Source organism: Plodia interpunctella, chromosome 7, assembly GCF_027563975.2.
Source record: "Plodia interpunctella isolate USDA-ARS_2022_Savannah chromosome 7, ilPloInte3.2, whole genome shotgun sequence".
Classification (NCBI taxonomy): domain Eukaryota; kingdom Metazoa; phylum Arthropoda; class Insecta; order Lepidoptera; family Pyralidae; genus Plodia; species Plodia interpunctella.
Window position 1 is genome coordinate 404,459 of NC_071300.1, and position 144,179 is coordinate 548,637.

The 144,179-nt window shown below is 33.7% G+C and overlaps 1 protein-coding gene across 1 annotated transcript; it reads left to right on the forward strand.

The window, feature by feature from the left end:
• The first annotated feature begins 45,058 nt into the window (after positions 1 to 45,058).
• Positions 45,059 to 98,770, forward strand: LOC128671479 (lachesin-like). Its single transcript, XM_053747943.1, has 10 exons — positions 45,059 to 45,270; positions 82,727 to 82,824; positions 87,511 to 87,715; positions 88,867 to 89,025; positions 91,952 to 92,080; positions 93,133 to 93,267; positions 93,448 to 93,597; positions 95,685 to 95,780; positions 96,297 to 96,401; positions 97,474 to 98,770. Exons 1-10 carry the CDS (start codon positions 45,183 to 45,185, stop codon positions 97,491 to 97,493), a joined length of 1,185 nt encoding a protein of 394 aa, XP_053603918.1. The 5' UTR covers positions 45,059 to 45,182; the 3' UTR covers positions 97,494 to 98,770.
• The last annotated feature ends 45,409 nt before the right edge of the window (positions 98,771 to 144,179 follow it).

Consider the following 144,179-nt stretch of genomic DNA (forward strand, 5'->3'; position numbering starts at 1 on the left):
TGATGGCTGAGGATGAAACTGGGTAAAACTACAGATAAGATAGAGAGAGTGAGTGTATTGATATTTAGAGTATTTTATATTTGCGACACGTTAATTTTTGTAAACCTTGATTTCTAGCCAGTAGTTTCAAGCTTGTGAGAAATAACTATAAATTTAAAGAAAAAGTGCCTGTGAAGGTCTAATTTCTGAATAAATGATTTGAATTTGAATTTAATTTTGAATTTGAATTTGAATTTGAATTTGAATTTGAATTTGAATTTGAATTTGAATTTGAATTTGAATTTGAATTTGAATTTGAATTTGAATTTGAATTGGAATTTGAATTTGAATTTGAATTTGAATTTGAATTTGAATTTGAATTTGAATTTGAATTTGAATTTGAATTTGAATTTGAATTTGAATTTGAATTTGAATTTGAATTTGAATTTGAATTTGAATTTGAATTTGAATTTGAATTTGAATTTGAATTTGAATTTGAATTTGAATTTGAATTTGAATTTGAATTTGAATTTGAATTTGAATTTGAATTTGAATTTGAATTTGAATTTGAATTTGAATTTGAATTTGAATTTGAATTTGAATTTGAATTTGAATTTGAATTTGAATTTGAATTTGAATTTGAATTTGAATTTGAATTTGAATTTGAATTTGAATTTGAATTTGAATTTGAATTTGAATTTGAATTTGAATTTGAATTTGAATTTGAATTTGAATTTGAATTTGAATTTGAATTTGAATTTGAATTTGAATTTGAATTTGAATTTGAATTTGAATTTGAATTTGAATTTGAATTTGAATTTGAATTTGAATTTGAATTTGAATTTGAATTTGAATTTGAATTTGAATTTGATTTTTGACACAAATTATTAAGTTTTATTTAAATACAGCCTCGGAAACATTAGTCTGTCCCAACACTAGTACACGCTTGCTACAACTGATGCAATGTTAATATAGAGACGACGCGATTCGCACTAACTTCGCCTGCTAATTGTTAAGCTTGGGGAATCCAAAGTAGCGGGTTATATAACCTCTCATACATACCTACCTCGCTCACATTTAATATAAATTTTCACACTGAAAAAGTTTTAAAAACAGTGGTCTACTAAAATCAATAAAATAAAAATTCGGCATTTTTTGTTTGAGATTAATGTTAATCCCAAAAATGTCAAAACAATTCAATTTGTCCAAAACCAATAATGTTCTCATTATTTCAACACTCATTATAATAATATGATACACGGTCTCTCTCATGATAATAATATTATTATCATTATGGGTAAATATTGGAAATCCTAGAAAATTGTTCAACAACAATAAATGTATGTACAAAATACAAGCCATTGTATAAAGTGCATAATAAACTCCTTCAGAACACGAAACACGAACAATAACTAACGGTGCATACTTAAAATTTATTTAATTGTGGTTAATTTCACAAAGTACGGCAAATATGCAAGAATATATATTACCAAGATGCGTTTTATTTTAAAGATGAAATTCTGAACATATCTGGTTTCCTTCTGCTTAATTAGCTGACATTGCAAGTTTGAATTCGGTTTGAACTCCATCAAAGCGGACAGATTAATTAATTTTATTACGCGACTGTCAATAAAATAATTTATATTTTCCGATTTCATATGTATGTGTGAGTTTTTTTATTCAACCACTAGATGTTGCCCGGGGCTTCGCTCCCGTGGGAATTTTCAGAAATATAACCTATAGCAATCTTGATTAATGTATTTTTCTAATTATGAAAGAATTTTAGAAATCGGTTGGTTTGGGAGATTAAATAGTTTGGGAGATTAAATAAATAATGTATGAACAAATCACACAGATTGAGCTAGCCCCAAAGTAAGTTCGAGACTTGTGTTATGTGATACTAACTTTAACAAATACATATATAGATAAACATCCAAGACCCGGGCCAATCAGAAAAAGATCATTTTCGATCATGACCCGACCGGGGATCGAACCCGGCACCTCTCGGTTCAGAGGCAAGCATTTAACCACTTCGCCATCGAGGTCGTCAAGATTACCCGCCTCAAACATAGAAACTCACAAACATTTACCTCTCTATAATAATAGTATAGATGGTTATTAGATGCTCTTCGGATAATTTGTGAGGTATTCATTCGAATCCTTATATTATGTAGGGTGACTTAGGCGGTGACAGGAAATAATAATTAACCGGTGACCCGTATCGGGTTGCTGCGGTATTTGCTTACCATCAGATAACCCGCGTGCTCGTTTGGCCACAATACTATAAAATCTATTTACGGCATATAAACAATTGTGATTAAAAAAGAAAAACTTGTATGTTCAGCAAAGCTAAGGCTGTTGGACCATTTAAGTGAGCATGGCATATTAGATTTCCCAGATTCTCGATTTGAAAAAAGTCCGCGCTTATGTTCATGACGTTCGAATTTGCCTTGTAACCTTGTAGCCTTGTAGCCTTTTAACAAGCGCACCTGGCGGCAAACTCAAAGAAAAGAAAAAAGAAAATTGTAGAACATTTTGTTAGTGGAGTCTGGTCCTTAAGCGAAGCAAGACAAATTAATAAGGCACGTTTTAACAATTCATTGTTCATTATGGAGATCGCAATTTGGTAAGAAGCACGTTTTGTAATTAGCTAAATAGGGCTTTGAAGAGAAGGGGAACCTAAAAAAATAACCAGTTAGTGTTTTATTCACGCCTTGAGCGTCCAATAAAATGAAAGGGCTCTAGCAAAAGCCAATTTGTTCATGCAAACTCGACGATTTACATTACAATTTCTACTATGAGATAAATTAAAAAAGAAAACAGATTTTTTAATGTGTAAAATTTGTTTCATTAAGAGTGGGCCGTACCAGTAGACTTTGACGTTAACTTTGACCTACACGCCGCAGTCGGTTAGATAAAATGGCTTACTTTACGTTACATTAAACGTTAATGTCTGTTGCAACTCGTCCTAAAAGGGGTTGTAATGAAAGCTGTAATTGTGGTTCAATTTTTGGTTGTCTATTTTACATTACACGAGCCATTACATTATATTTCTATTGAAGCCCTAGAAAATTACACTTCGTAATAAATTATTTTTCTAGCCGGTAACTTGTCATGATCATTTTTTTTATTTTTTTTTTGGAAATATATGTATAAAAAAGATTGATCAAATTATGATGGTGACGCTATTGTACGTCCAGTTAAGGCTTTGAATTCGCAATCTTTTGGTATTCTGTTTCTTGCTATTCCGTGATGGATAGACGGGCAAATATGTAGATACATACTTAGTATATAGTTTGCAGAGATAAAGGGACCCTTGTCACTATCGTCGAACGCTGTAAATCACTGCACCACGCCCTCTGGTGCATAGCTGAGTAAATAGCTATAGCTTCAGTCTTATTATCGTTTAAACGGAACATTTTAGTAGTCTTTTTTGAGATTTTTCAATTTTGACAAGAACTAGGCATAGATTAAGATCTACGACTGTAATCTACGATATCGCTTTGATATAAATAATATATTCTCATTTACTTTCTTACTCCACTTCTCATTGATTATTAAATTTCGTAATCCATTATGATATTGAACTCCCTCCGTACCTACTGACTGACTTTCTCTATCGTGTGATGTCCTTCTCTATGTCTCATTCTTGTGCATTTCCAGTATCATTCTCAGCTGGGACGCCCTAAAGCCTGGTTACACAACAAACATTTTTAAAGCAATCTATAGTCCTGTTATTCTGGCTCAAATTATGTAATCCGAGCCAATACGACGCTGAGAAAAGGTCGTCATGTGTTTACATAGCCATTCTCGGACGTATTATTTGTTATATCAAACTTCATATATCCGATTCCTCGCCGCGTCGATATAAGCCATAAAGGTTTGCCCCTATCGGTTTTCCGCAAAGGTGGTTTAGTTATATGGACGTTAATGTAAGCGGTCACAAAGGAGGGATTGGCGAATCTCGAGGGCGGAGGAATACATTAAAAGAGGATCGAGATAAAAGAAACTTACGTAGTTATGACAATGGCCTTTACAATGCGACGATGTGTCAACTTACCAATCGATATTAAACTTTATCGTTGTAGTGTAAAGTTGAAAGTTGAGTGACGAGCTTTTGTTTGATTTTGAATACAATATCAGTTGGCTGGAACTTTGTGGAATGAACGTTGAAGGGTTGTTTGAGGTGGTATTTCGATGTTTTGATGAGGGATACATGCGATTATTGATTATGTTTGTTGACAAAGGCTTTTATTTATGTTTCACTTGGTGACCTCCCGTGTTCACTCCTCTATAGACAGCGCTTCAAGGATTTGAAGCAATGTGTTTGTTAAGACAATAGTGATCGATAAGATCCGTTTTCTAATCATATCTCTGTTAAATCCTAAAGCTACGTTAAGCTGTCTTATTAGTATACCAAAATGTGTAACTGTATCTGATTACACTGACATTCTGAATAGTGACAGCCCATCGCTAGATTAATGTTCAGCTCTTTCCATTGATTTACTTTTACAGGTTGCGCGGGAAAAGTAACTCTTAAAAATTAATTGGTGAGTTCCTTATTTCTGCTCCATTTAATTTTGAAGTTATACTATGTATAATGTTTCCATTCGGGAAACAATTGGACGATACTGAGTGTAAAACAGAATGAGCCATAAGTTGCCTTTGAAAAGATAATAATAACAGAGCAGTTGGCAGGCGGCATACGATGGTAGGCTGTTTCGGTCGTGGTGCAAGGAATAAGCGATTGGAGACCACAAATTTTCTTCGATGTAACATAAATTACAATCGCCATTTATACATTTTTGTCACTTCTTCCGATCATGGTAAAAAAAAGAGCAAATAAAGTAAAAAAAATAATATGTCTTCCTTGTAACATTGAAGGGAAAACGTAATTCAAAAGTAACTTTTTCTTTAACATTTTATTTGCAAGTCAAATGTTTAATATTCTTCATTGTGTTTCTTATGGAAATTGTTGGATCTTTTAAAAAGTTCGTTGGCTATCTTTTAGTATCGATATTCTCAAGTTCCTCGATAAATACACTTGACATTGCGCTTTTTCTTCTTACACAACAAATAGCCCACTCGTCGAGGTAATAACTTCAGCTGGATCGCAATTAAAATAAAACACTCGAACGATCCGAGATTTTTAATATTATCTTCACAACGCTGGTTTACTGTTAAGTTTTGATGCAAGAATCTTATCGCAATATCGAAACGGTAAAAACATAGTACAACGTAATAATCGAGGTTCGATCGTGAAACTGCGAACCAGCGGATATTATTTGCGAGATTATATTTACACCACACGCCACACACAGAGCGGGCACCTCATAAAATATTATTTCATGCAAAAACGCTCCCTCATGCAGCCCATGATAATTGTTATGGGTGGTATGAAAAGTTGGTTTTTTTGCGGAGAATCGCTCGGCGCCGCGGGGCGCAGTGGATGTAGCCATTTGGCGGGCGTCCAGGGTTCGAATGTCAAGCGGGGTTAACATGGTGGATGGCTTGTACTGGATTAAACTATGGGAATTAAAAGAAAACATTTCATATGTTTTTTTTTTTAATTTGTGTTTAATTGTGGTTCTCCCTTGGTTTTTGTGTGTGTAAAATGAATCGTGTTGTGTATACTATCTCTTATTTCCATTTCTATGTAACTGCAGCCTTATTTTGATACCGACCGGCGGATAAGAATATTTTGAAAAACATCCTTACATATTATAAAATTAAATCCGCATCTGTCTGTTCGCGATAAACTCAAAAATTACGGCACGGATTTAAATGCGGTTTCACCAATAGATAGAGTGGTTCCTGAAGAAAAATTAGGGGTATAATTTATTATGTTTTTACACGAGTGAAGCTGGGAATTCTAAATATGAACGACGTCAAAAATACTACTCAACGACGACGATTGATTATGATGTTTAACTCTGGTCTTCGATACGTAACTCTTTTGTTTACATTTTACTGAAGTTTATTTTATTACGGCAGTTTCAGACGAGCCATATTTCAGCCATCAGCTTGGAAACAATAAACTTTCAAGAATTAATTTCCCTCGGGTGCAGTTTGTATTTTTTTTTTGCGTTAAGTTCAAGATTAAATTTCATCTTTATTTACGGTTGGCATTATAAGTATTTACTATTAATATTCGTACAGTTTTAATAAAACATACTTTTCCGTTTTCCAAGATCAGAAAGCACACACGGACAGATGGTGAGATGATATTGTTTTGGTCACGAGGAAGCGATGAATGAGATTGGCACAGGACCGTAGGAAGTGCCAGAAAAAAGGAAGGCCTATCTAGCAGTGGGCTGGTGTAGGATGAAAAATGTTATCACGTCTTTTTAATTGACTCTCACTAATTTGGACTTTCGAAAACCATACAACGTGTGAATGATTCTTGTATCTAAAATCGGGTAAGGTATTTTCTCTTTTGTTTGTCTATGACCCAGATCAAGAGAGTAGCTTTATTCAAATAACGATCTTGTCAGTACTTCTTAAGAATTTTCACAAATGTCACTTTAGGTCAATATGCTATTCTGCAAAGCGCTTTATTTCGAGCTAACAAAGACTTCACATAGAAGATTAATTCGCAAACAAATGTAGGTCTAAGCGAACTGAAGTGAGGATCCTCTACAATAGTGAGGAACTCATTGAAACACCTACGCCTCACCTACAGGCCTCACAAACTCACAATCTTGGTGCCACCCACCCATACGCGGGTGATATATAGAAGTCGTATTTCATGCTAATGGGTGGGTGCTTACCGAGATGCGTATTTACTATCGTAAACTCAGATTTAGACCTTAAAAGCGCATACCCGCTAACCAGCGCAAAACACCATAATTTTTTGTATAAATTTCTTTTATTCATTATTAGTAAAATCTAAAATATATTCACTCATACAAGGCTGAATATAGGTCTAGTCGAAATGATAAAGGTTAAAACTAGGTATAGCCGAGCTTAAGCAGGCTACACCTGGGTATAACCAACTACCGGCTGCAGGTCTAAACCTACCACCTAAGTGTAGCCGCACTTCGGAATTTAGTCGTAATATTTCCATTATATTTGTTGCCAAAATATACTATCGTATACACCAATTATACCTTGGCCTTCTTCGACACAGTTCATGTTTGTGTTTTGTAAATACGCTTCCTGGCTCCGGTTTCATTATCGTTCCTCGTTGCGCGTCATTTTGTCATTAGATTTATTGTCGTTTACATTTTAATAAATATCTATGATATTTACGTAGAATTATGTTTTTTTTACTCCCTAATGAAGTTTAAATTAAACTTCCACCTCCTGTTTCACCCTCATAGGGACACAAATGTCCAAATTCGATTAATGGATTGTAATTTTTCACTAACCGCATATTTTTGTCTGAAATTTCATAATCTCACTTCAAAAATGACAAAAACTCACACAAAATTGCTACCCCTGTTTCATCATCTTAGGGAGAGAATTTCCAATTTTTTTTTCTTAACGGATACTTGAATTATAGTATCTTTCTACATGCCAAATTTTAACCTGATCGGTTTATTAGTTTAGGCTGTGCGTGTTGATACATCGTTAGTTAACTTAACGTTATATATTATCAAGATCAATGTGTAAATCAATCATTATCAAATGCAATTTTATAAGTACGCAATTTCAAGATAAAAAACCACGTCAATTTATTTTTTAAAATATTGAAACGATCATATTCTATTTCCAACACGACTGATAACACATAAATTTTATTTCAACTTTTCGCATTCATTTAATATACATCAAGATTATAAATAATAATATTCCTATTGTTATATGAAATCACCACAAATGGTTTATTTGCGTTACCAATAGGACAAAGGCAATTTGGCCAAATTGCGGCCAAACATTTGTTGCGGCCACACAAACTGATTTCACTCGAGTGTTCACACTAAATGCTCTGCCCGCACGTAATTAGGAGCTGTTTGGTTTAATACCGCGGCTCCTAATGATCTGTTTATATATATATGTTTGTAATTGTTGTTCGTCACTATTAACACATAATGCGCTAACGTACTTATATCGTATGCTTTTGAACCTTATTCCTAGGGAACAGGGCTCCAAACTATAACTGGACTTTTACCGGAGCCGACCGTACTTAGCATAAATAGGCTGGTCTTGGTAGAAAAGACAAACGACCGTGAATATGGGTACGACAATTCTATCCTACTAAACCTACTAACATTATAAATGCGAAAGTTTAAAATCTACTGGACCAATTGTTATGAAATTTGATACACGTGTAGAATAATACATAGGGTACTTTTTATCCCGAAATTCCCAAGGAAGCGATGCCTCGGGGCGCAGCTTGTGTTATATAAGTGTGCTGAAGATCGCGCGAAGTGTAGAAGAAAATGGAAAAATTGTACACTGGGATCCAACGATTTCTTGAAATTGAGTTAGACAGCCCTTGACACTAGCGAAGTACTTTTTTGTTTTTTTTCTTGCGCTTTATGCTTATAAAGCCACAATCGAAGAAGCGAAATAAACACCTACCTACAATCTTCAAAAATTCAGTTTCAAACTTAGTGAATAAATAATATAGGTTTAGATAACCGAGCGAAATACAAGCGAAGTCTGTTCTTATCCTTGAAGGTCATTCGGCGTTCTAACTTGGCTACAAATGCGACAACAAGACAGTGCGAAGCGGCGCGATGTGACATCTTCAAAGTTTTGATGAGTCGCAACAACCTTCAAAGTGCAAAATTTGTGAAGATATTCCCGATCCACTTCCACAGGAGCTAAACCCCACAGCGCTGACGAATAAAACCACAACATATCCTCCCGTGAATGTCTTACCATGTGAATAAGGACATAGGATAATTGACAGTTATTAGGTGACAATAGCATTCCTAAAGAGGGTTGACGTCAGACAGGTGGCCTGTAAAATCACAGCTGTATATTTAAAATTTGAAAGATGGTTTATTACCTCACATCCTCGAATTCAACCAAGAGTATGATGGAAGAGATAGCAGCCGTAGCGCATCTAGGACGTTGGACCAAATATCAGACATACAAACTTGACATAAAATGTCTGGCGATGGGCGCGCGGATAAAACTGAAGTCCTCGAACAAATAAAATATGGCTGTTGTTCTTTTTTTTTTTGCTTTTTTTCCTATTTTATATTTTGCCTGAGAGTTCGCGAATTTTTGTGATAAATAAATCACTGAAAAGTTCAAGAAACTACGTGAATTAATATGAAATAAAATGTAAACATGATTTAAAAAAAGAACTAATTTCCCCGTAAATGTTGTATTCACATGATTCTACTTTCGAATTTGAATTAAATTCTAATTAAAAGGAACTGTGTGTAGCGCCAGTTACTTTGACTTTAATTTTAACCAACCCACCGGCGAAGTTTAGAAAAAATGGCGTGCTTTGGGTTGTTCGGCGCAGGTTAAAGTTAACGTTAACGTTAAAGTTGACTGGTGCAACCTACATCTACGAAGCAAAACTCCGGGACAACAGCTAGTGTTAGTATAAACAGTATAAAAATGAAATTGTGTCATCACAATAATCCGCTCAGTTTTACTGCCAGTACTTTTCCCTTTCTGATCGCGCGAATGCGCGCTATAAACTTTTTATAGAACAAATAAAATATTTATCGCGTCTCTAGCGTCCGAATAATATAAAATGTCTAAATGGATGGATTAGTTGTCCCTTTCTTACTCGCATGAGGCTTTAACTTTTTATTTATGTATACTATTATTATACATAGGTAAGCGTTTGTGAGTTTGTACGTTTGAGGCGGGTAATCTCCGAAACTACCGAACCGATGTCAAAAATTCTTTCACCATTAATTAGAAATATATATCCAAGATAGCTACAGGCTACATTCTATCTCAAAATTCCCACGGGAGCGAAGCTCCGGGCTATATCTAGTTTCTTATATACATAAAGCAAACTGGCATAAAAGCTCAATATGATTAGCGACGAAGTGATTAGCGCGCTCGATATCCCTGTGATAACGGTGGTTGAGTCACTCTTACTATGGTCGGTCATTGGATGAGTGACCAAAAATATATTATTTTGGGCTGTTTCTTGCTTCGGAAGGAACGTTAAGCCGTTTGCGTAAAGCTGCGTCAATCCGTAATACGCCCGCGTGGTGGGTCATGTCCCATACTCCTCATACATCCATATGACGACCAGTGCCCCAACAAAATGTAACTAGATTCAAGAAATAATTAGAATCAAAACTTTGTAGTAGACTAGAATTCGGGAATACCCGGTGCTCTAGCTAAGCTACAAATGCGACAAGGTACGCTACGCGTGTAGGTAGGTACGTTTCTTATATGATTTGTGTCGTCACTCGTCGTCAGGGTACAGGATTTAGTTTACTGCAAAAATTTATAGCTTAAAATTATTACACAACTACTACGTGTAATTGCTTTCTTCCCACACTTGAAATACCCTACATTTTTAATAAGCTTCGTGCAACTACCCGCAAATCCGACTCCTGAGACCGTTCCAGGTGTGAAATGCTTCATCATAAAGTTGCTCTGGATTTTTCGTTTCAACGTGTCTTTGATATTTTTCATTATAGACGCTTTATGTACTATATTTTTTAATTTACCTTCTATCTTTGTAAAGAATACTGTTGTCGACTATTATCTGACGAAGCATTTTAGTAGCTTCCGACGGCGTCCACGAGAGGGTATGCAATGGTCCTATTCTAGGGCGCGAAGCACACGCCTGTAAATTTAAAGAGACCATAATATTTTTAATGGAAATGTAAAACTAACATTTTTGAATGTTTTCGTAAAATTGAATGTGGAATTGAAGAGTACTGAATTTGCTTTAATTTATGCCATTTTGAGTTCTTTAGAGTATCTAAACTCAAGTTCACAACTTTATAAAAAATAAAGAAAAAGTCATTGCTTAAAAAATAGGTCAGCGCAAAATGGGAAAATAACTTGAGCAAACTTAACCCTTCAAAATATATTTCAGTTAACAAAGTGTTCGGTGCAAACCGAAATTTAAAACTTTAAGAGCGTTTTACAAGAAATGGGATGGAAGTCGCTATTAGCGAGCGTCTCGGGAGCGTTGCTAAGCTGACGGAAAACTATTCTTTTGCCGCGAAAAGTCCGACTTGGCACAACGATTGCTCCATTACAGCTATTATACGACCATTCGCAGGTGTCGAACACTTTTATACACTTAGTCGAGATTTAGCCTATAAAAATCCATTTATTCCATTCTAAAAACAATTATCGTATTTTTTTCTTATTGGGCACAATACAGGTATTAGATAAACAAATAATCCTGAGATAATATTTAAATGTTACGATAGAATAATAGTTTGCGTATTTATATATAAAACACTTAAAATTGACTGGACATCTGTGACGTAAAATTTCGGACGAAACGTTGGTGCTATAAAATTTCCAAGGAATGTGTTGAAATAGTAATATTATGCACCAAGAAGCTAAACATTTTAAACGAGACGTAACTATCGTATATCTATATAGTTACGTCGAGCGTGAAATGTTGCTTTCCTACCGATGTACACTCACTGCACTTTTCACTTCGTCTGCGAGAAAATTGACAACAATATTTTATACTATCATTGTAATATTTGTTGGTATAGGTGTACGCGCCTGTTTATCTTGGCTAATTAAATTACTGGCCACTTATAAGCCGATTAGATGAAGATATTACGTTTTTGCTAAAACATTTTTTACAAGACTTTATTTAACAATTTATTTAATAAAATAAAATCATCATCATAGACTAAGATTTAACTTTATGCTCTAGAGTTTAAGATTTAATTTTAGATTTCAATAATTTGTGAAACAATACGAGCATAAGAAGTGAGAGGATATATTACAGATAACTAGCTTTTCCCGCGGTTTCGCCCGCGTGATTTTCCACGAGAACAGTTTTTATCCGGGATGAAAGGTACCCTATGTCTTACTCCGTACTTCAAGCTATATCTATGCAAAAGTTCAAGAAGATTGGTTGAGTAGATAGAGCGTGAAGAGGTAACAAACAAACTTAGTTTCGCATGTATAATATTAGTTGGCATGGGATAATATTTCATGTGACCCACAATAACCTCATAACTGTATGCGAGCATCAAGCCTCCTCAATCCTCATAACGCTTGTCATTCCGTGTTCCGCAAGTTTGATACAAGTAGCCTTAATCACGTCCAAAGTGAGTGATCTCGAGTCCATAAGTGCTGGACCCTGCTAATCCTTTAGTCAAACAAAACCACGGAAACTATGTTGAATGAAAGATACAAACAGAATAGGGTAGTTGCCAAGGTCAGAGAATTGTAAAATATATGATAATCTAGATAAAATAGATATATTTAGGATCATTATGATAATTCATAGACTGTAACAATGCAGCCGGATCTCTAAATACGAAGATTTAAAGTTTGTTGGAAATTTACTTTTCAAAAAGTATAATTTTAAAAATAAATTTAACCATCATAAATAACAGGTGTTTCTAATGATATATGAGCCTTCGAATAGTCATCAAAACAAACAAAATGGCAACTATCCTATTAAATAACAACTTATAAACAGTGCATAAGGAGGTTTTTGAAGTGAGTTGAGAACATTGGCTTTTTCTAAAAAGTTGAAGTTTCTATCTGCAATTATCTCTCGTCTCCGTAAGTTGCCTTCGGGGCTATGACGCTGCGAAGCCCGGGCTAAGCGTCTAAAATAACCTTAAAATTTTGAAGATTTGGCCGTGACTTTAGAACCGGCTGCCTGCCTGATATCAAACTTTCTTGGGAATGCTATTGACAGCTGCCTAAACTATTAGTCCGTTAGTCGGAAATTATTGAGTGGTAACATAATTATATAATTTTAAAACTAATATAATTTTCGAATGCTTTTTCGACTCGCAAACAATTTGAAATTAGGTGTAAAAAATACTAATGTCAACATAAATTTGGTCGTGCTCAAAATACTTCATTATATCAATGATTAACTTTAATAATCCCATAAAGATAAAATGTCACAAAAAACCAAGCATTATATTATTATTTGTGAGGAATTTCTTTCGAAAATAATATCTTTGAGTTTTCAAAAGCTATAAAAATCCGATTTTCTGCTTCTTTCAGTATAGAATATAATTGTGGAGTTATAACAAAGAATCTCGCTCTTTGTGACGATCATAGATTTATATTTGTGTAGATATCACATCTTCATAAATTATTATACAAGCGAACGTGTCTTATTTGCACGATTAAAAAAATATTATGATCATAGGCGGCTTCATAGTTGCTAGATTTATAAAAAATGCTATTTTAACTCTTTTCGATACATTGTATAGCCCTCAATATCAGTATGTCTAAATTGATTTAAAAATAAGTGTGTACAAACATCCACACGTATTTACATATAGGTACGTACTAATAATATAAATACTATAATAATAGTATGCGAGACTGTCACTCGGTTACGGTTACGGTTGTAACGATAGGCCGAATTTGATGAAATTTGGAATATATAGTTATTACCCTTGGTGACACAAAGTTAACACCGCAGTCTTATAGCTAGTCCTTACATATAATCAATAGATGTTCCCACGTCACGTATATATGTATGTCCACATGAACGCGACAAATTAAAAAAAGGTTGTACTATTTTCAGCAATAGATATAATAAATCCCGAGGAAGGCGTGGGTATAATGAATTAATATTATACCGGAGCAAATCCGGGATGAGCCGCTAGTTTCCCACAAATTGGCATGAGGTATCTAGCTATAAATTAAATCTATGGTGTCGATATTACATCTGCCATGTCGTCTCAGAAAAGGCTCTGAGCTCCTCGGATCCTATCGGGGGATTACATCTTCAAGGCTCAACGTCTAGTCCCTTCGACGTGTCGGGTGACGAAAGAATAACTGAATGTATTGAGGTTAGAGTAGGCGAATACGCGGATTTTTTTTGTCTGTGAAAAGATTCAGTTCAATTTTCTTTCAAAGATGTTTCTTTAGAGTGTTTGAATTAAATCTGACACCAGTATCAGCAATGACACACTCGTTAAGCAAGAGATGAATTCAAAGATCCAAACATTTTATTTGGCAACAGCATTTTTTTTCTCTTCATGCATACTAGATCATGATAATTACCTATATGTTGATTTATATTTTTGGAATGTGATTTGCTTTATTTTATTTAAAATACTCAGCATTTTTTCTCAGCTGAGTGGTCGTTTCGATATGGCATTTTAGGCTTTGAAGTAAATTTGTTAAATATGAAAATAATATTTTATAATAATTATTTCACTGTGACTTAAACTGATTGTTTTCAATCTAAAAATTTATAAAATTTCGAGTAAATTGGCATGCCCGCCGCCGATGTTTAAATGAAATGACGTACTTTGCCTTGTTCTCTCTGTACAGGTTAAAGTTTACGTCAAAATTGACCGGTGCAACTCACCTTTAGTTTGCAGAATTTCGTCTCCAATAACCTTCTACCTAATGTTACTAATACCATAACATCGTGTTTATCATACCAATAAATTAATTACACATGTACTTACCTATTAACTAATAATATCGTAATCAAGGGAATGACTTGTAATTAATTAGTAATATCGTTATTAATTGCTACAACCACTTATGCACACAATATTAATTTAATATGGCTTTGAATACGTATGGAAGTGTTTGGGACAGGCCCGAGTCCAGCTGAATTCAAATTCAAATCATTTATTCAGAAATTAGACCTTCACAGGCACTTTTTCTCGTCAATTTTTATATTTATAGTTATTTCTCACAAGCTACAAACTACTGGCATTTCGGAACGACCACTGCTGAGAAGAAATGCCGAAAGAAACTCATTTGAACAGTGTTGGTCCCTATCATGCCAGATTGGCTTACCGTTATTGTTTCTTACAATGTTTTTTTTTTCTAATAATATATAAAAGTACATAATGTACATAGTCAAAAAGTATATCAAAACAGGTTATGATTGTGATCCGAGTGCTGATTATAATATATATATATATATATATATATATATATATATATATATATATATATATATATATATATATATATATATATATATATATATATATATATATATATATATATATATATATATATATATATATATATATATATATATATATATATATATATCGATGTGAAACACAATTAACTTACATGAAAATATATGAGAAACGAGATGACCAGTTCCCTCTGGCAGCACCCGTTCACGAGTTGACGCATGGGACAGCCATCGCGTAGCTCAACCATAATAGAGGGAACCTCACGACCCGGCCCACGACGCCACCACCAGATTGACCATTTGAGTGAGCATGACACACTCGATTCCCATGACCTCACAGCTGTGGACCTTGTTGAATAAATTTAATGATAAATATGTATTAAATATGTATACAACTAATATTATAAATGCGAAAGTTTGTGAGGATGTTTGTGGAAGGTATTAATATTTGTAACATGTCAACACTGATCCGGAAACGGAAATAAACAGTTATGACTCCAGCCGGCGTTTCGTTACGTAGCAGTATGTTTGTTTGTTTCACGTAAAAACTATTGGACGGATTGTTTTGAAATTTGGTAGACAGATCGAATATAACCTGCAATATTTCTTGTGGAAAAAATGTATAGCATAAAATTATGTGTTTGCTTGTTCACTCCCAAATAATATACAAAAAGAAAACAAACTCGTAAAACTACAGTAAAGCTGAATAAAAATTTAATTTTCTCATAAAACAGTTTGTTGGAATATAAGTTTTCGGAGTAAAAAAAAAATGGTTAACTTCCGGAGTGGAATCCGTGCAAGTTTTAATTAAGGGCAAATAAAGTTAAAATTCTTTGGTTGCAGTGTTTCTCTCTTATTATTTTCCTAGTGCGTCACTCCACGGTCTATTTGAGATTTATGAAGGATTCAGTTTTAAGTTCGTTCTAAAATGGAAACATGTTCATTGAAGCAAGAGATTCTTCTCATGTCTTAATCTTTACCAACCTTGTCTTTGCGTTTGTCTGTTAATACCCGAGCGAAGTCGGCCGCTAGTGAACAATAAATACGTTGCAGATTTTCTAAAATAGTAACAAGGTATCCTAGATAAATGACAAAACGCTGCACGAAGCGATGCAACACGATATGCGTGTATGAGTAATTAAGGCGACGATATTATATATACATATTTGTTATTGTTAGAAACATTTCTCCGTTGCGTTCCGTTGTCGACGGACATTGCAGAAAATGTATAGAGAATCGATGTACGTCAACGCACGTCAATGTCGGACCTATGCAAAACAACGGAGCCGCAAAGCGCTGCCTCATCGCAAAGCACGAATGAGTGATGGGGCATGGCTGTAACATCACGTTTTTCACTCTCGTAGCACACCGAGTAATGTTTTACACAATTACTTTCCAAAATGGAACTTACGAGTACTACCATACTACATTTATTTTTATAAAAAATAAAGTTTCATGCTTCTAAAAATTTCAACAAATTCCAACCACAGTTCCATATAAAAAAACATAGAACACAACATAATATTTTAACGACACTCGACACAGGCAGCGCGCTAAGGCAAGTCCTTTTTACATCACAATAGCACTTGCTTTTGTTCGTCGGGTCGTTAAAAACTCAAAACGCGCGGCGTCTGTTTACACTGTAACCGAATAGTCGAATTAATCTGACAACATTATGATTATTACTTGGCCCTTTTTTCGCCAGCTTTTGTCTCCGTAATCTCGAGTATTATAATCTGTATGGGCAAATTTTACAACGACTTTTCTTTTATTTTTTACAAGTTGCCAATATTATTATAGCATTCCATTGACTTCTTTAACTTCACATAAAGAAATTTATTGTTATCATATAAGCGCAGCGTGTGGATCCATTATAGAGTAGGATCACTCCATATCCTCCTGTGGATGTCGTACGAGGCGGCTAAGGACAGATAGCTGATAGCTTTTATGAGCTTATAGGCAGCAATAACATTCCCAAGTAGGGTTGTCGTCAGGCCCGGTTGTAAAATGACAGATTAGAGAATCTTCAGAATAATAAGGTTATCGTTTACTCTGATTCTGGGCTTGGCAACATCACAGCCCCGGACGAGAGAACACGAGAACTAAGATGAGGGAGTGATATTTCATGTAAGAGTTAATACTTGTATTTCTGCAAATCTTTTATAAGAGTATCTCGCGTCTGAGATTTTCCAGTATAATTCCCGACACGTCCGCAATGAATTACAACGAGACGGCTCAGTCGACTGCGATCTCCAGTCGACACACTTTGCAATATGGCTTGCAAACACGATGATACTTGCATGGTTTGACTCAAAAATAAAGTTAAAAAGGCATCACTAAATAGTATAAATCAAAGTCGTATAAAACAAATCTATATCTACATACTATAATCTATATAGTATAAAACAAATCTTTAAGACTATGCGATGGATACGGGTCACATAGTCCAACAGACAAGAACTCCAAACTCTCATAGTTTCACCACGTCCGTCTGTCCGTCCCTCAAAAACTATTAATACTCCAGTTATGTAATTTTGTATGGGTATACACGTTAATAACGCTGACAGAGTGGTCAGATAAAGTATCGGGAAAATCAAATTTGTATAGTATACCTTCGGTCGAAAGTCGAAATTTCACCTCGGCCTCGCTCAATTTGATGTATAATTTACTATGAATAAAATTATGTGCTCGTTGCAAACTGATCAATTCTCTTAGACATAAATCGAAAATCGTTTTAGAATCTCACTGTCAAAATTGTATAAATTTTCAGTATTTTCCATAAGAATAAACTAATCAAATTTTAATCATCTGAGTAGTCTATTAATACGATGTCGGCGCAGGCGTAAACATTTATAACTCCCCTTTCCTCTTCCCCTCACGTTGATCCTTATTACACGATTTTGGAATCTCAGAATGTTGTTTATAACTGCTAAAGATGCCATAATAAGCCACATAACGTTCCTATCCTTACTCTAGTACTGGTGACAGATTTTATTTCAGTCGCCTAAAGGCATCTGATACAATACCTACAACGTCTCAGTGAACTTAAACTATCAACCAGTGAGCAGCTTTACTCACGATGATTTCCTTCACCGGGGGCAAGTATGAAACTATTATTTTTTCACTCATAATTGCCAATCTTACCGATGAAACTCAAGTACGTTATATTTTTTGGTATTCAAAATTTGGCAAAAAAATTATATTAAGCACATTTTTTTTTAAATAAAATAGGCTATTTCGGTCATATTGCTCCAAAATGTGACGTTTAATTTTTCATATCTTCAAAAGTTGACATTTGGCACAGACAGATCAGATTTTTTCGTAGGGTAGATCCGGTCGTGGGCGAGCATAATTCCCAAAACTCTAAATCACAACCAAAATTAATTCCAAACCGTAAAAGTAGTTTGTTCATTGCACATTTTAAAGAAAAAGTAAGCGTTTTTTATTCCACCATTCCCATTTAAATTTCCACTGTAATCCGTTTAAGCTAAGTTAGTCTTCGGAAAATAATGAAATTAGACAAAATGGGTAGGCGGGAAACGCCCGCCATTTTTTCCCGCGTTATTTAAAACTATGCTTCAATTTAGCCGCGTTTGCTCGCTGGCACCTAATATCGATAAATTGTACTTACATTTAATTTTGTTCCGCCGCCCGCGGCCATTCTTATTACCTACCGTCTTGAATGCCGGGTTTTTACATTTTCTTTTGCACCCTATGAAAAAAAGGGTAGTTATCAAAAAAATATTAAGTCTCTTATTTAAGAACTGATTGATCAAAATAAATTTTTAAATTGACAACATTTCAACAGATGCGAAAATAATTTCAAAAATTAAAACCTAAATATGAAAGTAGTGAAGATGCGGATTAATTTTTGAAGTGAAAACTTCTTTAGCGGCGTTGTTGTGCACTTTTTGTGATGGGTAAAAAATTTTAAGTCTCGTCAAGACACGTGACCATGATCGAAAATTCGTAAGACGTCAAAAATGCACAACGTTAATATTCAAGTTTTCACTTCTGCCGGCACTCCCGCTCGGAGTGCAACCCGTTTTTTTTTCTTATCAACAATACTGTATTGAAAAAGTATTAATATACGGTAAAAAGTAGGCATAATGATGCCAAATGTAAATTCGACATATGTATAAATATAACATTACAAGTATAAATCATTGAAGTGTTAATTTTTTTATTTAAAAACACGAATACTGCCAAAAATTGGCTCGTTTTCTACTCGACAGTAATGAATTAATTTTAATGTGGCTTTTAATGGACAATGACTACAGTAAATTATAACTGAATGGGGTTTCTCAAATGTAGAACATGTAAACGACCTCTTTAATTCTCACTTAGACTATCATAATTTAATGTAGCTTGAGTTAAAATGACATTATTGTTATCCTTTCTTTTGTATTTGAAGTTGTGTACAAGGATCCTCCATTTTTCTTTTTTAATATTTGCAAGTACTTACGTTCTTACGAAAATATGCGTTTTCTCAGTTTCTTTATTTTCAAGTGTGTCATTACTGACTCTATTGTAAGATTTTATTTAAGTTGTCTAAAGGCCTCAGCCATACCTTTTATGATTAACTACAGATATTGAAATAACTTAATGATTGGTCTCTCCTCTTGTCTTTTAGTGAAAGACTAAACATTTACTAGTCAGTAATGTGTGTGTGTTGCCAAATCTTGCTAGCTAATTTAGTTTAAACATTAGTAATGTTCTTTTTATTCCTAACTTGATGATTGATTATATATTTCCACCTTGTTTTTACTGTTTTCTTAAACTGTGCTTAGTAATACATCGACACATCTATATCCAATACATACAATGAAAAAATAACACCCATTAATACCCCATAAAGTGCAGCAACATTTACAATGAGCGTATGCAAATGAGTGTATACTCCGTCTTATTTTATGTGGACGATACTTTTTACACTCAGCGCGCCAAGCGATGCAGTTATGTTGAAATTGGGTCTCGGGATTTTGGCGCAATCCACAGGAGGCAGAGAGGGCGGGAAAAAGCATAATTTACTCTACTTTCTCATTATTAAATCGTCGAATCATCACGGGAACACTAGCAACCCGATACGGATCACCGGCTGCGTTGCCAACTTTTTGAGAAAGCTACTGGCGATACTGGGTGGTTCACAGAGCGTATCGACCGCTGCGGCCGCACTGTCATTACGATCTTGTTATCTTTCTTGAGCAAGGAATCTTTTCCAAAATAAATTATTCATAAAATTAACATTACTACAGTACAGATTATTTATTTTAAAGTCATATAGTAAAACCAATTCTTGTCATTGTTAAAAATTTTTAAATTTTAATGACCGCAGTGGTTGAAACGCTCTGAGAAACAACTACTATTTCCTTGAAAGCTTCAATGTTGAAACTGTTCAGGAACACCGCTGAGAGAAGTTTATTATATATAGTTTAAGTAGCAAGTTAAGCGATCTGTTTTGCGATATCCACGCAATTTTTTATACATCGCGATCGCCTATGACTTGTCCCACAATAATGGCGCGGCACACGCTCTTACCACAACACGGTCGTCTTTTTCTCGTTCTCCGAGATACCCTGCCAAACGTCCCACCCCTTCGGCAGAATGCGAAATGGAGCGATAGACGCTCGGGCTACATACCTAGACGATTTAAATTTCTTGGAAATACAGCTAAGAAACGCTTAGTGGTAATTTTATGTTTATGAGCATGATACGTTTTTATTGATCGTATTCTTTACACATAAAAATATGAAACTGTATTTATAAATTAATGTTAAAAAAGTGTACCCAGTGTCTATTCTAGATCGGCATATGGAATGCGTTATTTATATTTTTGATATTTTGTGGGCTTACTTACTTCCCTTCACTGTGTTTCTTACACAATAATTAACGTTTTAATTCTAACTTGCAAATTGAAAATATTATTGATCATAGCTATAAACATCGTGTTCTTCATATTTCCTCACATTCCATCAATAACAGCAGCTAGAAACAATTCCTCGATTTCCTTGCCAATTCCATGACAAAGCGTATTGTATTCCGTAGTCCGTTGCTCCAAATGTTTTAAAACAAAAGCAAAATGTATTTTATTTACCAATTCTGTACAAAATGTGCCAGAAATTACGTTCACATTCAAAATGATACGTTTTTAACGAACAAAACCCGTTAATAGCACATGGAACTCGAATTTAATGCACCAATTGTGTTTGGTCTCGCAAATTCTCGCAGAAATGTACGCTCAATTCGTTTTTAGCTATCTACGATGCTTATTAAGTGCCATAGTTTAAGAAATTATTTTCAAGAAATGTTTGACCACGTATCATTTCGCAGATAATTTCGCACGTTATATTTTACACTGTGGCATGAGATAAGATTCTGAGTAAAGGTACATAATCGTATCATATCGTGTCTTCTTCTCGATTAAGCGAACAAATGAGGTGAGCGTTGAGTATTGTGCGGAAAAGAGAGAGGTGTACCTGAAAAATGAGAGGCATGAGCGTTTATCGGTTCCCTCGATTTGTTCCTGTTAAGACTTCCGTTTGGAGAGATCGGAAGCTTTACTTCGTATATCGATTGCATTAGCTGCAAATAGACGGTGATTTTAGGTGAACAAAGCTAGTTTCAATTTAAACTTAGTCATTCCAGGGTACCTAGTAAAGAGAATTTAGATCCGGACGGCAATCAATCAAAACCGGCCAGCGATCGTATTAAATCCATCGACATCAAATTGCACTAAAGTGAACGAACGAGTGAATGAACGAACCCACCTGCTTTTGATGTGGAGATAAAAGACAACGAATCATCGAATGAATTGACGAACGTTTATGAAGATATATTATTAATATAAATATACTATAATAATTAAATGTAATTATTAAAGTGCAATAAAATTTATGTGATCTTAGTGCTCCATTTTGGTTCCAGAGATTGAGAGTTACAGTTTTTGATCTCACGCACTATAAGACGAAAGTTTTACAGGTGATGTTAATCTCAATGACTCATGTACTTCAAGGCTGTTATTTAGTATGTACAAATTAAGTAGATTACGATGAGGATAATGACACTATTGTGTATTTAATTTATCAGTTTCACCTCTGTACTCAAGTCACACGACTTATATAACTGTGTGCATAAAAATCGAGTCAGGAGCGCAACTAGAAAATTATTATAGCACATGTCATTCTATTTCACTGGCATCTGTTCACGAGTTAACGCATGGGTCAGCTATCGTGACGATCGATCATACTGCAGTGAACTTCAGGATGTAGCCACTAGTTTTAATATTTAAAGTAAACATTCAACAAAAGGTTTAATTAAAAATAACACTAAATGTTAGCCCGCAATCAGATGTGATAGGATATTTCCAAGACAGCAGGTGTCGTCAGTTTTTTGTTGGGTATCACGACGACGCATTACCTTGGCGATTACACCGCCATTAGCTGTGGGCCACGAAATCGGAGATACGAAGCAACATTATTCCCGTCGACCACGTGTTTTGATATTCAAGAACAAAATGCTGCTAGCATTGTTGGGCCAGTTTTTTTTTTACCAATGATTCATTTATTTTGATTATACACCGACGCTTATAATTCTGTTGTAATGAGTGATATTATATTAAAGAAATTTAAAGAAATAAAAAAATAGAATGCTCAACAATGGCTAGAAATATATTCAGTTACAAATTAACTATCTGGAATGTTGTTGGTCAACAACATTCCAGATAGTTAATTTTTATAACGTACCGATTTAGATCATGAATTGAGAAATCTGAAAAATGCGATATTTTCACAACGGTGGGACACATTAAATAAATTTTAAATCTTGAATCACTATTTGGATCATGAATTGAGCACTCTGAAAATAATGATATTTTCACAGCTGTGGGACAACACATAAATAAATATATTTTAGTCCTATCCACCGTGTGACCGTTTCGTGGCCCACCCAGGCCTTCCCCAAGCCTCCAATTACTCGCTGTTCGCGTATATTTTACAAACTTGAAATGACTGCGATTTGTGCTGATGTCGCTTTTGTCAAAATGTCTGTTTCGAGGTGACATTATGATCAGATTATCGTGATTATTGTGGCTGATGCGAGTTGGTGAAATTATTCTGTGGTCCTTTTTGGGTTTTAGTTGGTTTAATCAATAAGTGGCTGGCTTAATAGGAAATTTTGATCCATTTCTACAGGAAACCTTTAACATGTGAAAAAACAACAGAATCGTTGATATGATAATTAAATAATAATAGTCGTGAGGTCCTGGCTCATTAATTAGGTATATCTCTTCCAAATTTTATTTACATCAGCTAAGCGGTTTAGCCATAAAAGCGTGAGAGATAGACTTTGGCACATATTGTATAGATTGTTATTCTATTATAGGATATGTATACATATATATAGTATAGGAATTTATTAAACTAATTGGGTACCAATGAAAGTTACGAAGATTCACAACTTTTGTAAGAAAACCAATAAGGCTTTGCGTAAAAATATTCCAATTATAGCAAAAATTCTAGCCTAAATAGCATAGAGCCATAATATGGCTCATATGATAGGTGTGACGTCAGCGCCGCCATTATTACGTCATAAGTCACGTCGGCCATTTTAATTCGGCCGGAAAGTGGGCGTGCATCATAGTAGTCTGAACCAAATTCTTGGGAGTTTCGGTTTTAAGGAGAATTTTAGTGATATGTTGCTGTGGTTGTAATAAATTGATATGAACACCAAAATATATCGGGAACTATCGGGAATTGATGCGATACAGTGCGGTCTATTTGATGATGAAATTCAATTTTGTACAAATTCTGGGATTGATTTTATTGCATTAATAAAGTCTTTTTCCTATTACTGGGCAGAGTCACTCCCATGTGCCAAGATAGGTATTTTGTTTTATTTTGTATCAAGTAAACTATAAAAAATACAAAGAACATACACAATAAATAACAACACATTGCGTTGTAACTTATTTGTATAATATTTAATTTATGTATAAAAATTTCGCACAATAAACTTATTACAAACAAAACAAAAATTCCAATAACATAAAATCTATCTCGTGACAAGACGGTAGACTGACGCTCCCCGGCTCAATCACATCGTTTCAATTGTAAAATAGAAAACAACGATAAAATATATCCAAGATTTGAATTTTGAGATAAAACAGAAACGTAATTCAATTTATTTCGTCAATATTGGTATACACAGATATACAGATATCTCAGAATAAACCTCTTGAAAATAATATATTGAATGTATTAAACGATACGCATGTGGTGGATTTATGTCTGTACATTTATTGACGAAGCGTGTTTCGATTTTTTTTAACTAATAATATTTTATTTTTATTTAATTGTTTTAAATAAATGATAAAATATATTATTTTCATGATATGCTACGATATCACCAGGTTATATTCCCTTCGTCGAGGATGATTAGGTACATGAAAAAAATTATATTTTAAAAAATATCAAAAAATGTCACATTTGGACAAATTATATTCTGCAGTATCAAAAACTAAATTTGATTACTAAAACTGAGTGAATATTTGCAGTTTTAAGTGGAGAACAGTTGAATGATATATATTGATTGAAAATCCTTCTTAAAATTATTATCTTTTTCAACCTCATAGAAATGAAAATGCTATACATATCTAAATTTTTTAGTAAAGTGATGGTAAGCAAACACCGTAGCCCATTAGTTTTCTATGTGATGAAATACTATTCTTTATTTATTAGAGCAAGTTGCACCAGTCAACTTTGACATTAGCTTTAACCTATAACGTCGCCGCCTATTATTGGCGACGGTGCGAATAAAATAACGTACATTTCATTATTCTGCGTAGGTTAAAGTTACCGTCAAAATTGACTGGTACAACCCTAAGCCTTATAATTCAGGTATATAGAATTACGTCATATATAAAAGCGTGTTTACGAATACAGGCGGCTATTCCACGAAACTAATTATATTATCCATTTGGTTCGCACGGTTCCATTAGCGCATCTCATAATAGCCAATAACCACGACACGGCGATATTAAATGGCAATGCGAGACTGAAAGCTACGATAGCTCTAATTGCTGGACGGCGATTTTGCGAATTTGAAGGCAGACACCGCTTTAATCGTCTGCTATAAAGTTGCGCGTGCGAAGTTATGATAGTAGTTTGCAGCTTTTTGAGAAGTAATACAAAATCTTATATACTCGTAACTAAAACAATGCCTAATATGGCAATCTCCATGTGGATGCCTAATTTCCGAATGATTTTTCGACTTTAATACGTACAATGTTTTGATGATTGATAAAAATATAATTAAAATATTATTGAATTAGGTAGGAATTTCTGTCAAAAATAAAAACAGGCCTTCATTCCAATGTCTATTTATCAAACAACGTTCAATAAACCGCTTGGATGTTAAGTTGTCAAGATACACATACGGGAAACTTATGTCGCTCTTTTTACTTTGCCGGATAATAAATAAAATAACAACAAAATATCTGAAAATTCCCACGACAATAGAGCTATTTAATAAATTGACGTACTCGGGATGGTCTGACGTACTCGGGATGGTCTGACGTACTCGGGATGGTCTTATTTATATAGTTACTTAACACCAAATATTATTGTTAATATTATTGATAAACAGTTATTGTTTAAAAATGTAACACTAAAAATCACATAGCGCTACAATATTTACTTCATTTCCGTTTATTTCAAATAATAACGTCGAACCAAAAACAGACAAAGAAAATAGTATAGTTTTTAATAAAAGCCACAGTTCAAATGACATCAGCTTTTGGAGCCAGTCTGTCCGTTGAATGCGATTCCGTTAAAGAGATAATAACAGAGACTGTAATTGCAAACCGGCCAACTGAAAGGCTCGAATCTGCATACAACTGCCGGGTTATTCGACCTTGTTTGGAATTTTTTATTTTTACTTGACATCCGCAAAGGCGCATAGTTGAAAACTTTTTTGTTTATTTTAGTGCAAAGTAAAATGAAAATCGGTCGCTATGTGGTGAAACCTTGCACCTTGTAAAGAAGAAGTAAGATCTTTCAAAAATCATGAGAGATCAAGACGATCAATTTATTTTTAACTAGCTTTTGCCCACGGCTTCGCACGCGTTCTTAAAAGGAATCAGTTATTCTTTTATCGCGTTCTAAGACTGGTAAAATTATTTATTACTGTATGATTCAAATTCATATTTTTTGTCATCTTTAGTTCAATTCCCCGTTTTCCGCTACGTGTCTCGTTCCGAAACTCGTTCTATTCCATATCTTGCAAATTGTCCCATGTTGTTTCCCGCTACGTGCCCCATCCCATCCCATTTCCCGCTACGTGTCCCACTCCCGCTTCCCGTAACGCGTTCCGAACATTTCATGGACCTTTCTTCAAAAATTCAAAACAAATTTCAATCAAAAATTTCATGTGTCTCACTTCAGAAATGTTTCATACAAACTTGCAACCCCTATTTCAACCATATAAGGATGTAATTTTGAAATTTTAATTAATGCATTATTATTTTTCACCAACCATTCAATCGATTTCTAAAATTCTTTCACCAGTAAAAACTTACATTACTTCTGAGTTTCATGGTTCTTTTAATCGATATTCACAGGAGAGCGAAGCTGAGGAACGCAACCAATCTGTGCATATTTGCTTAATTACGTAACACAAATATTAATTTTAGTCTTACCTTATTTGTACAGATGTAATAAACGGATATTTATGTCCTATCCTTGGCTTTTGAACTCTTATAACGAACACGAGGAGATTACATTCCATATTTAATTAATTAATCCTTCTGTAGCACAACAAACAAACAATGCATGTTTCTGTCATTTCAGTACTAGAATGTAGACAGAACGTGACAGAATTTAAAATTAAAATACAATAGAAGTGTGTGAAGCATATCGCCAATGATTAAACTCTTAAATATCTAGTAATAGAAAAATGATCATGCGGCTTGCTGCGATATAAACATAGTTCGTCAATGTTACACCATATACTATTAACTATGGGTATGGATTGGCTGGTTAAGACCTATTCATATTAACAATTGAAATACAACAGGAATGGTTTAAAGTGCCTTACGAAACACAGAGGAGCTCAAATTTTCACCCATCAAATGACCGACCATTGTGAGAGTGACTTAATCGCCACTATTGAACAAATATATGTATATTTGTTGTCAAACCTAACATATATATTTTTTATTAAAGCGGTCGATTGCACTTCTCAGTGCTTTATCATTCCGAATTCTGTGGTGGAACACGAGCCGCGTTCTCTAATTTGTTTCCATGTTAACAATCTTACGTCGACATTATTTTCGTTAGGATTTCCTTGAAATATTTCATTAACTCTCAAAGCATTTAATCGTCGAGTTTATTGGCATGAGAACTGTAAGGTCATTAACCTTATCTGATTCTACTGAAAAATTATTAGAGATAAATCTTCTACGAAACCCCTTCCAAATTTAGTTGGGTTCGGTCCTCCTCGTTCTCTCACTCTCCTCTCGTCCTGGTGCCGGACGAGAGGAGAGTGAGAGAGTGTCTGTTCTGGGTTGTCTATATCTAGACGTTAGTTAGAGATAAATCATATGTAGATCGCAGGTTCGAATCCTATTCCAACTACATGAGTTTTGAGTACCACTCTATATAAGTTTGCTCATGTAATATAGACCTTCACTTGCTTCCGGGGAAAGGATTCTTCATAGTCGTATTCCTCATGGCTGAGGGTCATGGTTATTACGTGGAATGAAACACACACAACAACTTTCTTGGCATTATTAATGGTGGAGTGGTTTGCCATTGCCTTCTCCATTTCACACACAAGTTAATAAGAATCAACCAGTGTGCAGGTTTCCTCACGATGTTTTCCTTCACCGGAAGCAAGTGGTGGACGATGAAAATTACTATACATGAGTCAGATTGGTATACAAACTCATGTGGCACGTGTAGGATTCGAACCTGGGACCATTCGATCCACAGGCTTCTTAACCATTTGTTCTAATAGTCTTAACCATTTGTGCTCCGTTGCCGTGACGCAGCATGTCGCGGCTTCGTTAGTAGGTTTGACACAGACGTTGTCACTTTGACATCTGTCAACGGACAACGTCAGTAACAATGGCAGGACAACGGAGCGAAACGAAGAACTGGGGCATTCGATTCACAGGCGGGCGTCTTAACCATTAAGTACACCGCTTCATGAGAAAGGGGAAAAGATACTTCATGAGAAAACCTGCACAATAAATAAATAAATATATTAAGACAAGTCACACAGATTGAGCTAGCCCCAAAGTAAGTTCGAGACTTGTGTTACGGAATACTAACTCAACGATACTATATTTTATAACAAATACACACACATATATATGTATATATATATCCAAGACCAGGCCCAATCAGAAAAATATCAATTTGCATCATGACCCGACCGAGGATCGAACCCGGGACCTCTTAGTTCAGTTGCAAGAACTTTACAACTGCGCCATCGAGGTCGTCACAATGATAAGACAATTTAGTCCAAATATACGATGACTTAATAAAAACTCAGTTACAACTAACCAATCACATTCAATTGTTTAAAAAGGAACAATAGCTACCTACCTCGCTATTATTTACACTTAGCGCGCATAATTACTCTAAAAGCATAATAGCCGCATTAGCGGAGAATATATTCCGTTTACAATGCTCCCAGTGTTATTACGGCTGTACTAGAAATTGTATTAATACTGCTTTAGACACGCGAAGGCGTGAATAAATTATCGCGATATACTTCTAAGAAATGAAATTGTAGTTTTACATAACACACAGTATTTGTATCTTTTTATTTGTAACATAAGTAAATGAAACAAATTGAATTTGAACATCGTTCTTAGGTATTAAAGTTTATTGTATCTAGTCTAGCAGGTTGCACCAGTTGGTTATGCACGATTTCACACGCTCTGTTTCTCTCACATTTCCAGAAATCTAACTGTTGCAGGTTCAATATTTCATCCACAAAACGGTATCTGTCTGGGTCTAAATCCGGAGTGGTGTGGTTTGGACAGAAGTTGCGAAGTACTGAATAAATTACCACGCACTTAACATATAAATCAGCAAGTTTGGGATCCACCTGGATGGAATAAACGGGCTTCTGAGTCGTTTGGGTTAAATCAAAAATAAAAATCAAATCATTCACAAATTAGACCTTCACAGGCATTTTCACGTCATATTCTAAATTAAATGATATTTACCAAAGCTACAAACTATAGTAGTTTGTAGCTTTGGTAAATATCATTTCATTTCGGAACGACCACTGCTGAGAAGAAATGCCGAAAGAAACTCATTCAAACAGTTTTGGTCCCTATTATGCCAGAAGGGCTTACCATTTTTTAAATATAAATTTATGTATAATTTTTTATCAGTAATATAACTATGTATTTATGTTATTGTGTGTAATATGATAAAAATTATTCTAATCTTAACTAGAAAGTAAGTTTTAGTTGTTTGTTTGTTACCTCAAACACGCTCTATCTACTCAACCAATCTTATTGAAATTATGCATAGGATACCTTTCATCCCGGAAAATTAACTGTTTACATAGAAAATTCCGCAAGCAGCGGGCAAATACTAGTTTGACAAAAATGTAAATCGTGAACAGCGTCAGTGATCGAGTTTCTAAGTTCTTAAGTTAGTTTAATCCTACTCATCGCGCCACATAAGTTTGTAACTCTTTATATGAGTTACATAATCAACTCATACGTTTTAAATATACTATCACATATTCTGTATATTGCTATGGACCTATTATAGATACTATGGATGTATATCCATAGTATTATGGATTGCTAAAATAATATAAAAAATAAATACTTCATTAAATAATATTCACTGATCTCTACAGATAACAATCTGTATCATAACGGACTGACTGTAGCTTTTCCGAGCCGATTTTTAAAATAACAGGCAACGAAGAAAAAAAAATATTCTGAGCAAATGCCTCCATCATTTTTTTTATTATTCCATTCGGTTTATCATTCCATTCAGTCAATCACTTCGTGTCGCTCGATCTAAATAAAGATTCTCCGTGTGTTTCTAATCATTTCGCTTTTTCACAAAATGCGCGATATACCTCCATTAAATTAAGATTTATCGAGACATCCCCGAAATTCCCGAACCTCGCGGGATATTGTAGATAAATAAAGCGAGCACCAAGCTTGGTACTTTCAGCCGTGTACAGACTCGCTTCTTATCGCGCGTGTGATCGTAATGATCATAATATATACCTTGGGTACATACGAGTAGGCATTTTTTTAATGCGACTCAAATCGGCCGTTTTACTTACGATATACTAAATAAGAAACTAAATAAAACCTTTTTAGAGCCATACTGAGCAATGGCTCAGTCGTGCCCCGTTATTTTGACGTCCGTCGGTAGACAATGCAGAACGACGTGTAGAATTTGTATGATGTTTCGACGTACGTCAACACACACGTCAGAGTTAAAAAACAACGGAGTACAACGGGAGTTACAACGCACTGCGTCGTATCAACGGTGCACGACTGAGCAACGGGGAAATGGCTCTAAAATAGTACTATTAGGTAATCTCTCTTTTAAGAATTCAACAGTCATTCACATGGCCGTAAGGACCCGAATTCAGTCCCGCATGTTCCCACAACTAAGGCGTAAGTATCGACGTCTCCCTCACGAACAGATAAGCCGATGAAGCTAGATAAGGCTCCGTACTGAATTAACAAGGGAACTTTGGCTGCGTATTTTGTACTTTGCCTCCATAAACTGTATATGTGAAAGAGAAAGTATTATGTAAGTCAGCTACCCTAATCCTTACTAATATTATAAATGTGAAAGTAAGTTTGTTAACTCTTCTCGCTCTCTCTACTGGACCAATATTCTTTAAATTTTTCATATGTAGTCTAAAGTATGGAGAAGGTCATAGGATACCTGTCTTACCAAATAATTATATGCGTGGGAAATATACGCGGGCAAAGGCGCGGGCAATAACTAGTTTTAAATATATTCGTTTTAATGAATATATTATTAATATATATTTTTTTAAAATCTATTAATACAGAAAAAGAAACCTGCCTGATGTGAATCCTTTTTTGGAAATCGTGAAATCAACGCGTTGCTCCCCGAGGATTAAAGTAAGTAATAATTTTGTATTGTTGCAGCACATATACACATTACTTATAATGTGATTATCTGTGCACTTAATTATTGTACTTGTATTGTTGTTTATTTTGATATGTATGTGTTCTGTTGCTGCGAATAAAGTTTTTATCAGTCTAATGCTATTGTTGACTAAGGGCAGTTTTATGTGCTTTAACCGCCTCGGACCACATCCAGGGGAGAATATCAATTGATCTCAATTAAGAGACACAGGCCTATAGGGCATAGAATATATTATAACTAGCTGCCCGGCGTAGCTTCGCTCGGGTAAAACGGTAATAAATTATACAATTAGTCCCTGTTTGAAATAAAATTAAATGATATTTATTAAAAAAACAAAACTTTGCTACATTGCTTATACAATTGGTCCCACACTAGGCAACATGCATGTTGGTCTATTGTTTTCTTTCCTTTCTGTTCTAAGCTGTTTATAACTTTTTAATTTACAAAACAAGAATCTGTAATTGGCATTAAGATTAACCCTGTAAGATAAATGTAATTTTGTTCAAGTGCTGTTGATTCTATGATAAATAAATAAATAAAAAACAAATAACCCTTCGTCACGAATTACACTATCTATAAAAAAACTCGCTATCAGAATTCGTTGCGTCGTTTTAAAGATATGTTTGCATAGAGACAGACAGCGGAAAGCGACTTGTTATAAACTATGTGGTGATTGCCATAATGATTAGTTTGTATTATGCTGCCATTAGAGAAAAAATGTACCAATAATTATTTACTTTAGATATCTTAGTTTCTAGATGTTGCCCGCGGCTTTGTTCCCGTGAGAATTTTGAAATAAAATGTAGCCTATAGCAATCTTGGATAATGTATCTTTCTAATGGTATAGGAATTTTTGAAATCGATTAGGTAGTTTCGAAGATTACTCGCCTCAAACACGCATATCTCTTTATAATAATTAGTATAGATAAGGATTTGACACAAATATTTATTAGAAAAGTTGGACGACAATAGGATATCATTATTGCTATAGTTGCAACGCTAAATGAGTCTGAACTCGACACGATTCTTCATTAAGGCAACTAAGTTCCCGATAAGTTGCGTCCACCGGGATCTTAATGTATACATACATATACATCGATGTTGGATACGACTTACAACTGTTATAGTTGCATCGTCGGCTTGCCGAGTTTGCTACATATTTTTTGTCCTTGTCACATCGGAATTTTTATTTTCGGCCAGTATTTTTTGGAATAAAAAATATTTATATTTTAAATTAAGATTTAAATTCATTGTCGACGTATTATATCGTTTTGATATAATACGTCGACAATGAATTTAAAACATATAAATAACTTGAGAAACTACAAGACGTGATTCTAAAGTTGAGGTTTGTTTGATTTATCTTGCCAAAACCCTGTACTTCTCAGGTGTTCATGACGATGACGCCCAAAATCTTGGAGTCAGCTTAAAAATAAATATATTTATAATCTTCGGTACATTCGGTAGTCAAATTCAAAATTATTTTTTCGTCTTACAATGATATAGACTTCATGACGTCCAGAAATACTTCTACTGCCGGCTTGCATAGCTCAAATGTCTGTAGTAACTTTACGATCACCCGGCTAACGTTAACCCTCTTTGAGAATGCATTTGATCACTCGCCTTGTACGATACCCACGGGAAGATATGGAGTGGGCTTTCACTCGTATACTATATAATTTAGTGTTATTAGGCTATCGCGCTTTGAATATATAACTACATATAATACCGTCTGGCTGCGACCACGGCGACTGCAAGATCTTTGAAACGTCGTAAACATTAAATAAAAAAGGTTCGTGCTATATATCGTGTAGTATTATGTAATATAGATATTGTTTTAACAGTAAAACAAGGATGGATCCATTATCTAGGCTGCAAACGTCGCAAGTAGCGGCGCCGCGCGCAGTTGCAACTTGCATTGTAATCCTTGTTGCGACTTAGCGAACAGTTCGCCCATTACTACTGTAACCATTCATCGTATGATTTTTCTAATTAATTTTTAGTATTTCACATGTTTCTTTACTAATTCCCTCTAACTGTGGGACTGATTTTGTAAAGGGACGCATAAGAACACATTACTCTTTTTATCACTAATACGAGTGCACAGTGATATATTTTCGAGTGCTGTCGAGTTTTTTGTTTGTGCCAGCACTGATTCCTCTCTCTTGTTAATGTTCCTCGTTATTGTTAGTGTTGCCTTTTAGCTGCCAAAGTTGTATATCCTTTAGTCGCCTCGTAAAACTTGCACGGTCATGAGCGCCGGACTTACCCACGCCGTATGATAATTTATGTCAAGATATTCAACTGACAATAATTTGATAAATATGTGCGTGTGGATTACTACCATGGAATTAGTAGGTACTCCGACGAAGTACTTACTAAATCTATGATTGCACGCAAACTTTGAACCACTTCTTAAGACTGATATTTATTGAAATCCAACAATTGTATTTTGTATTTTTAGGACAAATCACACAGATCGAGCTAGCCCCAAAAGTTCGAGACTTGAGTTATGGGATAATAACTCATCAATACCATATGTTATAACAAATACTTAAACAGATAAACATCCAAGACCCGGGACAATCAGAAAAAGATCATTTTCCATCATGACCCGACCGGAGCTCGAACCCGGGACCCCTCGGTTCAGGGGCAACCACTTTGACACTGCGCCACCGAGGTCGTCGAATTGTGAAACCATAATTAAATTTTTAAAAATCCTGAAAATATATTGTAACTTTTATATTATACAATTTGCAGACTGGAGGCGATTGTATTCCCAATTACGGAAAAAAGTGCTCATTTTATTTTCAATGCAAAGACTGCCATCGAGAAAAACAATGGAAAATGATCTTTTAAATTAATAAAGACAGTCGACGCAAGACTAAACGTAAATAAAACGTAATTCATAAGAATCAGAGATTGGAGTATAACAATGACTGACAGATTAAGTAGGTAAAAGAATAAAGAAAAAATAAAAATACGCTTTTTTTTTTTAATTTTTTCCTTCCTCCAATTTACGAGGTGTCAATTTTGACACATTTTTATTAGATATTTGAATTTGACGCTTTCAGGAATGGAAAATTGTGTTAAGTATTTTTAAGTTTTTATGCAAATCTTAATACTGATTGATGTAGTTGATTTTTTGTTACCGGTATGATGACTTGTGGTAACGGTTCTCTAGTTACCTACCAGTATACCTACTCTTGGCTAACTTTAGATTAGCATGGTTCCCTTGTAGTTACCTTGTCTATTTTATATATTTGACAATAACCAAACATCTGAGCGTATACATCTAGCTCGGTTGTAACGCCCCGAAACCAGCTCTCAAAATTACTCCATGTTGTTGTTCAGTTCAACCAATGAATGGCAAACATTTTCGTTCCAAATCTTACATACAACCTGCGATGCAGTCACATATGGAAGTACCTAATTTTGCTTCAAAATTTAGACGACTCTGTTAAAAAATCTCTTTTGATAATTTTGACATTATAATATTGATAGTCTTTTTGAAAAGATCTTAAAAAGTCGTGACCAAAAGGTTGGCATATATCTAGGCTAGAGATTAAGCATTGCCATTCACCGTGGCAATGCTGTCATCCTTTTGGGCACGCTACCCTCAAGGTAACGAATTGCATGGCATTTTTGTAAACATATATAAATAATTCTTTTTTTTTTTAGTGTTTTTTTATTAGTTTATTTTAGTATTTATTTTAGTTATATAAAGTAACTTAGGTTAAAATAATGTTATGTATGTAAAAAAGATATGTGATGTTCGAATAAAAAATATTTACAATGAATTTATTGTCCTGGTAATTATATAACTACTAGTATGTAGCGTGTCTTACACCTACACGCTGAAGGAACTGTATGACAGAAAACTGCATTATGCTATGAAAACTGCCATTTCACATTTTCAATTAGAAAATAAGATCTGTGCATATTCTAAATCAGCAAATAAAGACCCAATTTATTACACACTTTAATTACAAAAAAAATGTCAGTTGCATCATTTTTCCTTTCGACACCAGTGTGCTGAGGTCTTTTTGCTCCTCATATTGGTATAGGATTAGCCAAGTCGACACCCTAAGCAGAATGAATGATATCCTGAAAATTACGCTTACGTCGTCACCCTACAACAACAACGTGGTAAGCCAATAAGGATTACACTAAATTGTACTTAGCAGTTTAAGCACCGTAGTTTTAAACGGCGACTGGTGTCTGGTTACGTGAAGCCCAGTTTAAATTAATGCGGTTAAACCATTGCTTGTTTGTGGACAGATTACGATGTGATCGTCTTTGTCTTCACGAGATGGTCAAAATCAAAATCGAATCATTTATTCAGAAATTAGGCCTTCACAGGCATTTTTTCATGTCATATTCTAAATGAAATGATATTTACCAAAGCTACAAACTACTAGCATTTCGGAACGACCATTGCTGAGAAGAAATGCCGAAAGAAACTCATTCAAACTGGTGGTAATTTTTTTTCATAACGTACAAAACACTGACGAAGTCAAGAGTTTTTTGAGTGTTTATTGATCACAATAGACTCAAAGTTTCAGTTTCAAGCAGTTACCTATTATAATAATAGTATGTTAAAATTAACATGTTTACAAAAATCCACCAACTTTAGTTGTTGTCAAAGAGATCTCATTGCATTCAATGCTTGACAAAAACTCATGTACATACAGTAAACCGTTGAGTATTTTAGCCTCGTCAGAAACTATATGATAAGCATGACCTTAGTCATGCTAAGAATGGAATTTAAGAAATAATAATAAAAAAATTCTAATCAATTTCATATTTCCAAGCATTCGGGTTAATGTTGTTTGCAAACGCGTTAACCTCTCATCTGCACCCACTCAGATTTCCTCACATCACCTCAGTTCAACACGATACGTGAAAATCTTCTCATTTGTATGCCGCCGTGACAGCATCACATTAAGCAAATTATTTGGGAAGTGTCTCTACGCGTACGCCGTCGTAAATAAATGTCATTTGTGTGAACATCATGGCAGGGAGGTGTCACTTAGAAGGTTGGGTACTAATAGCGACTAAACCCCTTGTGGGGTGTTTATTTTGTGGAATAAAATCGATTTTTAGAGATTGGTTGCCCTCTATTTTTATTTTAATTCTAAACACCTAACTGTATTTTTTACGAACTCGATTGCAATTTAGATCTCTCTCACTTTCATCTACGTGGTTTCTCTCACGGCTATGATGTCTAGAAGCCTGGATACGTCATAGTCGTATTTCCTCATGACTGGCTGTCGTGGTTATTACGTGGAATGAAACACCCCCGACAACTTTCTTGGCACTATTAATGTAGTGGTTTGCCATTGCCTTCTCCATTTACGCAACTGTGATTTTTTACGATGTTTTTCTTCACCTACTATACATGAGACAGTGGTATACAAACTCATGGGATTCAAACCTGGGAGCTTGCGGTTCATAAGCGTCTTAACCATTAATCCCCCCACCTCTACCAAACGTATATGGGTGTTCTGGAGTTAATCAAACGTTTATTTGTTTCTGTACAGGTGTTTATTCTGTGACCTTACGGAATATAATGATGAGCTGTATTTTTTGCACGGCGGTGTATTCGTGGAGTGAATTTATGTGTCAAATGGATTATAGGTATGGTAATTTTTATATGCCGATAAAATGTATGACGCGACGTTGCGATTGGATAAGTGTAAAAGATATGCATAGTGTTTTGGAGATATTTTATGTATTGTCTTTGTTTTTATAGGAAAATAACGTCCTGAAAATATGAAAGAAACAAATCCTTTGGCAAAACATGCATTGCTTGTAAGCAACAGGTCTTATATCAATAACCCAATAAGAGTCAATTTAAAAACGTTAACCCGTAAATTTCTACTGGAACCGACATCATATAGATATACATTGTATTCCTCATGGCTGAAGGTCGTGGTCATTACGTGGAATGAAACACACATAACGACTTTTTTGGCACTACTAAAGAAGTGGTTTGCTATTGCCTTCTCCATTTCACACACAAGTTAATATTCCTCATGGCTGAGGGTCGTGATCATTACGTGGAATCAAACACACACAACGACTTTCTTGGCACTATTAATAGCGTAGTTTTCCATTTCCATTTCACACACAAGTTGATAATCAACCAGAGTGCAGATTTCCTTACGATATTTTCCTTCATTATAAGCAATGGTGGTAGATGAAACTACTATACATGAGTCAGATTAGTATACAAACTAATGTGGCACGAGTAGGATTCGAATCTGGGACTTTTCGATCCACAGGCTTATTATTTAAGTTATCTCAGGGCTTCTCGGCATCAACACAACATTGATTAAAAACTACGCCAAATTTCGACGTAACAGCGCTTATCAAATATTCAGTAACAGCGGAGTATTCCCTCTGGCGTTTTTGTTAGAAAAAGTGGTACAGTTTTTGGACCGCACAATAGAATAGTAAAAATGTTATTCATATTTTTCTAGCAAACTATACTCGTTCTTTTGAAATATTCCTGGTTGTTTTCTAGCCGCACTGTTTCAATAGTTATTCAGTTCATAATTTTATTTCCAATTAGCTTCTGCCCGCGGCTTCGCCCGCGTCCGTCTCTCACGATTTATTATATGGATATAGAATATAGATAACATGCATAATATTGCACCCGTGCGAAGTCGGGGCGGGTCGCTAGTTTCACAATAAAACTGAGACAACAGATGTGAATAAAAGTACGTACATAAGTACACAAGTGCAGTTATTAAAGGTTCAATCATGTTGAATCGGAAACGTGATTTTTGGTGGTCCGTGTTTCATCGCCCCGTTTTTCGATTATATTTTAAATAAATTGAATTCTCCTATAACAGTAAACTGGCTTGCATTGTTGTGTTGCGTTCTGAAGGGTGGAAGAAGCTGTGAGATTACGGTGATGAGAATGATTCATATCTGGTTACTCGTTTTCATGTACTGCAATGTTTGGTTATCATTTGGCAATTTATATAAGCTTCATTTTTGTCGAAAGCCTATACATCGTCAACGGGTACTAAATATAATATAGGTACGGGTACGGGTACGGGTACGGGTACGGGTACGGGTACTAAATATAATAATAAGGTATATTCAACGGGTAATAAAAATAATAATAACAATCGTTTGTCCGTCCCATCTAATACACCAATTTCCAAGCCAATATATTTGTACAAGGTAATATTACAGTTGTCGATATTTGTTATAGATATATGTAGATTAACAACGAATATATTGAGAAGTGTGCATACATACAAAATTCCTTAAATATATTACAAAAATATTGTGCGTTATCGATCAAGTAGTTTGTTAAATAAAATATACTACAGATTGAAAATCCTGCTCCAATAAATACCTAAATACTATTAATAGTTAGGATACTCCAGGCAATTTGAAAATTTCCCTCGATAAATTCAAATACAACTTTTGTATTCCTGTCCCGTACAGGTCGCCGGCGAAATCAACCCTCGTACAGTCAATCGCAAAAGTAGATATCCTAATATATTTTCATTTTTAATTAATACTTGATCAGAATTGTGTTTGATCTCATTCTGTAATACGGTGGTGCTCCAGACACGGATCATGGAACGCACGCACCACATGAGATTAGATACCAATCTTACTCCTTGTTTCCATGGGAATTCCAGGAAATCTACCAAGGGAGTCTACTAAGTGTTGGTTTAAAGAAAACATAAAATTTTTATTCAGAAAATGGTTGAACAAACTGGGCATTATATCTCTGACTGTACCACACTAAACTTTTAAAAAATTGTAATTGGATGAAAATTCACGGTGTGCCTTTTTTACTTGAGAAGATAAACAACGCTTGTTGGAAATCTTTACGAGGGCAATGAGGTACTGGATCCTTGATTATACAAGAAACAGTGGGCTTACAAAGTCTGCCGAGTTTTCATTCTAAGATATCATTATGCTCTATTACGACACTGCGAAGAGGAACATTGTGAAGAACGTTGGTTATTATTTTAATAGTTCTTTTAAATATAAGGATTTTTATCGGGCATTTATATTAGTGACAGGAATTAATATTTAGTTTCTCCACATGGAAATAAGCCTAATTAGGATGGATTTTGTCATATTATAATAGTAGCTTTTATTAGTTACTAGCTGTAAGCCAAATTCACCATCTATTTCCGGTTCAGATTTATCGGCTTAGCTGTAAAAGCGTAACAATCAGTCAGACTTATTTTAGTATCATCATTACACAGTATAATATAAAGTCACTCTCCGCTGTCTGTCGCTATGTATCTTTATAACTTTGCAACTGATTTTAATGCGGATTTTTGTAATAAATAAAGTTATTCAGAGGTAGGTTTATACTCGTATGTATAATTTTTTATTGTTTTTAAGCTGAAACAGGTCGCTATTTTACAATATAAGGAAGTATTAAATGGAAGTAGTAGCGTGGTGTTGTAATAGTTAAGACGCCAGCCTGTGGATCGAAAGGTCCCAGGTTCAAATCCTACTCGTGCCACTTGAGTTTGTATACCGATCTGACTCATGTATAGTAGTTTTCATCGACCACCACTTGTTTTCGGTGAAGGAAAACATCGTGAGGAAACCTGCACACTGGTTGATTATTATTAACTTGTGTATGAAATGGAGAAAGCAATGGCAAACCACTCCATTAATAATGCCAATAAAGTTGTTGTGTGTGTTTTATTCCACGCAATGACCACGACCCTCAGCCATGAGGAATACGACTATGAAGAGGAAGATGGAAGTATGAATGATATTATATATAAAGATATTAAACTTGTTTCAAAGTGTACCTTCTCGATACATAATTCCACGCTGTAAACTTAACATGTTAGCTATCTAATGGAGTGTCGGACAAGTGTTAATGGTCAGCCACCAACAAAGCGAGTTCAATGAACAGAGTGATTTACTCTTTCCCGCCAAGAAATTTATGGTAATTGCCAGGGAAAGTTTTGATTTATGAGTAACGCAGTTCAAAACAACTACACTCGCTTTCTGTTATATGGGAGTTGGACGGTAGAAGAGAAAGGGTTGACGGTTTTAGAGTTCCATACCTCCAAAGGCTCAGAAATAACATAAACTTATATTTCATACAAAAAAGCCCCCTTTTATTTTTTGCGTCAGCATGTCTGTCTATCTATTTGAACGCGATAAACTCAAAAACTACTGAGTGGAATTATTTATGTTTTTATATATTTTTATATATTTATAAATAGATCTATCTAATGGATGGATCCATCTAATTTATGATTCCTGTGGAAGATTTAGGTGTATAATGTATTAAGGTCTTGCCCGAGGGAAACCCAGGCAGGCCGCTAGCAATCAATAATTATCTTAATATAAACAGCATTAGTTTGGTAAAAGTACTTTTACCATCTGTTACTAACCTGTGATCCTCAATGAAATAAATGATTGTTTGATTGAAAAATTGGAAACATATTAAGCCACCACGACACGATAACTTTATGAAATATAATTATGTTTTAATTTTTCGACCACATTACATCATCATCGTGTAATTTCAGAGCGAGGCTCTTGTCGGTGGAGTTCCTTCCATTGTTCTCTCCCCAAAGCCAACTCCTTCACTTATTTATACGACACGACACCCACTTTTTCTTTAATTTGTCCGGTGTAACTATCTCTCGGTCTTTCTGGGCCCCTTCTTCCTTCCACCTTTCCTTCTATAATAATTCTGAAGGAGGCATCGTGTCGGATCAAGTGTCCTAATAGTTTCCCTCTTCAATTTTCAATATGTTTCCATTTTCTCCAATTCTGTTAAGAACCTCTTCTTTTCTGATTCTTTGTTTCCAGCTGATTGTCTCCAATATCCGCCAAAATCACGTCTCGAATGCTTCCAATCTTTATATAATCGAAGGAAAAAAATTAAGCTGGAAAACGGAAAGGTATGAAGGCACAAGGCAGAGGACGCCGATAAGATCCTAGTTATTTAATTAATTCCATTTCAAAAGGTAAAAACGGTGCCTTTATGAGATCACCTTGTTGTCCGTCTGTCAAAGCTCTTTATCTTAGAAAAGCGTGGACTTATCAAGATTTGTGTCAAATAATTGGTTTTACAGTCTCTTTTAGCTGTGAAAAAAACGAAACTCTAAGTCGATGCGATTAAAAGATATTTATACTTTCCGTTGACAGTCAAATTTGGCAAAAAGTGATACAGTACAGTCAGTGGATAAAATTCGAACTCGATTAATAATGCAAGTTCCTAGTAAATAAATAAAATACAATAATTCGGAACCCTCAGTGGAAGAGCCCGACTCGTACATAACTGGTTTTTTCTTATATGACGTAGTTTAATCAATTTTCAATAAAAGTTCAAAGTTTTCAATAAAATATTTAGAACTGTATGTAGCTCGGAATCCAACAAATGACGCCGCGTACGAAATTGTAGCAAACTACGATCTCGTAGCAAACCTCGTAGATGGTCTACGCCAAATCGTAGACGACGATCTACGAGCCACAACCATTGAATTTGTTATATTGGATTTTCTTAAATCGAAAGTATGTATTGTTTGTATAAGTATATAATGTAAAAATGTGACAACGTATACAAAATTATATATTTATTTCAATAAAAAACTTTTTTTTTGTTTTAAATGTAAATATTCCTGCTAAGACATACCGACAAGGATGTATGGAATGGCGATTACGTTGCACAATTGCACTTTGATTTTTTAAATACTACATTGGTTAGTAAATCAACTTTTAATGTAATTTTATCAAAAATCGGCTTCGCTCGCGTGAATTTCTTTTCGTAGTAAAAGTTATGAAGTACTCGTAAAGTCTCAGACATTATTTTATCGCGTATTCTCAAGTTTTCTCATCTTTAGTTTAATTTCTCGTATCCCGTTGGATATGAGAAATTAAACTAATTAAAAATACGTAGCGACGTGTTTAGTCTCGAACTCTTTAGTAGTTTTTGAATTTATCGCGTGCATACAGAGAGACGAAAGTGACAGGGGGACGTTTTATAGTAAACAAAAATTATATGTATTTTTAATCATAACGAATTACACGATCAAGAAATTCAATTAGTTTAAGTAATAATCACCCACAAACGGCCACATTCTGATACTAACACCACGTTAACGCTCTTCTCTGACAGAATTGACATTAGGATCATGCCATAATGTGTCACAGTGACAATTCTGGAAGCCGACGTCGCGCGTCAGGCAAAACGGCAAGGCCCCTGGCACGAGCGCATTTAGTGCCAAAGTAATGTAATTTCGCCTCTGCAAAGCTTGCGCGATTCTTGTGACACACTGAAATATATTCACGTTCGTTTTATCGTACTTTATTACCGGTTTAAATTGTAACTACTAAAATTAGGTAGTCGTTTCGTATCTTAAAAGCAGTTCAAGGGCTATGAGATTAATTTCTAGCAGGCTTTTTATTTATTTTTATTTTTTAACTAAAAGTACATAATCATGCCCATTTTAATATCATAAGACCTTATTGTATCTAGAAACCTGACATTATTTTTGAAGTAACTTGTCATCTAATCTATCAACTCTCAACGAGATGTAGACGTGAATTGCTCTTGTTATTCCGTCAAATCTTGGTAGCCCAAAAAGTGCTGGCTTTCAAATTCAAATTCAAATTCAAAATACTTTATTCAATTTAGGATGATATACATCACTTATTGACGTCAAAAAAATTACTTAAACTAAGTCTACTGCCGGCTTCCGAAGCGCAAGTGAAGAAGAAGCGGCGCAACAAACTTCACCGCAGCCTTTTCTCCAAGGACGTCAATTAACAAATATATATAGGTCTTATATATATATATTAAAAATTAGGAGGACGAATTTACATCATTATTAAAAATGTCAAAATTTGAATAAATAAATAAAATAAAATATGTATTGTATGGCTCAATGCTGTCAGTGATAATGTGCACATTAGTGACGCCGCAGATCATTCAAAGCGGAGAAATAGCAAAAGCAGAACTAAGGCTCCGACGAAATTAAAAATTCGAGTTCAATTTCAGATTAAATAGAGATGACATCCATCAAATCGAATTATGGCAATAAGTTGAGCATTTCTACACATTAATTTATAATATTAATGTAGATTAATTTTTTCTCCTTCTTCGAAACATACGAGTATGTAATATTGAATATTATGCAATAGAGACAGTTTCAGTGGGTACAATCCTTACAGTAAATACGACATGAGCTGATTGATGATATTTAGCGAGCGATGCTAATGCAGAACCAACCTGGCCCAAATAATGGGATTCCGGAGTCAGTGTACCTACACATGGTGTGTTCCGCGTGATGGATTTCTCATGATGTGTGTGGAAGATAGAGCTATTTGTTTGAATGGTTGCTAACCTTGAATTGTAAATCTATGTTAACTTGAGTTGTTTTTCTTTTTTTTGGACAAAGATGATTTTTGAGAAATTACTTAAAGTTAAAATTTTCTCGAGAAACAGTAACTAATTAATTCTTTTTAAATTACAATTCAATACAATTACAATTTCAAATTACAATATGCATATTGCCAAAAAGCTACCTATAAATATGTCTTTTAAATTTTGCAGTATGCCAATTTATAACAATTCGCTCGCTTAAGAATTTCAGGATTAAAAGTGACATTCGGTTTTATTTAGCCACAACAAGCATCTTCTCGATCACACATACAAAGTCCAAACTTTTGTGTGCGTACGTTTGTAGTACATTTACAGAAGTTTTGGCTGTTTGAAACAGATGACAGAGACAGAGAAAATATCTATGAAATATACCTAAATGAACCTTTGTCAAAATGTTAATTATTTATTTATGGAATACATTTTAATGTAAAGAGCAAATAAAATTTGTCCTACAGTTTTTGCTCATCAAAGCTGATCCGAAAACGTCTCCGAGCAGAGCTACCAACTGCGCGGAATGAAACCTTTATCTTTTCAATTTTCTTTCCCCATTCCATTGTTCGCGCTGCATATTATTTGAATATATTATCTGATTTATTAAATTACAATGGATACTCTTACTGGATTTGAAAACGCCACCCTTACTTATCCATTTGGATATTGGAAGAATTGATAATTAATGTAATTATTGAACGCAGCTTTGGAAAATAAAAAGTGTTTGTATAATCAAATTATTTATTTAGAAATTAGACGTTGACAGGCACATTTCCACGTTGAAATTTATATTATATGGTAATTTCTCAAGCTCCATATTTACTGCCATTTCGGATCGACCACTGGCTGAGAAGAATGCCAGAAGGGAATCACATTAATTAAAAAATATTTATTATTATGTTATATGAATATAAACAAAGCAATGATGCTTTGTTTATAAATATATGTTTACTCGGAGGAAAAATGTTGATTAAATTAATGGATAAATATTTTTTAAGCGTAGATGATTCTTTTATTTTTAAGCTTAGATTACTAAGCTTGGTTAGCTTAGATGATGCTTTGTTTATAAATATATCTTGGACAAACAGAAAAATATATATTTATTTGTAATGCAAAAGCTATTTTAACTCAACACTATTTCCTTTCTATCCATTCAAGGCACTATAGGAAAAATTAAGGAAATGAACTCAACAGGCGTAATACGTACTTATCGCATTTGGCGTCAAATTACTACGGCCAAAAGTCAACCGTCGTAAAACCGTCAAAAGAAACAGCATAACTCAACGGCTATGGAAAGAAAATACGGCTACATCTGATTTTGAGTCCGCGCTACACTATGGACCGAAATGTTGATCAATATACATTACTTAATTTTCTCTCGCGTCAACCCGTAGCTCACATTAAAACTAGGCAATGTACGTGAATGTGAAGACGGTGCTCCGAACGCATGCGCCAACTAACAGAATCCTTGTCACCTCTCGCTTACCAGCCAGTTCGTTATCGGCTCGGGCGAGAACCTATTCGCTTACAATTTCAAAAAAACATCGCGCGTTCGAAATTTCAAACTTTGTTTTTTAATAGCCAGTATTTTTATTTTTATTGTATTTTTTTATTGATTTTACTGGCCAGTGACATGAGTTCGAACTTTGTGATGTGTTCGATGAAGTTAAAGATAGTCGTTTTGGGAATTTCAGTGTTGTTCCAATTCACGGATTCTGTTGGTAAGTTATTTTAAAAAATATTCTTATACTTATATTATTGTATGAACAATTATGTAATTCTGAATTTATTTTAGGTTGAACAAATTAAGATAATAACAACAATACATGTTTACACACTTGATTTTATTTCAAGAAGAGCACTTGACAAAAAGTATATTTGTTAAGTAAGGCTTGACTTGTACATACATCTATTTTACATAATAAAACTTTTATTACAAATTAAAACGCATTATATAACCAAATATGTAGTTAAATAACGCATAAGTAAATAATATTTTCTTCTGATTATATATTTTGTTTAAATAGAATTGCAATCAAATGTTACATTGTTCCTAAAACTTAGAATACTCTAACAACCATTCGGAAGGTATAATACCTCTGTTTTCGGTAGTCCGTTAAGCCGGCAGAATTCGATTGGCCATGATTTGCCACTAAGATACATATCCTCAATTTGCGTTCAACAGCATTTCAATTTAATCCCACATAGACATATTCCAGGAATCTCGTACCAGTTACAAGCTCTTATTGTTAGATCTGTATTTTGTGTATTGCTCTAATGCAAACAAAGCTCTAGGTTTGTTGTGTTGTACATAAAAATATGTATTTAGTCGCTAAAAGGCGTCAATATTATCATTTTAATTACGAAGTATGAGCATATGCTTGTTGATACATCATCGAAAAAAGTCTCAATCGATCAAAACGAACTGTTAAATTATACCTATAATAAATAGTACAAAGGAATTTTTAAATCATCAAAATTTTTAAGCGAAACCGCGCGGCTTAGTTGGTATTGCAATAAATTCCGACCAACCGGCGAAAGAGCTCACAAATACAGATACAATATTTAATTACGAACAAACAGAAACATTAATTTGAATAATGCATTGTGCCGCGGGTTCGAGCGGGTAAACGTTTGCAAATCGAATGTAAATCCCGAAATAATAGCGGCGATTAACTCGATTCTCGATTACATCCCTATCGAGTTATTTCAATGGCTCACTTCGTATGCTGTGTTCTTCCGATTGGGCTTTTTGAAAATGGAATTTTATTTTTTTTAATGAATTGTATGATGATGTCCGAGTGATTTCGATCATAGCGATGACTTCAATAATTTTGTACAAGCTGGTGTGCTCACATTGTGTAGCCAATCAAAACAAATAATCCAAACTGATATTATAAATGCGAAAGTACATTTGTTTTGCATACATGTAGTTTGAAGTATGGAGAAGGACATATGGGGTAAACTATGTCCTATGTTTCATCTCGGAAAAATTTACGCGTGCGACGCCTTGAGCAAAAATCTAGTATTACATAATGCGAAATAATATACTTATTTATTTAATAGCAGTTGAGTCATTTGTGACGTGTGGTCCCGCCTTAGGATAGGACCACTTCTTATCTTCCCGTGGATGTCGTGATACTATAATACACATAGTCTTAACAGTTTAAAGGCAACAATATCATTTCCAAAGAAGGTTCACGTAACCAATTTTATTTCAATTTTACGCGAATGGGAATGCGCAAAAAATTAAAAAGTGCAAATTAATCAATCTTAATAAAGTACAAAAAGATTAATTTAAGTTTCTTTTATACAATCTTTCATCTTCCGGACTAATGAAATTGAAAAGAAAATCGGAACGAAATAAAACTCGTTAATCCAACGCCTTCCGATCATCAGAGAATCGAGCTACATTTCAATCGGCTCGATCTCTATTCAATCGAGTTGCCGCTTGGAATCGAATCTAATGATTTTTCAAAAAAAGAATCTTAGTTTTCTTTCATACAGTTTAATTGGGTTGTTCAAGTGTGGATCGTATTTTCGAACCTTACACGTGGGTTGCTTTTTAAGAATACTCTGCTTCATATAGGAAAAATATGTTATATATATCATAATTTACAATATATTTATTGCCCATGAAAATAGTATCATAATAACGACACTACATGTACCATAATATAGTACATGTAGTGTCGTTCTGTCTCTTTTCTACCTTACCTTAAAGACCTTGACTGACTCTAAGACTTGTTATAAATAAACCTCACAATAACAGACTGGAGAAAAAGGGGAGTAGTGACTAGTGTTGACGAGACGCGGAGCAAGATGGACGACGACTGAGATATCAATTTCAATACATATAATAAAATTGAAGAAAGGTAAATTTATACATTGGATATTATTTTTTAATTCTTCATGGAATATACTTAGTTACTGATATAGAATCAGATGACGAAAATATAGTTTTGGAAATTTTTGTCTGTCTGTCTGTCTGAACGCGCATCACTCGAAATCTACTGGACCGATTTGCTTGAAATTTAGTATGTAGGTACCTTTTATACCGGGTTAACATTTTAGATACATTTCATTCTGGTAAATGGTCAGGGTCCCGTAGGATAATTGAAAAACTAATTCTGAATAAAAAATGCCTCAGAATCCCGGGTTAACATCTTATAGACATTTCATCCCGGAAAATGAGGGGGATCCTGTAGGAAAATTAAAATAACAATCCACGGATCCGATTTACTTAAATTTTTTGTAGAAAGGTGTACAGAATATAAACAAATTGTTTATATCGAAGTCTGATATATATATAATGGGCGCAGTATGTATCAATATATCAATATAAAACTCTTGACTGACTGACTGACTGACAGACAACGTACACCCGAAACTGCTGGGCGGGAAGTTGAAATTAGGTGAGTGTAGGTGAGCACTAAGAGAGGATTTTTGGAAATTCTACTCCGAAGGGGGTGAAAGGGGTGAAAAACTGTAAATATGAAAGTTCTACACCGTTGAAGTTGGTGACTTAAAAATTTGGATTTTGGTTGTTTACAACAAAGTAATGAATACGTGCTTCAGATTTTTCTGAAAATTAACCCTCAACCCCTTTATAAGGGCGGGTGAAAGATTGTATGGGACTTAATACAATTTTCAAGTTAAAAAGCTGAAAATTGGCACACTTACTTTTTGTAGTAAATAACAGTAATAATAAATACATAAAATGTTTAATTTACGTTTGTGGTTAATAAAAAACCGGGACGTAAAACGTCATGGAAAATGCGATGGCACACGTTGCAGAAAGCGGGAGTGGGAGTAGGAGCGGGAAATGGGAAGGAGACACGTAGTGGGAAACAGGACGGGACACATTGCAAAAAACATGATGGCACAATATGTAGGAAACGGTACGGGATATCTACTTTACATTACATAGCAGGAAGCGGGATTTGACAAGTTTACCGGACGAGACATGGAAACAGAAAACTGAACTAAAGATGAGAAAAAATGCGAATTTGAATCATATATGTTTACCAGTCTTACAGAGTACGCGATAAAAAAATTACTGAGATTTTGCTATGAAATTCACGGCGGGCGTAGCCGCGGGCAAAATCTAGTTACAAATATACAGCATTGCCTTTTATGTGAAGACGACGCGCGACGCCCCTTCTATCCCGTCCCCTTCAATCCCCTTCAATTTTCTTGAAATTTTACATACATGTAGTTTGAAGTATTGAGAAGGACACAGGGTACCTTACATGACGGAAAATAACTGTTCCCGTGGGCAATTTACGCGGGCGAAGCTGCGGGCAAAACGCTAGTACAAAATAAAACAATAATATATATATGTGAACTAATAGCTGTCTTATTGCTGAGCAATCTCTTCTAGCCAACCTTTGGGTAGTGATAGAGGATAACAGAAGATGGCTTAATCTTTAAGTTGAACAAAAAGCTAAAATTTGTAAGAATATGATGGGATATTTCCTTATTGCTTACTATCTCATAAAAAAGTGAAAACTACAATACATGAGTCCGTATGGTATATAAACTCATGTGGCACGAGTAGAATTCGAACCTGGGACCTTTCGATCCACAGGCAGGTGTCTTAACCATTACACCATCACCGCTTCTTCTTACCGGTTCTTCAATAGAAGACATGTTTTTTTTTTTAATTTTTAAAATTGGGTGTGAGCTAGTTCGTGCTTTGGATTAAAGTTTTGACATAATATATCGTCCGAATGGGATCGCCGAGGGATATATACGTTATTTGGTTAACTCCAACTTCGTCTAACTTAACTAGAGCCTTTTTAATAAGCAATTTATACTTAAATAATACGTAAATTATTTATTTATATAAAGCTATATTAGTATATTCCATATGATTTTTTTGTGTATCAGAAAAGCTTGGATGTTAAAAATATGCAAATATGCTGATTTATCAAATAAACATGAATACTCAGTAACGTACGAGTATTGTGATATAAATAGACATATTGAAGACTTTCCCTTTATTATCGACAGCGTCTCAAGGAACTTTGAGTAAGTAGGAGAAAAATAGTAACTAGATTTGTTCATTTTATATTAATATCTGTTTTGCACTTTGCTATTAATACCTATTAGCATTACAGTAAAAGAATCAAATTAACATTTTTATTTCATTAAAAAAATAAGCCTTTTACTTGTACGTAGTGTTATTTTTAAACGACATCGACTCGCTAAAGAGCGTTAAAAACATTGATGTTTATTCGTCTGATAATTTATGTCGAATGAAAACCACTCGGGGCCTTTTCTGAGTGACTCCAATTTCAAAAATCGCACACCAAAGTCAATTAAAACGCGTAGATAAATCCGAACGTAAAATTTTACACCCAAATATAAAAGCGTCCTCATAATAATACTTTGTCACCGGCCGTAATTCAAGATGGCGTTTTAAAGGGTCCCTACTGCCGGGAGCGTCTGTAAAAAGCAAAATGGTCCATTCTGATTTCCCTGACACCGATAGAATTTCATTACGATTCATTTCGACCGATTGTGGCTTGATTTGTGATCGAATATCAATTTTTGGTGACCGTTCGATGGAGATTGTGATAACTCTTCTTGTTATTTATTAAGTCGTTGAGGTTTTTATTAAAATTTTATTATAAATACCTTTTCCATATGTTAATATCAGTACTTTACGATGCGTTACAACAAATATTCTACTTAAATCTAATAATGTAATAAGTTATTTTTATTTAATCTTAAAAATTATTTGATACTTTAAGTAAAATTTTACATAAGTGTATCCACAACATGATTCATTAGGAAGTGTGGCGTATTAATTATTGTTGTTAGTAAGTGTTAATTATTGTTGTTCGTCAATAATACAAATTTTACTAGATTAATTTTAAAGAAAATTGGAACACGGTTAGTATATAACTGGAACCCATCATCATCGTATCGAGAATATTATTGCTAACACTGGTGTCAGTTTTTATTCAAGTCGCTTAAAGGTATCTGACATTACTTTTACGACTACTTACCGCCAATAACTTGAACTAGTACAAAGTTTTCGCACGCAAGTAAAGCCCTGAAGATTGGCTAGTATGTCATAACTTTTTTAAATCTCCTTATTCCGTGCGTGGCTAAAGTTCGTTGGTAAGTTTTATGTTGTTCTTCATAGTCGCATTTTATCGCTAGACGCGAACGTCTCCGCGCTCAGAATATAAAGTACGTAGCTATTTTTGCAGCATGGTTATGTTATAATGAAATATTGTCTGTATTATTTTAAAAACACACGACATATAAAAGGGATTTATATTAAGCACAAGTATTTGGAAAATAGGACGTTTGGCGAGTGTAATTAATAATCATACCGCGCATGTCATACGACAAACTTTGACAACACTGTCTTATCGGCTCTTAGGCAAGAAAACAATTCCCAAAGAGGGTTGACGTCAAACAGTGGTTGGCCGGTCGGTTGTAAAATTACAACATTCAAATTATGTAACAAGCTATCTATAAACAAGGAAGTAATACGGAATTTTTGCTAGAAAAACTATATTATATTGAATTAGTCTCGCTTTAAGCTGTTGATGCTACTTCTTTGAACGATTATTTTAATTTTATTCACAAAGTTTGAACAATTTAAATATTTTTATTACATAATAACGCTCCTGTTAAATTCATTTCCGAACCTCTGCGCTGGAATATCAACAAATTGGATTATGTCATGTATTTTCATGGTCCGTAAAAACGGATTATATTCAATGAATCGTTCATCTGTAAACCAGTTGATGCTCGTAAAAGTCGATCAAGGGAAAGAGCTTACTGGGAATTTTTGTCACAGCCAATTAGCTAGCTGTGTTAATTTGAATGAATTAACTAAATATTTTGTGAAAATAAACAAATACCTATAATTACTTAATATAAAATAAATATGTTTTCATTGAGACTGTATAAAAGGTATATGGATTTATATAAAAGGTAGGTACTACTTTAATAAAGGTCATCACAAAATAATCCATCATAACTGAGCTTTGATCTTTTCTAGTACGAAGTGTATTATTAAGATAAAACCTTTCAGTTTCTGAAATATAAAATCATTTTCTTAGTGAAAAGATTTTTTGTGTTCTTAGATTTGCATTGGTAATATCCATGGGCTTATGTAAACTTACGTTATTACATAAATAAAAAAAAATTACGATGATATTTTATATTAATATTCTTTCTTTCTCATTATGAGAGTCAACTTATAGTATAAAAAGTGGTATTTTGGAATAATTTATAATTGTTTATATTTTTATAGTTTATATCTTTATAGATTACATATATTAGCAAATTGTTTCACTCCTAACTGATAAAGTATCAGATAGTATTTGTGTAATACGTTACATCTACACATAATATAACGCTGCTTCTTTCTACACATATTTTTAACGCTGTTCTATGCATCTAAACAGCGTTAAAAATTGTGTTTTACAAGTGAAAATACGGCTGGCCAATTACATCAGTCACATTAATTATCAAGTAGGTTAGTTTATTTGTCTGAATTTGCAAACCTGATATATGAATGATCGAATTTAGAGTTAAAACGAGAGGTCCGGTGCTAAAGCGCTTGCGCCCGCGCTTATGTACATAACGTCTTCGCGTCTTCTTAATAAGGAACTATGCTCTTGTCAGTGGATAACGTACTCGTACATAACGTCACTAGGTACGAATACTATATACATAACATTAACACGCGTTACACCAAAAATCATCAAAACAGTTAATTATAGTAAATATTATAATTTATAATCACTTTGTTACAAAATCTAAACTAATTGTGGTAAAAATTATGAATATATAAAAAGTAAATTTACTGGTCATGTAATAAACTAAATTTGCTATGTGAATCGAAATCAAATCAAAATCAAATCATTTATTCAGAAATTTGGCCTTCACAGGCACTTTTTCACGTCATATTCTAAATTAAATGATGTTTACCAAAGCTACAAACTACTAGCATTTCGGAACGACCACTGCTGAGAAGAAATGCCTAAAGAAATTCATTCAAACAGTGTTGGTCCGTATTATGCCAGAAGGGCTTACCATTTTTTAAATACAAATTTATATATAATTTTTTATCAGTAATATAACAATGTAAGTACACAATAAAGTACGTGGTCAAAAGGTATACTGAAATATATTATGATTGTGATCAAGTGCTGATGAAAGGATATATATATACATAGTTTACATTGCACATATTATTTCATATAATGTGAAAATGAAGAGTGGAAATATTTAGAGTACATCTAAATATAATACATATATAACTCGCAAGTGTAGATAAAACATAAGATTCTCTCTCATACTCGCGTATTTCCGGTAAACGGTGCAATTGCGATCAGAGCTCAAGATCGCTGGGCTGGTAAATAAAAATAATATGTAAATAAAAATATTTCGCCTGATATAATTAATGTTTATTTTGTATCGATTTATAACTCTTAGTTATAAATCGATACAAAATATTAGTCTATAAGGTCTTAGTTACCTTAAGATTCATAAATTGATACAAAATAAAAATATCAGTCGCTCTTGATAAATAATAAATAGTCTTAATAAATAAAGTCATCGTTTAAACCTCTGGGCTAGGAAATCTTTACCTTAATTGGATATCAACCGACTAGCGGAAAGGGCAGCCATGTAATTGCGGAGATCCCACAGAGCTGAAGTCAACCGCCCTTAACTGTTAGGCACTATGTACATCATTAGGTGTGGTTTGTGTACCTTAAAAACAGGCGAACGCTACATATAATATTTTATTTATTTTAAAGTTTATTTTATTTTATAATTTAAAATTTATTTTAAAAATATTTTTCTATAATTCCTTTTTCTGTAAAGTATTCTGTATTTCTGTAATCTTTCATTTGTTTAACTTTATAACAAAAATATGGCTTTAAAGACTAGGCTTTTTATACCAATAGCATGAGAGAGAAAAGGAAATTTTTGAACTCTATCTCGTTTATAACAATGAGACGTTAAAATTTATATCATGCAAAAATATTTTATTAAATAAGAAACTTATTCAAAATCAAGCCTTTTGCCTTTTGCGCATATAATTAAGTTTCAATATTATAACTGTACCTTTAATTTTATTATGTGCAATAAATGGTTATATTTTTTAGTGTACAATTATTATTTAACATAATTAAATCGGTAATAACGTTGTATTGAATTTTAAATGCCTTATTTAGCAGTCGATTATGACATATTACAGAATATCTACGCTAACCAGACAAACATAGTTTCCTATATTGTCACATCAAAGCACCCTATCTTGCCCCAGACCTCGAAAACTGTGTTTTATAGCCACTGCGGTTGACTAACAAGTCGTCAGGCTAACTGGATGGTGTTGGGAACAGATCTTGCTACACAGAAAATTGTTGATTCAAAGCCAGAATTATTCGAAAAATCTTTCACTTTTATTTGCTTTTATTTAGTTTCCCAGTGTTTGTCTGTAACCAAATCTTACTTACTTCACTATATTCCGCTCAATTTAACTTACTTCCACTTGTAGATAGATAGATAGATACAATCTTTATCAATAAATAATAAATAAATATATTAGGACAAATCACACAGATCATGTTAAACTTGTGTTATGGGATACTAACTCAACAATACCATATTTTATAACAAAATATACCTATAGATAAACATTCAAGACCCGGATCAATCAGAAAAAGATCATTTTCCATCATAACCCAACCGGGAATCGAACCCAGGTCCTCTCGGTTCAGTGGCAAGAACTTTACCACTGCGCCACCGAGGTCGTCAAATTCTTCTTGTCTCAAATCGTTATGTGTAGCCACAACCACATAAGAGTGTGTTGCAGCTGTCCAAAACGGACACGACTCAGCGGTACTATTGTACCCGGAGGGGCAATACACTGACTCAGTTGTGACCTTAAGGTACCTAGATGCTAGTGCGAGATACTAAGACGATGATAGTGGAAGTGATTGCTGTTCAATAATTGACCACACATTTGTAGTTATATAAATTACAATTGTAGTTATATAAATAAATCAATATATATAGTTAAAATTTGAACAACGGATAGAAAACATATATAAGAACTACTTAAACTAACTCAGCGACAGATATATTTTTTTTCTTGTATTACATACACTGTATATGTACAATATAGTAAATATATGATAACATGACTAGAGTTTGGAAACTATCCTCCTTACCTCAGTAACTTGAGATTATTTCTCCCATCACTACGTGAAACCCACTAGATACCGCAAATTTTCCTACAACGCACCCCAATGGGCGTAATCGGCCGACAACGGAAGGGTACGTGAGGCTATTTGATAAAATACCCTTATAAGCCCTACGAGTAACAATACTGTTGATAAATACTTGTGTTTATTTCACTGACTCCCGTAGACGAATGTGCGGTATAAACCGGAAAAATCATGGCTGTCATATCTGACTTTTTTGTAGCATTTAATGTTTCGCTTATGAGGATAGAGAGAGTACCTATTTGTTTTCGGCGGGTTACAGTTTATGTGTTTTGTTTTATTAATGTTATTTTTTGACGAAGCAGTTTTTCTCATTAAAATGAATTGTTTTTGTGATTTTAGTTTTTATGTAAGTGAATATCTTCACTTTGGTTTTTTATATTTAAAAAAATGTTAATAAATTAATGTCCTTGTTTGATACTCTTTGTGATCTTAAATACGGAGTATTACTGTACATTTATCCCACCAGAGTACAGCACTGTATGTTAGGTACACAAAAGCTTTGCCGCCTTTTGCAATGATGTTTATTTTAAAGTACTTTATTAATCCTTTCATTATGTAAGCATTTGTGTGTGAAAATATACATCAATGTAGCACATTCGGTTTAGGTTCCGAAATATTGGTAACAATCGTTTTCCATAAGATAAAAAATTTAGAAAACTATGGAATACGCCTCACGCTGTATCTCGATACCGCGTGAGGCGTATTCCATAGTTTTCTAAATTTGACTGGAAACGGTCGAAAAGAAGCTCGGAACACTTCACACGTGAAGACCTATTAAAATATGGACTTCATACAGGTAACATCAAGTTTATCAGTTTATGACCACATTTGACCAAATAATACCTAAGATGATAATATTTTCAGAATAATGCACTAATTCTTCCTTTTTCCTTTAAACTCGCACCACGATTGCGTATAAGGTATTTTTGGTCGTAAATCTGCAACAATATTGAAAATTGGCGCTTTTTGCCTCCATTGGAAATGTTTGTGTACCTTAGTCGTACCAGTAGCGCCATCTGCGCTGAGCTTTGCGTAATATTATTATTAGTATTTAATTTCATCAAGTTGAAAAGAAAAATGAATAGTAAAAAAAAAACTGGCCAGTGATAATATGTAGATTTAGAATTATTTACGTTTTGAAAAGAGTGAGACTTGATTACATATAGGTATAAACAGCATAATTTAAGAATTTTAATTACATTTTATGATATTACACAAACAGAACGATTATTTTGAATATTTTATTTTTCTCTTTGGTATTAAAACAATCCTTAAAAATATTTAAATAATTTTCACAATAAATGTATCTCAAAAGTTCCGGATAAACAGTAGTATTACAGTTCATTATCATTAAAGCCGGTATAAAGTCAGTAAGCACTATAATATGTACGAGTAGACTATATAAGACAGCCAGTGCCGACTTGAGAGCTCGATAGCTGCCATCAATCTAAAAAACAAAGCATTACTCACTGTTTGCGGCTCGAATCACAATCGATTTTAAACTTTTTTTAAGCGTCAAGTAGACTCTGCGCGAATCGTCGCAAGTTTGGGGAAGGCGAAAAATTATAAATAATTCTGTGAAATATTTTGGGAATAAATGTATGGAATATTATTTTTTTCGAAACAATAGAATGGAGTACTTTAGGAATAACCCACTGCGGTTAGATTTTGGAATGCGCTTTCTGAAAATATCAGAGGATCCTGGAGCGTGCGAGTTTTAAGTTTCTTACAGGCAAATTTTACTTGTCGAACTTGGTTCCGCAGTATTATGAACTGATATGAGCCGGCACTATAATAATAATCGAATAAACTGCAAAAAATGCAATAATTATATATTTTTTGTGGTCTTTAAAGTCTAGATCTGGACATTTACCTTAATTACATGAATTCTTACAAAAAATAATAATTACCTAACTTCCTCTATAGGTATATACTAATATGAAAATTACAATACCGCGGACGGAGCAAGCAACAACTACTTAACTTAGTATATACAAGTAGATCATACGTATATAGTAAAAGAATTATCGTAATTATTATTTTGTTATGAAATCGTGTATTTTCATAATTTGGAGTATTTAATGTCTGCAACATCACTGTACAACGCAAGTAAATACATCAACAATGCAGTTCCCGAGTGCATTGTAACTGAACAAACGCAAACAGAACGATTCGGAACTTCGGAACAAAGTTTTTGTTCCGCAAAATTGCAGTTGCTGGTTTGTTTTACATTACCGGACAGTTTCGGAACTGCGGGATATGCTGGGCTGTTGGTTTTCAATGGGGACATCACTCTATAGTACACAAATGTACTATAGAAAGATGCCCCCATCGTAGTCCCCAATGTAGTAACAGAATTATTGCTACTATAAGTTATAACTGATTTACTCTTTCATACATATCGAAGAGTAGGTACTCATATAAAAGCTTAATTTAAATTTCAATGAATTTTCTTTATATTTTTCCTATTTTTAAATACTTCCACTTTATAACATTAGTGTAGATGAATGGATGGTAAATATATTTTTTAATTCCGACAAAAATTTTTCATTTGTTTGCAAAACTTTGTTTTTCCATCAAATTTGTTGCGACAAAGATAACAGGTTTGTTTGGAGCTAACTGGCCAATTGAATGGGCAGTTGCATTTAAATTCAATGCAAAAAAGCGATAGAAACATAACAACACAAATGTTGGCTCCATTTTACTATATTTGTTTCCACAATTGTTGTGTAACTCTAGCTTTCATGGAGTCGTTCCAATAGTTTTTTGTCTGAATTTATACAATTGATAAAAATGCATCGGAAATATTGAATACAGAATGAAACATTATTTGCCTATCATATTTAGGGTGGGCTGCATCAGTCAACTTTGACGTTAACCTTAACCCGCGCTGAAAACGAAAAGTACGTCATTTTATGTAAAAAAAAATTCAAATCATTTATTCAGAAATTAGACCTTCACAGGCACTTTTTCTCGTCAATCTTTAAATTTATAGTTATTTCTCACAAGCTAGAAACTACTGGCATTTCGGAACGACCACTGCTGAGAAGAAATGCCGAAAGAAACTCGTTTGAACAGTGTTGGTCCCTATCATGCCAGATCGGCTTACCATTATTGTTTCTTACAAAAAATTTTTTTTTTCTTTTCTTTCTAATAATATATAAAAGTACATAATGTACATAGTCAAAAGGTATATCAAAACAGGTTATGATTGTGATCCGAGTGCTGATTATAATATATATATATATATATCGATGTGAAACACAATTAACTTACATGAAAATATATGAGAAACGAGATGACCAGTTCCCTCTGGCAGCACCCGTTCACGAGTTGACGCATGGGACAGCCATCGCGTAGCTCAACCATAATAGAGGGAACCTCACGACCCGGCCCACGACGCCACCACCAGATTGACCATTTGAGTGAGCATGACACACTCGATTCCCATGACTTCATAATTACAATTCTTACTCGTCGAAATAGAAGTATAATTCAGACACTTGAAGATCACAAATCACGTACATGTTTTACAAATAAAATTTAAATGCCATACGAATTATTATAACAAAATTCAAAATTGTGAATAAAATAATAAAAAACAGTAAAATAAAAATTAGGAGATCATGTGTGGAGTGGCAAAGTTGTCGGGAGGATCCAAGCGTTTTTATCAGTCAAATAGGCGTTAATTGTGTAATACGCTTTATCCATTAAATTTTTCTTAACATAAATTTTAAAATTTTTCATTGGCAGATTAATAGCCTCTGCAGGGAGTTTATTGAATAATTTTACACTTTGACCCACGAAAGACCGCCGAACCTTTTTAAGCCTGAATCTATTCATACAAAGTTTGTGCTTATTTCTAGTGTTTACACTATTTACTTCGTTTAATTTTTTATATAAATGTAAATTTGATTTGACAAAAATAAGCACATCAAAGATATACGGACATACCACAGTGAGGATGTTAATTGATTTGAAGAGTTCTTGAAGAGAATCTCGAGGTTTTAACCCATAAATAAAACGGATAGCTCTTTTCTGTAATACAAAAATTTACATAAGTATTTTATTATATGTTAGCGTCAACTCACACTTACGTAAAAAACTACTTTAAATTACTCAATAAAATTACCTTTCTTCACTATTTCTAAATTATTCGAATATTATCTTATATTAAAATTATATTAGCATTAAAATATAATTTATCGAACAATGTTTACATAATAATATTTTTATATAACTTTGACTGATTCCTGACGCATGCAAATTGGCTGTGTCAATTACGCTACGCTTATCCAAAGCGTTGCTCGCCATGCGTTATAATGATTACACATTTTTAAAAGTAACATTTAATAATAAATTCATGGTGCATGAAAGTATTTCATCATTAGATTCCAAAACGGCGATTGTACAAGCTTTTATATAACTTGCAATGCATGTAAGTATATGTCAGGGTGGAATCTTGTAACTCTATGTTGAAGTAGGTAACCTCAACTAATTACGTTGAAATTTTGAACACCATTTCGTTTTGATGACAGTATATTATTATAATAAGCTTAGTAGTAGCTTAGTAGTAGCTTAGTAGTAGCTTAGTAGTAGCTTAGTAGTAGCTAAGTAGTAGCTTTGTAGTAACTTAGTAGTATTTTAGTAGTAGCTTAGTAGTAGCTTAGTAATAGCTCAGTAATAACTTAGTAGTTGTAGTAGCTTTGCTTTCCGTTGTTTGTCTGTCTGTCTGTATGTTTGCTTATATCTTTAACATTGGGCAACGGATTTTGATATGGGTGTTTGAATAGAGTTATTCAAGAGGAAGGTTTACCACAATATAAAATAGTTTAATAATAGAATACAGTTAACACGCAATAAAGAGATATAATCCGTTCCATAAATTATTTTAGCAGTAAAACTATAAATGTTAGCATTAGAAATAGCCGGAAATTTAACAGAAAATCCGGCAAATGTGTGCAGACAGAAAGGCAGTAATTTTAAACGCTAATTTGAACCATTACGCGATGGTTAGTGTTTGTGGCGGGTAGATTACGGCTTTGAACAATGGCCTTAAAACACAGGTTTAAATAAACGTATGTTTGGAAATGTTCAGGTTTTTAGGTATTTCTCGAATTTGCGAGTATGAAAACAACGTGAGGAATGATAAATAGATTTTTAATAAATATATAAGCCTGTGTATTTGAGGCCAGCAATAAATACTTCAAGATATTTATTTATTAAAAAAAAAATATTGTTGTCGTATTTGTTTTTAGATTTTTCAAGCCTCTCAGAAAGTGGCAGTATTTATTTTTATCGATAACATCTGTTGACATTCTTGAAATCGTTTTGACGTTGATGTTTTTTGGCCTAATCTGCGGGCACGTCAGTGCCACCGTAAGTAGAGCAAAAAAAAGGCACGTAACATCCTTTTCTCGAAGCAATTCAGGCCAAGTTCGAACCCCAATAACTTCGTTGTGGATAAAACAGGAAGCCTGCATTATCAGTAACTAAGCAGGTATTGTATAAACACTGTAAATTTAAAATTTCACTCAATCTGAACTAGTAGTTTAAGAATTGTAACTTTTTAAAGTTTCTTGATTTTGTCACTCACTCACTCACTGACTGACCGATCATCAAAAGTCTAAGGCACTTGGCCAAATCAATCTATTTATTTAAAATTAGTTATTATCACATTAATATTAAAAATATTTTAGATTTTTAATATTGATGTGATAATAACTTGCGTAATAACTTAAGACAGAAGGTTCCTTATGTGGGGACTAAATAAATTAATCGACTTTGTTACATGGATCTCACAACTTTTTACGGTAGAAAAACTGAGCTGCGAGACTTGGGTTTATTACGGCATGTTTTTGATGGCATTTTATTTATAAATAAACGAAATTACTCGAACTTCTGGTAAATTACATATCGATATCTGTGGCTATATTGGTTTAAAATGTTTCCACATCATTCATTATATTAATAAGTTAAATAATGATAATAATTTAGCCATTTACAACTTTTCATTACATTTACAAAAGTTATATTAACATTACAGTATTAATGAAAATATTAATATTGATATCATTTGCATAAATGAACATTTAACATGAATAATCAATGAAATAATTTTATTTCATTTAAAATTGTAAATTTTGCTTTTTACAATTCATGACATTTTTTAATTAATTTTCCTAACAGAAAAGGAATTATGAACATATTTTTTTACCTAAATTCAGTAGATCATTAGATAGTTTCGTTTTAAAATAGACATGTATGGAAGTGTAAATTTTTTGGAAGTGCTCATAATCTAGTGGTTAAGACGCCTGCCTGTGATCCAAAAGTACCAGTTATGAATCCTATTCATGTCAAATTAATGTATACCTATGTTTTATTATTAGGTATTTCAATTTAATTTAGTTAATTAGTTTTGAGGTATTAGTAGAAGTCATGTCAAGTAAATAATAAAAATTAAATCACAACATATTGTCATTTAGGGATTCCGTAACATAATAATATTTTTAAATAAGAAGCTTTGATGGTTCCGCCTATGCTTGCTATACACTGTCACTAAACTCAAACAGATCCGTCGCGAATGAATGAACATTGCGCATTTTGTGTGCGAGATTTTATTTTCCGCCAACATAATCGAGCAATGTATGCGGCAACCGCCAAATTTTGGCAAACTTTTTGCCGATAGTATTTAGCCAGTATTGTAAAACTAGCAGAGCATAATCCATCTCTCAGTTGACAAAAGTAATCGCCAGAAACTATTCCACATTAAAGGCACGTGATATAAACGTATCCGTCCACACCGCCATTTGTTACCGCCAAAAAAGGTCAGATTCCACAATTAAATGTCAATGTGTCCTTTTGATAAATTGACTCACTTGATAAGTGTTATATATTTGTACGTCAATCATACTCCTACGCAAGGAATTCTAGAGAGTTCTTGAGAGAAGCCTAGGTAGTGAAACTATGATTATTTTATCAGCTGCGAATTTTCTGTACAATATTACATCGAAATAATTTATCAAGGTATTTTTCGCGAAGAACCCTTCATTTATCGAAATTATATTATATTCTGCTAATCAATATGCATTGTTGGTCCATAGCTGCATCAAAATATCAGTCTGTTTGCTGTCTATCACGTTTTCACGGCTAATTCGGTACCATGGTAAACAAAGGCTACCGCGGTCGCTGTTTCCTATAATAATTAATAAAAAACGAACAAACACAATTACGTGAATTTCTGTCCTCAAAATGTTTCAAAAAACGAATTCAATTAACTTTATCTGAACCCACACTGTCCTCCTGTAAAACCGATCGTAAAGATAAAACTATCCGAACGCGCGGGCAATTTGGAAAAAGCCATGGACACTGCATTTTTTATTGTGACCAAGAATCATAGACTAAATATAAAAAGCGCAATAATAAAACATCAAATTGGTTTGTTTGTAATATCTTGTACAAAGAACACAATTTAAAGTAAGTACATAAATTTATTCATATTATTTACGTCTGTTATCTTATCTGATTTATATGATTTGCTATCTCAACGACAAAATAAATTTTTAATAATACCCTTTGTTAGACCAACAGCTGCACACACTGCCTATACTTGGTAATACTTGCGTCGCGTGAACAAATTACATGTGATCGGTCAAGGCTAAATTTAAGTGCCCTTTGATTCGTTTAAAATTATTGTTTCTAATTTCTCTTCGTCAAACCTTGTTGGCCTAAAGTTACAACGCGCAATTATTATCTAGTCTTAATAGATTTTTCCTGCATTTTAATAATTTAGCCTTATAATTATTGCTACAATTTTAGAATCTCCATTGTAAAACATCCCAAAATCGTTTGGAATTTATTTCTTTAGACTTAACAGTAACCTAGTTTAATAATATTTGAGACAATATTCTCATATCAAATGTATGTATGTAATAATAATAATTTCGAAATGTACAACAATATGTTAAAACTTAAGTCGGACAGCAGGCGGTGCAGGGGGGCTAAATTGACTATACTAAATTAAGAATAATAAAAATGTACGGAAAAAAATTTAAGCAAAACGTTTGTGTACCAACCTAAATTGGTAATACAAAAAATTAGGGGAACCAATAGAGGGAACCAATATTTTATAGCAAACTTTCAGCTAACCAAAATAATTGTGATTCTTGTTTACTCAGTGAATAAACAGATGCTCAAACTTCTCAGAAGTTCTAGTTCGAAATGGTACCTATTAGAATGTAGTAAAAGAAAACGCGAACAAAAGCTTCCAAATATCGGAAAACGATGAATGTAGACAGTCGATTAACTCAAAAAAGCTTCAAAAAGCTGCTGATTCTCACCCACCGATTGTTCTGGCTCGTCCGGTGCTTTTGTGGAAATTTATTGCTTCACTTTCAGGTTTTATGTGTTTGGGAAAGAGGCTTTGACAAATTATATTTAGGAAATACGACAATTGATTTTTATCACGAACGAGAAGAATATAAAGTTGTTGCCTGGGGCCGCTCCCATGGGAATTTTGAGATAAAATATAGCCTGTAGCAAACTTGGATAATGTACCTTTCTAATGGTGAAATAATGTTTTAAATAGGTTCGGTAGTTTCGGAGATTACCCGCCTCAAACACACAAACTCACAAACGCTTACCTCTTTATAATAATAGTATAGATTGTAAACTAGAGCTCATACATGTGAAGTTGAAATTTCTGCAGATAATGTATTTTTGTTGACGCTATAACAACAAATACTAAAAAACAGAATAAAATAAAAATTGAGGGGGAGCCCTAGGGGGTTCCCTATAATTTTTGTATAAATAATTTTGGTTCATGAGTCCGATTCACACTTGGCCACTTTTATTTATGATTAAGTGACATAGACTTATGTTACTTACTGACTTATGACTTAGTTACATAGCTCCGTCCCACTTTCATCAAGGTACTCGTATTTCAACGAAAGAAATGGCTTTGCTAACAATCTTGATAAAATTGCCTATACCCTAAGTACCGTTATGTCACTAGTGAAAAATGTGGTTTCTTCTAGAACTTTGGAAATTTGTTGATCAGATTCGAAGATTACCCATTGAACTCTAACTGTTAGTGTAGATACATAATTTTGAGTACAGAACGCTGTTCGTTTTCGAAATGAAGAATTCGGAAAAAGGTAATATTCCATTTATAACAAAAAAAAAGCAAGAAAACCCGCAATCTATCACTGTACTGTAACAATTTGTTGCTTGCTTTTTATTCGTAAACATTTTATTCGCAGCAATTTATAAAGTCAATGGTTCGCTGCATCAGGTATGCGCCAATCATTAAATGGAAAAGATTTTGATATTTAAAACATTTTACTCACTATTAATATAAAAGCAGCAGTGTTTCTATTTAAACCTGAACAGTTTACTAATATGTGTTTTAAATTTGTCATTAATAATCGTGGAAGAGATTTCTGTGAAATGAGAATGAAAAAATATATTTATCAATATAGGCCTTCTGGCATAATGTTGTGTAATCCTGTTTCATTGGGTATTTCTCCTCAGCAGAGGTCAAACTGAAATGCATGTAGTTCATAGTTTCTAGAGAAATCACTACATAACATAACATTGGCCTGTCTAAATACAGATTTTTTTGACATCGATTTTCATTTCCCAGAATTCTATTTCACGATTTTTAATATATATTCTTTTTATTAAATCGAATAATGAATAATCACAATTTCATATTATAGACAAAAACTGTTACAAAACTGTTCATAAAAATATATTTCAGTATTAGACCAAAAAATTAAAATTGAAAACAATTTAATTTCTTATGTATCAATTTACTAATAACAAATAAATTACTGTTAATTTCGTTAGAGAAAATAATATTTATGTGAATTAATATTTAACTGTGCTTTAAATTAATGATCATTGCGCAAAAAAATATCAGTTGTTGTAACCTAGTCTACCCGTAGCTCTTGTTAGCATAGTTGAAGCTCCCGCTCAATGTGCTATGTGTGGACACAAGCTAACCGAACAAACCTATCCGTTACAATTAGGATTTTTATCCTTCAGTTATGTTATTATGAAAATCAATAAAACACCAAATATTTCGATAAAACTTTTGCAAACTGAAACTTACGTGGAAATAAAATTACGATGTTGATGTTGTAAAAATATGGAAATAAATAGCTAAGTACTGTGTTTGTAAGTCATAAAAAATCTAGGAAATGGAAATTTCAACATAAACATATTGTAGGATTTGTTATATACAGTATTAAAATATCTGCAAACAGTTTTATGGGAAATGAAAATCGTTGAAGTGAATTGCGATAAAGTGATGGGTTCCCGCTCCCGCGATATCTATCCGCGGATCTTAGGGCGACAGTAATCAACCTTACAAAAGGCATCTGATTAAAGCGACTAAAAACGCAATCGAATTAACGAAGCCTTTTCTCAACAGAGACAGACAAGGCCAGATGACCAGCCAACAGTGGTCTCTAATACGCCAATTTTATGATATTTGAAAGTCAAAGGTAGAAGGGGATGTATTAGTCCGACATAATATGACATTCTATGCACATTACATAAAATAAAAAGTTGATTTTGTCGCTAAATTTATCGGTATCGTCATTTACCGCCAGCAACACGTAAACGCTCGACAATTACACATAAGTATAGGGTGGGCTAGTAGTATAGAGATAAATATTACTACTACCACGGCTAAACCGCTGGACTAATTTTGATGAAATTTTTCATTCATGTAGATAAAGTCTCCCGTTAAAAAATATAGACAAAAGCCATCCCCCAAAAGACTATAATGGGGGATAAAAGTGTATGAAAATCGTGTTGAAAAGACTACCAATGACATAATTGGCTAATACACAAAAACATTGGCCCTAGACATTAATAATCTGGCATGAGTTAACACATTAATCACAAAAAATATACTTATGCTGTCTGAAGTAAAAAGTGAATTAAGTTCTACCCTGAAAACGTGTTTTGACTTTCACTTCATTTAGACTTGGTACATAGATGAACTATTTATTGCACCATTACAAAAGGGAATCAGAAGTTACTTTACCTGTTATTTTGTTATTTTTTGACTTAAAAAAAAACTGACACCAAATCTATCAAACTAAATTGATTGGGAAGTTTTCTATAACTGTTAAATCTGAAAAGACGTCGATAACTCTATTGTTGACAAGTTACAAGGTGAAAAAGGATCAGATAATTTGTTGTTTGTTGTCTTAGCCTTGGTTTAGATTCTATTCTATATCGATGTTAATCACTCCTTCAAGTTCTTTGCGACACAAGCTTAACCCGAAACACGGCTTTGTATAATAGTAGGATTATAATCTGGGACTTTTTGAGCACAATCGGTGATTTTCCACTATATCATCATCGCTTAATTACTTTAGTTACCAAGTATTTTAAAGAAAAACGAATGATTTTAATCTTTCTAATCAAAGTAACAATAGAAAATGTTAAGTTTCTTTTGCAAAAACTATCCGTAATCTCTGTTACAAAGTAACTCTTGAAGTTCTCCGATATTTTATATTAATTCTGAGTTTGGAGAACACTGAATTCAAGCAGTGCTTCTCAAACTTCGTCGAGTGCTCATAAAAATACTTCGCAGTAAAATTTCGCTCGCCGTTTAAAATGTTCACTTAATTGCCATCGAACTAATTTAACTTGAAAATGAGACAATTGTTTGAACGATCGACGCTTTACAATGGGCGGGAATCCGAGCGAAACATGACATTTTCGTTATAGACCTGTCCAAATTGTTTTAGCACGTCATTGCATCCACGCGTTCTCTCTTTTTTTTAATACGGCGCACGATGTGAGAAAAAGAGACAGCATATGGACGTTAATAACGTGGTACGTGTTTGTATGTTCCATATTAGACCTTCAGTTTAAACAAACCTTAGCGTCATAATTGCCATTGGTCTGAATTGGGGCATACAGCATAAAAGTCCAGACATTTTCGAAAGCAAACAAAATCATTACTTCACTAACTTGTTAACGGAACCATCTCAAAGTTCATTTATAATCCATTTGAGTAACTTTTTAATTATTATGTATATAATAGATGGCGGGTTTAGTGAAATTGCTTTGGGGTATCGACCTGTCAGGTTCAAGTTGCGAAGAGATTTGCAACTTGTGATAGGTTTGTGGAAGTTAATTTAGCCACTGATACAATTTTGTGTACAGTGAATGAATTTATGAACTAGCTTTCCTTTCTCTCTCTTTCTATGGCGATAATATGAGATAAAGACATCTGGTTAAAAAATTGACACTAGTGTTAGCAATGAAAGAAAAGTATAGAAAGATGACTTGCGTTCCAATATGATACATTCAGTAACAAACGTTGAGGCGTGTGGTCCCGCCCTAGAGCAGGACCACTCCGTGTCCTCCCATGGATATCATACGAAGAGACTAAGGTACCTAGAAATCAAAATACATTTCGGTGAAAAATCGAAGCACATAATCACATTTCAACGTAAAATATAAATGTATAAAATGATGAGTTCAAAGATTACCGACGCGCCATTTTGCAAATGAACAATAGCTCGACCCCTGGAGATAAGTACTTACACAATAAATTCAGCTGAGCGACGCTCGAGGCACCCAATCACGCGCGAAAAGCATGGAATTAGAAAAATAGATGAGATAAAGTTATTACGTGCGAGAATTTTGGGAAAAGTAACAAGGTATCGTGTATGATATTTTTTGTAGAACTTTTTTTTCTATAATATAAAGCCACTTATGAAGCAATATATTACGCGAAATAAATCTAATATGACGTGTGTTTGATTTGTGTTTTATGATTCTGTATTTGGATACAGAAGAACTCTTTACAAAGACTCCGCTGTCCATCTACGAGTATCTGTCCGTCTGTCGCCGGGTGTCATGAACCGTGATAGACAGTTGAAATTAAATCTTCACAGGAGAGATGATGTGACATGGATTCGACTTCCAGCGTGGGCAAATATTTGTACTTGTGACCTTAGATATTTAACTGCGGTTCTGTGTTTGTTGTGCCCGTTTCCATATGTTTATCCACTGGACCCATAATATAAGATGACTTAGTGTTTACCGTCCATTTACTTTTTCCTTGGTTTGCCCCAAGTAAAACATGTTTTAGTTACTAAATATATATTCTTATATTTATGTTAGGAACTGTCTAATAACTTAGACTCGATTGCACCATTCATCTTTGACGTTCACTTTGACCTGCGCGCCGCCGCTGATTACATAAAATGACATACATTGCCTTGTTCTACGCAGGCTAGAGTTAACGTCAAAGTTGACTGGTGCAACCCACCCCTAGTTGTTTACTTTCTCGTACAGCCTTCACAAAAGCCCATTCAAGTGCGCGAGGCCCTTGTCGATGTGTACTTGAGAATAGTGTGGATGTTACATTTAGGTGTCAAACTTGTTTGCTGTGGAACCTACATTGTGGCGGGAAAACTTCGGTTTTCATACAATGATAACCTTAATGGATACTTAGTTAAGTATTAATGTATGTTTAGTGTGTACTAACGTGAATCGTTTTCATAGATGTAAGCAATGTTACATTATAACAGTGAAAATGTTGATTACTTACCAGGTGGGATTTTTGCGCGAGGCAAAAGCGAGCGCTATAGTAAGGCCGACTATAAAGTGATATTGACGCGTGTGTCATACAACATACATATATAGTACTAGGGTTATAAAGTTACACCTGAGTGTTTGAAAACATTGAAGCATATAGCCAAATGGCATTAGTATTTTACGTTAGGATACAAGAAGAATGTACCTACTGCTTGGTTTCAAAAGTAAGAAAAATGGTGTAACAGTTTTAAATTTTTTTACATCAAAAATACGACTCTAGTGGGGATCAAAGCCATGTCACGGGAATTCTGGAACAGAGATACTTCAACTAAGTTGTCCTTACATCGCAACGTGGAAGAATTATTTCATGTGTGACCTCTCCCTCCCTCTCAACTGAGAGTTTTCCGATTTCTTCTTCAGCCGTTCAGCGTCGGAGTTCATTGCCTATTTGACAAACCAATACCGCATATACCATCCTAGATTTTTAATGAAAAAAAAAACTGTATTAATAGTTCAGAAACTTGAGTAAAAGTAGAAAGAAAAGGAACATATATTGTTTTCATATAATAGCAGACTCTGTCTGAACATCGCACAACACTCATACATCACACAAACCACTCGTTTATTCATTTGACGCGTAGGGTAAAGGCAAATATATTTTATGAGGTACAGCTGACAAAATAAATATTAAAATCTTCGATATTAGAACTCGGGGTATGTTCAGAAATGAGTATTATGTAGTATTTCAAACCACGTATTTTTTTTACAACTGGCCGTATTTTTGTATTTTAAATTATGGTTTAAATTTATCAACATATACATACTCGTCAAAAGTTTAATTTATATAAGTTTTTTTTAAGTTTTGTATTGAAACAAGTTTATTTGTTAGACAAATTAAAAAAACCCCGACTTTCAATATTAATTTCGCTACAACTTTTAAACGGCTTAGGGATAAAATTATCAATGACACAAAAAACCTAAACGAAAATCGGTTCATTCGTTTGGGAGCAACGATGCCACAGACAGACATGTTAAACTTATAACACCCATCTTTTTGCGTCGGAGGTTAAAAATGCGTCTCACTTCGAATCGATTCGATTGGTGAGAGGTGAAATGCCTAACCCGCACTAATCCCGAATTCCCAATACGAATTATGGTTACCATGTTACCAAGCAATATCACGCCATTTTGGCAAAGAAATATTACTCCGTTTTTGTCAGACATTCGTTAAATGAAACACATCTCGAGATGACAATATCCCAAGGCATTATGGCTAAGCTATTTCTTTACAATCTCCGCGAAAACCACAAACTTCCAATATTTTCCCTCACACATATATATAATAATATATACAATTACTAAAACATATCACTAGCCTTGGTGTTTAAAAGTATCTGCAAAGCAAAGCTCCATTATGTATAATTCACTGACAATTACTCAAATGTTATATTTGCTCCCGGCGGCTCAATTTGGGGGGCGTCCAATTTGGCTGCCCCTCATTCATATTTAAAAAATGTGTCGTGTATGTCGTTCCGTGTTTTTTACGTTTATGGATATTGCCATGTCGAGTTTGGCGACGATTTTAATTAAAAAATATATTTTATTGTTACTTACATAACGGCTGACAGCTGTATTTTTAGGTTAATAAAGTTTAGTTGTGTGCATCACAATATGAAAAGAGACATTGAGAATGATTTATTTACGTCTAATAAAAAAATGAAAGCTATATGGTAAGTATAAAATAATTTTTCAACTTCGTCTGATTGAAGTAAATATATAAGTATAGTCACCATCATCATATCGAGTGTGTTATTGCTAACACTGATGTCAGATTTTATTCTAGTCACCTAAAGGCATCTGACATCACTTTACGACTACTTACCATCGAGTGGCAGATAGTCGCATACAAATTAGTGAACTAAACTGTCCACCAGTGTGCAGGTTTCCGTAGTTAGGTTCAAGTTATATATAGGTACAGGTATACTTAACTATATGTTGCCCGGGGCTTCGCTCCCGTGGAAGTTTTCAGATAAAATATAGCCTATAGCAATGTTGGATAATGTACCTTTCTAATGGTGAAAGAATTTTAGAAATCGGTTTGGTAGTTTCGGAGATTACCCGCCTCAAACATACAAAGTCACAAACGCTTACCTCTTTATAATAATAGTATAGATTATTGTTTTTATCTAAAAGTATAGGACTTTTTCGATAAAAATGAAACTTTTTATGCAGTGGGTATTAGCAGTGGGTCACAACATCCACATGATAGCACGTGAATGCTGTAACCCACTGCTGGGTGAGACGAAGAATTGTATCTACCTATAATTTATTTATTTAGGTACACAACATAACAATCATGTAATAACGTAAACCAGTTAATCGATATTGTTCTTACTAATTAAGTCGTATGTAAAAGAGATCATTTGAAAAGTGTTTATTGGGATATAAACATTTTTGGGATCATTTTAGTATATTATATAACAATTTATTTATTACTAAAATGATCCCAAAAATGTTTATTTAGAAGATAAACGCTATAAACGGTAATGTGCTTTTACGCGGGTCGCCGATGTCCGCCTTGTATGGTACACTAAGTTTTACTGTTATGTGTATAGCCTCCGTCGCTCACCGCGGATATTGAGAGAATTGAACGAGGCGCAAAATTGTTTAAAGGTTTCTTTATTTACACTTCAATTATATTTTTATTTATTAAAAAACTTAATTGCGCAAAAATATGAAAAATTATGGAATGAATGCCATACGGCATTCTCTACCACACGACGATAATACCAAACATAAAGCAATGTAGTGCGATGAGGATGTATCTAAAAAAATTAATAACTTAATAAATGAATGAAACTTCATACATTCTACTTGGGGCAAAAAATACATTTTTTGTATGTATGTAAGTATGTTCGTAACGCGATAACTTTCGAACCGTTGGTCCGATTTTGATGAAATTTAAATGGTAGGTATTTAGGATCTGCCAATGGAATTTTTAAGTTTAGCATTTAATAACTTAACTAATATTTCATGGGTCTACTGGAAGAAATTTCTAAAGTAATAAGTAGTACCTTTGTACTTAGTTTTCTATTTGTAAGTTTTATATTTACACTGATATGTTGTGTACATAAATAAATAAATAAACTAACCCACTCAAATATGTATACAAGTTCAGCTTTTCTGCGTCGAGAAAGTAGAGATCAGTACTTTATATCCTTATGCCAAAATGTATTGTAATCCGTCCTACTCATTCGTTAATTCATATCGAGTGTGTTATAGTGCTCACACTGGTGTCAGGTTCTATTCAAGACGTGATGCCTAAAGACATCTGACATGACATTTTTTTACCACTACCTACCGCCATCTTGTGGCAAGTAGCCGCATACATTGTGTAGGCCGGTGTAGCCGGAAGCATGTGGTGTAGAATTCGTCCTAAAAAATTGGCTCTCACACGCACACACATTTTGGATATCATCAGTAAGATTTCAAGACTAAGATTTTAAGCTCCTCCTTGCTTCACATGAAGCATTCGGTCTGCATTAGCCATAAGACCCTATAATGCAGAATAATCAGCACTAACCAAGTAACCACGACAGTTGCCGAAGTGCTCCGTCAAACTAATAATGATTTCCGCCATAAGCCTAAATACATCTAGATGATTACGACTTGATAGATTCCTTGACCCGACGGAAGTTTGAACCCTTGGGCAATCCGTGTCGACGTCGCTGGATTACCTACGGTAATAAATTAATATGTGGGAAATGTGTAAGGATGAAAATACATATAAAGTTTAGTTAATTATCCAGTTTTTATATACCTACGTCTTTTCATTGTCGTCGATATAAATCTTTGCAAGAAAAATTGAAACGTTTTAAAGCTATAAACTGCCAATCGCAGGAAAACCAAATCATTGACTACAGAAACTGTCATATCAGTAATTTTCATACATTATTTCCCAGTATTTTAGAGGAGAATATAGAAAAATCTATACTCATAGTTATCTCAAAAATATCATTGAATTTTGAATGAATATAGGTACATACACAACAATATAACAGCAAGATTTATTATGTAACGTACTGTTTTTTCTCATATTTTTAGGTTTCAAGGATCCCTAATCTAATAATGTTAATAGTTTTCTAATTAAATTTTGTGTTACTCTTCAAACAAAGGGTGAAGGGAATCCTTCAAATCACGTCACATAGCGAATCAGCAAGTAATTACTTAGGGTAGGTGTGACTTTAATGTTTGCCGAATTTCATTACAAAGAGGTTTCAGAGATTTCGCTTAACGAGGATTCGATTAGTCACGAACACGACTTGGATATAACATGGAACTCTGTTCTTATTTAAGCTCTATGGGTCCATAATTTTAAAATTATGGCAAATAATTATCAATTAATATGATATTATTCTCGATACACCGGAACCATCTACACTAGCAGATATACGATGGAACTATAATTCTTCTTATTTACGCACTAGAGAACATTATCGCAAATAAATTATCTCTTATATCATATTATTGACAACCAAAACCATGTGCACTCACGGTGTCACGGGTCACCAAATAGACTCATATTTGGTACTATATTAGTGTAAAACGATACAGGGCTACGTGTTTTGCCACAATTCATTTATTAGCTGCCAGTTATTTTAATCGACTTCTTAGGGTGCGTTACAACAGTCTTACGTTAATTTTAACCTGCACAGAAAAACGCTAAGTATACCATTAATTTATTTAAATAACTGCAGCGCGAAAGTCACAAATTAACCTCAAAGTTTGTCCGGTGTAACCCACCCATAGAAATAGGTAACATTATTAAAATCCGTTAAAATCTACTCTAAAAATCTATGAATCTTGCAAAACTTTTTGTATTAACTCGATTAAATTTCTTTGCTACATACTTTACAGTATACAGAAATCGTGTTTTAAAACTCACAATAGACAGTTAGTTAGTAAGATAGAAAGTCTTAAAAACGGCACCTTTTTAAAGAGTAACAGAGTAATAGTACAGTTTGCCAACTGCACAGTGCACAATATCACACATTGCGCCCCGGGGACCAAACGGAACAATCGTGGAACTAAAACAAAAGCCGCTCTTTCGCCCATCTCTCAACTTTCCATCCGCAAAGTTTTATTACCAGTTCTTGTTAGTGGATCTGCCTGCGATTACATGCAACGTGTGCTGATTACGTTGTAGAATATACTGTTACTTTAAAGAAAGTTTTATAATCATTTCGGGGCAGATAGCCCTGACTTTGTTAGCAAGGTGGGGTTCGTTTTATTATGTACTGAACAACAGGTATTAAACGCGCACATACCTTTTATATTTCCCAGGCCTTGACCATGTTACAAAGGTCCCGAAATGTCTTGGAAATATAAAAGGTATGTGCGCATTTAATACCTGCATGTTGTTTAGCATATAATTATCCAAAGTGAAGGTTTAAAAGTTCATTTTATTTTTCCCAAACTGTAAAACTTGCATGCACTTAACTGTCTATCAGTAAATCACGAGACCATAAAGGTCATTTGTATTTTCTATCTAAATAAAAAGAAAACTAATATTTATTAATTTTTTATTTAATAGTAGTCTAATAGACGTAAACATTTGTTACAGAGTTAGTATTCGTACTAACAAATATTAGAATAAATAATAGGACTAAAAGTTTGTTAGGAAAATCTAATTTCTTCGCTTGGCTATATAGATTCCTTATCAGTATGGACTAAGTATTCGAAACATTCCATTAGATCACAGCCAGTGACGCTACCTCCAAAGCTCTGCAAGTTCCGGAAGTTCCCGCGTCTAATAAATTACTTTTGATTAAATTCGACGTGCGGCTCCGAGTACAAACACAAGCAAATCTGCCTACTGAAACTCATTGCAAATTCGCTGCTATCACCGCGACATAGGGGTTCAACCCCTATGTCGCGGGGAAGCGTAGCTGATATGCTGTGTACTCACGTATATGTATGCATATTTTCTGTGCTTTGTGAAGCTCTATTTAGGGCTTCGGGAACGTGATTTAGGAGAGGGTGGGCAGATAAAAATTCCACCCAAATGTTTTATTTCCTCAGCTATAAGTTATAAGGGCTTAGGTAACAAAGTATTTATTTTAATTGCGTGAACTTGATTTTGTAAATAAAGTTTTGTTACATCAAACAAGCCTAAATTATTTTTAAAAGAACAATATAATAAAATATTTAGTATTAATGAAGAGGTGGTGGTGTAATGGTTAAGACACCCTCCTGTGGATCGAAAAGTCCCAGGTTCGAATCCTACTCGTGCTACATGAGTTTGTATACCAATCTGACTCGTATATAACCACTTGCTTCCGGTGAAGGAAAAACATCGTGAGGAAACCCGCACACTTGTTGATAATTAACTTGTGTGTGAAATGGAGAAGGCAATGGAAAACCACTCCATTAATAATGTAAATCTTCAGTCATGAGGAATATGACTATGAAGAATAGTATTATTAATATAATAAACAACATAATAGTATTAATAATAAATGAATAAGTAGATTATATTTATAGAGAACTTGTAACCGTATATCAATAGAGTATATTATAATGAAAATTATTAAAGACAAAATTACCACAAAATATATCAAAATAAATGGAACGTAATCTCGGCAAACCGAACGTTTTGGAATAAATTTACAACATTTATGGAAAATGATCAATGTTTTTAAAGCGATCAAGCGCTGAAACAACTATATGATCGAGTTCAGAACATCGAAAGAGCATTATTAATATTTGCCATATTTAATTATTATTTTTTCCGTTGTCATAATGTCACTTTTAGCAGAAAAGGTAACAATTAAGTATGTGTTTTTAATTCAAAAAATTACTTGAAAAGTTGTCTTTTTTGTCTTATCATGTGTGTTATTATTAACATTTGTATACGATTTTATTCAAGTCGCTCAAAGACATTTGATATCACTTTTACCACTGCATACAGCTATATATACGCATACAGACACAGTACACTCGATAAGAAAGAAGTTAAATATAAATCATATATAAATTAGGCACTAAAATATACGTCTATCCCAACTCTAGCCAAACTGTGTGTGTACTCTGTCGGTCACATTGCAGTAAGTAAGTACCCCCTGTACGAAGTAATCAATGTTTCTGTTTCTTTTTATTTATTTTAACATGTTCAAGTAGAACCAACAGTAGGTTCCCGCTGGTAATTACAGAATTACTTAGATAAAAACAAATTTACAGACTCATGCAAAACAGTAGACCATACACATAATCAAGATATAAACACTACAAAAATACAACTTCATTTTGAAAGAACTGCTGCGTTAAGTAGCATCTTATCGATGACACACTACAGTTAAACTTACCAATATCAGAATTACTAACCAGATTATTTACACTGTTATTCGCACGCAGGAGAAAAGTATTACTTCGATAATTGGTTGAAGCCTGCCCAACATTTATGAGAAGTTCTATTTGCGGACGATACATCCTTATTATTTAAAGTCGATAGAAAAAGTGAAAACTATAACTTCATAAGTAATAGCATGTCGGTAGTGCTTAACTGGTTTACAACCAACAACTTAGCTCTAAATACAGAGACGACAAAATGTATTAAATTCTCTCTCTTAAATAACTCGCACAATGTTATACCTTTAACAGTAAATGGTAAAGCTCTAGAATGGGTACATAGTACTAAATTCCTGGGCACCACTGTGGACGACAAATTAAAGTGGGATAAACATATTGAAATCACAGCCAAAAAACTTAGTACGGCAGCTTTTGCAGTGAGAAGGATCAGACAGTGTACGAACATAGATACAGCTAGACTTGTGTATTTCAGCTACTTTCATAGCATTATGTCCTACGGACTATTAAATTCAAATTCAAATTCAAATCATTTATTCAGAAATTAGACCTTCACAGGCACCTTTTACCTTTTATATATATATATATATATAATATATATATATATATATATGTATATATATATATATGTATATATATATATATATGTATATATATATATATATATATATATATACACTGTATATATTTATATATATATATATATAATATATATATATATATATATATATATATATATATATATATATATATATATATATATATATATATATATATATATATATACATATATATATATATATAATATTATAATCAGCACTCGGATCACAATCGTAACCTGTTTTAATATACCTTTTGACTATGTACATTATGTAACTATTAGAAAAAAAAAACATTGTAAGAAACAATAATGGTAAGCCGATCTGGCATGATAGGGACCAACAGTGTTCAAATGAGTTTCTTTTGGCATTTCTTCTCAGCAGTGGTAGTTCCGAAATGCCAGTAGTTTGTAGCTTGTGAGAAATAACTATAAATATAAAAATTGACGAGAAAAAGTGCCTGTGAAGGTCTAATTTCTGACAAACTAAACACAAAACAATAACATATAAAATAAACTCGAACCAGAGTCATTATGGAATATAATAATATATTACTGGCTCATTTCATTGCTGAACAGAAAATTACATAAAGTATATAGAATAATAGAATGTGATTTTTACACCCCAATCCCGTATAGGTCATAAGCCGTCGGCGTCGTGATGTGACCTGAATCAAATCTCCAATAACTTCGACACGACTGCATTTGCCATAGACTTATCTAGTAGTGATAAGTCCCAATGGCAGTCCGGATCTGGGGATTTGCAAAATATAAGCCTATCCTTGTCCAACCCTTTTGCAGGACTTGTAGGAAAGGGACACGTAATGGTTGCCATAAAGAGATGATAAAAGGCGTAGGCTTCCTTTGTCTTTATGATTTGTAGTATGGAAATTTTTGCCTTTGAGTTGCAGTTGAAGGATCTGTATGACGCCACGTTTAGTGTTGTATCGGTGACGTCGTCATCAAAATTCAAAATTCGAATCATTTATTCAGAAATTAGAATTCACTTGCGCTTTGTCACGTCAAATTTTAGTAATTTTTCGAATTCAATTCGCTTCGATAATATGGTCATTTTATGAGAAGTTATAAGAAGGAAAGTTTTCGATTTTTAATTGAATGGATAAAGAAATAAGGGAAAGCCGATGAAGAGATGACTGGAGTGCGTTAGGAAGGTATGGCTGAAAAGGAAGTAACAGGTCGGTTAAAATCAGACAGGGAGAAGTGCCTTCACTTCTACCTAAAGGTGCATAAAATTTTGCATTAGTTGCTGGTTCGGGCAGCAGATAACCGCAACTATAGTGTGGACAAAAATATCATTATGCAAAAAATATATTAGTATATAATTGTACTATATTATGGAGACAAATCAAAGATTAATTTTATGAAAAAAAAAAAACTTTTCATAAAACAACATTCGCCACACCACAAAATGTTCTATTTTTTTCTCATGTGAGCGTTTTTAAAAAACTATAGATGGTAAGTCGCAACACTAGTATAAAGCTTAGATTCACGGGAGAAGCATGCTCTTTGAGGCACCTTGTTGAAGCTTTAAAATGCATAAAGCTCTCTACGAAAAATATTCGTCAAATTGTTTTCTATTATGTGAAAAGTTTACTTCGTTCAAGTAAAGCTATGCTTCTACTTATTCTTCATAGTCACTTTCATGGCTGAGGGTCGTGGTTATTACGTGGAATGAAACACACATGACTTTCTCGGCACTATTACTCGAGCCTAACGCCTCCTGCCAACGTACCACGTTAATAGTCAAAATTAAACTCATATAAAATACCATCAAGTTTGTAACATTGTTACGACCACGTTATCTCTCCTGGGAGATCAGCCAATATAGTCCAGGACACGTGACCATCGACAATCGCTCCCTAGACAATAACCGGGATATGAACCGAGACGGTCTGTTGGTCCCAGAGGGAGGAACATCTTTGTTGGATAATGTTTGAGGTCTTTCCCTGACCTATATTTAAACAGATTAGAGGAAAGAAAATTATTATTTTCTAACGATATTTATAACATTAATAGCGGTAGCCAGAATTGACAAATTCCAATCAGATATACTGTCCACAAAATTATTACTTCTTGATAGGTACACGGGTAGAATAATACCTGGATTAACACATCGCGTAGCTACCTATATTTTTGAATTAATTTTAATAGAAATCTAAAAAAGTTTAGTAGTTGATCTACGGATTTTCTTAATAAAAGTCTGCAAATATCTATCGAAATTTATTAATCTATTCTATATAATCAATTCTCTTAAACGTCGTCTTTCAAAATTGAAGATTAAGCAAAACCATGTTTTATTAAAAAGACATAAGTTTTTGCTTAATTTTTCGATCACACACAAACCAGTCTTCTGGGACAAGTCCTTCGGGCAAGTATATACGCGCTTGTCGTCAATCGCTCCCTTGACCTTTAGTGAGAAAATATTATTTTTCTTCCGGTTTTGAATAAACTCTTTATGTGTTACAATAATACTTTATTGAACTTATAATTACATAGCAAATAAGTATAAAGTTACCACATATAAAAAAAATACCATTATGACTAAGATAAATTGTGTTAAAGGCGGCCATTCTATAAATAAATTAAATTGGTAAGATGCGGAGAGTTATGGGAGGATTTACACCGACAATAAACTCACTCGTAAATAAGATGACGATGATATTAAAAACAAAGTATTTTAAATGGATTACTGTATTTGTAAATATTAGAAATTTTAACAAAATCAGAGCATAATAATTATATCGAGACAACTCTATTGATCCACAGTGGGTTATTCACATCAAACTGTACAATTTTTAATGCCTTCAAGCTTCACATCTCTTCAGATTTCATTATTAAATAATATTCTATCAGCTGCCATACTATTTACCCGGATTAGTAACATTTTAAATATACTCACAGCCACTAATGAAGGCAGTAAAACGTTTTTCGATTTTGTCGTCTTGAAATGTATTTATTTTTAAAGACAATCATTTCTTAAGTAATGGTATAGCGGAAGCCAGGTTATCATGCTCGACCGCCATAAATGGAAGATCTTGCCGCCAGGCTAGGTGTTGCGCCTGGGGAACCGCACGGCTCCGACGGTGTCATGTCGGAGGTTGTATAATTATATGCTTCCAATCGAAAACGCACTGTTTGCGCGGTCTAGGCCTGTTAGCTTCTGGTAGTGAGTCGACCGTAGTGCCATCTGTCTGTAGATATTGTGGATCACTTGTGTGGCTTGTTTGGTCGTCTTTTTACATCTGCAGCGTTGTGCATGTGGCCTAGTAGATGTCGCCACAATGGTAAACAAATCGTTGGATTTAAATTCATATGAAAACATCACATCACACTAATATATGAAACTTTTTGAGTTTTTTGTTACTTCTTCACGTTAGAACGGCTAGATTGATTTTAAGAAATTTGTTATTCAGGTAGCTGAGGATATTTTTCGTCCCAGAAATACACGATTTCCGTTGGATACGAGTATAGTCAAAAAGTCTGATAGTAAATAAAAAGTAAATATTTGTTTTAAATAATGACGCGGGTTACGATGCGGATAACACAGTATAATATTATATGAAAGACAAAAATATTTCTCAACTTGTGCTCGACATGTAACACGTCTATAGCCTGGGGAGCGATCGGTGACGTGACATTAGAACGGAACATATAGATATAAGGAGATTGTTGAAGTCGCTGGGGACACCGTAAACTGTTACAGAATAGGCTCAAAGATAATAAAATATAATATAAAATATATAGGTATAAAATATACTATACTACTACTAATATTAAATATATAATTTTCACAGGTATAGAAAACTACTGATTAGTTATATAATGTTCTAGGATTTTTTTATACATTATATATAAGTAATTAATACTTTTTTATATTTGGAAAAATCTCTAGTTTCTTTATTTTATAATTTCTTAATTGATTCAAGCACAATAAGTACGAAAATACAGCTTCAGAAATCTATTTGTGTGTTCACATAAACTCTTTCACGCAAAATCTACTGGACGGATCGTTATGAAATTTGGTACACGGGTAGAATATAACCTGGAATAACACATAGGACACTTTTTTCCTCGACGGAATCCGAAAGGGAGCGAAATCCCGGGGCGCAGCTAGTATCGTTATACATACTTTATATGAGAAACAATTTTAAGTCAAAACTTAAAGCGTTTCGTCAACTGCAACTAACTGAATTCTGGCTGAGTGAAGCCGAGAGCGAACAAGTTACGGGCATAACTTGACAACTGAAAATGTTAATACGCGCTTAACTTTCCGCTCTCATTAAGTATAACTTTAACTTTATCATAAACTCCAGATGTGTCGGTCTTTCGGAAGAAATTTCAGCTGAACATGTCTTTTTGATGAACTATAAATTAGTTTCACCGTTATAAGGTGCACTTATAACTTGAAATATATGTTTGTTTCTTCCAGTATATTTATACAGAAATATGGGAACTACGGGATATAAATGATCCTATGTATTATTCCGGGTTATATATATTCATCCCGTATATCAAATTTCATAAAAATCCGTCGTGTAGATTTTGCGTGAAAGAGTAAGAAACATACATACATCCTCACAAACTTTCGCAATGATAATATTATTAGGATGTTTTCAAGATTGTCATAGATTTATATATATTTCTTATAAAATTCATCTGTGTGCCACACGTGTGTTTGATCTCGAGTAGGTAGGAATTTGAAACAATTCCTACATTTATCCCTTATAATTCTCAATTCTCATGCCTCATCAAAGAGTTTTTCAAGTCCGGTTGATATGTAGTTCCAAAGGTTACCGAGTTCAAACAAAAAACTTCGCTCCTTATTTTTTTATACGTTTTGTATAAAACGTGTGCAAGTAAATATTAGATACTTCTATACATAGGTAACAGTATACAATAAAACCAAGTACAAAAGTACTATTTATTTCAACCGAAATGTATTCCAAAAGACCCGTGAGTGGCTACTAGTATTTTTATAAAGCTTTATTACACAACAATATAAACCACAGTAGACAGACTTAATACTAAAAGCATTATTGATATAAAATAACACGGTACATATGACAACACTATAAATTTATATACAATTTATTATTTATTTTATGACAAGTTCATCATATTATTTAATCATGTAAAAGCATGGGCGAATGTATTTATATTGATAAAGTCCTTGACATTATGTGAAACTATTTTAACATATACATACAATATTATCACTTCTATTTCCCATGGTCTTGGAAAGTATATTTCCACTTGCTAAGATCCCTCGCGTAGGAGCATTCAGCTCCTAATGATTCCCATTTAACTATTTACAAATAATTCTAATGTAGACTTAAATAAGAATATCCACAATAACAATACAACCCACCCATTCAGAATCAAACACAATGCCCTATAATAAAATCAAGGGTGCTCAAAACACAGTTAAAAATAGGAGAAAACATGATTAAAATACAGTTGGGAAGTTTAAAACCGGTGCTTTAGCACGTCCGCAGCCCGTTTCCAGTCGGGTTTCCCGTCCGGCATAATTTCCGGACGATACGCGACGGCCGGTTCGGTCCTTCGAACGTTTGTTTTTCCCTGAACGTTATTTATAGTTTTACTTTTATACGCATGTATAATCAATATTCATTCATTCAAATTATTTAGAAAGGTTATTTAAATAACTTGAAGTAGGCTTTGTTAGTTTTGGATATAGAAAAAAAATAGAATTCGTATATCTAGCAAACTAAGGAAGATATATGTAAGTATAATAATTAAATTAGAGTATCTACCTATATAGATTTATAATGATTAAATTATTCAAAGTGCTTTGTTAGCAATAAAATAGAAGAGATACTCGTTTTGCGTCCCGAGTCCGGTGATAACAACACATGTGGCTTTATTCTTGACTCTTTATAGCTTGTTTCAAACTTTGACTGTATCATAATGTTTATTTATATGTGTGGGAGTAGCTTACAGTAATTTTCATCTAGTTCTTAGATTTTATGGGTAAAATATAATAACAACATTTTTGGCGCAAGCTTTTGTCGACAACATGATAAATTTAATACGTGACAAAAAATCGTATCCCTGCTGTTAAGGAGTTCCCTCGTTGGGAGCTAAACTTTAGTGCATCATCAGGTCAAGCGTACCACAACAATGCATTGTCATAGAAACTGATGCGACGTTGAAAATTTCAACCCGATAAAATTGGTCTGTGAAATTAACTTGCAAGATTTGATTACAGGACACCCCTGCCCTGTAATAAAATTTTGCAAGTTAAAACTATATTTTATGGTTATATAGATTTAATGGTTTCTTATTATTATCTTAATAAATATTTTTTTATTTTCTTTTTGTCTGTTTCAGATTTACCCCGGTTCGTGGGTCCGGGGTCAAACGTGACGGTGGCGGTGGGGCGCGACGCCGCCCTCACTTGCAGGGTTGATAACCTACAGACTTTTAAGGTACGAGTTTGAGTACAAAATATATTGAAACATGTATAGTACAATCTCTCATGTACCAAATAAGTTACATACGTGTAAAATCCATAATTTTGAAAAAATAATCCGTCCGGTAGTTATTGAATTCTTACATATCATATAAAGTACTTTATCCCATCGGTATTACACAGACCGATGGGATAAAATACTTTCTATATATTAACTTTATTTATATATATTAACATTGGACAATATTACTAGCATTAGTGCATTATATCTCGATGGAAATTAGTAATCAAATTTAACTATCTTTACATTATGATTTCTGAGGAAGTTTTATTGTGGTTTTACCCGAGCAAAGCCGGGACGGGCTGCTCGGGTAAGCTATATACGTGCAAAAGCCACCATTTTGAAAATAATAATAATAAGATGAAAAAGAAAACGGAATCTCGCGGGATTTAAACCCACGCCCTGTTTATGTGGGACAGAGCACTTAATTTAATTTATCTTATTTAACTTAACTTAATTTCCGCTCGATTCCAGAAATGTTTCATCTCATTATTATTTTCAAAACAAATAATTAATGGCGAACAAATAATACAATGGCGAGACATCATATTACATCAATTCCATTAAAACTGATAAATATATGACTGGACGAAACATAACAATTAATCTGTTTTTCTGCGCGTGTGAAGATTAATTGCATGATAATATATTTCTATCGTGAAAATAAAATTGTCTGTCATGGATATTACTTTCTTCATGGGAAAATAATACTGAGCGGTTTTTATTGCTTGTTATTATGTTTCTGCTAAGCCTTGTCCTTCCACACTAATATTACAAAGAGAAAAGAGTAGGGTAGGAGTACGATACTATTTTATACAGTTTTTCCGAACGGAGCCGGCACAGACCTCTGCTTTGTTACGAACTCGTGTTCAAAGTTTGAAAACATAAAAAATACGATTTTATTTAAAAAAAAAAAAACACTTCGAAAATACACTATCAAAACAATTGTAGCGTCAAATTTTCAATTAAAAGTTCCATTATATTTAGAGCTTTCGCGCTCCGCTGAGTCGTAGCTTTTAAAATAGGAAAACTAGATTGAAATAAATGTCTCAAGACAAAGCAGATATATTTTCTGTAATCTGAAGTTATGGGCGGTACAAATATTTCTAGATTTATATTATTAGGTAATTGAATTATTTTTGCTTGAATTTGTTATGAATTATTCATTGTCATTTACATTAGTAATTATTCACGCTCTAGTTTGATCTAACAAGTTTGTTTGTGAGACAAATTAAAAAAACCCCGAATTTCAATATTCATTTCGCTACAACTTTTGAACGGCTGTACCGATTTTCATGGAATAAAATTATCTATGACACAAAAAAATTAAACGAAAATCGGTTAATCCGTTAGTCCGGAGCTTTGATGACACAGACAGATACAGAGATACACACACACAGACACATTAAACTTATAACACCCCTCTCTTTGCGTCGGGGATTAAAAATGATGCTATTAATGATCACAGATACAAATTACCGAATCCTTATTTAATTTACAAATAAAACTTGATTGTCCTTTTAATTCGTTTTTAAAATTATAATTATTATATTTTATACTAGCGGCCTGTCCCGGCTTCGGACGGGTAAACTATAATAAATTATACACCCCTACAAACCCCTTAAACCTTCATCAGAAATCACACTATTTATTAAAAGAATTCGCATCAAAATCCTTTGCGTAATATAACATTTTAGCTTTGGTATTATAATAATCTTACTAATACTATAAATGTGAATGTTTATAAAGATTTTGTGTGTTTGTTACTCTTACACGTCAAGTCTACTGGAGGGATTGGTACATGAGTAGTATATAATCTGGAATAATACATAAGGTACTTTTAATGTCAAAATTCCCACAGGAGCGTACCCCGGGGCGCAGGTAGTATCTTATAATTGTAAAAAAAGGAACCTATTCTAGTGTTTATCCGCAAGTAATTATTAATAAATAGTTCAATGCCCGGGAAAAAACTATAATATTTGTAACCATTCTACTGTGCTGGTTACAAACGAAAATTAATCTTGCTTTTTGTTGAAACTCTTAAATATAAGTTTATTTAATCTTCAGACACTATTAAATTAAAATTCAAATGAAATGCAAGTTTATTAATTTGTACGAAATATAAATGACTTTTCAAGAAAGTTTTTACGCTAACCTAGCTATTTAATTAAGTTTTTCTCAACTTTCTTAACAACGTATTTATAAGCACAAAATTTACTTGTTTTTTAACAATCCATTGTGGTAAATATTTTTGTAATTTGTTGTACAACACACATAGACTAGCTGTAAGCAGGTATCTTGTTGACGATAACTTTAACGTGCGCAGAAAAACGAAAAGTACGCCGTTTTGTCAAAATGTCAAATGGCGCGCCGGTTAAAACCAACGTCAAATTTGACGGTGCAACTCACCCATAATGTGCTTCACTAGAAACAAGTGTAAACAAAACGAGTTAGGGGACTCATATCAAAAGCGAATGATAACTGTCAAAACTATAAAAATGTCAGACGTCAAACTGCGTCAATTTCAGTTTTAATTTCAGATTACAGAAAATATATCTGCTTTGTCCTTGAAACATTTAATTCAATCTAATTTTCCTATTTTAAAAGCTACGACTCAGCGGAGTGTGAAAACACTAAATATAGTGGAACTTATAATTGAAAATTTGACACTACATTTGTTTTGATAGTGTACTTTTGAAGTAATTTTTGTTAAAATAAAATCGTATTTTTTATGTTTTCAAACTTTGAACACGAGTTCGTAACAAAGCAGAGGTCTGTGCCGGCTCCGTTCGGAAAAACTGTATAAAATAGTATCGTACTCCTACCCTACTCTTTTCTCTTTGTAATATTAGTGTGGAAGGACAAGGCTTAGCAGAAACATAATAACAAGCAATAAAAACCGCTCAGTATTTTTTTCCCATGAAGAAAGTAATATCCATGACAGACAATTTTATTTTCACTTCGGTTTTTTTCGCGTGAATTTCATAGAAAAAATCTCAGTACTTTTTTATCGAATTCGAATTTTTTCTCATCTTTAGTTCAATTTCCAGTTTCTCGCTGCGTGTCTCGTCCCGCAAACTTGTCCAATCCCGCTTTCCGTTATGTAATATAGATATCCCATACAGTTTCCTACATATTGTGCCATCATGTTTTTCGCAATGTGTCCCGTTCAGTTTCCCACTCCGACTCCCACTCCCGCTTTCTGCAACGCGTGCCGTCCCATTTTCCATGACGTTTTTACACAAACGTAAATTAAACATTTTTTGTATTTACTATTACTGTTATTTACTACAAAAAGTAAGTGTGCCAATTTTAATTACTTTGTTAAATTTATCTTCGTGAAATTCTCTTGATGATGAAATAATCTCAATACGTACTCAATACTTTTTAATCTTATGGATTAATATGCTTGTGTAATAATAATTGTAAAAATGCACCTTTTAATTTTCAATTTTTTTTACATACATTCTCACAAACGCTTATCTCTTTAGTATGGATTTGTGAGAGAGAAACCATAGCGTGATTTGGAGATTTTAAAGTTTTAGTGGCGCCATCTAGTGATTTATTTCGGTAGTACAATATATATATATCATTTTATCTGAGCGAAATCATAGCGCGTTTTAAAAGTCTTGGTGGCGCCTATTATCTTTATGTTTAAAACTAAATTATAACAAAATTAAATTGAAAATTGATACCTTCTAATTATATCTATATCAGACTTTCATCTAAAAAAAAATTGTTTATATTCTGTTTATACATTTCTACAAAATTTCAAAGTAAATCGGCTCCGTGGATTGTTATTTTAATTTTCCTACAAGATCCCTCTCATTTTACGGGATGAAATGTCTTTAAGATGTTTACCCGGGATTCCGAGGCATTTTTGATTTATAATAGTTTTTCAATTATCCTACGGGAACCTGAACATTTACCGGGATGAAATGTATCTAAGAGGATAACCCGGTATATAAGGTACCTACGTACCAAATTTCAAGCAAATCGGTCCAGTAGATTTCGAGTGATGCGCGTTCAGACAGACAGACAGACAAAAATTTCCAAAACTATATTTTCCTCATCTATATCAGTAACTAAGTATATTCCATGAAGAATTAAAAAAATATATCCAATGTACAAATTTGGCCTTTCTTCAATTTTATTATATGTATTGATGATTATATTATATAGTTATAGTAATTTTCGTAAAAATATTAAAACGGCTTTATCCCTATACGGGCGCAGAGTCACAAATTGTGAGAATCAAAGTCAATCGTTTCGCTTGATACTAGCTATATTGATTCAGATTCTGAATGGACAGGTTGCTAGCTAATCGCCATCGCCTATAAAAAAAAGGTGTTGCACTCCGGGAGTGCCGGCAGAAGAGAAAACTTGAATATTAACGTTGTGCACATTTGACGTCTTACGAATTTTCTATCAGGGTCACGTGTCCTGAAGCGAATTAAACATTTTTTTACACATCACAAAAAGTGCACAACGCCGCTAAAGAAGTTTTTCACTTCAAAAATCTCTAGTTTTTTTTCTCCTTACATATACGTATATAGGAGAACCTATATACCTTTATTTTTCCTTTTCTCCCAAACCATTAAATTTGTATCCTAAGATTTTCATTTTCCATTTTACCACCAGGTGGCGTGGCTGCGCGTGGACACGCAAACAATCCTCACGATAGCTGGCCACGTGATCACGAAGAACCACCGTGTCAGCGTCAGTCACGGCGACGGCGCGTGGACGCTGGGCCTGAAGGAGATCGGAGAGACAGACGGAGGAAGATACATGTGTCAGGTCAACACTGAGCCGATGATGAGCCAGACTCATGTGCTGCAGGTTGTCGGTCAGCAGACGTTTGTATTCTAACATTAAGCCCTTTTGTTCCCTTTTTCTATAGGTATATTATTTTCTATAGGTCGTATTCCGGAATACACACAACAACTTTCTTGGCATTATTAATGGAGTGGTTTGCCATTGCCTTCTGCATTTCACACACAAGTTAATAAGAATCAACCAGTGTGCAGGTTTCCTCACGATGTTATCCTTCACCGGAAGCAAATGGTGGTGGATGAAAACTACTATACATGAGTCAGATTAGTATACAAACTCATGTGGCACGAGTAGGATTCGAACCTGGGACCTTTCGATCCACAAGCGGGCGTCTTAACTATTACACCACCACCGCTTTCCGATTTTGATAGGTACACACAATAATTACTGTTTAGGGTTGACAATCAAAATTATTCTGTAAGAAATATTATCTTTTAGATGGCACAATATAAATTATACTTTACTATTCTTGCTATATTATCTGTGCCTACATTGCACTCGGAACAAATGCATGTGAATTCCGACGAAACCGCGCAGTAATGTGGAATGCCGTAATGGTGATTTTAGCAGATACCACCGTACCAAGCGAGGGGTATTTAGTCATAATTGGAGTGCAGGTATGCGGGAAATCTTTCGACCACTACAGAGATTAAGCCCCATTTTAATGTGCTTCATATGCTATTAAAACAGAACTAATTCAAGTTTGATTGCAGCATAACTGTTGATTAGTTTCAACGGTTTTGATACCTATAGTTTGATAAAACTTACGTAAGGAATAAACATACGGTTCACTCACATCACATATGAATATCAATGGGAAGCCGATAATCATACGAGAGTGATCCATATTTTTCATTAAAAATATCTACAGTTTATTCCAAATTATCTACAAATAAAAGAAGCGTGTGGTTTCGCTCTAAATTAGGGACCTATTTCGGGATATACCACTCCATATTCTTCTATTATGTAGAATATATTGAAGTAGGAAACACGCCAAAATGAGACAAAGATTATGCAAAATAGTAACTAGCTCCTGAAGCGGTCGCAATGCCAAATATGAAATAACAAAATATGTATGTTACTTAATAAAGCATTGTTCAAAAATTTGAATCTAAAAATAATCTCGTGTTAAACAAAGAATAAAAATAAAAATTTACTTGCCAGTTCCTCCTGACATTGATGACGAAGCCAGCAGCGGCGAGATAATAATAAAAGAAGGAGAGAAAGCTGCCCTGAGGTGCGTCGCATCTGGTGTGCCACCCCCTAATATACTATGGAGAAGAGAAGACTCCAGACATTTCAAAATCGACAACGCTACTTTAGGTGAGTTTAATTGTATAACAATACATTTTATGAGAACAATATATCCTCCAAAAAAGAGCCTTGAGGTCCGCCATATCTGCTATAGAAAATAAGGTTCAAGCATTATATAAATTATTAATAAGACAACTTTGAGTAACTGCTGAACATGCTTATATAATTATTTATAATACACATCAATCCACGAACGGAGCATTGAGTTTTTAAATTAATTTGTTATTTCCATTTCTCGCAATGTCATGCTATTTTAAGAATATGGTTTTATAAATGTCATACAAAAATATATACACAATATAAAATCCTCGTTCAAGTAGATGAAAAAAACCTGAAACAATGGATGGAATGTTTCATAACAAATGTATTCCACTTGAAACTGTAATAAAATGTTTTTAGCTTTTAGTTCTGTTCTAGTTTTACATTGCACAATTATTTATCTTTTCAAGATAAACAAAACGTTCGTATGAATATGCAGCGGAATATTATTGTAGTTGTTTGCTTTCAGGTATTCAAATGTTGACTTTTGTAAATTGGAATATTAAAATAAAAGTTTTAAAATATTTTATTATGGAGCTCAATGGAGCAGTGGTTTGCGCGTTCGGTCTGTGTTTAAGTCACTTCTACAATTGTTAGTTTCTTGGATGGTATGACTAAAATTAATTATCTTGTCCTCATACGTGCTTCGGAACCATCGTCCCGGTTGTATTTGTAGTCATTATAATCCCGCGAATCGAAAATGGGCCCACGTGGTGGGTCATGGCTCAAACTCCTATAAAGAAGGCCTGAACCCCAGCAGTGGGGCCATAAAATGGCTGATGATGATGATTTTTACTAAATATTTATATTAGTTTATACTAATCGGTATTCATTTCAATAATTTTCTTTTTTAGAATATATTTATTAGGAATTTATCTATATATTTACTTAATCCATCTATTTTATATTCAAAACTACATTTCACTGTCAAAATAAAGTTAAAATAGCAAACCCAGTAGTTCTGTAATTATTACATACGAAAATCAAGGCAATAATTTCAACTCACAAACTAAATTAAACTTCACAAAGCACTTGAACTGAAAACCAAACGTTTGAAATTGCACTTGATATGGTAGCTTTAATTTATTTGTCCGACTACGTCATAAACTAGCAAAAAGTGTCGCCAGAGTCGAACCAGGAGTTGTTAGTAAAACAAAGCTAACTTCTATAGCAGGGGTCACTATTGAGTAAAAGTTTTATCTTGAAATACAAGCGCTTCAGCTGCCTCCGTTTTTGGACAGTTCACTAAATATTTATCTACCAATGAATGTTTTTAGACAATGGATAAAATTAACAAGTCATTGAAATCTAGAAATATATATACTTTTTTTTTATCGTTGAAATCTGATAACAATCCCTTTTATTAGATTTGAATTTAGAAAACAAGAAAATTGCTGTTTTTCCAATGCTAGCTTGTAAGTAAAATTAGAACGTGTCACGCAGATTAGTGAATCAACCATCTTTCATAATTCATATTCAAAAGTGAATTATATCAAAATGTAGACATATAAAAAGTATAAATACTTATTGTTAATATTTAAAAAGTGTGAACTCGAAACTCGATCTTTGAATTTCCCTTTATTTAAACGAGCTTGTTCTATAATAACGCAGTGTACCGTTGAAGCTCCCGTCCTTATCATTTTAAATCCTGACCGCAAAAACTGTAATCGTCTCTAATGAGATTTACAGGAAATCCGATACAAGCCCTCTTTCCTCTCCTTTTTTGCCGGTCTTAACGACTTAGATTCACCTTTGTAAATATATACTGCTTGTTTGGAAATACGAGTATACACCAAATGATTAATGTATTGTGTAGTCTTTGTACATACAAAATCTTATTTTATGCATGCGCATGAGATTTTGACCTTTTCGACTATTTATTTATTCGAACTTTATAGAATAATATTTGAAAACGAAATTGAACGAATTAACGTGGAATTTACTACATGTGGTAAAGTTATATACTACTTTCACGATGACAGTTGGTATGCAAAAAGCAAATAGCCACTTACATTGTAAGCCCGCGGCATGAAAGTTTCGCTTTGTCACGTCTCTGTATCCTGAATTTTAGTCTGCATTCTGCCTGGATTTCAGTCTAGCCGCACCGATTTACTACTAGCTTATGACGTCGGAAGCGAACAATAAAACAAATCAAAAAGTTTCAAGCCCAATTCCAAATGAGGTGCATTTCAAATTGGACTCGTAACTTTTTAGTCGGTTGGATTTAGGAAGGACTTTCTCTATGTTTTGTCGATCGCAAACACGAGAATTTAATGTAAATCTACCATGTGTTTATTTATTTTATTTTTACTCTATGATAAGTTTAAGAACAGCAATTATTTTTCTTAAATCGTAGTTTATGGAAACTTTTGCCAATTAAACACTTTTTCATTAAATTGGTCTCCTGCAGAAGCAGAGAAAGCATATTTAAAATATTGAGTGCATTTAAAATATTTGTAGATTTAAATGGCACGATATCTGTTTATTAGTAGCAAATATTCAATTCGAATCTTTATTGTGGCACGTAGGTTATATAATGGTCTCTAATTACACAGCTAAACCACTGAACTTATTTTGATGAAATTTGGTATGCATGTCGATAAAGGCTAGTTAAAATATAGGATTATTTTTTTTCAAAAATCAATACCTACATCATTTTCAATCAATTTCTTCAAAGGGGTGAACATTTATATTACAATAATGTGAAAAATACTACCAAAGAGGTAAACGCGAAAAATATAATTATGCTGTAAGAAGTAACTATTCTACGCTGATGAAGAGTCACGGGTAAATAACTAGTTTACAATAAAATTTCACTGTGACATACAATAATCCACGTCATATTTAAACTACTGAAAAAAAGTCGACCACTTGTTTCAATCTCCCATTGTTTCAGTGTCGAAATGGAACGGGCCCTGGTTGAATCTGACCGAAGTGGAGCGAGCGGCGTCGGGCGCGTACCTCTGTATAGCGACTAATGGGGTGCCGCCCTCAGTTAGCAAGAGGATCATTATTAACGTTATGTGTAAGTACTTTTTTATACTAAATCTTGGCTGCGGAACATCTGAGAGGGACGGGATAGCGACCGCGGCTGAGCTAAAGACAAAAAGGACTTAAGATTACTGATAGCTAACCTTCATTAGTTGGAGAAAGAAGATTTACCTGAGAAGAAGAAGTAAGTACTTTAATCCGGATGAATATAATACAATAAAATTAATAATTCTTTATTTTCATACAAAAATGTATAGGTTTATATACATAAAAAAAAATTTACGTGTGCAAGATAACGCGCAAAAGTTAGTCTTGTCGCTGTAAGCGATTTCTTCTAGGCAAACTTCTGACCTGAAACACTAAATCCAAACTTCTCTTTTAAGATTTTCTCTTCAAATTAAATACAATCATTGCAAGCAATCCATGTTATCGATATTATAATTAAATGAGAAAATATTTATATTAAAGTGTTGATTATCACATAAAAAACACCGAAGAAAAATTCTTCAATGTTTTACGATAGAATTGGTGTGAAATTTTAAACCATGTAGGTACCGAGATTAAAAAATCTTATCTCAAAAATTTATATTTTATCAGAACCAGGTGTTAAATGAAAAAGTAAATTCGTTTGAACGCAAATTTTCTTTGACACAGGCTATTAGCTGCAGTCTGTTGCGAGTTTTTCAGCTCGAAGTTGTGAGTTTACGGTTTCAGTTTGTGAACATATAGGAATGAAAAATCTTTGCCAAATTTCGAATAGAGCATAATATATTGTAAACACTTGCTAAAATACGGCTATAATAAATTTTCTTGATCGCCATTGGCCATATCTTTATTGGACTTTCTCTGCGACGTCGAGAATCTTCTGGAAGCCATGATAAACCAAGCTAGATTTAATCATTTTTGAAAATTAATTACACCTCTCTACTTGTAATTTTATATCTTTTATACACCTTTTTAGGTGCTCCGGGTTCCTAAGATACAGGGTTTCCCTATTTTGGGATGATATGTTAAAGCTGTGTACATTTTTGTTAAATAAACGCATTTTTATTTTATGTTTTTAATCTCTCGCTCTTTCTCACACAGTTGCGCCATCGGTATGGACCGGTCGAGTTGCATTGCGAGCACCGGCAGGCGGCGCTGTGTCACTGCAATGCACTGCAGAGGCTTATCCTGTACCGCAGATGCATTGGACGCTCAACGACAATAGATTGGTTAATGGTGAGTCATCTTCTCCTTATGTCTTCAGGTTGAATTGGGTACAAATACATAATATATAGGCCCACAGACCACTGCGCGATGTTTTGATAAAATTATGCAGTTTACGTTTTTCTGAGCAGGTAAAATTTAACGTCAAAATTGACTGGTGCAACGCATACTAAAACTCACTGTTTTCCTCAGGATCCAAACACAGGCTAAGCATTTCTACCCGAGGCTACCGACACACTATCGAGTTGCTGGTGTCAGATATGTCCAGAGAAGATGCCGGTGCTTATCGCTGCCACGTCGAGAACAGTCTGGGCAGGGCGCAAGCCGAGTTGTTCTTGCATAGTAAGCATTTATTTATTAAGACTAGTGAAATGTCTGGCTATGCCGTTCCAACCTAGATCTGCAAAAGAGCCAAATCCAAGTACTGGCTTAAAATCATGAAGTAGGATGATATGCATGTCGATGGTCTGACAACTAGAAATGCTGAAAACCGTGCGAAGTGGAGAACAAGATGATCTCTGGGCTCCGACGCTTAACAGATATTAGATAAATGATAAAAACTTTATTTGTTAAAGTTTCACACAATTACAGACAAATAAAAAGAGATGTCGAAGGATCCGATATTAATCTCAGATGAGAGAGAGAGTAGGTATTGAAACTTTATTACACAATTATAAAGTTAAAAAAGGGGACTTATTTCAATAAGACATCTCTTAGCCTTGCCTGTCCTGACTGACTGACAGACAGCCTTGCAAACCTCAGAACTATACAGGAAATGGCAAAAATAATAAGTAACTATAATAGCAAGTGAATAGTACATTGTTCGTCGAGAAACGAAAGTGGGAAACAGGAAATGGAATTAAAGTTGAAAAAAAATGCGAATTTGAATCATATATGTTTACCAGTCTTACAGTACGCGATACAAAATATTACTATGAAATTCACGCGGGCGAAGCCGCGCGCAAAAGCTAGTAATAGAATAAAATACCATTTCTAAATTACAACAACATCCATCAAATATTCACATTAGTTCGTATTTTTTTAAGAATACTCATTGTTATCAATATTGATGTAACACGACGGAATTGTCTTTGGACCTGTCTAAATGACGTTTGTATAAAATAATTATAAATGCTTATAAATAATTCCCAAGAGTAACAAAGGAGAGTAACTTTCGTACAATTTATCAAGCTGGTTTTTGTTCGACTTTAAATTACGTATCTAATTTCACCTAATCAATGGTTAATAAATGTTCAAACATGGAATTTGATTATTTCAGGTGTCATTTAAAAGTATTATATATATCAAATTAAAACCGCCAGAGACACAGAGGTGTTAAGAAGTTAGACCGTGTCGCAAGGAGTCCTTTTTCATAAAATGAGTTTATTTTAGTGTCGCAAAGCCGGAGTTTCACTCACGTAAGATGGAAACTTTAATTTTATACGTGATTGTTAAGATTTTCTGTTACCAAGAAAGCTCGCTTCTCTCTAGAACCATTGTTGAGTTTGTATTATAGGAGGGGAAACTTTCTACTATTGAGAATGAATGTTAGTTCTTAGAAATAAATACAATGGTCACATAGAGTAAAATGTGTTTCTGAGATATAAAAGTGATTTCTACATTCAGAACTAAAGTGGATATACTGAATTTGATATGTAATTTGTTAGATAAACAAGATTTATCAGAATGTCCAGATGATATTACAGATATTATTTACATATTCAGTTCATTAGAAATTGTCCCATGAATTCCACAAATATTATAAAGGCGAAAGTTTGTGACCACCTCTCGTGAGAAAATCACGCCGAGAAATAGCAAATTTCCCATAAAAATCGCATCGGGAAATAATAATTTCCCCTTCACAGGTATACTTAACTAATATCTCCATCTATTGGCTCCATTCCGAGCGGACGTCCAGAAGCCATTTGTTTTAATTAAGGCGGGGAAGTTCGCGATAAACGAAACTAAACATCCATTTGAGCGTTGTCGTTTCCACGCTGTTGACTGTCTTTATTAGAATTTTGTTGACTTAATTTTGTTCTTGAATTGAAACTGTTTTAGTTCCACTATCAGTTTTTCCATTACTGTAATATAGAAATACGATTTCGGATACTTCAATCAATCAATTGTTGATTTACCAAAATTTTACCTATTGTTTTATTTTAAATCTATGTTTAGTGTGTGATGTTAACAATAAAGGATGGAATTAAATGTGAGTGTGGGCATGTTGAGTGGGCAGATGAAAGAAGACTAACAAAGGTATTTTGCAAAAAGGTATTAGGGTCGACCTCGACGGTTGTACCGCGACCAGAGACAGTTGAGTGATTTGTATAAAGGAAGCTAGTGACATTTATCAGGTTCCTCACAAGTGGAAACCGGGCTTGTATGATGTGTAAAGTGTATGTATGTAAATGTGAGTTTGTTTTCAGTGTTGACAACAACAACGACGACGACAACAACCACCACAACGACGACCACGACAACAACTACAACAACTCCACCACCTACGACAACGACGTCACATTGTAAGTGTAGATGCGAACGGTACACTTTCTTGTCAATTTTGTCTAAATATATTACAGTAGTAATTGATAAGTAGTAAAAAGTATTATAGATTTAACCCCAGATTACTAACACTGCATCAAAGGACATACAGCACGTGGCCGGTTATACAAACACATACGAATTTTCAATATTTGAAGGCTTATTTTTTACGCGATTGCAGGCGTTGTGACATCTTATTGTTGTCTTATCCTCCAACCAGGATCATGCGATGAAGGAAAGGAGAGAGACAGAGAGAGTTGTAGTAAAGAAAATTATAAAAATACAGACGACATTGTGAAGGCTCTCATTTAAGCATATTGAAACAGCAAGTCAGGGATGACTAATACGCACGAAGCGGAGGAGAAATAGTAGGAAAACGAACGCGGGTAACTACTTTGAAGGAAAAAACCGAGAATGTGCTTACATGAGACAGAGTGAGATTAGAGAGAGAGGTGCGTGTAGTGAAGACATTATTTAACATTTGGAATTATTCGTAGATGACGTCGAGCCGCACTTAGAGCAGCTACATCGGGGCGTCCTGGAAGACCCTGGGCTGGACAATCCTTATATTGTGCTCAGCCAACACCAAATGCAGAACCTGGGTAAGAATTATCATGACACATTTAACCGTTACATAACACGATACCTTGTACTATCCTCACTGAAATAGATACGAGTCTACGAAATTAGATAATGCCAGATTGTATTGATTTGTTGTTTTTTTACACTACTATTATTTAACATCAAAGATTTAGGAAGTATTTTAATATTACAACGTGCCTTCAATGTGTTCTGTCCCGGTATGCCGTGTACTTTGTTTTAATTTCAAGGCTGGAACTCGACCAATGGAACTGAATTTGAAATGACTAATAGATTTTTGTCATTTGTTTTATTGGTTGTTCGAAATCCAGCTACACGAGTCAACGTTCGACCTATATCAATAGAGTAATAATTCTATACAAAAAGAATAATAATTAATAACCAAATATGGTAATTTGACTATTGATTGTTAAAACCTAGTTACTTTTTGCTCCGCTCTGCTTTTATCGAGTCTTAGCTGAAATGTTACATATTTTGTTTCAATGTTTATATTTATATCGTGCCTTTAACGTACCCGATTCGGTCTATTGAAGGAACAGACAACCAAAATCTACATTTCAAAATTTGTTATTCTAATTGTGGGCTAGGTACATCTAATACCTTTGGTATTGCTTCATTTTAATTCATTAATATGCATTAATTGTACAAGTCAAAAATATTAGTAGAACTATTAAAGAATTAATGGGCAATTTAGGGAGCCAGACAACCTTTAATTTTAATAACAGGCACTCTAAACTACATTAACTAGACGGTCCATATATATGGATACACATATATACATATATTAAAGAGATTTTTTTGAAATTGATTTATCAGCATTATTTGATTATAAATTTTCTTATAGGTATTAAAATATGAATTAGTTATGATAGCCACTTGCTTATTAATAAATCAATACGGTTGGATATAGGAACATTACTAATTGAAATTGAAGATATCTACTTACCTTACTTTTACAAGAACTATTATTGTAGAATTGTAGATTAGTATGAGAAAATTTAAAAAAGTATTGACTGATATATGTGAAGATGAATAATTTGTGAATTATTAAGTAAACAAATTTATAAATTTCAGAAATGGTGACAACAATGTGACCAGAAGTTGTGGGCCATGGCCAGGCCCCTTGGAGCGAGGGGTGGCCACCCCACGACTCTGCATCCCTGAAGTATATGCAAATCTGGACTTTATTACTATGTGCGGTAGTGGCCATTGTGGCGTGATACGAACTGTAGTAGTGTGGAATGTGGGAAACAAGGTTGTTGATACTATGATTAGATTGAATTAATTAATTTTTATTTGCTTAATTTATAATAGATTGATTAAACTGAATAATGAAATCGATCAAATACAACGATGTAAAGAATCGATAGCCGATACGCGCATTGCAAAGAAAACCAGCGAAGTTCAACTACTCGCGTTGTATTCAATTCCGATTGGAAGAAAAACAACACAATATATCATAATTTCTTAGTTTTTGTGTTTTACACAGTATCAAGAATAAGTTGGCGATCCAGAAACAGGGAATAAATTCTAAAGGTGCTCACCTACAGCATATTACAAAATACACTTGCTGTCTTTGACACTCTTTTGTCAGGAATGTATTTAAGAAAAGAGACAACAAATGTTTTTATAACATCTCATAACTCGCTGTGTGGGAGCTAAGGTGCTCCCAGCTATAAAAATTGATCATTAAGAGTAGGTAGCAGCACCCTTACTAGAGCGCCAGCTTTTTCTTTACTGCCTGTATTTAAATTGTTATAATTAAACTTATATAAGTATTTACTTATACGTGTATTTAGTCGACTATTTCATTACAACGACTGCTGAAATCATTTTGTTAATTATTGTACATAAAATAATAGGAATAATGTTTTTTCTAGATTAACTGTTAAGACGCTGTACAAAGTTTTGCACAAAGCTAGCCATATCAAATTTATAGACACTGGCGATGTGTAATGAGAATAAAATCGTTGTTAGAAAAATATTGTGTATCTGTATGGTTATTTTATGATTTGTACCAATTTTCTTATGTATTACGATCGATTACAATCATTTACGATCGATTACGATAGATTACGATAGATTACAATCGATAACGATCGATTACGATCAGCCTGTTAAAAATATTTTGAAATAATATTTTGATGGATAGTAAAATCAGAAACATTTAGACTTTGGAATTGTTATTATGGTTTTATATAATACAGTCTAGTTTGTGTTTAAAGCTGCAATAATATATAAAAACGTTTAGTCTTCATTTTGTGATCATTTCTGTGTATTAAATTGTTGCTTCTTCACACATACAACTTAAAATTAAAGTGAAATATTGTATAAATGATCTGTTCCGTTGTATAATAAAAATTGAAAATGATGATTGTTTTATTAATCAATGTTATTACCAGCACAAAATAATAAAAATACTATGTACCTTCCTCATACGTGAAAAGTTAAGATGCTTTTAGACGACTTGATTAATATTTAACATCAGCAACACATTCGATAAGAAATAAAAACTAAATTAAATTAACATTGGGGGTGTATATAGCAAAAGAAGAAAATAAAATATATTACGCATATTTACTTGATAATTATATGGTCCAGTCAACCATATGTTACAAGTAAATTTTTGACGTCAATAATTGATGTATATCATCCTAAGTTGAATATAATATAAATTTTGATTTCTATTCACAAAATTTGTGTAATGTTAATAAAATCGTGACATATAGATATCATTCTTGAATATTGTTCATCTCCTGTCAATAGCAGTGACGATGTGTTTGCCGAGAGAAAACAGTTGCACATTTATGCGCCATATTTACTGTGATTTATGGCGAAAGTCGTTTATTTGGTTATGAACATGTTGCAATTAAACTTGGTGAAGACGGGACAAAATTTTTAAAAGAGCTGGTTATTTTTAAAACAAATGTGAAATATCGTGTTACTGTTTGGTTTGTGGTTATTAGGTAGAATAACTAACACACAACGACTTTCTTGGCAATATTAATGGAGTGGTTTGCCATTGCCTTCTCCATTTCACACACTAGGTCACAAATTATCATCTAGAGTGTTGGATTCCTGACGTTGTTTTCTTTGACCGGAAGCAGATGTTCTATGAAAACTACTAAACATGAGTCAAATTGTGCATAAGTAGGATTCGAACTTGGAATCGTTCTATCACAGACAGACGGTCTTAACCGCTGTACAACTGACTCCCACTGCTTAAAAAGCTCAACAAATAAGCTCTAAGGAGATATCTTTTACTATAACTGTTACTAATACTTCCTTGAAGCTATTAGTTTCAATAGAGTAAAGGGTCGTTTCGCCCGCACTTGGCCCAGCATCCCCCATTAGGGGATGTTTCGTGAGGAAACCCTATAAAGCTCACGGGTCGGATTAAAAAGCTCTCACACGTCATTAAAGCTTAAGGGCGGTCATACAATGATACATTTATCTTCGAAGCAGCCAAGGAATGGGAGTTGGGGACTGGCGATATTTTTTTTTACGCAAGTGTAAATTGGTTTTTCAGATTGTATTTGGTAACGCTATGGTCGTACGACGTGAGATAGAGGCGCACATTAACTTAAAAATTATATAAACATAAAAACATATTCAATAGTACGTTGGGGAAATTCACAATTCATAACTATATATAGAGTATACCATATAAAAAATGAAAAGTAATAAATACATACAAATAAAACGAATTCTTTTTTCCAAATAGCAAAAATCCACCTCCAAGCTAGCCTTTAGTCTGTATTTCAAAGAAGAAAGGGCACTTTCAACATTTAATTTTTTAAGACAATAATGTGTTAATATCACTAAATTAATTGCTAACAGACGAATGAGAAATCTAGATCGCTTTCTAGATTTCTGATTTGTCTGTTTACAATTAATTTTACTAAAAATCTAATTATTTCAATTTAAATCTCAATAAAACTATTCAAACATATTGTTTGAAATGTTAATGTAAATAAAAATCTAAATTCTAATGGGTTCATATAGAAAGCCTAAAGATTTCTTTACACGGCCGTAACGTATGCGGATAGCCCTTAAACCATTTCTTTTGAACGATGTGTGAACGACCTGCCCAAGAAGCCTATGAATTCTACAAAATTTATCGTCCAGGTGCCATAAATACCGCGCCATTAGTGGAGATAAGTCTTCTTTATCGTAATTTTATGCCACGCATTAACGCTCCCGTGAACGCATGCAGGCAGAGTAATTGGGTAACAGCAATGCCATTTTTGAAGTTTATTGCTTTATTTAATCAAAAATAAAAATAAATAGTATTTATGATTCAAAAGCAGTTTTTTTTTCATTATAAGGCAAAGGTCTCTCTCTCTTTCTTCCAGGAAAAGGAGTTAAATAAATGTTGAGTCAAAAATTTTGAGGCTTACTTAAATACGCATTCGTGAATGCAAAAAATTATATACCCAGAATAATTCTCATCGTAATTTTACAACGAAATAATTGGACGAAAAACTAAAGGTTGGACGCATGTCAATCACATGCCCGAGCATATCCGAAAATGTATTGTTTGTACGACTCTCGAGGCATATCACTGGTGAATTCTGGCAAAAACAAAAATAGGATTTGAGCGTTTCGCTTGAAGAATTAGATAAATAACATATAATTAAAGAAAATGTTAAAGATTTTATTTTTCAAGACGCTATATAGATTTGGACCATGAGTGATTCCGGGCTGAAAAGAAGATGTATTTATGAACACGTAATTTTATTTCCAAAGTAATGCTGACACACACATCCATTTTGCATCCTTTACTTTTTGGAGTATTTTTTTATTTGAATTTGCATGTATTTTGCGAATATTCTATTCTACTCTTATAATATAGGGCATTCCAGTTCTCGTTCTAAGTAAAACAAACCATTTGTTCTGTTCGACCCTCGGGTTTTATCCCGGAACACAACGACTATTGGAAGACCTCTGACGGTGCAGAATAGCGTTTCGGAAAACAATGACAGCATTAGGCTTTTATAGTCAAACAAGAATTTTATTAGAAGCAAACAAAACGAAATGTCAGACAGTCATGCTTTTTACCCGAATTTATTGAAGTGAAAAGGAGCGTTATGATTTTCAATTCAATTCAATTCAATTAATTTATTTATTGCAAAACACATTAGCGTAGGACATTTATTACATTAGTACTTTAAATGAAGAATATGGATTCTAATATTTGCTAGGATAATATCCAAAATAAAACTAATTATGAAACCAATTGCCCAATTCCAAAATACCTAAGTCATAATTAGTCAAAAGAAAATTAAAATAAATTTGGCCAGTATGTATGCAAAATGTCCATTTGTTCCCTCATAATTTACTTGTGATGACGCCCGTGGCGCATTTGTCTACACTAGTCCGCTATCCTAGGTTAGCAAGCGAGCAAGCGAGCAAGCAAGTTCTAGACTTGTGTTATATGTTGTGGTACTAACTCAACGATACTATATTTTATAACATATACATGTATACATAAACATCCAAGACCCGGGCCAATCTGAAAAAAAAAACATTTTCTATCTGACCGGGGATCGAATCCGGGACCTCTCGGTTCAGAGGCAAGCTCTTTACCGCTGCGCCACCGAGGTCGTCAGAGGATTGTAATCACAGAGATCTGTCCATCGGATCCATAAAGCTAGTGGTTAGTTTTGTCAATTTATTTACTTGTTAATTACAATACGAGTCAAATGCAAAATATTAGCTATATTGAGCACAAGAATTCACATTTTTTGACTTTGTTAAAAGTTCTATACAAAAATATAATTTGACCGCGGCTTCGCCCGCATTTATATCTTGCCTCATAACTTATTAATGTCAATATTTTGGGTTCGAAGCAACAAGGTATCGTACTAAAACCTATACAAGATTTTAAGTCCAGACCATCCGCTATCCAACTGTGAAAACCGCATTAAATTCCGTTCAGTAGTTTTTTAGTACAGTAGAGACACATAATATTTTTTTTATCTCTTAAGTAAGAACATAGACCACTTACAGTTTTATTGAGATTGAACTTTTAGCAAGAAAACACAATATAGCAAAAAATATCAGTATCAGAAAATACCAACATTGTTTTATTTATGACAAGGTCAGGAAGATCTCGAATAAACAGAGCACATTTTGGAAACATATTATTTTTAACAATTTCGGAGAAATTATTGTCAGACAATCTTATCATTCCAAACTTTCTTAAATGATCTGAATCGTGTTTAAATAATTGAATACTTAATCCTTATTTGTGTTATCCAGATTGGAATAACATCATTCTACAGATTTGTTTTGAAGCCTGTAATACACTGTCTGTAATACGAGTATATAATACGAGTATGCTAGGATCTACTATTTATTTGCGATTTTATTATTTTCTGTTAAATAATTAAAAATTTGATGACAAATTTCGTTTATAATAATTATTCTTTTCTCAATATATATTGAGAAACTTGGAAAAATTGAAAAACTTGGAATTTCTTTTGAATTTGAAAAAGAAAAAAAATACCCCAAATATTACATGCGAATGGATGGCACAACACAAACACACACAAAACAAACTCAAAACGACACTAGGATGGTTTAGCACTGCTCAGCTATCTAAGTAGTGCTGAACCATCCTTAATTAAACACACTCAAAGATCGCTCTTTGTGAAACAAACACAATTAATTAAATACACAAAGAATGAATTGAATTGTTCAGTTGGTGAAGGTTCTCAAAAATAAAACTAATATTTCGAAAACACATGAAAAACTCATGTAATTTATGCTCAACGATCGTTCTTTGCCTTTCTTTTTTTTTTACAATATATAAACAATATTTATCTGTTATTCTTGTACATGCCAAAAACATGGCAAATATGTCGAAAAATTATTTGTTTGCCTAGAAAAGTTGCCCAAGGCGTTAAGGTCGCTTTTTGCACATACAATTTTATTTTCAAGTCTGTAACTTAATTATAGGATAATATTATAAGATAAATTGGCTATTCTCCAACTAGTCGAATCAGATACCTTTTTATATAATATATATATAACAATAATGTAATGTGACGTCGCGGATTTTATAAAACTGGTCAATTAAATTGATATTTAATTATCGTGTTTGATTATTAAAATACCTTCATACATTTTATTTTTTACCCAATCGAATAGTCAATTATAAGATAAATCCATACCAACTCACAAAAACTGTCAAGGCAAAATTACTACAGCAACATCACGTGACCCTCAGTCCCTATAACCAGAAGTTCTAATTAAGGGCCGTGTCGCACCACGCCCCGGGCTCAACCTTTCCGCTTACCTGTATCTAATCAAATGTACACGAGTGAGGGGAATGAAAAAAATGTTATTGTATTTTCCGGTTCCCTGCAATTTTCCGGGTTTGCCTAATTTTGCATTTAGAATCTACATAGAAATATTAACTGACAAATTGACCAATGAGCCAAAATTAATTTAAACAAATCACATGCGTTGTCCATATTGTCTTTTTTTTAAAAGAAACAAAGAATATACCTATTTTCTTTCTTTATGAAAACAAAAAACGTGAGCACATATATATTTGTAAAGTTAACTGGAAGAGATAGCTTTGAGATATTAATAAAAATAAGTTATGAATGAGCAGACAGCGTAATAAACGCTATTTGATAAATGTTTTTTGAAACGAATCGAGATTGAACCGAGATTTAGGTTTTAATAGAGCACAAAATAAATAGCGTAATAATGGTCGAAGCTAGAAGAGAGAGATGTATCAATGACATAGACAACTGTCAAATCTGTTAAACGCATCTGCGTTTAATTACTTCAACACTGGCCCTTAAACCAATATAATTTGGATTTACTTATGACTTTTTAATATATTTAATTATGACTTTTTAATTGGATCTAGAGAAACCATAGATTAAAATGCGATTTTAAATTATAGTTTTTGTTAATATTTTAATACGTAGATATGTAATACAATAGTAGTATTACATCTTCTTTGATGGAAATAATTTTGTTATCATCCATCCATGGACGTAGATCACCTACCTATAAAGCCACGATCGATGGAAAAAATAACAATTTAGAATAATCACTTATCAAACGTTTCTCTATTTACCCTCTAATCTGATTCTCACCATGATATTCTGACACAACATTAAAGCTATCCAATCAGTTATTCGATTCGGAGGCTTGACGATTCAAAATCTCTGTTTTAGTATAAATAATGCTCTCGATTCCACGGAAACAATGGAAATTGGTAATCAGGGAGCTTAATGTAGACTGGGTATAGCTATTCATCACATCAATTGGTGCTTCCTCGCACAGCCAATTTCTATTCAGCACTGGAATGCTGTGCGATGCGTACCTCATTAAACCCTTACAAAGTAAACTTATAAATTAACAAGTTTATTTGTTAGACAAATTAAAAAAACCCCGACTTTCAATATTAATTTCGCTGCAACTTTTGAATGGCTGAACTGATTTTCATGGCTGAAAACACTCGGGATAAAATTATCTATGACACAAAAAAAACTAAACGAAAATCGGTGCTTTCGTTTGGGAGCTACGATGAAACAGAAAGACACACAGATAGACACGTTAAACTTATTACACCCCTCTTTTTGCGACGGGAGTTAAAAATATATATAAATATTTTAAATTAAATTTGTACAAATTAAATAAATACATATATACGGACAAATCACACAGATTGAATTAGCGCCAAAGTGAGTTCGAAACTTGTGTTAATAGGATACTAAATCAACGATACTATATTCTATAACATATAGATATATATACAGATAAACATCCAAGATCCAGGTTAATCTGAAAAAGATCATTTTCCATGTTGACCTGAGCGGGGTCGAACCCGGGACTCCAGTGTAGCAGTCCGGCATGACCTTTAAGGCCACAGAGGTCGTCAAGTTATAAGTTTGTTTGTTAAGTTTGTTTGCTTTGTAAGGATTTAATGTAATATATAACACATGATTAAAATTTGTGCGCTTTTATTTTTTTTATTAGATTTTATCACGCACCTGAATTGTGAGCTGAAAATTTTCGAATGCGCGTCGTTTGGTGCGCTTGAGAATGGCGCGTTTCGGTGAACACCTTTGTTAGTGGCAATTTATGGAGATGGAGCGATGGAATTGAGTTATGGTGGCTTCAGTATTGAATTAAAGAGCCTTTGAAAGCGAGAGGGTTGGCTTAATGACGTTATGAGCCCAATATTGGCGATTTTTGAACAGGTTTTAAAATTTCGGTACTGTGAATGAAATATAGAGTTTTTTGTAATATCAATCTCAGCTATGTTTTATTATAATATATTATTGTCGTCCAGAATACGCAAGAATAATAAAACATTATTATTTAGTTGCTTTAATTCATAGCTTCATAAGTCATAAATAAATCCAACAGTTTAGGGATTTTCAAGGAAAGAGTGAATAGGATTTTTTAAGCTTGCGCATAAAACCCTACGCCTTACCTTTGCTTCCAATCAGGCTCGATTGCACAGGGGTCAATAGCATTCAATTTTTTTTTTAATAGGAAATAATGAAGTTAATAGTAATAGTTCAAAATTGCCCCGAAGCGACTTGTGAGGTTATTAACCTTTGTCTCTCCGATCATAATACAGGACAACTACTCCGATTTCCTGTAACCGATGTAAAGGTTCCTCCCAAGCAATACTACATTAAAAAAAGAGACTTCAATGATGAAAACATAATAAAGTTTTATAACTATTTAAAAAGTCTATCTTGGTCAGAAGTTTATGCTATAAATGACACAAACACAGCTTTTAATGTATTTCACGATCTGTTTACTCTCTTATATGATCAGTGCTTTCCTTTGTTACGGATAAAAAAATCAAATTTATCAAAGGGACCAAAGTGGATTACTAAGGGCATTAGGTTATCTTCAATTAAAAAACGAAAACTTAGATACCAATACTATGTTAACAAAAACCAAGATTTAAAAGCGCGTTACAATAAATATAATACAATTTTTAAAAAGTGTATAAAAGCTTCACAGAAATTAAGTAATAAACGACTGTTAAGTAATGCAAAGAATGTGTGTCAAGCTTCTTGGAAATTAATAAAAAAGGAATCAAATAATATCTGTAAGACCACTTCAAACATAGACAAAATCGTTTACAATGGACAACTTATCAGTGATACTAATGACATTGCAAATATATTTAATAATTACTATACATTAATAAATAATGACAATTCTAATAATGACAATTCTAATAATGACAATAACAATAACTACAATAGTGACAAAGAAACAGCACAATGTAAAATTAATCGTAATCATAACAGTATGTTTTTAATACCCATTGACAGCTACGAAATACAGAAAATTATCTTATCATTAAACAATACCCCATCAGCTGGCTATGATGACATTACAACAAATATATTAAAGAATTGTGCTCCTATTATTGCACCAGTACTTAGCCACATAGTAAATTTATCTTTTTCTGAAGGAGTATTTCCGGATCGTTTAAAGGTGTCTATTATAAAGCCTATTTTCAAAAAAGGTGACAAAAATTATATTGAAAATTATAGACAAATTGCTTTAATTTCTATTTTTTCAAAGGTATTTGAAAGGGCAATGCACATCCGTATATCATCCTTCCTTGACAGAAATAATATATTATGTCCAGAGCAAAACGGTTTCCAAAAGGGCAAATCAACTACTTTAGCAGCATTTAATCTAATAAATAAAGTAACGGAAAACATAAATATAAGAAACCCTACCGCTGTTACGCTATTTGACATGTCGAAAGCTTTCGACCTAGTCTGTCATGAAATACTTCTGAGCAAATGTGAGATCAATGGTATTCGGGGAAAACCACTAGATTGGCTGAGATCTTATTTATCAGGACGAATTCAGTATGTAGAAATTACAAAAATTGATGAAAATAACGAAGAAATTCGGTATAAATCACAAAACCAAATTAATAAACAAGGCGTGCCGCAGGGTAGTATACTAGGGCCACTACTCTTTCTAATCTATATTAACGATCTGCCTAACGTGACAGAACATGAATGCTCGCTGTTCGCAGATGATGTGGCTTTAGTAGTATCGTGCTCTAATAAAGAATCTTATAATAAGGACATAAACGAAGCTATATCAGACATTGCGAAATGGCTGAAAGCTAATAATCTCAAGGTTAAAAACTGTAGCTCAATTCGTTGAAGATATCTGCTTCAAAATTGAGTTGCAAGATTCCACCCGAGACATAATCACATTGCATGTCATACAAGCTTGTAAAAAATTCAAAAGTCATTAAAACATTTCATTCATAATAATTATTATAGTTAAATAACTAAGCCATCACACGAGTGTTAAGGTAGCTTAATTACCCATCAAAACTAAACCAGTATGATACTATTATATTCAACGGCCTTAATAAATCCCATATTAATCCCACGCTCGGGGCAAAAAGCGAGCGGAGGTCGAAATGACCCAACTTATGATCACAATAGGGGACAAAAACTAAACCACTTCTGTTCATTATGACCCAGTAGACGGAACTTCCTGAAATAGGTGACTATAATTTGTTGAGTTTTAATAATATATTGTTTGAAGAGTTATAATGAATTCGTATGCTCTTAAAAAGGTAAATATTACCATTTTAAGAGTGGAAAGTTGATGATATATTTTAACTAAACTCAAAGGCTTGGTTTAATGGCCCTTAGTTTTGAATTTTTTGAAGTTTATGTTTAGTTTACGACATTTTTGTTCTTGTTTTAATTTTTCTAATACCTTTGTTGGATTTTTCTTTTAAATTGTTTTTTGATAATTGTATCAGACAAGCTTCATAGCATTTAACATGCGAGAATATGTAATTGGTCAATATAGTTCCTATTTAGTTTCTTGTTCTTGTTATTTAAGACTGTACATACTCCGAATAAAATAAAATAAAAAATATATTTCACTGTATTTTACTATTCGAAATACGCCCAGAATAAAACACAGAATACATTTTATTTCGAAATTCGGATAAGAGCGAACCACCGCGGCGCAGCTAGCAAGTAGTAAATGAAGGAGACTTGTTCTCGGCATTATATGGATGAGAACTTGATCATCTTTCATAATACGTTATGAACGTAATTAAAAAAATATTCCAAGCACCTTCTGGTACGTTTTTGAAGGAACTGTGATCGGGAGTTAGGTTGAGAATATAAAAAAGATCATAAATAAAACTGAACTGTATGTATTTTAATAACTAACCATCTAAATTAATAACTAACCCTTAAAAATAATATTAATCAACATTATCGTTAAAAGTCGGTATCTACTATTTCCAAATTTTATACAAAAACGTACAAACGTACAAAGCAACAATCAACGCTGGATTATATATAGTTATATAGTTTACGTGCTAAAAATTCAAGTAGCAAGATTCAAATAAAATATATACCTACAAAGTTACAAAATCGGAGAATTCTCGTAACGTAAGGGGCTTAAAATATACGAGGTTATTGTTCAGAGGGTGTTTATATGGCTATTTGCGGGATTTGTGGCCCATTAGTCGTTCAAAGTCGGCTCACTTTTTGCGCACGGTGTGTACGCAGCTTATAAAAGTATATTTTAAAAGGCTACAGACTAAATTTAATATTTTTCTTTTGAATATGATGGAGTTTAATAAAGATCATTTAGATTATTTTTCCTATTTTGAATCTAGGCTTTTACGAATCGGGTAAATGCTCAGAAGTAAGCAGTTTGCAGCTCTGGTAAATATTATTTAATTTAGAATATGACGTGAAAAAGTGCCTGTGAAGGCCTAATTTCTGAATAATTTGATTTTGATTTTGAAGATAAAAATGGCTAGAAACAAAAAGAAAAGATTAAAACATGTCATAAAAATAGAAAAAGTATACTTCAAGTTACACTTTATAAAAGGCTACAGATTAATTTTTTCTATTGAATATGTAAATATAAAATTAACGATGTTTGGAAATAATAAAATAATTATTGGAAATGGAAATAATTATTTTTCCTTTTTTGACCCCAGGATTTTAGAAATCGAAAAAATGTTCCGGAGAGAAAAGAGCTAAGAACCGACTAGTGAAAGGAAGAGAAAAAAACTAGAATATTATTTATATGTTCTTTTAGCTCCTATACTGAGTTTTTTAATACGCTTTTATTATTATTGGTTTTATAATAAATATAATAATAGGTACTAGAATAATTTAGACAACTTAAAATTTAGGGAAAACGTATTTATCTGCGGACTTTAATACAATATTTCACTACTTATTTCCAGGGATCTGTTTGGGAACAAGAGTTATTTGAAGTTAAGCACTTTATTTATGATTAAAACTGTGTAAATTGGGTTCCATTTTAGTGAAATTTCCACAATGTGCTTATATTACGCTGTAAATCCTCTTATAATAGAAGTTAATTGAACACAATGGATTGTTCTTGAATATTCGTAATTATAACTTTGGTTGTTTAATAAACACATGATTTATTTTATTTCCATGTCCTATGATTATTATGGATATAATTATAAATGCGAATTGTCTGTCACGCTTTCGGGACTAAAGCGCTGTGTCAATTTAGATGAATTTTGAAATAGATATAGTTAATAACCAGAAATCATACCTACATAGGCTACCGTAGAACTACGGATAAAAGCAAGTGTCACATGATTTTTGTTAAAAATAACTGCTATTTTTAATTCATTCTGAAAAAGTTATGTTGATAAGAACAAGCCTGTCCTTTTTTCGTCTTTTGTTGCGTTCGGGATCATTGACATGAAAACCTAAATAGACTCATTAAAACATTATACAAGCCAAGTATATATTAGAGGAAAATAACAGATCAAATTTCTAGGCCAGGATGTAAACACCCGCAGGGTTGGGACGCAAACACATCCTACATTAATTAGATCACACAGATTATTAAGATCAGGTATCCGTTTCGGCCAATCAAACACGCGTAAATGGACACGTGCACAGATAATGTCTAACAGAATTGTTATAGGATTTGTGAAGCACAGAATTTGGTATTATAATACGATAAATGTGAGATACGATAAGCGTGACAAAATGGATTAGCGACACTCTTCAAAACTACTATCCATATTGATATTATAAAGAGCAAATTTTGTTTTTTGTTTATATTGAATAAACTCACAGGCACAGAGAAGACAACATGGCGGAGCAAGTAGCTAGTCTTTATATAAGAGCGAAAAACATACTCAAATATCACGAAAAATCTCAAAAACTACTAGATAAGATGAAATTTGGCGCATTGTGACGTAAAAGACGCACGCTAAGAAAGGATTTTCGAAAATTCCATCATAACATCGGGAAATCGCTCAGATGAAAGACAGACATATTATTTTGTCGCCTAAAGTGGCGAAACAAACAAAAACAGTAATTGGCACTTATACTTATATTAATATTCAAAGTTATATGGCTATGTCTATTACAGATAAAAATGATTTTGAGTTTGGCGCCTTGATGAAAGCTTATGTAGGTGTCGCATGTTTATCGTATCGTCTTGTGTATGTACCTACTGGAAATTTTTGTAACCAGTTTTGAAAAACATGTTAGCATAGATCCTGATAGCTTTTGACATACATAATATAGTTTTTAATCTTACTAGCTAACTAGATTGACATTCAACAGAAACATTTCAATTCATTTCATGAAAGGCAACTACGACAAATAAAATCTATCTAAAAAATAAAAGGGCGTTTACAACCTAGTTTTCTATTTACATCACATTAAACCTCTTGGCGGCCTCGGACCCAACACAATTACTCAAGGGGTCGGAAGTGACACGTATTTCAGGGGCCCAACAAAAAAACAGCCGGAAGTCGACCGCCATTGTGTCCAAAACATGTTTCAAAAAATGGCCGCCGACGAGGTACAAGTAAAACTTGCGCGTACGTAGGTCCGGACACGCTTTTATTGACTATATTTTTTACAAATTCTGTACCGACACGCTGAAAAAAAATATTATATTATGTACATACAATGATGATAATAACATTTTCTTTTGTATAAATTATATATTACATTGTGAAATGTAGGTACAAGTTCGTTTGTTTATTACGTAGACGGATATAAGAAGAACTTACACGAAGCATTTACTTTTTACAATTCGGAAATTGGAATTAAAATCTGCAGAATTATTAGTACAACCCTCTTTTAGCACGGAATTGGGTGGAGTATAAAGAGTAGGAAAGCGGACTCCGACGTGGAGATGAAAACGCTCAGGTGAGACAGAGAAAGCTACTTTTTAACACGGAAAATGTATTTCCAGGAAATTATGTGTCCTTTTTTAAATTATAATAAGTAATTTCTTCATATTTTTTATTACAACATTTTTGTTGATAGTAAAAATAAAAATGTTATTTTCATATAAAAAGTCTCTTGATAAAATTTGTATGAATTTCAGTATGTTTTTTATCCTGTACATCGTCGTATCGTTTATTGATCGTATGTCATTAATCTTGCTTTAACGGTTGAATGGAATTAGCTGAAATTGGCTGTAATATGTTCGTTCAGTTGATTACCCGAATGTAAAAAAGTCATTTTGGGTAAAGAAATTTCGTGGAATCATTATTTTAAGTAAACGTTTCCCAATAGACACTTTCTATTACAGAATAAAGATGTGATACGCAGCATGGGCTACTTATTTCATATACACAATATTCTTAAGTCATATCTTTTGAGCCGAGATTCATGAAACAAAATCCCGTCGGTTCCTCCAATCCCTGCACCAGTAACACCCTACCTCACGCTTCATCTTATGGAGCGAAGCCAAATTAAACGCCCTCGGCTTGGCCGGACGCAAGTCACGGCAACGACTTACTTGCCAAATCGATGTGTTTATCTAACACATGACTATAACATGTTGATCTTTTCTAAATCATAGGCAATTGTTAGGCGCACTATATTAAGCGGTTGACTTAATCGTCTATTTCTTTTTATTTCAGTATTTTATATTTTAGTTACTTTGCTATATGTACCTATCGGTAAAAAAATTTAAACAAGAATGTTAGGTAAGTTTAAGAATTTTGAAATAAAATATAATATAGTATATAGCAATCTTGGATAATGTACCTTTCAAATGGTGAAAGAAATTTTGAAATCGGTTTGGTAGTTTCGGAGATTTACCGCCTCAAACATACAAACTCACGAACTCACTCTTTATAATAATAGTATAGATTATTCGTCAAAGATCATCATCATTATCACGCACATCATTCTCACAAAATAACTACCTTTAATGAAGTTCAAAATGTCCCTAATTCTGAAACACATAATCACGCCAACAGATCCTCTGAAACAAGATTTCCCATATAATTTTCCACATTATTTTGTTCACAAACGGAACTCAATTAGGGTCAACCTCCATTATGACAAAGGTCAACATCTGACTCATTAGTAATTAACATTTTAATTGGGCTGGATTCAAGTGGGCAAGTGCCTCTTGACTGTTGAAGTTTTATTCAGCTTTTGAGATCCATGTTTCAAACGGGAATTTCAGCGAAGTTTATTGGTTACACAAATCTATATCTATACGTATAATAAAACTATGGGTTATATCTGTACATAGGAGATATTAAACAAACATATTTAAAATACTAATAGAAGGCAAAACATTTTTAAAAAATATGTCTGTATGTTTCTTCGTGCATCACGGAAAATCTATTGGCTGGAATTTGATGCGATTTTAACAGTTGAAATCTTAAAATCTGTTACATGTTTCATCGTGATACGTTGCTGAGAATCCGAAATATTGTCAATAAAAGTCTTTACTTTTAGAAAGAACACAGAAAAATCACGTGCAAAGCCGCGGGCAAATGCTAGTATTGTATATAGATAATAATTAACTGGTTTAAAAAAAATACCATTCTGGTCTTCCGTTCCAGTACGAGGCAAAGTTTAAATTAAGTTTTTCAAGTGTTGGCTATAGACTTCTGAATCCAATTCGCGGATCAAGCGATTGGGAATACTCTTTTTTCTACCCCCAGTGAAAATAATGGAAAATGGCTTCCCAACGACTATTTTGTGTATACACATATTTAACACTTTGTAAATTCTAAACCAGATATAAAAACATGCAATCTATTAACTCATTGTTTTTGTATACAACCAAGCAGGTAAACAGACACGCGGCCCACCTGATTGTAAGCTAAGTGGTCACCACAGCCTATCAACGTCGGCACCACCCGGGCTGTCACATGCGTGTTACCTACTTTGTGGCGTGTGATCTTTTTTAGTATCCTGTAATTAAACTAGTTGCCTCTCTCTTGCTACTAACCGTGAAGTGAATGGGAGTGAGATACCCATGCAGAGATTTTTTATAAGATCTTTTAAACTTTGTTTTGAAACTGCATTAACCTTTATAATGGTTGTTTCTTTTGTCAGTCTGTTAACTGATTTGGTTATTATGGTTGGTAATTTAGTTTACATTTATTCATAACAGGTTTAACGCACAAAGTGGACGAGGAGGCTCAGAGTCGGCGCCTTTTTCCAAACGGTTCATACGCGTCAGGACGCGTGTGAACCGTTTGGAACCATAGACGAAACCTTCAGGACACAGGTGTCCTGAAGGTTTCGTCTATGGTCCATGCATACGAGTTTTGTACCAAAGTCTACCTCTAGTAAAATTACAAGGAGGATTAAAAGATATTTGAATTTTATTTCTGCTTCACTCTCCTTGCCCTTTCTTAGTCCTATAGTAAGTGCCCTTTAATATGAAAAATAAATAGTTTGTACACTAGACTGCACATCAAGTTACACTGCATGAACCTCTAAGGCGCGGTAATAGCGGCGAATTCACAATGAATCTGGATTGACAATTCTTCTAAAGATTGAAATAAAAGTTTTCTTAGAGCTCAATTAATCATTAAATATTTTTGTAATACTAATACAATAAATAAAACAAGGTATTCAGGCAAATAAACAAGATGAATATAGACCTAAACATATTTCTGATGCCACGGTTAATTCACAACACAGCCTGATATTTTATTTTTCTTTTTTATTTATCTATAAAAGAAGCCAAAGAAAAATTAATCAGAAATAAAACGCAAATTTGTCTGAAACATTTTATTCAAATAAATTCTTACTTATGAAATAAATCCTGCTGAAAAGGCGAATTTTCATTAGGCACAAATAAATCTAATCTCTGCTATTTTTTGTGACCTGAAAAGACTTTAATATCTTTACATCGACCATTTGTTAGAGATTCCTGCCGTGATTTAACGGTCCGCGACGTCAAACGTGGACCGTTCGGTTTTATTGGATATCGGCACAAGTCATAAGCGATCCATCATTGTAATAGCTACGAGTACATATGCTATATGTTTGTGGGATAAGATTTATTTTTTCGTTTGATAACAAGAACTCGACATATAAAAACTAAAAATGTTCTGTGGACGTTTGCATACTTGTAAATAATACATATTGTAAAAACATTCATTCTTCAACAATCGTACACGAGAAGTTTTAGAAAGTTATTGGACTAAATAAAATTAAGCTAAAGAACTTGATACAGAAATGCATAATGTAGTATCTATCTCAAGGAGTTTTTATACTTTGTACAGTCAATCAAGTTACCGTGCATGGACCTCTATGGCGCGGTAATAGCGGCGAGTTTGCAATTTATTTCGGTAGGTTGATGTGCTGTTGAATATACATAAGCTTTTAAACAATGATCCTTGATCAAAACTGTTAAAGATGCTTTCATATTATATATCTATCACTGCTCTTTACCTCGTGGCCTCACAGGTTACATAAATAGTTTTGAAGATAAAAAATCTCTTTGTTTTCAAAGTGAGTAGTTATTTTCAACTGAATCCTTCATTCTATCTCCTATCATTTACAATTATTTTAAACGGCATAAAGTTTTTTTGTTTTCAATATATTTTTTCTACTTTTACAACTATCTATATCCTATGACTTGCACCACGCTCGGTGTGGTCGCGAAGCGGAAATGCGTCGTGATTGTCAATCTGGCACACGTCTCACCGGCACTGTTATTTTGTTCCAGTACAGATATAGAAGACACATTGTACTTATTTGTGAGGCAGAAATTTAATAATGACTGCTTTCAGGGCACCGCAACTGAGGCGGGGTAATTTTATATGGACCTTTGGCTCAATTTTTTAGGATCGTGTATGTATGTTAAAGATTGAAGAAATCTTGCTTAAAAGAAATCCTGAAAGTTAGCGGCGACTATTTTGTCATGTGACACAGAAGAATGATGTCATTAGTCAGTTGAAAATTAAAAAAGGAACCATAATTTCAATTCATTATCTGATTGTATGTCTTGTTTTTTTTGCACGGTTTTGAAATTTAAATCAATCTAGCTTTTTAATGCGGCTCCGGCAACTTAACTTTCTTACGGGAACAGTTATCTTGGGGGTGGGTTGCACTATTAACTTTTCTGTCAAACCTGCGAGGTTAACTTTAACGAGTGCAAAACGCTTTTTTGTCTAAACGTCAGCCGTGCGCCGGGTAAAATCCCCGTCAAATTTAATGGTGCAACTCACCCCTAAAATGAATAGAAATGTTTGTACTCTAAACTACCAGTACGCGAAGTTTCAATAAAATTGGTTAAGCAGATAAAGCGTGAAAAGGCAATGAACAAATTCACTTTCGCCTTTATAACATTAGCTATATTAGGATGTTATTTTTATTTAGTATTCGTTGACCGATGGGATACCCTTTGGTTCAGCGGTGGTTGCAACTTCATGCTGTGTAATAATTATGTTTTTGTTTGATTTTACTAAACACTAGTGTAAGTTAATATTGTTACTAACATCATATGTCTGAAATAAATAATTTGAATTTGAATTTTTGTGTTGCGAACACGAAATAAAAATGAATTCCACAAATTTCCACTCCAAAATCACTACAGGTAAAACCATAAACTTCTGTTAATATAAACCGTGAAACCCAGGGTTCAATTTACTGTTACACGTCCACACTTATCTTCGGGGGGGGAGTAATTAAGTAGGCCGGACCCAAATATATTAATCTGGACTGAACAGACGTAATATATTGGTTAGTATCCGTAATGAAAGGCTAGTATTTAGATATTTAAGGTTTAAATTGCTGAAAAGAGAAATCTGAAATAGTTATAGTTGCAATACGTGGAAATACTGCCAGCCTTGTGGGTACATACATATATACGTTACGTTTACCTTAATTAATATATACAAATGAAGCGCTTAAGATTAACACTTTAAGTGAGACCTAGATATAGTTAGACCAATTTATGGGTTTTAAATTTGAAACAATAAACTAAAGTAAAAAATAAAATTTTTATTTTAAAATATAGTTTTTATTTTTGTTTATAAGGTCCAATATGTCAAAGTGCTAAGCATAGAAAATTCACTTAAAAAGCTTGTTAGAAAATATACAAGGTATGGAGATTGTTAAATAAAATCTGTTATGAAGCGAAAGTTCCACGTGTTTTTGATAGAATTTTTATAACAGGTGATCTTATTTAGTCCAAATAAAAAAATATTATCAAGGAATTCATTATATGTTTATTTAAAACTCTGTATAATTTGTATGTTTGTAATACACTTTTTAATGGTTAAAGTATCAGTTTCATCACCCGCGTCTGCTCACAAAATTAATACAGTGTAAAAGAAATAACTCCACTCTTTGTCTTATTAAATATAAATATATTAGGACAAATCACACAGATTTTCTGAAGTAATCCATTAATTCCCCTTACTTTCTTTAGTATAATACTACTTATTACATACAAACATAGCACGTTATGCGGAATTCTACAAACTCACTCAACATCACCTAATAGGGTAGTTTATGTACTCTCTTTAAGAGTAGATTATGAAATTTCAGTGCTAAAAGTTTTCCAAGAAGCGCGTCTCGAATGCACAGCGTTACGTTCTTGTAGACGGAGTGTGTTGATTAAGATAACTTAAACCGGTATGACGCTGATATGGTGTAGGGTTTCTACTGGTTTACTTTCTTCTTTCTGGTTTACTTTTTTATTACTAAGTCATAATTATTAGACTTTTACTCGCTCTTTTTCTTTAATTACTACATTTGAAGAAAAATGTATCGAGTTTTGAAATATGATTTAAGAATAAAATATCCACGCTAATATTAAAAAGGAAAAATCTGCCTGTCACGCTTTTACGGCGACATCGCTAAGCCAATTGAGTAGAACAGCTACACAGTTGCTTAATTTGGTTATGCAGAAAGTTTCCGACGTTTCTTTTTACTCTTAATATTAATAATTATTAGGTTTTGTATTTTATTTAAAATTAAATTAAAAAATGTATTATAAATCAGTAAAACGTTTATGTTATAAACTATACAGTGATTCAGAGCGATGCTTAGTAAACGCGCATCAACTTCACTCAACTATGGTGCATTATGCAATAAATCCCACTAACTTCCAGTAACTTCAGACTGGGGGAATTCCCGCATTGCTCCACACAGCGTTCCTTTCTACGCAAATTTAGCGTACATTTCCCGAAAGTGAACGGTCTGTGAACTCTTTGACGATTCTCGACAAAGTTTTGAGTAATTAAGTCTAGACAACGTTATTTTTCTTAATTATTTAGTTTTATAACACAATTTGAATTGAAACATAGCCAAAAGTGCTTTCGTATGTCTGTGTGTTCTCCTCTAGAGGTCGCAGTTCTCAACCGATTCCCGTGAAATTTTGGGAGCAGGTTCGAAAAACATATGAAAATCGATTGTCGAGCCACTTTTTGGAAATCTTTGAAAATGGCACAAATGGCCTAAGCGCCTTTGGAATTGATGGCTTTTACGACTATTTTGTGTTTGTAGTGACAACGAAATAAGAAAGGAATTTCATTTCCTATTATGACATACACATAGACATAATAGACAGTTATTTTCATCAGCGTTGTCAAAATATGAATAGTCCAGTTCGTTTACAAAGAGATAATGACTGATTGACTTGAGCGTCTAGAGTTCGAATTCCGCTGAAAGGCGATCTTTTTAGTTCACTATAGGTATTTAGTTTATATATTTAGTTTTATTTTTACGAACGCCATATTGAAGTACATTTTACAAACTTTTTTTCTTACATTTTTTGTATGTATGTTTGTAACGCGATAACTTTTGAATATGGTACGTAGGATATGCAAATGGAATTTTTAAGTTCGTGGGGCAACAAAATCAGTTCAGCCGTTTTTGAAATATTCACAATTTTGTAAAATCTCATCAAAATTTATTGTATTCGCGACAGGTAGGTGTACGTGCGCGGCGAACAACTAGTCTAACCTGGGTAAACTCCCAGAAACATATAGAATTTGGCTTCGGGCTTATGCATACTGACTCCAAAAAATTATCAATGTGCTGCGATTAACAAAGAATGGCGGAAATTTTTAGAATTTAATTTTTAAAGTGGTATATACTTCCTTGAATAGTACTGTTGATCGGAATGATGCCATTAACCGTTCAGTTGAGTTTATGAATCCACTCACAGCAAATGGTCTCCGTGCTCACAATATTAAGACTTAGAATTCGGTATTTCAATAATGTTAATGCCTAATTTACCTCCGCCAAAACTATGTAAGGGAACTCGATTTAAAATCAATGTTTTAGTGAAATATTGGAACAATTAGAAGCTGGGATTCTCACTGGGAGTGGTGCTGGTAACACTCTATAAACATTGATCAACACCAAGAATTTTCCGTTCCCATTTAAACGCACACAGTTTCCTGTGACGCTTGCTTTGCAATAACCATAAACAAATCACATGGCTTAATGTTGCTGGAGAACTGTTATTTTTTTCAGCCTTAACCTTTGTGTGTCTTTCTTCGGGGTTAGGAAAGTCCTCTAACATATTTTAAAAATATTATTTTTAAATAGATGGAAATTTCGGGGTAAAATCTTCTATGTTCCTATCCACACACAAATCTTTGATAAAATCCTTCGACAACAAACTTCCAACAAACAATTTTCGAATTTATAATTCACTGGTGTCTCGCGAACGATGTCGCAGGCATCAGCTCCAACACTCCATTTTGACGCGAAATAAGGACAAACAAGCACACTAACATATAATCTATACTTTTATTATAAAGTGGTAAGCTTTTGTGGGTTTGTATATTTGAGGCGGGTAATCTCCGAAACTAACAAACCGATTTCAAAAATTCTTTCATAATTAGTAAGGTACATTTTCCAAGATTGCTATAGGCTATATTTCTACGGGCGCGAAGCTCCGGGCAACATCTAATAACAAATATAATGGATAGATAGTATGGATTTCATGTATATAATCTTCTGTTTACAAATGAATTATTTATGTAAATACATTTGTACCATATATTTTCCGCCGAATATATTCAGCGTTGCCTGAGATATTGTATTTAATGGAACCAGCGCATAACGATATAAGCCAACGTGATTTATTGCTATCCAGCCAATAAGGAAATTCACAGTATTTTCGCCTTACGTATTTTGTCACGATTATGTTTACAAGCGAGTTTGGAAAGAAGGTTTTTGGGGCATTGCTTTTACGCATCCCTGACGCAAAAGTAGTTGATAAAGAAAAAATATATAAATATATAATACATTTATATAAATTTTTCAACATTAACTACTTTTTTATTTTTTAAATTGTTTAAAAAATTGGAATTTCATTTCATTATTTTCGATAACGTAATACAATTACTTTAAATCAGAAGATCTATATGTTAAAAATCTATTTAAAAAGCATATGACGTGACTTGTTCATGACATAATATATGAAAGCATAGTATTCAGACTAGAATTAGAACCTTGACTTTTCCACGTAAAAATTTAAATTGTGTAGTTGCAATTTGATACGACCGCTGCAACTCATTCATACAGCATTTATACATGATATTTGTGCTAAATATGTTGAGACCATTCTCACTTATAATTTCTTCCACAATACAGAGAAATATAGGTAATTAATATGATAGTAACGACGACCTCGGTGGCGCAGTGGTAAAGTGTTTGCTTCTGAACCGAGTTTGAACCCCGGTCGGGTCATGACGGAAAATTATCTTTTTCTAATTGGCCCGGGTCTTGGATATTTATCTATATATGTATTTGTTATAAAATATAGTATCGTTGAATTAGTATCTCATAACACAAAAAACAAGTCTCGAACTTATTTTGGGGCTAGCTCAATCTGTTTGTTTTGTTCTAATATATTTATATTTATTTGACGATGTTTTTTCATTGTTAATATGTTACAAGTTTTATAGTGCCATACAGAAATAGTGTCATATTTTATGTGCAAAGATAAATCTTTACGAGTACCAGTGAAGTTATCATCCGGATCAGAAAAGCATAACGTCGATACTCGAACAGTAGTTTATGTCCTTACTAATTTTATGAACTGTATCTTTTATGAAGCTACAAAAATATGATAACAAAGATCTACTTTAACATTTTTATTTCAGTAGCTACTCTACAAAGCTTCACTGTACTTTTTGAGATGCTTGTCGGCGGAGTTCCTTCTACGTATTCCTTTCCATCGCCAACTATTTTACTATCTAATTATGATAGCTTATTTGCCTCAAATAGCTCTTTAGTCTATCTGGTGTATCGTTTTACCTTCACTTATATTTCTTGAAAAATCAAGTTACCCAATGTTTTCCTCATCTTCCTTTAATACTCTATCAAAAATGTATTTGTTTCTAATTTCATTCGCTTCATATTCCGTCCAGCTATAATTTTCTAGCTCCGCCAACGCTTTTTAATGATGATCATGATAACACATGAAGTAGTTCTTTTTTAATTTTTCTACGTTGATAAAAATGTTATCTGATTGATTGCTGTTTTTCAGTAAGTTTATCACACACGTGTTTTATTGTTTATTATCATCGAGGAAATAAATAAAAATAAGCATCTTTATTGGTACTCCGTTATTTTCTCAATTTCTAATGAATATTTAGTTATTGGATGTAGTTTGTATGAGTTGGTACTATTCGTATGCACGATACTGCGTACGTGCTTCAAATGAATCTTTACAATGATTCACTGGGTTATTGAATATAACTTACACTTGGAGAGTTAGCTCGGCGAGATTTTATTTATTTATTTGTTCGTTCGTTCGTTCATTTATTTATTTATTTCATGCACTATATCTCACACTATCGTTACAGGTGCTCCCAATGCAATAGTTAAGATCTAAAATTACACATGGTTTCTACCATAGCACAATATATACAATGTAGCTCAAAGGACAACCAAATAAGTCGATTTTAATTGCAACTTCATTTAGCACCCTCAATGTTTGATCATATCCCAGTGTGTGATTTACCAGATAGACCATAGTGTTTGATTATCCCAGCTCCACTCTGTCGCCGAACTCAGACACATGCTGACATGAATGCGTGAACATTGCTTAGCGAGTATGAGTGCTATTATTTAGCGTAATGAAAAACCAGCAATGTATACCCGAATCCGCCAAAGTTTAGCAAACTTTTCGACTGCAGTACGGAGCAGGACTTCACTTAACTACTACTTGCATATCTGAAGTATCGTGATTATGGCGAAATTGTGGCTCCAAGATAAAAATTACGCACTTTAAATTATCACGTTTCAAAGAAGTTAACTGTATAATATTAAGGCCTCTCGATAACACATACGATAATAATTGGACGTCTATTGACCCTTTAAAATAGATGGAAATAAAAAAAATAGGCACTCAAATATTATTTTAACGGACAACACTCACTAAGCTTGCGTCGCGAGTCCGATGAACACAAACACAGAAACGTACACCGCACGCACACCCAGAACCGAAGACAAATATCTTTGATTTCAAGTACGATCGACCTCGATAGACGTAAATGACCGAATATATAGTTTTATGATATATAAATGACGGACATGGTGACCACTACGCCACGGAGTTTATCTTTCGTGAGTTTAAACATTTGATTTCGGTCAAAACAAATAACAGAAACACAAAATATTCTTGAATAAAATATTAGTAATTTACTGGACTAGTATAATAGAAAAATGTGAACCAGAAACAAAGTGAAATTGGCTTGAAATCCAATATAGTGCGGATATAAGTTGAGAGCGAAGGATGCTACAGATTTCACGCAAGTGTCGAGATATTTTATCAAGACTGATACATTCTGATCGCCCTGCCTTTTGTTCTACAAGTATACTAGAATAAAATATTTGAGTTAACATACTACACTGCTGTTTTATCTGCATTTTTGTGTATATAAATAAATAATTATTTCGACTTTTATTTTACTTTAAAATTTTTGAAGGACTTTCAAGCATTTGTCTCTTCATAATCTTGTGCAAGAGAAAAAATTAAAAAGCATGTTTCACCACATTAGGTTAACTATCATTTGATAGTATATTTATAGCCTGCTATGTTATATGTTAACATATACTCATCTCATCCCCTCATATCCAGCAATCGATCACCGCCAATCGTTACTGGAAAATGATAGTTTGTATTGAACTAACCGACCATCGGTCCCTTAGTCCCTTGCCAGCCCTAGGTCAGCGACAAAATTGACAAGGCAGCGCGACGTGCCGCGGTAAGTCAACATCAAATGTAGGTACAGTTCTATTACTTTTATAAGTTAAAACCAGCGTGAAATCAAAATGCTGCTTCGTGATTGTATTTAATATAATTCGGGCATTCGCAGCGCAAATCGATGAGCTATGGATTGATAGGGGTACCTAGGCGGTAATCTTGTACACTATTATCGTAGTAATATGCATGTACTGGCATTATGACAAGTTCATTATTTGATTGATGAATTAATTTGATTTGAGTCAACGGCACAGCGGTTAGATGCTATTCTATATGTCACTTATTCTACGCCATTGAACTTGTAACTAATATAATAGATAATCATGTACATAGTATTTTTTTATGATCTCGACTTAATAGGTACTCACACACACGCAGCGTCACGTCGCGTCGTGCAGCATTCTGTCGCTCACCTAGGTTACTGGGATACATTTTGTGTGCTTAGGATCAGAGCCAACTATTGCCAAGACTCGGTAAACACTGCCTCAAAGTGATTGCATGCAGTTTTGTGGATTTAATGGAATATGGAACTTGTATACAAATATAACCCGTCCTACTACAAACAATTTTAAATTATGTCTCAAGTGAAACACTTTTTATAGGGACCAACACTGTTCAAATGAGTTTCTTTCGGCATTTCTTCTCAGCAGTGGTCGTTCCGAAATGGCAGTAGTTTGTAGCTTGTGAGAAATAACTATAAATATTGACGAGAAAAAGTGCCTGTGAAGGTCTAATTTCTGAATAAATGATTTGAATTTGAATTTGAATTTAAACATTATCCGCCCAGAATTAAAAGATAGTGACAACAAAAAAATATTAAGTGACATCTAAAAATGGTAGTACAATTTTTAGCAAGTGTTCGACTTTCGATATAATATTTTTACAGTAGGCAGTAAACAAGGCAGTAAAAAAAATCAATCGAGTGTAATTCTTGAGAACGCAAGGTGGCACAAATGCAAATGTAATGAGAAAAAACCGGCAGTCGAACTTTACTAATGAAGTTAATCTTGAAGACAGCAGGAGAATCTACGAGATTGGATTAAGGATTTTGTCTAAAAATATCATGTCGAATCGAGTTCCACGGTATTCTAGATATCTATTATCTCTGTTGTGAACAAGAGAGTTATCCAATAATGTTATTAACACATACAAACAATTAAAACTGAATTAATATAATTAAATCTGAAATTACTTAAAACACAGTAAAATTAGATACACGTATTTGTAGGAATAGCCATATAAAATTATCACCTAACCATTTGATAGCCTTCTAAAACTTGCAATTAAACTGTCGCCCACCGCACTATCAGAGGTCGCAGTAAGGCGATTAACAGACAACCCTGACCACCCACATGTAGCCGCCCGACCATTGGGCTGTTCCAAAAAGTCCTTAGTTAACCAACTTGACAGAAGCTGTGCAGAGCTGGCTCTTCTCTGAAGCTAAATTTCAAACAACCAATAGGGTTTGTTTATAAACTCTTTATTTTTCTGTTTTTATATTAAATTGCCTAAATGGATTCTTGATTCGGCGGATTTTTTTTTTTATTATATAAAAGAAGTACTTTGTAGATATACACAAGTCTGATGATTATGTGAACGATAATAATGTTTGCACGGTGCAGTATCCTCATACAATTTTCAAAAATGTTATTGAAAACACAACTTTTTTTTATTATTCATTTTTAATTTGGACATTTTTAATAATGATGTAAATAATGTCCTCTTAATTTTTAATATATGTATAAGACCTATATTTGTTAATTGACGTCCTTGGAGAAAAGGCTGTGGTGAAGTTTGTTGCGCCGCTTCTTCTTTCGTTTTGGAAGTCGGCAGTAGACTTCTTTAAGTAATTTTTTGACGTGAATACTTATTAACGTGAAAAAATTACTCAATCAAAATTATTCAATTTAGGATGATATACATCACTTGAACTTGTTGAATGAACACTTGATTTTGAATTTGAATTATAACTAATGTAAATTAATGTACGAAAAAAACACGTACAGAGAAAGCAATAAAATAAAGAAAGAGACGCGCACAAAGGCGGACTTAAAATTATGAATTTTTGATGATTAAAGACGCCACAAGTAGGCTCTACGTAAACAATCGAATTTCTATTGGCCGATAGTTTCAGTTAACATAGCATATTTATTTATAAAGTCACTTACTGCACTAACAGTTGCCCAAGGCGTTGCTCATTATTATATGACAAATAATTTATAACACGCACACAAAAATCGTCTCAAATCATCATGGAGGTAGGAGACCACGCAAGGTAGCATAGCACAGCTTATACGCAGTCCGGTTCTTAGACCTTACAGAATCAGACTGGTTTGAAAAAGTCCAATTCTAACCCGTTTTTATCTCCAGTGGCCATTATCCGATGGTGCGAAACACGCGATGGCCGAACCGTCCGTTACATGCTACTTTCGTGACGTGATGTTTTAGTGTCAGATGTGTTATTCGTTTACTTTTTAAAAAGATAATGAAATATGGCAACGGAATATTATTATAATTTGTTTAATTTATGTAGCGTAAGGAGGTATCTGTATTATATTTACTCCTAGCTTTTACCGCGTGAATTTCATAGTGAAATCTCGGTCTTTCTTTGAGAAGAATGATGAAGAGTATGTTTTTCAATTTTCAGTTTTTTATTTTTAAAGTTTTATTAAGTCCCATACAATCTTTCACCCCCCTTTTAAAAGGGTTGAGGGTTAACTTACAGAAAAATCTCACAATTTAAAATATTTTCTTTGCTATTAAAATCGAAGTGACTGCTCCCCTGCGTTACTGGGTAGGCTGCCGTGTCACAAAGATAAATCGTAATCTCTGTAGAAGGATAAGATATATGACAATTCATCACGATTATAATCTCAAAAGTAAGACAATGCTAAACATAAGCATCTTACCACAAAAAGTGGGAGGTCCAGACTCTGTAAGTACTCTGTAGTACTCTGTATTAAGTATAATGATAATTATACTCTGAGACTCTCAGAGTTATTGTCATTATATTTATGACAATTTTTTCAAAATCTCAGCAAAACGCATACCTCTACTGGTAGTCGTTTTGCGTTGCACTTGCTGTTGTTATGTGGTCACTTGAGTAATTCGTATAATATTACGGAAGTACCTTTGTCATAATTAGAATATTGTGGTTAATAAAATATAGTACAACTGTTAAAATTAACAGCGAAGCCCTGGTGTTCCGTTGTATCTGTGTTGATATTTGAATCGTAGAATTTCACCCCAATTTCCGAAGTAAAATGTTCTCACAGTATTTATCGGTAGGGTCACGTTTATCGACTGTGAAAATGGCCGCCCTAATAAATAGTAAGAAAAAAGGAAGCTTTTTGTGTTTTATTCAATTTACGGCTAATAACGGCCATTTTGTTTACTAAAAACAAATAAAAGATTGTCAAAATGTTTTTGGAACCTGCTAATTTATTTAACATAGCTTTTAATATTTGAAAGGCACATTAATTTAGAGTCTAGACAGATCTGGAGTTCGTCAATGGCCATTCAAATATTAATCTTAGAATATTTTTCACAAATTTTAAACCGCCAGCCAATAAGAAAAAAATGTGCTTGTCAAACTCTATTTCAAAATCATTTTTTTTTCACTTGTATTGAAAAAACAACTTATATGAATATGACACACTAAGAAAATCATTAATGATTAGGAAACCATTAAAAGTAAAATATTACGTTATGTGCTAAATTTAAAAATGTTCAAATATTATGTAATTATCATTATATCAGATAATTATATATAATCATTATCCAAATTGAAACAGTTTTTTCTTCTTCTATTTATCGACCATTTGGCGCGTTTCGTAAAAACAATTCTGAGGAAATTGGGATTTTCTCCAAAAATCAATATTTTGTCACTTGTTTTAAATTTTTGTTTTTGTATAGACACACCCATATTTGTTTTGTAAAATCCGATCCTAAGCTAATTAAAGATATATAGAGCGCGATTCGGCCGATAGCTCACGTAAAAATTTAAATTTTTGTTTCAATCACACAAGAAAAATAAATAAAAAAATCAAATCAAAAACGTGAAAATCTGAACATCTTTGAATATAAACTACATACCGGACGCCGACACTGTTCTTGAATCGCCAAAATACCTGCAAAAGAAATATTTTATAGTTATAAATTTAGTTGTAGAAAATAAACAGCTCCCTTTACACGCTTTTGTAATTTTCAATATACAGACAGACAATAGATAAGTTTTACAAAACTTTATGATTGATTTAGGGTGAGTTGAACCGTTAAATTTGACATTGATTTTAACCGGCACGCCGCGCCGCTGACGTTTAGTCAAAATGGTGTACTTTGCGTTTTTCTGCGCATGTCAAAGGTGACGGTGCAACCGACCCTTCCTGTTTGCTTTCCGTGTTATTGGTCCCATTGTTTTCTAAGAAATAATTAATTTAATTTTTATTATAATCCGAAACCTTGGATAAGCGTGAAAAATGTACCATTAAAATGTTTCAAATTCAAAAATTCAAATCATTTATTTAGAAATTAAACCTTCACATGCACTTTTTCTCGTCAATTTTTATATTTATAGTATTTAATTTCAGATTTGTCTGTGATTTTACAACCGACCGCCTGCCTTACGTCAACCCTCCTAGCGAGTGCTATTGTAACCTATCAGCTGCCAAGGCTGTGTCATACGACACCTATTGGAGGATTCGGAGTGGACCACTCCAGTCCATTCTAGGGCGGAACCACACGCAACAGTACCTAATCTGTAATTAATGAATCACCACGTTTCAAGAAGAATATGATGCAAAAATCCTTTATCTTTAATGGCGGCAAGCACTTTACGCCTAAAGTTATCTGTCCGTAACTGAAACGTTTATAATAAACATAAAATAACTAATCCACCGGGTCGTGAGCCAATGGTTCTCAACCTTTATTAACTGAACGTTTTAATATCTCCGGTTTATGGCTCACATTCTGGGTTTATGGCGGCAAAACGCTGCCTCAGGATTTGAACACGTGACCCTACGTATACTGAGGTAATGCAAGCCGTTTTAACCTTACAGTTATAATATAGAAATAACGATGTAACTTGCATACATTTTTATTGTAGAACTACAAAGCAATATATGAATTCTTATTTTGATTTCCTTTTAATTATTTTTTTTTACGCGGAAAAGGAATTCATGAAATATAAACAATTTGAAGAAAATATAAAAATAATTTTATATCTCTTTTATCCCTCAGCTAAACGCAATCTAACCTTATTGTCACATCACCTTCCGATTTCAATCGAACTATAAAAACATTGAAGACAACTATAATTTTACTATTCAACACAAACGATTACGTTAGGCAACCACGTCTTGCCTATTTTTTTAACCATCAGTGTGTTATTGCTAACACAGGTGTCGGATTTTAATCAAGTCGCCTAAAGACATCTGACATGACTTTTACAACTATTTACCGCCATCTAGTGGCAGGTAGTCGCATACACATTAGTGAACTTAACTATCCACCAGTATGCAGGTTTCCTCACGATGTTTTCCATCACCGGAAGCAAGTGGTGGTATATGAAAACTACTTAAATATGAGTCAGATTGGTATACACACGATAGGACCTTTAGATTTACAGGCAGGCGTCTTAACCATTAGACCACCATCGCTTCTTTAATATTCAACCTATCCCGTACCATTGCTTCGCAAAGGTATACCAACTCTTCCCTAGTAATTATCTCGACAAAATGTTTTCCATTTCGGTACATATTAATTGTAAACCTGTTAGCCGTGAGTTGACAACTAAGTTGGCAACTAAGTTGGCAACAAATTCACCTGTGACATGCGCCGGCTCAGGAAAAAGAAAATCAATATTCGCTGTTTCGCTACATCCCTTCTTTTTCCGAACACAGATTCCATTTAAACTTTGAAGTCTAGACTGAGCATTTGATTATACGGAATGTAATAAACATCTTACTTTACCCCAACGGTGGTGAAATTAATTGACATTGAAAGACTTCCTAATCTATATAAGTACATATAACAAAAATGCTGTACGTGGGCTATGTCATTATATGTGTGTATTATCATTATATGTCATTATATGTCATTATATGTCATTAAATGTCATTATATGTGTGTAGTATGTTTTGTGGTACTTTATCTTTATTCTCTATATCTATTTATACAAAGATCGCGTGTTAAAAAGGCTTACACTGTGTAGATATTTATTCCAGTCAATCAGCAAGTCCACCAGTCAACAAACCAGTCTTAGATGTTTTAACTTTTATAGATCTTAGATGTTTATCGTTGAGTTAGTATCCCATAACAAAAGTCTCGAACTTAATTTGGTGCAAATTCAAATCATTTATTCAGAAATTAGACGTTCACAGGCACTTTTTCTCATCAATTTTTATATTTATAGTTATTTCTCACAAGTTACAAACTACTGGCATTTCGGATCGACCACTGCTGAGAAGAAATGCCGAAAGAAACTCATTTGAACAGTGTTGGTCCCTATCATGCCAGATCGGCTTACCATTATTGTTTCTTACAATGTTTTTTTTCTAATAATATATAAAAGTACATAGTCAAAAGGCATATCAAAATAGGTTATGATTGTGATCCGAGTGCTGGTTATAATATATATATATCGATGTGAAACACAATTAACTTACATAAAAATATATGAGAAACGAGATGACCAGTTCCCTCTGGCAGCACCCGTTCACGAGTTGACGCATGGGACAGCCATCGCGTAGCTCAACCTCATGACCTCACGGGAACCTCACGACCCGGCCCACGATCTATCTAAATCTATGTGCTATTTAAATGTATGTGCTATCTAAATCTATTTAATCAGCGGCCCGTCCTGGTTTCGCTGGGTAAAAATATAATCTATATTATTATTATAAAGAGGCGTTTGTGAGTTTGTGTGTTTGAAGCGGGTAATCTTCGAAACTACCGAACCGATTTTAAAAATTCTTTCACCATTAGAAAGGTACATTATCCAAGATTGCTATAGGGTATATTTCATCTCAAAATTCCCACGGGAGCGAAGCTCCTGGCAACATCTAGTAAACTACACACCTATAGCTTGCTCAGGAATCACACTATCTATTGGTGAAAACCGCAAGACAATCCATGTAGTAGTTTGTGAGTTTATCACGGGCGGACAAACAGACAGACAGATAGACACGGCAGAGAACTTTGTTTATAACGCTGTAAGAAGAAGATAAGGATGTTATCCATAAAGCTGTTAGAAGTCTATGCTCCAAAGTTCCGGACTTGTTTATTTAACGCACGTACGCGTCCAGTATTTATCAAGTTTCGTACTCGGAATCGAGTTTGAGTTTCACACTCGATCTGCGAAATGAACGGGCGATACTTTTTCAGAGAACCGCTGGGCACATTTGAAAGGAATATTATGTGCCTCAAGTCTATATATTCGTCAAATCAATACAATATTTATAGGCATATACATAAATTTATATTTAAAAAATGGTAAGCCCTTCTGGCATAATAGGGACCAACACTGTTTGAATGAGTTTCTTTCGGCATTTCTTCTCAGCAGTGGTCGTTCCGAAATGCTAGTAGTTTGTAGCTTTGGTAAACATCATTTAATTTAGAATATGACGTGAAAAAGTGCCTGTGAAGGCCTAATTTCTGAATAAATTATTTGATTTGATATAAAAATCCTACTTATAAATGCGAAAGTATGCGAGGATGTGTGTATGTTATCTATTGTTATATTGATATTTGGTACACGGGTAGAATATAACCTGGAATAACACATAGTTTTAATTCTTAAATTCCCTAGGGAACGGAAAATATTTTGGCTTCTATATTAGTCCCATAAATATTTTGTCTTTAATATCATCCTATGTACATGTATACACAGCTCACTTGTAACATGTATAGATATATTGTCTTTCTTACAGTAGAATGTATAATAGCCGTTGTAAACTATTACTCCGATGTTATCAATCATTGTCTAAAACTAATCAAACTTGTACACGGCGCTTCAAAGTAACATAATGTTATATGCTCTCCTTGCTCCAGCAGGCATAGTTTAGTCTCAGATAACTCGCTAGTTTAACAAGGTGGGCGGAACATGAACTTGATGAATAACACGATGTAATCTCTTAGACAGATGTGTATTTAATATATAAGTATATCTCATTCTTGCGTGTTTTGGTTGCAATTGCGACCGTGTGGTGCGCAAATCGCGAAGTCAATAAAAAACTAATAATTACTAAATAAATAAATATATTAGGATAAATCACACAGATTGAGCTAGCCCCAAAGTAAGTTCTAGACTTGTGTTATGGGATACTAACTCACTATATTTTATAACATCTATACTATATATATAAAAGCGAAAAACACTCACTCACTCACGTATCACGAAATCTCGAAAACTACTGAGCCCATGAAAATAAAATTTGGCAGGAAGGTAGATTGTGACTAGAAGACGTCCGCTAAGAAAGGATATTTTCAAATTCCATCCCTAAGGGGGTGAGATAGGGGTTGCAATTTTGTATGAAACTTCGTCATTTTTGAAGTGAGACACATGAAATTTTTTATTTAAATTTGTAGTTGATAAAAAATAATAATGCATTAATTCTATTTAGAAAATTACATCCCTATATAACTCTACTAAAGGTGTATTTATCAAATAGGATTCCAATACATTATATTAACAACTTCACTTGCCCTGCTTAATGCGGTCGTAACCGTCGCCGCCTCCTGGTAACAGCTGAAAATCAGGGGTTGCTGGGCAACATCGTGCGGAGCTGTGGCCAATTTTAGTTACTGTGACACACATATTCATGGTCGGGTTATGATGGAAAATGATCTTTTCTGATTAGCCCGGGTCATGGATGTTTATCTATATAAATGTATTTTTTATAAAATATGGTATCGTTGAGTTGGTATCACATAACACAAGTCTCGAACTTACTTTGGGGCTAGCTCAATCCGTGTGATTAGTCCTAATATTTATATTTATTTATATTCCATGCTACAAGCACAGGTTACATTTTAATTTATACAGTTTTATTTCATTTTATATATTTATTTTTTTGTATTCCTGTAAATTGTGTGTAACAGTAACCAATAAACATTCCTACCGATCTAATTTTAAATCGGAAATAGTAACCACAATTATTAGTTATACTTAAATATGAAAGAACTGATGCATGTAATGTTATGTTATTACTAAAAGTCGCTTCGAATGTAATTCAAAAGTATTGAGATTAGTGGAAAATCAAAGAGAAGCGCAAGTGACATATACTGTGTGACCACACATAAGGAAGAAAAAGGTCAATAAGAAAAAAAGCCGGTGCGAAACACATGCACTGCGTAACATCACGTGCCAAGATCCAACATTCTATTTGCATTTTCATTGTGTTATTCTTACCTACTAATATTATAAATACGAACGTCTGACTGTCTATCTGTCTGACTGTCTGTCTGTTTCGCGTTCACGGCTAAACTGCTGGACCGATTTTGATGAAATTTGGTATGTATATAGTTGAAGGCTCCCCTTCAAACATTGGGTAGGTTTTTTTCAAAAATCAACCCCCAATTGACTATAATGGGGGGGGTGAAAGTTTATGTTCTGCTTTCGCAGAATAACTCACGCGGGCGAAGCCGCGGGCAAAGGCTAGTTATAAATATAGAGCAGATAAATCTATGTATAAGCATATAAATTTATGAGATATAAAAATGTTTCGCCTCAAATTAGAACTTAAGATGACTGGAAAATCGAGTTTTGCTGAGCTGTCGTTTTTAATTAGAATATTTTTTGAGATGGGTCCGACGTTTCTACAAAATATTAAAAACAAATTAGTACATAGGTACCCCTACTTTATTAATTTTAAAGAACTTTTATTTTTTTTTCAATATTTTATTCTCAATAACGTATGGGTTGAACGGTGAAATAAATCGCAAGCCACGCAGACAATTCAGTTATATTACTAATAGATATAAACTGAAACACAGCACTAATTTTTATTTTGCTCATATGGTCCGAGCTCCAAGTATGCCAAACTCAATATGTCAAAAGCCAGATGTTGACATATTCAATTGTACGTTGGGGAAGCTCACAGCTATAGAGAATTATTATATTATTATAAATCAAATACTTGTTATGAGCGTAGCTACATTAGATTAAGCCTGTGATGGCATGCGATAAACTGATTAAATAAACATTTGTTTAGTTGAGATTGGTCCTCAGTTATTTGAATCTTATCGTCTTCGATTATTAATTCTATATCATCACCACATTTATTAATTTCTTTAAATGTCTTTCTTATTATACATTAGTGGCCCGTCCCGGCTTCTCTTGGGTAAAAACTTAATAAATTTAACACCTAAATCTTCCTCAGAAATCACGTTATCTATAAGTGAAAACCGCAAGAAAATCCGTGCTGTTAGTTATCGAGTTTCTTGACAACAGAAAGACACGGCAGAGGACTGTTTTATAATATGAAAAGTTCACAAAACTCAAGAAGTTAATTGCCTGTCAAATAAAATATTAAAAGTCCTTATAATACGGTTGCCCTTCTGAGAGGCAGGCCTCCATTATCGTTGTTAAAATTAAAACAAACCGTTAAATATTTAACAATTTAAGTAACTGAACGTTTCGCCGGATTATAACGAAAGGTTTTATGAAACTGATCAAACTTTTGCACGTCGAGAAGTTTGTATTCGACGAGAAATATTATATTCGGATTTTCGGAACATTTATTATGGTTTTATCCCTTCCTGTATAAACATATATTTTAAGAAATATATAGCTTCCGGATTTATGTTAAAAATTTTAAAAAAGTATAATATATTCTAGGGTCGTGTTAAACTTTAATATTTTTTAAGTTTTAAATAAATTTATTGTAAGAAATGTACCCGGCAAATGGAAAATATATTTCTATATTCGGGCAATGATTTTTCGTTATCACATTACATGGATTTTAAGTTTCTAGAAACACAAAATAAGTCAAAAGAATTTTCTGGAACAACAGAAATACGGACAACCAGTTTTCTGAAGATTGGTTACTCATTTGGAGCTATTTCTAGTATTATTTAGGGAACTCTTGTACATAATTAACGTTAAAGTTTTTATTTAACATGTTATAAAGAACTCACTTCGAAAAAATAAAACGAAACTTTATATTTTTTTATATAATCGCTCTTCTTTGAAAATCCGCTCTTCTTTGAAAATTACTTTTTTAAAACTATTGCTTTTTTAAAATTGGAAGCTAACTAGTCGGCTGTATAGAAACGTGGGTACTTTAGAAATTATCCTCAACAAGTTGCGACAATGGCGAACAAAGGCATTGTGTTCTCTGTATAACGAGGTGGTAGCGAACACTGGGCTGTGTTTGCTCGGCCTATAAAAGAAAAACTACATTATATAAACCTGATTGAGTGAATTAATTTATAATTAAACGAGTTGTGGCGTGACTTATGCCCATTTTGAGTATTTTTGTAATTGAAATGTCTCTTATATATTATTGCAAATTCACTAAATATGAATTACTAAAAAATATTATGATAACAATAAATTATTTTATGAAAATCAGGTTTCAAAATGGAATACCGTCGTCGCTTTGATTCAAAAGCGTTGAAAACGCAAATTTATTGAAGGAATACCAATAGTGAAGTATTTATTAAATTCATCATGTAATTGAATTTTCTTGTCAGTGGGAGTTCTTTTCATTGTTCTCTCTCACTAGCAAATTCCTATCATATCATTCATCCATCCCTAATTGACACGTCGTCTACTTTTTCTTTCATTTATCTGGTGCTGCTCTCTATCGATCTTCCTGTCCCTTCTTCCTTCTACCTTTACTTCTGTAATATAACCTAATTGCATTGTGTCGGATCAAGGGTTCTAAGAATATCCCACTTCTATTGACATTTTGATTCTTTCTTCTCCTATTCGGTTTAGAATCTGTTCGTTGCTAATTCTTTCTTTCCAGCCAGAATTAATCATTTCAATTTTTTTATGTTCTATTTATTATATTATTCCATGCAAATAAACCGCCAAAAGAACAGCGGCCAAATTGAAAACTGATGCAGCGCGCGCGTGGCGATAAATAACGCTGTCCTGAATTATTCCGGCGAGCTATCGCGCGGGTAAATACAAAGTTTGACAGCCGTTGGTTTGTCAACCACTGTTCGAAATAATTTAACTCATTTCTACTAATTATAAACTAACATCTTCAATGCTAGTCGGGAGCAAAATTCAATGACTAACGTGCAATATTAAATACCGAACGCGAGGAAAAATATACTATGGATCAACTGCTTTTTTGGACGGGGTTGCTTCGATACGAAAAGCTATTCAGTATGAACTGAGCATGTAGACTGAATGAATACACTAGTGTATGAAATATGTATAATTAAGGCGCTTTGTACGTTGTCCAAATGTAGAATAGGTGCAGACAAAAACATATTGTTTGAAGCGTATTCGATTTTAGAATAAAAAATAACTACAATTCGTTCTACGGTTTATTTGTTGAGTTATGTGCAGTTTGTATTGTAAAATGTGTTTGTTTGTTTGGAATCGCTCATTCGATTTGGGTACAAAAGAGGGAATAAAATATTTAGTATTTACTGTATCTGTATATGTGTCAAATAGCTATTTGACAATATTTTTTATTTAATAGATTTTAAAGTTATAGCAATTTGAATAGGTATTAATTTTTTAGTGTAAAATAAAATCGTACGAAAGTAGATCTAATGTTATAAAACAAAAAAGTAAAATCTTCATTTAATTAAGTTAGAAGTGGCCAGTAACTTGATTAGCTAAGACAAAGAGCGAACATTCACGAATATAACAATGATTATTTACAATATTATTATTTATTTTCTCGAATTGTAGTGAAAAGCAGATAGTAAATCGACATTGCACCTTCAATGCTTCGATTTGCGATCATGATGTACAATATATTATTTTGAGTTTAACAATTTGATCAGACACGTCAACATGATATCTCTATTACAAGGTTTTATTTTACACATCTTGCACTGTATGTAAGTATGTACGTTCGTTTAGAATCTTTCAGGCATATCGTCTTGCAATTTTGAAGAAGATATCTTCAATCCATTATGCTAAAATTTTACACACACGTTTAGTTTGAACGACAATGCATTATTATGATAAGCATGACCTGATGGTGTACCCTGGAACGGTAGACGGGGGAACTCCTCAACTGTTTACTCACTGGACATGATTTTTATGTTACACATTGAATGCAATAATCTCAGTGATAACAATAAAAGCTTGTGTCAAAAATGTAATTTTTTGTAAACATATTTTCAATCTGTTTGTACTGAAAAAAATCTCATTCGTTCCGAACATGCCTGGACAATGGTTGTCAAACTACCACATTAATTTTAACTTGTAACGAACCGGCGCGCACTAATAATTCACATGCCAATTTGTTGTTACTCTGCGGACGTCGGCATTGATTTTAGCCTTTTGTACTCTGTACTGGAGTTGATTTATTTATAACATGTTATTTGCATAGTGTGAGGTTTGCTAAAAGCTGGTGGCGTGCCTATGGAGTTAGTTTATTGTATACAATTGTGGCTCCTCGACTACGTTTACAAAATTAACGATATTTATGAATTTAATGAGTATATTTTGCGTAAAGAATAATAATAAATATAGAATACAATCAACACACAATAATACAAAAAACGCGTGAGTGGCCGTGCACGTTAGTCGTATAGAATTGTGGCTCCCAGATATATATCTCAGATATAGCTATAGTTTCAAGTGTTAGGGTTTATTATTTTGACTGAGTGAGATTGTCTATCTCTTGCGTGAATGTGTAAGAAATATATAATACTCAGGAGGTTCCGGTGAATTTTGTCCCAAGTCTGGTCAACAAATTTGACTTGAAAAAGTATATTAATAGGTCTACTTTATTAATTAATGTTTAGACTTCTACTAAAGATGATTTTTTTTCCAGATTGACCTGGGTAATTAATGTTTATATGTATGTGTTATAAAATATAGTATCATTGAGTTAGTATCCCATTACACAAGACTCCAACTTACTTTGAGACTAACAATTAGATAGCAAACAGCAAATGAAAAATCTTCTCGTAACTTTAGTTACTAAAGTAGGCGAAGGCAATTCATTGTGTGATTTATCCATATTTATATCCAAACATCCTCATATTTAATCACAATAAATCCTTTAGTTACAATTTTATTCGTGAAGCTAAATCATACAGTGAGATCGGATGTTATTAAATAAAATGTAAACACGAAAGTCAATTTTGAGCTACACACATAGTCGAAATTGCGTTGCCAACGACTGTATGAAACATTTTTGAAATCAAATATCGCTAGTGAATAGCGGAAAGGTGAAAATATAACCCTGAAAATCCGTTAGTCAAAAACAGGCTGCAGATATTAAATTGTTTTTTACCACAAAAATCCACCTGAAACCAATATGGGCTTTTCTGTGAATAGTTTGTAGAATACCTTTATATAATAAGATTCAAAACATAGCCTGTGCAAATAATAATTACAATTTTAAATATTTTTATTATTTAATATAAAAATTGACGTGAAAAAGTGCCTGTGAAGGTCTAATTTCTGAATAAATATAATAATATTATTCGAACTCTATAAATTACTTGAACGCTACTTCTATACGTTAATTTCTTCAAATATGTTAGCGTTCTGTCAGGTTCTTCTCTTGTATTTCTAATATACCTTTCTCTTTCTTGCACGAGCGAAATGTTAAAGAAAGATATAGTATTAAAGTCTCCTTTCAAAGAGAAACTTGTAACTGAAATGTTAAAAAATGCTGGAATAAACGAGGTTCAACTGCGGTCCAACTAAAGTTGTTGTAGCACGGGGACCAAAAATGTGTTTTAAGTGAAAACCATTTTTTTATTGTCTAAATACAGAATATTCATAGCATCATAAACTACGAACGTTTGTTATTTGTATTAGTATATTCATATTAGGAAATTAATCGTGTTAGCAATAGTGCTGGCTAATCGAATATAAAGTATAAGAAATAGAACACAAAGTGCATAGCTTTGCATTAGCGATAAGTCCGCCTTTGCACTCATTATGTTTGAATATCTTGTTGTAACTATACTCCTTTGTGAATGGTGCAATAAAGAGTTTATCTATCTATCTATCTTAGCCTCAGTTTTAATCATCAAGGCAAAGTCCCAAATTAAATAAGCTTTTAAAAAGAAAAGTAATTCGTTATCCAATTTCGCCAAGAAGAATATTACGTAAGCCCTAAAAACATCCTTCGAAAATGTCTCTTGACCTTTACAAATTCTTAGGTTAAAGCAAACGGCGCAAATGGTTCGCGAATAAGACCCGATACTTTCCCGTTTACCGAGCGGACCGGACGCGGACCGGACACGGGCCGGACGCGCGCCGGAGACGGTGACGGACGCTATCTTACTGCACCTTCCGGACCGCGATTGCTTAAGTACTTTTGTATGTAGTACGCAGATAAATATGAGACAAAATTCAAATTAATGATAGGGTTCTCTTCCGAATTTTTGTGGAATGTTTTTTGTTTTTTTTTATTTATTAAGGTATACACAACAGATATGTAACATACGTTATGAACCAGAGCTAAGAACGTGTACACACAGCAGGACAAACATATGAAAACATAGTTCCACACATAAACACAAACAAACATTTTTTTTAAATCACTACAAATTTAATAGATCGGCTATCTAAAAAATAAGAACCAATATTTGTTGAAAATCTATTTTGAAAACTAGTCATATTAGACAAGCGATACCGCAGAGAAAGCATGAAAACAGTGATGAGTATAGAACAAAAAAAGAAAACAAAAAATATATCATATAATGATATACGTCGATAATAGAGGAAGCGAGTGAGATTTGTCAGGATCATGGCAAGTGAAAATCGCCTATTCTACCTCCCCTATGTGAAACTAGCGTGATAGTATATGTACCAATGTGTCCGTGTAGGGTGGACTACAAGGATTGACAAAAGAATAAGTTATTTTTAGGCAAAGGTGATACTTACCATCACTTGAACCGCTTGCCCGTTTTCCGTCCTGAAATAAAAGAAAAACAGGTGAAAATACATTGATTTACAAGTACTTTTTTTTTCCTTTCCATCAGCATTTGATCACAATCATAATATGTTTCAGTATACCTTTTGACCATGTACTTTATTGTGTACTTACTTTGTTATATTACTGATAAAAAATTATACATAAATTTATATTTGAAAAATGGTAAGCCCTTCTGACATAATAGGGACCAACACTGTTTGAATGAGTTTCTTTCGGCATTTCTTCTCAGCAGTGGTCGTTCCGAAATGCGAAAGTAGTTTGTAGCTTTGGTAAACATAATTTAATTTAGTATATGACGTGAAAAAGTGCCTGTGAAGGCCTAATTTCTGAATAAATGATTTGATTTTGATTTTGATTTCATAATTCAATTAATCTTGGCTGACTGAAAGAAATCCCGTTCTGAAACAGTGCACCCTTGTTCTTTTTTAATGCTTTCTTTTTATATGTTTTCTTTGTCCAAAATAATTTACTAACAAACAAACAAAACTGATGAATTTATGTATCTGTTTTACACGTAAATCTCCACTAGTAGCTATTAAAAGCATATAGAAAAGTATCAATATCGGTTGAGCACAGTACAGCTTTTGAGTAACATAAAGCACTTTTTACCCCGATATTTACACGGGAGTATAAGAAAATTTTAACAACCAATTTATTGACCGCATAACTCAGCAAAACACACAAAAGATACATTACATACTTAGGGTTGCACCGTCAACTTTCACGTTAACTTTAACGTGTCTAAACGTCAGCGGAGCGCCAGTTAAAATCAACGTCAAGTATGACGGAGCAACTCACCCTCAAAGGAATCCGCATGTTTTCCTTACGATATTATTTTTGTTTTTAGCAAATTGTTACGGGGCTCGCTAAAATGCGGCGTTTGATCCCAAATTTATGGAAACAGAGGAAAATTATTCGTCATGGCGCCGAAACTTCATGTATTATTCGTCGAAGCGGCACCTGTTTCTGCAAAGGATAACTGTCCATTGGGTCATTAAATAAAGAGCCAAAAGTGAGATTAATAAAACCAGTTGTTCGCCGCGAACTTAGACCTCAAAAAAATGAGTTTTTACAAAATTGTGAATATATCGAAAACGGCGAACGAACGAATGAATAAACCAAAACCAATGAACAATGTACAAAAAATGTATGTTTGCCCCAAGTCGATTTGTACCGCTACAGGTTTAACCGAAATGATAAGCTAACTAGGTTTAGCTAAAGCTAAGCAAGCAACACTCAGGTGTATCCATCTGGGTCTGGTTGCATGACTAGAAGTCTAACCGTAAACAAGCAGTTAGCCTGCTTGTTTAGGTCTACCTAGGTCGATTTTAAACTATAGCCACTCTTAATTCGGAAGGTAAAAGGTACAAATAGTGGTGTTGAAGTAATTAAACGCACCTACAATTTGACAGTTGTCTATGTCATAGATAAATCTCGCTCTTCTAGCTTCGGCCATTACGCTATGTATTGTGTGCGCTATTAAAATCTAAATAAATCTCGGCTCATCCTGTGGCTACTTTTTATTTTCATCCATAACCCTTCAAGTGGGCGCACAGCTTTATATTTCGGCGAGTAATTTCATGCAAAATACATGTAAATCCAAACCAACTCTTTCAAGGGTGCTAAATATATTGAATGTTAACAGAAAACGTTTTAAGGAAATTCTTTGAGTGATTCCTACGGCGATGAGTTAATATTCTGAAATATACTATATACGAGTATATGACGACCTCGGTGGCGCAGTGGCAAAGTTCTTGCCACTGTTCTTGTCCCGGGTTCGAACCCCGGTCGGGTCATGATGGAAAATGATCTTTTTCTGATTGGCCCGGGTCTTGGATGTTTATCTATATATGTATTTGTTATTAAATATGGTTTTTGTTATTTAATATCGTTGAGTTAGTATCCCATAACACAAGTCTAGAACTTACTTTGGGGCTAACTCAATCTGTGTGATTCTTATTATATACTGTCATATTTTATTAAAGTTTGTAACGCAGCTACGCTTTGTTTGGATTCTCTTTCGATTTTCGGTGGTATTTCACATTTGGATCTACTGTCATAAATGTTAAAATTTTAAATCCGCCGCTTTGACGCGTAAACATTACGATCAAGCTAGCGAGGCAAGAGAGTGGCCATGATAAATTTATAAACATTAAATAAAATTATAAGAACAGACCAAATAAGGGTAAGCGCTCCATTTATTGTTAATATAGGTATATAACGTATCACCTAATCTCTATTTTAGATTTTTTAATTTATATTTAATTGTTCTAGGTCTTACCTTAAGTTTTATAATAAACTTACTTTACTACCTACTGTCTAGTGCCTACTACACAACCCACGATAAAACCCCGACAAGTTTTTACAGGTGCTTCTACAAATGCGCTCCTTTTAGAGTACGTATCGATATACCTAGAATGGCACCTAGGTATTCCGATTAGAGAAATTATTACACTAAAAATAAATAAAAAATGTGAAAATTGATCAGTGATATTATTATTACTATGAAGCGATAGTGGCCAAATGATGAAGACCGTCCGCGTGTGATCGAAAGGTCCCAGGTTCGTATACCAATCTGTCTAATGTTAGTTTTCAAAGACCACTTGCATTCGGTGAAGGAAAACATCGCGGTGAAACACTGCACACTGGTTGACAGTTTAAGTTCACTAGTGTGTATGCGATTTCTTGCCACTAGATGCCTTTAGGCAACATAAATAAAAAGGAAGAAAGAAGATATTAAATAAAGCGACCGTTTTAATCATACTTTGAACATTTTAGCTCTCTTGAACTGGGATTTGAGTAATCTCAGTCCTTCAGAAATTCAGTTACTGATTCTGAATATTAATTCAGAATACCGGCTTTTATGAAGTGCATAAGGAATAGTCCGGCCTCATTGCTCCGTTGCGCTTCGTTAACCTGTAGGGATTGACGCGAGTCGAGGCACTATACAATGTCAAACCTAGACAAAAAAAAACAGAGCACAACGGAGCGGCAACGCGTTGCGTCGACGCAAGGGAGGTTGACGAAACAATGGGGCTTGACCTTTATTTTCTAGACAAAATAACAGGGATGACGGAGCAATGGGGCCGGACCTTAATTCTCTAACTCCGGATAAGCAGCTCTAAAGAGTCTATTCGATTACCAGCCAACAGTTTCAGATTCCTCTGCTTACATACTATGTAGTGATTTAATTAAAATAACTATATAGTACCGGAGCTATTAGAGTGGGAGCTATTCGGAGCACTGATAGGAATATTTTCTCCGCAGACAAGCTTGCTAGATGGGCAACAGTAATTTTTATTAACTTCATATTCAAATATTTTACGAAGTTGTTTTCGTATGAAGTTTATATCAAATAACTTTAGATTAGTTACAAAAAAAATGTTTTAAAACATTCTGAATCTTTCGACTCTTTATTATTAGCTAGTTCTAGCCAAAGATAAGCAGACTACACCCAGGTGTAACATAAGTATAACCAGGATGATAAACAGGTAAACCCAGGTTTAGTCAAAGATAGTTTCCTACAATTGATTTCCACAGAGACTACGTACAGACCGCGTATCAACCTGCCCAAATTCATTGATATTACCGCGCTATAGAGGTTAGTGCAGGGTAACTTGATGTGGTGTTGACTGTACAACATGGAAATCTTCAAAAAAGGTGTGAGAAGGTTTATAAAGGGCCGGAAACGCGCGTGTGATAACCCTGGGCGCTTACCATCATCTCTTAATCCGATCCAGTTCAGGACCTAAACTGATCGGCATCGCTAATTTGTTCTATCAAGTTAATTTTTAATACTAATGCGATTCATTTCAGGTTCCTAAATTGAATTGCGCTGCATTGAATCATTCCGTAAAAGTTGATGGTAGGCTGGTGTTACAACCATCTATGGGCTGCGGTGACCACTTCCCATCAGGTGGGCTGCATGCCTGCTTGCTCAGTAGTATTTATACAAGTTTATTTGTTAGACAAATTGAACGGCTGAACCGATTTTGATTAAACATATCTAAGAACCACCGCACAAAAATTAGCACAAAACAACTATAAGAAAACCGTATCCAAGTCGGTTTAACCGTTGATGAGCTACGGTGCGACGTACACAGACAGACAGACACACTTAGCGGTCAAAGTCATCACATTTTGCGTTGGGGGTAAAAATAATAACAAATGTTGGTAGAATTACCAATCTCCCCAATCCCAGATCGAATATTTTCAACGTATCCGCAATAATCGGTATTACAAACAATAAAATCAATATAGATTAATGCACATTAACTTACCGGTGGCTTACAGGTGGTTTAGGCACAGGATTCCTCAACGAGTGTTTTTCGTTAGATTTTCTTAAATATTACCTTCGACACACCAACGACACCTAATTAATTAGTTCAAACACTGCACGTACACTCAATAAATATATAGTTTAGTTCGAAATATAGTAATATAAATGCACATAAACGATAGGTTAAACAGAAAAATAGAATTTTTATGCGCTCGCGTCCTTCGTCAGTCGAAGAAAATTATTTTTTAACTAACCGCGATTTGGCGACGCTGACGCCGGGCAGTACTGCGCATGCGCGACGGCGAACCGCGCGCTCCTATTGGCTAGATTCAATGTAGTACCGTGGAAATTCGTGATTTAAAATGTGTATCGTCAAGGCGTGCAAAATACGATTTGAATGAGGAATAAAATTTTGAAAATGGAAATTAGTGTTATTTTTTATTTTTTTATCAGTTTCGCTAATAACTTTTTGGACTTTTAGATTACTTTCCTATTATTTTAGTTAAATCAATACTATCCAAAGTTATATTAGATGAATATATATTTTTTTATATTTACTCTCAGGTCCCAATGCTTGGCAAAAGCCTCCCCTCTTTCTTGCGCTTTCCCGGTTGTTACCTCAGCCGTTGAGTGTCAGAGTCCAGGGTCTACTTTCCTATTTTGTTCGTCTCCACTAGACCTGATTCTTGAAGACGTCAAGTTAGCACTTCTTGGATTTGCCTCTTCGGCCAGGGCCAGGCGGGAGCGGCATAGCCTGACATTTGTTCCCTACGTAATTTGCCGGTCTACGCAAGACGTGGCCGTACCAGCGCAGGTGGCACTTCTGGAGATTATCAGTTTGTCAAAGACATGAAGGGAGAGTTCGTATCGTCAATTTTGAC

What these genes read in the sequence shown, in the direction of transcription:
- LOC128671479 (XM_053747943.1), top strand. Translation starts at nt 45,183, where the DNA reads ATGAGTTCGAACTTTGTGATGTGTTCGATGAAGTTAAAGATAGTCGTT. An exon ending in CGACAATAGATTGGTTAATG is followed by an intron (nt 93,268 to 93,447) that starts GTGAGTCATCTT and finishes TGTTTTCCTCAG; the next exon opens with GATCCAAACACAGGCTAAGC. An exon ending in TACGACAACGACGTCACATT is followed by an intron (nt 95,781 to 96,296) that starts GTAAGTGTAGAT and finishes AATTATTCGTAG; the next exon opens with ATGACGTCGAGCCGCACTTA.